Here is a 132,166-nt window from a genome sequence, read left to right as displayed (position 1 = left end):
CGCGTCACCCTATATTTATAGTAGGGGTACGGTCAAGGCCCCAAGTCTCTCTGGTCCTAACGCCTGGGCGCCTCCGTATCCAGTCAAGCTTTGAAGCCATCCTCACTCTTACTTGTTGAGCAAACGACCTAGGGGTAGGAAAGCTCAAGCCGTTAATCATCGCACGCCAACGACAGTCCTTACGTCCTTGGTTTAACTGCGGATTGTTCAGAAGTACTCCGCATGGATACAGTTTTGGGGGTTAAGTACTCGCAAATTAGGAAGCCTCTTAATGCCTGACGACTAGCTATTGATCAACCAACTTTCACAATCCTATTGCTGTTTCCGTGAAGAACAAAACTGATGTAAATGCCTTCGTAGATTTGAAGGTACGCGCATAGGATCCCTCTAACTATCCATTTACTGTCATTTCTTCTCGGTTGTGGGATCAATCCACCTAAAGGGCGATGTCAGTTACGCCGACGATGTGAGGGGGCTGTAACTCGTAAGGGCATTTCCCCTCATTCTCATACTGGGGGGTTCAATCGAACTGCTTCGACTAAGCTTTTCGCCGACTAATCTGGACCTCATCGGCTTTGTCGGGGAGATGATGAATCTGTTAGGGGAACATGTTGTTCAACCGAGCCCGTTTGTTTACCCAACCAATCTACCATGGTCCTTACTTGATCACGGTTGTGAAGAGACCCAAACTGTTCCATCCCTCTTCCCCGGCATCATATCCATCTCGCTCATGTATCGTACCCATGTTCAATCATCTGAGACTCTTCATCTGACACCTCTAGGTAAGTGCGTCTTGTATATCTAGGATTCTGCCATTGCCCCCGCCAAATTTCGCACCTACCGGCTTACGGAGTACATATCCCCCCCAACACCAAAATCAGCACCCCGCGCCGTTCATTGACAAGCTGCGGGGAATATGTTTGACCACACGTTCGAGAGTATTAGCACCGGGAATAATCGTCGTCTCTTTAACTTTCCAGCTAGTGTTTTAGTTGCCGGCACACCGAAGTCAAGTCTGCTCCATACTGAACCCAATGGTGCCCGGTTTTCAAACACAGTTCTCCTGTTGAGCATCACGATTCTTACTGCAGAACGCTAATCTCCAGCTTGAATTACAACCACCGAGACTGGCTGCATCCCTTTGATCCTCTGTACATTCGCTCTTCTCAGGTTGGCTGAGCAACGAGAATGAAGGCTCGGCATTGCAGTCAGGGCATACTTCGTATGAGGATGAAAGGATGAAAGAATACCCGAAAGATCGATGCGGACTGTTACATTCGGGATAGCTCATGGATGCACTTCATGCGGGGGGGCGAGTTCCGATGGTTCCTAAGCCCACTAGATTCGCACCCTTCATCTACCTCAGCGAATCATATTGTGGTAAGACTCGGACACGATGTGGTATGTTCAACTCCAACTGAAAGACGAGTCGTGTACAGTGTCCGAGCCCCTCACGATAAGTCGCCATTGATTCCGAGAAGGAATCAAGTATACGTCACGCAAAAGTGATATGTGCTTGCTGCTTCACGATGAATGGCTTCTGTCCCCGCACTTGATGTTAGATCTGAGGGCACGAGAGGGGCTGTGCTTTGTCTCCACAGGCGGTGCCGTTGCAGGAATCCGGGGTGCATGAACTGTGGCTCTGATTGGCCTGGACGCCCTTGAACAACCGGGTGAGCGGGGAGAACTGTCAAACAACTGTAACTACTCGTATACAAATTGTTGTGACGATTGTCAACCGGCGTATATCAAGCCCCCGAGCGTATTCCTTGAATCGGCAGATGATAAGTCTACCAAGCATGTAGGCAAGCAAATTCAGCCGGGGCAGATTGGCCCCTCGTGACTGGCATCCATACGATCAGCTATCTTGTGAATATGTCAGGATTCGAAAGAATCATATATCAATAAGTATTTAGCTACAAAGAGTTACCCATTTGCCTCAAACTTTCTCCAAGGAAACAATATAGTATCAGTCTCCTCTACTAAACAGGATTTCCGAACCTCACATCCTACTCGTGGACTATCACCCCGCATTCTTGGCCATGCAAGCCGGAAAGTGATATTATAGCCTACTTTATGCGGACCTATGGGATATGTGGCAAGAGTTGACGGGTAAATGGAATGTCGGGCTCATGACTCTATCTCGCTTATAGATTCATGGAGTGGTTGCACTTACTTTCTCTACCTTGCTCGTGAGGGGTCGAATATGACATGTGGGTGGCTCAGTCATTCATTACATCAGACTCTAAAGGGAGATTTTTCGGGATCAAGGATGGTTGCCATATAGAGGTCTATTTAAGACCTAGGCATGTTCGTTGCTCCCTCACGATTGTTCCAACATCGTTGCATCCTCTTCAAGAACAGTCAATATATTCTGACGGAGAGTTTATCAAAATGACAACTCAGTACTCGGGGAATGGGAGCTCCTTGCCCGATGAGTTCGATATCATTGTGGCAGGGGGTGGAAGTTGCGGCTGTGTTGTGGCCGGCCGGTAAGTCTCGGTGTTCCCACAACCTTCACAGAATAATCAAGACGATGAGACTAACAAGTGCAGTTTGGCAAACTTGGACCATAATCTCAAGGTTTTGTTGATTGAGGCTGGAGAGAGCAACCTCAACAACCCTTGGGTCTTTCGACCGGGCATCTATCCACGAAACATGAAACTGGATTCCAAGACAGCATCATTCTATGAGTCCCGCCCGTCCAAGTGGCTGGCTGGCCGAAAAGCCGTTGTGCCCTGCGCCCACGTCCTTGGCGGTGGCTCATCCATCAACTTCATGATGTACACGCGTGCTTCGGCCTCAGACTACGATGACTTTCAGGCCAAGGGGTGGACAACCAAAGAGCTACTGCCTCTTATGAAGAAGCATGAGACATATCAAAGGGCCAGCCAGAATCGTGACATTCATGGATTTGAAGGTCCCATCAAGGTTTCTTTCGGTAATTACACGTATCCCATCAAAGACGACTTCCTTCGGGCCGCAGAGTCACAGGGCATCCCTGTTGTTGATGACCTTCAGGATCTCGTCACTGCGCATGGAGCTGAGCATTGGCTGAAGTGGATCAACCGAGACACCGGGCGGCGAAGTGACAGTGCTCATGCTTACATACATGCCACTCGAGCTCTCCACTCCAATCTTTACCTAGCCTGCAACACAAAGGTTGACAAGGTGATCATCGAGAATGGACGGGCAGTCGGAGTGCAGACTGTTCCAACTAAGCCTCTAGGGACTGGTCAGCCTCGAACCCGCATATTCCGTGCACGCAAGCAGATCGTGGTATCTGGCGGGACGCTCTCGTCTCCATTGATCCTTCAACGTTCTGGTATCGGCGACCCTGAAAAGTTGAAGAAGGCCGGAGTCAATTGCTTGGTCAATCTTCCTGGAGTTGGGCTCAACTTTCAGGACCACTACTTGACATTTTCGGTGTTCCGAGCGAAACCCGATGTCGAGACATTCGATGACTTCATCCGGGGTGACCCTGAAGTTCAAAAACGTAAGTAGATGAAAATTGGCGCAGTATCTGATCATGATGTGATTTGCATCTACTAACGTCGGCCTCACACACAGGCGTTTTCGATGAGTGGCATTTGAAGGGAACCGGACCCCTTGCCACTAACGGCATTGAGGCAGGCGTCAAGATCCGCCCTTCGGAGCAGGAGTTGAAGGAATTCGAGAGCTGGCCAACTCCTCACTTCAAGGATGGCTGGAAGAGCTACTTTAAGGACAAGCCAGACAAGCCGGTGATGCACTACAGTGTCATATCAGGCTGGTTCGGCGATCATATGTTGATGTGAGAAACCTTCCAACGCCTCAAACAGTGACTTCGTCTCTGACCCTTCCCGCCAGGCCTCCTGGGAAGTTCTTCACAATGTTCCACTTCTTAGAATATCCTTTCTCCCGAGGCAGCACCCATATCAAGAGCGCTGATCCATACGAGAGCCCGGATTTTGACTGCGGCTTTATGAACGATGAGCGTGACATGGTACCCATGGTGTGGGGATACATCAAGTCGAGAGAGACGGCAAGGAGGATGGATGCATATGCGGGAGAGGTGGAGACCATGGTTCGTTACCCTGGATAGCACCCCTTGGCTATTGTCGTGACTTACCTTACGCATGGTAGCACCCCTTCTTCGAATACGACTCTCCCGCGAGAGCTCATGATATGGACCTAGCCACGACCAAGACCTACGCGCTTCCCGGCAACTTGTCTGCGGGGATTACCCATGGCAGCTGGTCTTCATACCTGCCGGCGCCCGACAAAAAGGCGGGCGTCAGCGTTTTGTCTTCCAACAAGGTTGATACACGTGAGGAACTCAAGTACAGTGCGAGCGACATCAATGCTATTGAAGAGTGGGTGAAGCGCCATGTGGAGAGCACCTGGCACAGCTTGGGAACCTGCTCCATGGCCCCCAAGGAAGGGAACAGTATCGTGAAGCACGGAGTGCTGGATGAGCGGCTGAATGTGCACGGTGTCAAGGGACTCAAGGTTGCAGATCTCAGTATCTGTCCCGACAACGTGGGCTGTAACACGTGAGTTTCTCCCATTGAGCCTGTTGACTTTTTGATAAGGACGAATGGCTAACGCCAATCTAGGTACTCCACGGCTCTACTGATTGGCGAAAAGGCTGCGATGCTGGTAGCTGAGGATTTAGGATATTCTGGTGAGGCGCTGGAGATGAAGGTTCCAACGTATAATGCACCCGGTGAGCTGGCGTTGCAATACCGTCTCTAAGCAGAGAGGGTTATTGCATCTCAGATGAAGCCCGAATATTGTCCCCAGACTGTTTTATCGTTCCATGATGCATGATGTATCTACCCTGCATCGTTCACTCGTTCAATGAGTGTGTTAATCAATTTGTCTCTTGTGTAACCAAGCCCGATGAGCGCGCTTAACGATACCATACTGATTGTGTTATCGTGCGAGAGCTGTTATCATCAACACGCTTTCCAGAGGAAACGTGTGTTTCAACGTAGAGGTTTCTGAGAAATGCCTCAATACAGCAGACAGATACCCAGCCCAGAGTCACCCTCACCCCAACATTCGCTTACAGAATGCCATGGTCCTGCATCTCATCGGTGGGGGATCACTTTATGTATCACGGAACCTCATTCTCGATAGACCTGGATCCCATATTCTGTCGTTGCAACGTCGTCTCCCGCCCTCAATCTTGCACCGGGAGAACGGATGGGGTGCACACACGGGGCGTTTTCGATATCGCATTGCTAATAGTATATGTCTATACTGGCAAATATCTGCGGGCGGGTAAACGACATTCGCCCAAGCGATATGATTCAAGTAATTTGTCGAATGTCAGCATCTGCTTACAGGTGGTGGGCTTCTACCCATCTGGAAACACCTATTTTATGGCCATAGGCAGACACCAGTATTAGCGATGCGCCTGATAATCCCCAATGAACAGCCCGCCCAGGCGGATTGATTCATTGTGGTATCCCCGTGCCGTCCCCATATAGAGGGAGAGCAGCCAATGGCACGGCGATGCCGTCTTATCCGAAATTACGGAGGAATGGCACCCGCCACGTGCGGGATCAAAGAAGATGCTTCTGCCCCGACAAGAGATGAAGCCTATCACGAATGCGGAAGCTCTGAGCTGAGGAGCTGACAAAATCGGCTAGACTCTAAACACTCTGAGCGAAACCATTGAATATTACTGCCGAGCAGTAGCAACTGGCATTGTTCTTTTTATTGAAGTTTTGCTGAGGAAAGGATCTTTAAATGTCTCCATCTTGGCGGCGCTTACTAGTCTGAAAGAGGTATAATAAGTGGTTTTACTGTTCACAATCTTTATCAGCTAGTACTTGGTAGGAACATCACCGAAGAAATGGAGATGAATCGTGTAAACCGAAATCGGCAAGGTAATTTCGAGAGTGGTAAATGCTTCACTTGAAACTGGTACCTGCATATAGATTCCGACTAGAGGTGACGGGCATGTTTCCTAGCCGCCTCTGCTACCACTCTCAACCTTCCGCATTGAGACTTGGAAATCATATCGGGCCTGGATATAGTAGAGAATAACGTTGCATCAAACTCACAGTAATCGCGGTTGGAGTGCATTCATAGCCCGCATTATCAGTACTGCAGGTGGGTTTGACAAGCTAGTCCCTATCCCTTTCGCCGTCACGACTGACGAAGATAGCACAACATCTGACGCCCATACTCCGACAACTACTGGTATGGAATGTTTCAGTCGTCAACCGACATGCCTATTCATGTAACCATGTCAGCCTGTGAACTGGAGCCGCCTGGGTGGGTTATCGTCAAGTATTGGCATAACACCTACCCAACTGTTCTACTAGCAAGATGTGACCGGTGTAAGCCTGATCCAGCTGCCTCATTGGTAACACTGTAAGGCGATGTGGCCCGACTTGAAACATATAAGACCATTCATCAAACTCATATAATGCCTCGATCCGCACACTTGGTGACTCTCACTTCAACAGCACGACAGGCAAATCCAGAGCTGTCTTCGTTCCTTTTCAGTCATTCCTTCGATCATCTCACGCTCCTTCGGACTTAAAGCAGCCGATATGCCTTCCTTTTCTTCCTTCACTTCCGCACTTGGGCTTCTGTCCCTTCTCCCCGCCGCGCGGGCCGGCTGGGACCAGAACAGCAACAAAAACATTGTAGTCTACTGGGGTAAATAATTATTCTCTTTGTTGGCAAAGAGGCTGACTTCACACAATGAATCAAGAAGGATTAGCCGCAAAGAATCTAAAGCTAACAATATCCCGTCAACTGTAGGCCAGAACTCCGGCAGTGTAGGCCAAAACCGCCTCTCATACTACTGCCAAAATGCCCCTGATGTCGACGTCATCAACATCTCCTTCATGGTTGGCATCAACAATCTTAACCTTAACCTTGCCAATGTTGGAAACAACTGCACCGCCTTTCCTGAGGCTCCCAACCTGCTCAACTGCCCCCAGGTTGCCGCCGACATTACCGAGTGCCAACAGACCTATGGAAAGACAATCATGATGAGTCTGTTTGGCTCCACTTACAGTGAGAGTGGTTTCAGCTCATCCTCGGCGGCTGTCTCGGCTGCCCAGGAGATGTGGGCCATGTACGGCCCCGTCCAGAGCGGCAACAGCACTCCTCGACCTTTTGGCGACGCTGTTGTTGACGGCTTCGACTTTGATCTTGAAGACCCCATCGAGAACAACATGGAGCCTTTTGCTGCTGAGCTGCGCAGCTTGATCGATGCCAGCACCTCCAAGAAGTTCTACCTCTCGGCTGCGCCTCAGTGCCCCTACCCCGATGCGTCTGACGAGTCTTTCCTCGACGGGCAGGTCGCTTTCGACTGGGTCAATGTCCAGTTCTATAACAATGGCTGCGGTGTCTCCCACTTCCCTGCTGATTTCAACTGGGCGACCTGGGACAACTGGGCTAAGACCGTCAGCGCCAATAAGAACGCAAAGGTCCTCATCGGAACTCCTGCCAACGTCGGCGGTGCCAACGCTGGATCTTTCCCTACCGACTCCCAGCTCTCTGGCGCCATCTCCCTCGCGCAGGGCTCTTCCAGCTTCGGCGGCGTCATGCTGTGGGATATGGCTCAGCTGTTCACCAACCAGGGATACCTGGCTAAGATCGTGGCTGACCTTGGCAGCTCTTCATCTCCTCCTCCTCCCGCTTCTACCACCCTCCAGACAGTCACCCGGTCCTCCACTGCCAGCACCAGCCCTACCAACCCTCCCTCTGGCGGTTCCGTCCCCCAATGGGGCCAGGTGAGTCTTCTCATAGTATGGATGATATCTAGAATGAAAGCTAACTGTTGTATAATAGTGCGGCGGCAATGGCTACACGGGCCCGACTCAGTGCCAGGCTCCTTACAAGTGCGTCGCTACGTCGGAGTGGTGGTCTTCATGCCAGTAAGGGATCAGGGTGCCCATGCTTTTTGTTACGCGAACGCACAATCGCACCCTTCTTCCAACCTCTTCAAGGTTGGAACACTTTGCATCGGCTTTTCACCAAGCCTCTTCACTTCTGTCATGTAAATATTCCCTTCACTCCAGTACATAGTTGGACTGAAAGATGTATCTAAGTCTCATTCACGTTTTATGATTACTACCTTACATGTACATTGATGGTCACCGAAGTGTCTGAGAAATGCATATCTTTCACAACTTCCGCACGTTCATAACTTTTGTGAGGCAGGGGTCTTTCGTAGACCCATTGGCTAGGATATTCCATCTATGCTGGCGCTGACCCTGTTTGACATGAGGTCTTGGTCAGGATAGGCAACGGTTAGGCAGCGGTCGTTGCAAATCTCAGAATACTGAGGTAATGATTCAACTCGTTATTGAGAAATCCTTGGCTCCATTCCTTGGGGCCAGCACCGGACTCAATGCAGAGCCGTGCGACTTTGTCAAGCAGTTGAAAAAGCCTGTATAATAGAAGCTCAACCTGCACAGCGGCAAGGTATGCTTTCCGCAACATATCTCGCATCGCCTAGGAGTAGCGGTATCATAAAGCTCTGGAGCGCATGTCAGCATTTATTGTCCGCTCTGATGATCAGGCCAGACGCTTTGGCAAGCTGAGTGTCAATGCCTTCCAGAGTTTGTTGCTTGACCAGGACAAGATAACTAGCATTGTACTCTAGAAGAATGGTATAGCACCTACGACTGCCCCCGTGAAAATTGCTCATACAGAAAGCCCTTATAGTCATTATCGCTATCCATTGTGAGAGTTCAGTCGAACTAAATCTGGCCGTACCTTTGATCTTGGCCCTACAGAAGAGACGCAAGGCCACCGGAAAAGAGACATTCTTCATTCACGTGAGATATGTTATTCTTATTCTAAGTTATGGAACGGATTGCGAAAGTAGATGCTCATTGCAGTCAGACAGCCGGAATGGGAGCCTTCAGCAAAGAGAGGGCCGGCCTCATAGGCCCGTGAAGGACACTGATCTGTTTTTCGAGTTGAGAAACAGGTTCCAGGAAAAGATGCATTCACAGTGGCAAGAGTGCGGAAAAATTTTCCAAATCCGCGGCTTAGCAGGGGCACGGCTATGATGAACTTTCTAGGTGTGCGTCGCTGTTACTGAATCCTTCGAGAAGGTGAATGTAGCATCCTTCAATGTCTTTCCGCCTCTCGGTTGTGAGTCGCCCCAACGGATCAATATAAGGAATTGAATAGCTTCCATTAACGGACTACTTTACGCTTGGTAAACGGCCAAGGCACAGGCCGATACAAAAACTGTGGGTTCAAGTACCGGGGCTCATTCGTGCCAGTATCGCGCAGAAGATAGTATACAAATTTGAGTATGAAGGTGTAAGTGATGTAATCGGGAATGAGTCGCAATATGTTGTGTGCTTACTTCCTCATGCCGTTGGCCGGCGGCGCATATCTCTGACGTTGTGGACTACTACGTTCTCCTCATCACGCTGTTTGACGAGAAGCATCCTGAAAGCGGCCAAAAGGGCTACCTGTTTTGCAGCGGCTCAATATTTGAGTTGGGGGGAGATCATGGAAGCTTTGACCAAGCCACTCCACGCCCATGATATAGTCAAGGAACCGACAGCGGCCGTCTGGCCAAGCGTGCAGCTTGCTGAGGATGCCGTCGGGTTGCCATCGTCATCCATGCAGGTTGCGTTCGGTTCAAGTTAGATGTTTACACTGCCACGTACTTAGTCCTTCGATCTGACAGCGAGGTATACCACAAGGCGTTGCGGATAAAAGGCACAGCAGTGGGTGGGAGCCAAAGTGGACTGCTGCCGACTTCTTCAAGATTGTTGGTGACGAGGCCCAAAGCGGTCTCGACCTTGATATAGCCCGTGCTACCATAGCGAATTGCTTTGTGGATGGTCAAACCGAGAGAGAAGGAATAACTGAAGAGGATAGGCATTCGTTATTCATCTACCGCCACAAAAGGCTCTGCTGGTGCTTTGCATCCTGTCCTATAGTAATTGGAAGGGGTACCACCAGCAGTGAGGGGTTCAAGGCTCTGCTGGTGCTTTGCATCCTGTCCTATAGTAATTGGAAGGGGTACCACCAGCAGTGAGGGGTTCAAGGCCATTGCGTCTTCATTTTCATCATGTTATCCAATGAGTTGGTGAATATCAGTGGGACAAGATACACTGCAGCGCTGTGAGAGAGTAGTCATGATTGGCGGCTTCCCACATGCCCTGGACATGGAAACCGGAGATTGGAAATGCAGGAAATGCAGTACAAGCTTGGTGGCAATCATACCGGAGTTTCTTTAGCCCGTTAAGGAGATCTTTCGGCTGCATGCGATCGCCACATGGTAGAGGTCGCGGAACACTAAAATGATCGAAGCTCGTCGGAATCTTGGCTGGTGGATTGACCCCCTTCTGCCTGTCAAGTGCTCTGGCCCAAGGCTATTGGAAGATTTCGCGCGGGTACGATGCAGCAAACATCTGGAGACCTTTCGGTTGCCCAATGCTGAGGTTTTTCTGCCCAGCTCGATGGTATCGGGCCTCGTTAGATAGTCATATAATGCGCTCCTGGTCGATGTGCAAAAGGCATATCTGCACAGGCAACAAGGCGATCCAGGAACGGGGTTGCACTCGATATTGTTCCAGAATGTTGGTTTTGTGACCAGCGGAATGATATTCTGTGGCGGCTTGCCACAAAAGGCGTCCAGACTTGAAACTCAGTACAAGTAGTTCATGTAGTTGGGCATTGGAACGTTGGACTACGTGGTGTGGCAATACAACTGTAATACCGCGGCATTTTCTTCGTCCTCCCGTATTTTTTCATTACCCTTGGACAGGGCAATTTGTTGCGCGAGAGCTAATGGCGAGCACATCATAGGGCCAAAGCTCTGGCCTAGAATTAATGAGCCAATCAATGCGGCATGAAGCCCTCGCTGATGGCATGCAGGATGGTCCAGGCTGAAGAGTGGTGTTGGACATGACTTTAGAAGTACGGTGTAAGGCGCTAGTCTTCAGCATTTCGTCTTACGAGTACCGAGCATTGAACCTTTCACTGGAGGAAATCGTCTGAAGTACTCACTAATGAAAATGCAACGATAGTGATAGAGTACATGATAAGTAACGGATATAACAAAGTCAAATCACATGGTCCCGTCGAGGAAGCGAAGAACAACGGCTGAGACTCCATATACCTACCACGGCTGCACGGCTATCTATGTCAATCAGCCTCGAATCCTTCACACACCGGATGTAGCCAGATAAGCCATCACCAATCGGGGACAGTGAGACAGACACCAGAGCCAATTGGGCAGGCTGGTGGTATTATTTCGATAAGTTGGAACAAGCTCAGTCGCCCACCATCGAGCCGGTCAACCGTCCGAACCCCTGTTCCCAGCGGACAATCTTTCTAGCCTTATTCTGTAGTGAAGCTCTAGAGCCAACGAAGGGAAAGGCCTAGAAACAGATGCTACAGTACGAGTACCATAGTGAATGTCCATCTTGGCATTGGCAAATGGCGCCATCACCCGAACGACCAACAGCCCTATTGTGAGACCTTCACAGGACACAAGAACCTGCAGAGAAACCGATCTTATATCACCAAACGGCCCCATAATTCCGTAGGGACACGGAGTTTTTCTCAAGATGATCTTCTGTAGTAGCAGTGGGACGACGTGCCGAAAAGGCAACTCTGATCCCCAGGCAGCTCTTGACGGCGATCACGCAATTCTACCGCTGTTGGTGTGCAACCACACCAACTCGGCAGGCCCGTGAGACGCCATGTACTCTCACGCATGGCGGATTTGATCAATGTTTTTTTTTGTTTATCATAAAGGCCCGCGTCCCTGGCTCAAGGCCGCCATCGTCATCGCCTTCTCTCGGCTCGGACGCATCGACAACGAGAACGGCAAACATGGCGGCCAGCGAATCACCAGCCCAGTCGAAGAACGAGACCATAATTGCCTCTAGCGACAATGGAGTCCAGGTGTCTGAGACGGAGTTCAGGGAGGAAGTGGGAGGCTTGCATTTCGACCAATATCTTGCCGGAGGCATGGGTCGCCATCTGGGCATCTTCAGCACAACGTCTCTGATGTGCGACTTGACCCTCCACCCCCTTTCCTAACCGAAGCGCAGAGTTACTGACAATGTTGGTCCAGAATCGGGCGAATCATCGGCACGGGAATCTTTTCCACCCCTTCATCGATCGTCAATGGTGTCGGGTCTTTGGGCTCCTCGATGCTCCTGTGGGTGCTGGGGCTTCTGCTGTCTGTTTCGGGGCTCTGCGTCTGGCTTGAGTTTGCCTGCATGATTCCTCGAAGCGGTGGCGAGAAAGTATATCTCGAAGCAGCATATCGACGGCCGAAAATGTTGATAACGACAATCTTTGCGGTCCAAGCAATTGCCCTTGGCTTCACCGGTACGTCCAGCTTCCGAGCCCGCGCAGCCGAGGAAAGAACAAGAGCCTAATCAGAACTGCAGCTTCTGGCTGCATTGTTTTTGCATCAAATATTCTGGTAGCAGCAAACAGAACGGTCACGGAGTGGGCGGAGCGAGGCATTGCGATTGGGGTTATCGTCTCCGTCACTGTCATCCACACGTTTGTCCCGAAGCTCGGCGTTCACGGAATGAACTTCTTCACGATCCTGAAGCTTATTCTGCTCATCTTCATCGTTGTCACCGGGTGGGTGGTACTGGGAGGTGGCGTTTCCAAAGTACCGGATCCTCACGCAAGCTTTCACAATGCGTTTGAAGGGTCCGCAAAGTCCGGCAACCCCTATGCAACTGCATTGTTCAAAGTCCTGAACTCATACGCAGGGTAAAATCTACTGCTCCGATAAGAAGATTCAAGGCTGACTTGATGCTGCAGTTGGTCTAATGCAATGTATGTGCTCAACGAGGTGAAAAACCCCGTTCGCACCATCAAGATTGCTGGTCCCCTGGGCCTTTCGACGTGCGGAGTCCTGTATATCCTCGCCAACGTCGCTTATTTCTCTGCGGCAACACCTGCAGAAATCGCAGCAAGCGGGACGACTGTAGCCTCATTCTTTATGAAGAAGGTGTTTGGTTCAGCCGCCCAGAGGGCCCTTAGGTAGGTTTTGAGTTACTCGAGACTTTCCCGGCTGCCACACACCAGCTTTTGCTGACTGTTTTCCAGTGTCCTCGTTGCCCTTTCAGCATACGGCAATGTCTTGACAGTAACCTTTGCCCAGTCGCGAGTTAACCAGGAGCTTGCCAAGGAAGGCGTCATCCCCTTTCCGCGATTCTGGGCTTCATCATGGCCCTTCGGTTCGCCATCTGCCGGCTTGATACTGCATTTCATCCCCTCCTTCATCGTCATCGTCGCCATACCCTTCGGAGACGCCTACAACTTCATTCTCGACGTCGAGGGATATCCCGGGGCTGTCATGAACTTTCTGGTGGTAGCAGGTTTATTCTACCTCCGTTGGACAGAGCCAAAGGCACCGCGACCATTCAAGGTATGGCTGCCGGTCGCAGCGTTCTTCATGCTTGGGCAGGCATTCCAGCTGGTGGCTCCATTCTTGAAGCCCCCGGGAGGAAAAGGCGATACCAGTCTGCCATACTGGCTCTATGCCGTTGTGGGAATTTCCATCTTGGCGGCGTCTGTTGTTTACTGGGCGGTCTGGTGGGTAGCAGCGCCAAAGTTGGGAGGATATACGTTGGAATCGCGAAACGAGCCTCTTACAGATGGGACAAACGTGATTGTGTATCACCGCGTACCCACTCAGGATTGAGGGGGCCGGGGTTCATAGAGGAGAATTATGAGAAGCGCTTTCTTTCGGTCATTCAAACGAGATAATTGAGCATTCCCAACACGAGTGTCAAGATGCCAAGAAGTTCCAGAGAGAAGCCGCAACAGTTGGCCAGCCTATTCCTTCATACATAGTTGTAGGTATATCATTGTCTCTGTCTCGCAACTGGACTTCTCTTCTGCCCAGCAGTAGAGATCGCCAGAAATATACCATCCAATGCTTTGAAGCGTGATTCTGATAAAGCATGAGGTCTGCCCCGCAGCAGACAAGTTGGTCCCAAATAAGTGGTTGACGGCTTCTACATCTTCGGTGATCTATAGGAGAGCGAGTTGGCGCTTTACAGCAATACATAAAGGACCCCTGCAATTTACCTCCGAGACTGCGACAATCTCAACTGCTTAGGTGAAGTAAGCTGACTATCTTTGATCCAAGCCTTTCACTGCCTGAAATGGACGGAGTCCAACTGCTTCTCTTCACCAACCCCCAAAGGCTCCGTCGATTCTCAATCATGTCAGCCAATTCAGCCCTTCAACATGGATTGTTGGGACTCCTATTGTCGCTTTTGGTACCAATCAATACACCGCATCTCGGACTCAACCGAGGCACACTCACTGACCGATCAGCTCTGGTCCATTCACTAATTCAAAGGAAGATTGGCTCGACTTTCTAACTGATGATGTCCCTGTCCCTGATGGCAAATGTCTCTCTTCCCTCTGTCGCCATGCCATCATAAGTCCTCATGAGTTGTGGAAGTTATTTCAGTGCGAAAAGTCGTGCTATGAGATGTTCGGCGGCAAAACGAATGGATTGTTGTATTACGTCGACTACTATCACATGCAATAGAGCAACGGGCAGTCGTTTGATTACGCTGTGAGACTCGACGGCCTCTCTCGGAGCGTCCTAATCTTGAACACATGAAATGGTCAGGTCCGGACATAAGGAAAGATGCAAAGTCGTTTCTGGCCAGGCCTACGCGTCTGACATACAGCGAAGGACAATCACCGCCTCAGCCAAGAAGTTGCAGAAAGTCTGACACCCCGGAGCTGTTTGACATTATTCTTAACCATATCGTCCAACGTACCTCAAGAAGTTCTAAATTATGAGCTACAGAGAAGTAACGGGTTGCAAGGGTGCGATGGGCGTTGTTAATGTCCGGGGAGTTCGAATCTCCCTCTACCGTCCTCGCCCCAAAGACTCTTCTTTTCCTGGCCCAAGTGGAACGCGGGTTCTAGAACGAATTCATACATTAACTACAGGATTTCTCCTTACGCCCTTTGCAAGACTTTGGCTGGATGCTACCATTCACGCCCGCCGACTGGAGCGACAACAGCTGGGCCTCGAAGACTAATGCTAATATTTCGTCGTCACAGCAAGCGGATATTGACTGGCGGCATTATGTGCTGACGTGCGGAAAAAGAAAAGTACCTCGCGTCCGGAACCGATGGAAATTCACAGAATGACTGTTCAACTTGAGCGAGGGACAAATAGGTACAGAACGAAGGGACGTCCGAGTCGTTTTGGAGCGCGGGCAATATGGGTTCTTTCCCGAGCTTGGAACCAGAGCCTCATGCGTGGGAGCTAGTACAGTTTACGAGAACCCACAGTGAAAACCTTGTCTGGACAAAGAAAGACAATATGAATTGCGCAGTGCTGGCTATTGCGTTTGTATGAGAACCTGATCCGCTTTCCGTCATTGAATACTCAATCGTCGGAGGCTGAACACGGAAACCGTTTAGACATCCCGCAGTCTAAAAATCTTCCAGCCTATACACCTCGTATGCCGGCTCTTCATAGGGATGAGCCCTGCGTGAAAACCATGTTAGAGTCCTTTGGCCCAAAGCTATACGACAGGATTCAAAACATACTTCTTCAGCGCCTCAACAGCCCTCTTCGCCACTTCCTGTCCCACACACGGCGCCTCAACGCGCACTTCCGGCACAGTCTCCAGCTTGTCGACTTCTCCAATATGCGGGTTTGCGCCGCTCACCGGGCGAAACTGGCCGGTGCCCAACGCCGTCCAGCAGCATTCTCTATAGGAGCTATTGGGGTAGCGACCAGCTCCGGCTGCAAAGACGGCAGCCTTGCAGACTTCGATGTGGCTCTGTGGGACGTAGAATATGAGCTTGAATATCGTTGTCATGATGTCACTGTTGAGAGGGAGACTGGCGTCTGCGTCTGAAGACTCTAAAGAACAACAAGACGAGGCCGCTTCAGCTGAATTTGGCGTGAGGACCGAATGAAGCAGAATCGGCAGCGGGTAGACGAGATATATCTCCGGAAGGCATCGAATTCGAAGGTGAAGTGGGTAGTAGGCGTCAGGAAGCTCCAGCTCAGCAAACCCCGCCAACCTGGGTACCCACTCCGTACACAGTTCGCGGAACGTCCCATCACACTTGTGTACAAACCAGCTTGTTCGTCACAGGTCGCTCCCCAGTTTCGCACTGTACACATTACTGTCCAGGCCATGGCCCGAGAAACACAGAGATGTGACAGGACTTATCATGTTCGAAAGGTAATAGGCAGTCTAGAGGAGTTGCTTTGGTAGCATATTCTCCTACTTGAAAGGCCTTCATGCCTACACGCTGAGCTGGATTCCTTTCGTCTGTGGCGACTGGCACAGGAGTCACTCAACGCAGCATGCAAGCACGGGTCACTTCTTCAACGGCGTGCAGCTTCAATCGCACCATTGACAACGTGTACTGATGCTTATCATGAACAAAGGATAGCGAGAACACAAATAACGATATCCCCATCATCAATAATAAAGAGAGGAGCATCCAATCATGTCAGAAGTTCACAAAGACCTCCGCAGCCCCATGGTTTATTATCTAACGCCGAATTCAATGCCATCCCCGTATATATATATATCAGTACATCGAAAGAGTCTGGGGGATAAATCAAGTATGATATGAGAAAAAAGAGATGAAGGTCGCAGATGACAAAACGAAGAAGAAAAAAAAAAGTAAAGCCAGATGCCTCTTTAATTGGCATAGGGACCATAACGCCATCGCTTTCCATTCTCTTCGACCCACCAGCGGGCCATAAATGCAGCTTCTTCGACCCATTTCGCGGCGTCGACGCCGTGTGTGTTCTCAACGCTGTACATGAAATTCACAAAGTCGAACCCGAGCAGGGTGTGTGCCCCTGTGGGATCTTTCATTAGATTCGTAAACTGCCACTCGACGTTGTCGATAATGGGCACGACGAGGTGCCAGTCGGGCTGACGAGCGTCGCGGATGCTCAGCATGGCGCGACCGGGGTTGACAACGGTAAATTGCCAGTTGGCCTGGCCGGTTTCATTGTTGGTTGTATGGACTGGCCGAATGAGTGATTGACCTTCGTAGTTTTGAACCATGTCCGAGGCGGCGCGCGTCTGCGACTTGGAGAGCGAACCGGTTTCGCGAAGAAGATCGAGGATGGTGGGGAGAATCTGCGACGAGATGATTGCGTCGTCGACTTGGATGGCCGGCAGCTTTGGGTGCGAAAAGACCAAGGGTACGCGAAGAGTGCCAATGTTGGGGTTGTAATAAGGCGCCAGGATGTTATTCTCAGGCATGGACACTCCATGATCGCCGACAAACACAACAAGAGTTTCGTCGGCAACGCCCTCCTCGTCCAGGATCTTCATTATCTTACCCAGCCATCGGTCATCGTAGCCAATGGCATTGACATAGTGGGAGATGTCGTCCAAGCCACTACCTAGCGGTGTGTACGGCTCCTCGGCTGGAATCGCAAACGGATGATGGCTGGTGCTCGTTAGATGCGTGACAAATGCGCGTTCGTTCTTCTTCTTGGCCTGAACGAAGGCGTCTCGAATGTAGTCCTCGACGGCGACATCGGCCATGCCAAAGTAGTTAATGTCTGGCAGGTCGACTGGACCAAACTTTGCAAAACGGCTCCTGAGGTACTCTTTGGAGACGAGGTTGTCGGGGGAGATGCCCATGGAAGACATAAGAGGCACATATCTGTCGTAGTTCTTGGTGACGGATTGCAGAAAGCTAGAGTGCCATTTGAACGACGTAAAATCCTTGGCGCTCACTTTGTCGGCATCGGCATCGTCATCGTCCAGCTTGTTGAGGGCGTCAAAAACCTGGGGTAAGCATGGCTGATAAAAGTGATGGAGGTACTCCAGGTTGAAATCTGCCATGAGCGGCGTAAGGCCGCACATTGTGCCGACGATGCTCTTGATGGTATAGGTAGCAGTGGTGAGAGCATTGCTGAAGCTGATGCCGCCACGCTTCTTCTTGCTTTCGTGTTCGAATCCGTCGTCGTAATCGCCCGTGATGTAATTGGCGTTGGACGTGAGGCTTGCAAGCATGGCTTGAGCTTCCTCGGGTAAGGTTCCGTTGCTGTACGAATTGGACAGGCGATTCCAGATGAGGCCGTCCTTCTTCAACGGAAAAACATCCTTTCGCGTGCTTTCGAGGAGAATGAGCATGACATGGCGGATCGGTACGTCTGCGAGCTTATCCTCCAGCGCTGGAAGAAGCGAGTCCTGCAGGTTGGAGATCTTGAGAGGATCCGCAGCAGCGTTATAGTGCTTGTGGTTCTTGTACCAGTCGCCAAATCCAGGAACGTGCCTTCGAGGAAGCCAGGGGAAAGAAACGGGATCGGTCAAAGCCGTGCGGTTGTCCCAGGAGCGCCCGATGCCGGTATTGTAGACAGGCTCGAGATGGTCGAGACTGGGAGAAGAAAAGGTGAAGTCGACAAAGGGAAGAAGCGCTGGAGTCCAGGATAAGAAGTTCAAAGCACTCTCATTTGGCCGAATGAGGATCAGAACAACATGCGTAAGAAGTGCGCAGCCAATGAAGACATAGAGCAGCCGCCTCAGAATGGTGACGGACGTCTTGCTTTTCAGGTTGCAGAATTCCTCCTCGTCCTCCAGGTCATCCAGTGAGTTGGCAAGTTCAACATCCAGCTGGGGGACCTGAGAGTAAGTGGCTGGCGAAGACGCAGAGCGACGCAGAGCAAACGAAATGGGCCACTTGAGAATATCGGTGGCTATGCCCGCCGCTACGTAGCAGATGTCCTGCATGATGCAGGCGACAAACAGCACGGTGAAGAGCACCAGGACCAGCGACGCAAGACCGGAGAGAAACATGGCGAAGGAAGAGGCATCGCCCGCCAGGCCAATATTGCGCCAATGAATCTCTGAGCCGCACACGGCGAAGAAGGTCACCGTCACAACCCCGACGGTGATGAGATATGTGATAATGATCGACGCTAGACTCATTGTCGCAGTGCGCAGCCAGCCAGAGCCCTCCGTCAGCCAGGGGTCAAGCAGGAGCCGGACGAGGACCAGCAGCGTGACGTCCTGCGCAAAGAAGGAATACCCCCATCGCACCAGGTGGACGAGGGGTAATGAAGACAGATGTGTATAGATGTGGACGCCCTTGGCGCTGAATATGGAGACAGTCGCAACGGCAAAGGCGAAGCGGCGGTTGGCGAAGCGGGAGACGAGATTGGCGACATATCGTCGGCGGGTCAGGCGAGAGGCAACGGCGTGTGCGAAGCTGCGCATCACGCCGAGGTGGTGTGAGGGAGAGGGTGAAGCATCGAGCCGACTGCCAGCGGGCGGCTCCATGGCTGTTTCGAGAACGGATATTCGAAGTTGAAGTCGTCGCCGTTGGCCGCAGATGGCGAAGGGGAAAAGACGAGATGGTTCAGAAAGGCGACTGCGACGCGATTCGAGTGGTGATTCGAGTGGTGATTAGAATGGTAATACCGAGAAAAAGAACCGAACCGGTCGAGCACAATTGTTGGTTAGGTGCAGTAGGTCGCACCGCAGCTGGCCTTGGCGGACAGTTGCTGGCGTTTGAAGAAGCGACGCAGACGAGGCTGTTCGCAAGCTCTCATTAGGATTAGGGCAGGATGCCGTGGAGGGGTAGGAGGGGGAGAAGGCAAAATGAAGAGTCGGCGAGCAAACTGCAGACGAGACGAGAGGACGGGTTGAGGACCAGAGAGAGAGACGGTTGAAAGGGGGACACGCCGGAGGGAAGGATTGTGACGATGCTCCGGTCCTGGTCGATAGGCGAGATTGGGAAGCGGCTAGTCGGCGAAGGAACGAGGTCGAGCAAGGTCGAGATTCGCAGAGGAAGCCTCAGCCCAAAGGAGTGCAGGGCTGCTAATGCGGGCGAAGGAGAGTTGAAAAGTACAGACGGGTAGGCAAAAGGGAAAAGGAGAGTCGAGAACGATGGAGGAACACGGTTGGTTGGATCGTCGCCAGAGTCGGTTGGTTGAACTGGTCGTGCTCCAGAGTTGAGCAGCCAGCCCCAGGAGATCAACGGAGGTACCTGTACCTGGGTCCAGGCACGAGGGGGGCCGGCTGCCGCCTCTGTCGCACGATTGGGGGCGAATCAGAGCCCCGCGTGGCGCTGATAATGTGGGGAGGCTGGCCGCTAGGGGTGATCCGTGCGCTATAAAAGGGCACTCCAAGGCACCCCAAGGCCATCCAGGCCCTGCGCCTGCTGTTTTCTGCAAGTACAGGTACCCGGCGTGGGCGCTGCAGCTGGGCTGTGGGCGCTGTAACTTGCACTGCGACATTTGGCGTCAAAGTTCCAAAGGTCCCCCACCGCCCACAGCCCAGCGCTGGACGAGACTCAAGGCCCTCCACTTGCATGCTCCGCTAGCTTCGAGAAGTTGAATTGAGTCGATGGGGGCCGAGGCCTGCCAGGCCCAGGGCATCAGGAGGCGGCGCAACGGCGGATTGGCGCAGCTCTGATTGGGCCAGGCAGGACGGCAGGTCGCGTGCTTTGCCCTGTGGCCAGAGTATTGTCTATGCTTTATTACAGACCGGCAGTCCTAGGTAATAAGGCCTTGATTCGTTCGAAATGGTACATTGTATACACTGGGCTTTCTTACTGGAATCAGCACTGAATGTACAGTGCGGATTATCCATCCATCGTAGACATCAATGGCAAAAGGTCCAGTCCTTCGTAGCCTCCGTCCCTTCGCACGGAGCCGATGGGTGTGATGACCACCGATTACCTATTAGGTATATTTTAGACTTGATCTGACGCCCAGCATATAGACACATGCTTGCATCCTCATCGTCCTTCTTCATGGTCGAATCACCTCTTGTCAGCCCGTAGAGGCAACTATTCCATCGCGAAGAGGATTCTATATCGTCTTAGGCATATGCCTCTCTGAGTAAGAATTTCGAATTCACAGCGCGGCGATACCGCAGCACACAAGATATTGTCCTTAGTTGCTTACAGGCTAAGCAAGAGAACAACCCCATTTGTCGTCTATAGTACTTGAAATTCTCTTAACACCATCTTCACTTGAGCATGCTCATCCCATTACCAGTCACGCAACAAACCAAATATTAGACTACTCCGTAATATGTGAAGCCGTCTCCATCCGGTCCCTCTACCCCGGCTCTTAACAGCGTCCACGGGTACTCCATACAAGTGCCGCCGTTCGATGACATGGATCCGACCCGACTCTGTAGCTCGTATCCCGCCAGAACAATGGCGGTGTCGGGCCATCGAACCGGAGAAACAGATAAAAGGGGCTGACTGGACAGAATGGTACTTTTTCTTTGGGCGGGCTCTGATTACTCGTACAGATGCGCTCCATCCAACACTTGCGACTCAGTCTCAAACAGCATATGTACTGTACTTCGAGCTTTGCATTGGATTTATATGAATCGCCGCTCGTGTAACGTCAGAAATAGGGGTCTCGAAAAGCCGCTTCGCCAACGGAAAGATAGTCGACTAAGTGGTCCAACCTTCATGTTCTCAGTACATACTGTACCATACCTCAGCGTCCCCGTGCTTTTTTGCCTCCCGCCTTTCGAGACCACTGACCAGGCATCATTTTAGCGCCCGTCTTGGCTCCGAATCCCTTGGCCAGAGCTGAGTTGAGACTCCCATTAAGATTCAGATTGAGTTGGTTGCCAAGCCCGATATTTTCGGAACGATGTGCCTCGCCGTTGTATCCCGTCTCTTCTTATCCCAGGATTTTGGTCTGGTGGCTTCAAAAGAACGCCTTGCGTGTGGACGCAGCAGTCACAGTCACAGTCCCTGTGAATGCTCCTACTGTACTGCTCCCTCCTCTTCGATCGTCACGCCCGTCCCTTTGCTAAATCCATCCTGTGCTGACTCAAGTTCAATTTCCGGCCCATCAAATTGCTTCTCCAAGTTCTCCTACGAACCAGACGCCGGTCCCATCTTTTCAGGCGTTTTCCCGTCGGCCTGTCCCCACGTATTCCGTCATTGCAATGGTTCGCATCCTGCTCGAGGCGATGATCCCCCAGCGATCCCAGCGTCTCAGCGCGCCGAGTTCGAGCAGCACCAAACCTCGACTCCAACGGTCACGTAAAAGGTGCGGGAATTAATTTGCACTTTGTATGCACAGTGCTGGAAGATCCTGGAAAATACCAGCGACACGTTACTGTACTGTACGTAGAGGCAATGCTGAGCACGAAGCGATTGCTTTTTGTCACTTGTAGTTTTTTTGCTAGTTTCACGCGGCTCAGCCTCACCCCCAGACACACACAGATACCTACACACACACAATACATACTAGCGGCGGCTACTGTAGGCAATACTGCGCCTCGACCGAGTCTCGAGCATACAAAAGCCGTCATGTCGCAGGAAAGTCAGCACTGCCTTTACAAGAATAGTGATGGGAATCAGGCAAAAGGGCTGAGCTTGCCCTGTAGTCGCGTGGCATGTCGCCCAGTACACTAACATAGGCAGTTTTGCCTCTTGTGAAAGGACTGGACCAGAGGCGAAAGGAGCTGAAGATGCAGTGAGGCCCAGCCAGTTCCTGTCGCCTTCAGCTCGCGAATGCAATTCACTCTGGAACATGTCAACGTGGCCTCGTGCCCTATTAGCAACCAACGCTATACGGGATTTAGCGTTTCTTGGTTGTTGCATCCTTCGGTTTGTGTTTGTCATTTGATGGTGACATGCATCCATCTGGCGGGTTCCCGTTGAGCTTTGTCGCTTCCGGATTAGAGGAGATGGATAGGCCAAGTGAAGTTATGTACGCATAGCGATCAAGGATAATCAGATGAAGAGACGAAGTTTCTGCTATGAAAAAGATTCAGCAGATGTGTGCTTTTTAGGTCCTGTCCCGGTCACATATTCTTCTTGCGGATGCAAATCTAATAGTTGTAGAAATCGCTGTCACACCACCTGCAGGTGAAATATTGGCTTGCATGTGGCAACATCCTACAAAACACGTGCGGCTTTTCAGCTCAAGGCTCGGCTGCAGATTCCGTGATCAGCAAGCGGAAAGGGAGAACTAGGCGGAGTTTCTCACTGTAGCTTTAGGGTAGCCATCTCACTCCGGGTCACGGAGTCGACAGCTCTTATAGCGAGTCGAGAACATTGTCCATAGTAAGAAGTTCAGTAAAAGTCAATCCATCTACGACGTACCTAAGTACGCATGCAAAAGTTCCATTCGATTGAAGACATCATTCCATAGAAAGATGCAGTCTTCGTACCACGACCTCATCTGTGGATGAGGCTGAGCAGCTCAACTACAAGCAATGCTACTCCGCATTCCCCGACCAGCTTCTAGGCAACCATGCTCAAGAGAAGAGCTCGAACTGAGTGATGAGTGCGCTATGTCATGTCCTTTTCTTTTCGTTGCGAAGTCAGTGGCCCTTGAAGTCTGGATACAGATGTTCTCATTGCAAGCAAGATGTATTACAAGTATAGGCCACTATCTACCACTTCTCGCGGTAGTTTCTCCATCCGGCTGCTGTATCTCATACCTACGCGTGATCTGCAAGACACCGATCTCTTGATCTGTCGTCTGGTGGAAACGGACATTCCTGATGCCAATTTCGAAGAAGGCGGGCCTCCGCAGCCGAATCCCAGAAGCGTCAAGTACCAGGCTCTCTCATATACGTGGGGATTGCCGGTGTTCTCACACGCATTACACGTTGTAGGCGATGGTAACATGGACGCCAGCCCTGAGAAACTAGTTTCGGAGCCCTTTATTAGCGTTATTCGCATCACTGAAAACCTATATGCTGCTCTACGCAGCCTGAGAAAGCCAGACCAGACGCTTGTCTTATGGGTTGACGCTGTTTGCATCGATCAGCAGAACATCACAGAACGTAACAGCCAGGTCGCTCATTTCCCAAAGACCTACGCCGGAGCCGAAAGCGTCCTTGTCTGGCTGGGGCCTGACGACGTCTCGAGCCATGGAAGGCTGTGCCTCAAGTTCTTCGCCGATCTGGCTGCCCTGATCCTTGATGATCCGGCAAGTGAGAGCGGCGATGATTATCGTTCTTGGAGGAAGAGGTTCAAAATAAACCAGGCGGCATCTGCTTTTCTAGGAAGTGACAACTCGCAGTCCCGGCCTATTGCTTCTTTGCTTGAGAGGTCATGGTTCAAGCGAAGATGGATCATTCAAGAAGTGGTACTGGCCAAGGACGTATGGGTGCATTATGGCACGATGAGCATACACTGGGATGCCTTTGAGTTGGCCTTTGTTGAGCTATTCGACAACGACAAGGGTGGCTTCAGCAACAAACACCGCACCATTCTGCGGACAATGTCGAGGATTCGGAACGCGGAGGCAAGAGTCAAGCGACAGGTGCCGCTCGATACTCTTGTCGAGTTTGACAGCTTTGAATGATCCAATCCACGAGACCGATTATATGCCTTGTATGGCGTGATGCAGCATTGGTTTCCAGACTCAGCCGGCATGCAACTTCTCGTCGAAAACATTGACTACGCCCTTCCTCTTCGCGATGTCTTTACGGACTTTGCGATTCTGATGATGGAGATACAAGATGGCTTTTCCCATGATGCCAGCTACAACTCCACAACCCACGTACTGCAACTTGCTTCAGCTATGCGACCTGCGCGACACAAGGGCGCGGTTAGCGAAGGTATTCCATCGTGGGTACCAGATTGGACGGGTACAATGCACAACAAGCCTCTACACCACTCCCCAATAAATAAGGACGCTTCGTCAGGGATACCCAAGCATCATTTCGAAATATTGACGCTCGAAGACAATAGGCGTGCCCTCGTCACCGTTGGCCTTATTCACGATGTCATCACCGCGGTCATTCCGCTTGACGTCCAAGCGCTTCTGGGAGCTGTTTACCAGGCTAAATATGCGCTGAATAACTTTCTTTGTTCAATTGCAACGAGCTTCGACGAGACTGGCTTCTTCCCTTCCAACTCGGCCGACATCTATACGCCTACCGGGCAGCACATCATCAGCGCCATTGCTGTGACTTTGGTGGCCGACTGGGAGCATACTCCTCCAGACTCTTATTTTGCTCAAGACGCCCGCTTTCCGCATCAGTTCTTGGAGCAGCTGCGTTCTTCGAGGCATCATCTTCCCGAAATACTGCACAAGTGGCCAGCGTATGTTAAGCTGATCACCATCACCATGCGCGGGCGCAGCCTCGTACTCACAGACTCGGGGTACATAGGTATCTGCGATGATAGTGTTCGGACAGGTGACTTCGTGGGAATTCTGAGTGATACACGCATTCCATTTATTCTGAGGCGAAAGGGTCATGCTTTGTCGTTGGTGACGAAGGAAGCCTGTCCTCTATCAAATGAGAGAGAGGGCGTTTTTGAACTACTTGGAGACGCATACGTTCACGCATTGATGAATGGGGAGGCAGCAGAGCTTCTGGGAAGTCAGTTGGAGAACTCGCTTCGGACTCTATGCATATTATGAAGCGCCGATAGAACGAATTCTAATAAAGGTGACTCTTGATAACTCGTGAGGCCATACCCCAACGCTAATAGTGCCACTCCTGACTACGTATGTCTTCACGTAGCTTGTAATGGCTCTCCGCAACCTCCAGGGCATCCAAATCTATCTCATTGATCAAGCATCCTTCCTCCTCAGCTCCCAGCCTGCCAAGAGATCCAAGCACTGGCATCGCAGTTTGACTATGGCCCCAGGCATTGCAGAAAGCAACGGCACAAGTGTTCTCGTACGCTCTAGCAACCGTAACGCTGTCCAAGAAAACCGCCTCCGAGTCTGAGTTCAGGGCCAAGAGTCTCGGATTCACCTTCTTTATGTGCCAGTACGCAGGGATGATGACAACCTTTGCACCGTCTGTGGCCAACTGCCGTAGCGCCTCGGGAAAAGCAAGATCCCAGCAGATGAGCATGCCAACTCGTACGACATGGCTGCTTCCCGGGAGAGGAACGTCAAAGGCCCTGTGCGGCGACTTTTTATCCGCAGTGAGGACACCGCGCTCGACGTGCCAGAGATTCTTCTTATGGTATGTTCCTAGTATCTCACCGGTAGTCGCAGCAATGAAGTAGGTTTTGTTGTGCAGCTCGACGATCTGATCACCCGTCTTGACGTCCTCTTCTGCGAGAGATGTAGTAGCGGGATCCGAGAGTTGGGTAGTGACAGGCTCAACAATCGTCCCTGGAACAATGTGAATGTTCAGCTCTCTCGCCAATTCCTGATATCGGCGCAGATATTTCGCGGAAGCTGCGCAAGCCTCCGCAAACGTGGGGTCCTCTGGAACCCAGGATGTGAGGTGGTATTCTGGTAACACAACGAGATGACTTCCTTGGGCAGCAGCAGATCGGATCTCTGAAGCCGCTCGGTCAAAGTTCTCCGGCACACAGAGAGGCTATTGGGATTGAGTTGTCAGTCAAGAAGCGATGATGAGAAGGAGTCGAGATGAATAGCTAACCTTGGCTTGGAACTGAACCAGCGCGATTTTGAGTGTCGGAGCCATTTTGATCGATTCTCAGGAGTCTATTGACACGTAGACTGCCATGGAGAAAACAGGAAGTGACAAGACGTAAGTTGCTTTTTATTGTAGATCTACGAGCTGGAATACACCAACGGTGACTAGCTGGCGTCTTCGCAGCCATCACGCCTGAGCTGCGCCTCGCTAGATGGCGGGTCTGAATGCGGCATCACATACATATGGGCTCGCGTTCGACGAGTTGAGTTTGAGAAGACGTGACGGCAAATTGTGGAGGTGAAGAAACTGGGCTCACAACAAGGCTGTATGCGTATCTGTGTTCTTGTTCAAGGCTGCTACACATGAACGTATGGTAAAGCTAGTATTCGCCATTAAGCATTGTTTTGCGTACCTATCAGAGAGGAGAAGATGCAACCACTTTTGCGCGTATCTGTTCTAATGCACGAGGATACATGTAGCTAGATTGACGGGCTAATCGCATATAGGAGGCTACCTATTTGATGAGATGTAAGAAAAGCCTCCATGAAAGCCTTCCTGAAATCCGTCCCGAAAGCCTCGCGGGTTCCCGTCCAGGCAGCCCTACATCCAAAAAAAATGACGCCCATAAACAACCACCAATTCTTCATACACTTTCGTTACCACAGCATGAGGACTTATTTGTTTTGGCGAAGCATGGCGTACCAGGCGCCAGAACCTGGACCGTAGTATGGCTGCAATTTGCTGATTTCTTCCGCAAATGCTTCGGTTTGGGTTCCATCCTCATGCAGCTATCGGTTTCTCAGCATCTGTACCACGGATACGGTGATCGTCATCTTGTCCTGAGCTTACCTCGATGCTATCCCATCCGAGGTAATAGACCGCAAGCCTCCTCTGTGACTTGGGTACCGTTTCCTCTGTTGGAGCGCTGCAAGGCAAACCCGCTGTCTCATCTGTGTTGGTTGCATATGCCCAGTAACCTCCTGTGAAACCTCGGATCGGGTAGGTATGAGAATAATGGGAAAGGGAACTGGAAGAGCATGAGTATCTGCCACATACAAACTCGCAGATTGGAGCCTCGAGAGCAGAGACCAGATGCTTGACTTGAGCATCAGTAAAATCCAAGACCAAAGATGTCTCGATTTATCAGCTCGTCAGGCCACTCTTGTTTTCCAAGACGTCAGCTACATGGCTGCACATATCTGCAACATTTCGTGAGTCCTAACTAACGGCGCACCCAGCATACCTCGTGGCGCTTCCGGGGTAGACTCATTGCTTTGGTTGGGGCGGTATAGCCATAGCATTGTGTTGTTGCGCCTGCTGCAGCAATCTTTTGTCGCAGCTTCAGAAATGATGCTCACGATACGGTAGTTCCAGACGGCAAAGTAAAGCGTAAGATTTGAGACAACATGTTTATTACAAAACAAAGGTTCGTTCTTGAATCGAGGCTTAGTTGAATGATTGAGATCAGTCTTTTCCAGAGACACTTGTCACGGTTCGCATTGGTTATGTATCTCTTATATCCCTGTCAATGTGAAGTTGGCCATTGCATGTAAGTTTCAGCACCCGCTTCATCCGCAGACGTGAATACGCGGAACGAAGTAGTGCTTTCACGAAGTCTCGCAGGCCTACGACTCTTAACTATGTACTAGCAACACAACAAGACGATCTGCTGTTTCTCAGCGTGAATTCGCTACCGCAGCATGGCCAACGCGACTCGTCGTTCGTGATTAGGTACGCCTTTTTGGCAGGCACGTACCTAATAAGCAAGGTGCCGGCGAGGTTCCGTCCTGCGGAGTTCCGCGTCCACCGCGTCAATGCGAAAAATCGTGATGTGAGGGACATGCTGCCATAGTTCCCGTCCATCACGCCTCTACTGGAGAGGGAAACGGTGTGCAGCGCCAAGGGGCTTCCGGAATCATCAGTAAGCTTGTTCCAACGTAACCGCCTTTGCCAAATATAGAGAACTTTCCGATGAGCATCTAACCCTCAACCCAACTCAAGGGAGGAAGTCATCGCGAAATACGCTTAGAGCAGAGGCGAAGGTCAATTCTCCCTGGTTTTCTCTGCCACCTGGTATTAATGTTTATGGAACGTGTAGCCCGTGATCGCGATGAATCTACACCTACTCGATTATGGCCCACACGAGACTGCTCGCTCCGCCATCTGTCCACAGTGTGGACTTCTCGCATTATCGACACAACAAGGCGGTAAGAGCCATCTGCTTCTCCATATGGCATCCCGATGACATGATCCACAGAGAGTGATGAAGGCCGGAACGGATGCCGAGCACATGTACAAACGGTGGGGTTGTTACGGAGCTCCGATCTGAGTGAGTCAACCATGCAAACGGCCGATAACTACCGAGACAACATCGGCATACGGAATATTCACGACCATGAATACAGTAGGCATCTGCATGGCACATGGTACTAGAACCACTCCTTCGACATGTCCCAGCATGCTTTCGGAGGACGCAAGGCCTGGGGCAACCGGAGCTCCTGGCCGGGGAGTCCTGTTCGGCGCGGGAGGTGACGGCAGTTTATTTGGCAAAAATCATTGCGCTCGTTGTATGATCCATTCAAACGGACAGAATCATCTGGAGTCGATCAACTACCGGATACGGCGGACGCCAGGGTGAAGACAGTCGCTTGGCATCCTAGGAGCTTAAAACTGTCCCAACAATGAGCCGCAGGTAACATCAGACTCAGTTTTAAGGCACATTGGGGCCTATGAGCCGACAGGGTCAGCCACTTCTTCTCTCTCATCGACAGCTAGGCTGTGGCATATGTGTATAGAAGCTACGAAAGCATATGACGTGCCAATGTGTACGACGCCCTCCGAACGGAGCCCAATTGGGGGACTCGGATCTCGAAAGATCAGATTACGCTATGCTGGATGCTAGTACTTCAAAGGGCGTGCGATCTCGTCATCAAGCGGCAATTTAAACCCCGGAGCCGGATTTAAGGCTACAGTTAATACTTCATATAACTTCAGACGCCGCATCAAAACGTAACATCTCCGCGGAAACAAACAGCTCGAAATAAGCAAAAAGATTTGCGAAATAGGGGATGGAAGCGTTGTTGATCGCATAAAGCCACATAGAGCCAACCGGCAATTGGTTTCTGAGTCATGTTGTGAGTCAAATGGTGTTGCCAGTTCCCCCTCATGCTAAACCTACAAATACTCTCGCTAGACCCGATTCTACGTCTTCATTCGAAACACACACGCCCATCTCACTCTCAGCTTGGATATCAATCCCATCTATCGCAGACTTCGAAATCATGTCGACAACGACAGAGACGATGGCGGAAACAGCCTCCTCTCAAGGCCAATTCTCGCGGGATGACATCGCTTTGACCCAGCGGCATGCACCATCAAGAGCAGAAGAAGAATCCGCAACCGAGCCTATACATGCTCCTGACACCCAATCTTCGAATCGGTATGCTTCTTGAGTTCATGTGCTCCGTAGTCAGCGTCGTCTGCAGATCGGTTACGACAATCCCTCCCTTTGCTATGAAAAGCTGTCCCTAACTCCTTCATAAGACAAACCATCATCATTACCATTGCCTCGTTTACGATCGTCGTCACTTGCTGCGGTATCAACTTTGCCTTTGGCATCTTCCAGGCAGTCTTTGAAACGCTTTCGCAACAGCCAAATACTCCCTTCACCGGAGCGTCGCCCGCATTGATCGATCTTATCGGCACGATGTCCATCTCCCTCATGACCATTGGGGCGCCATTTGTCGTCGCCTGGGCAAAGCGCTTCTCGCCCAAGTCGATCTCGCTCATAGGCTCAACGATATTCTCCGCGGCGATGATTTTGGCAAGCTTTGGACAGTCTCTGTGGCACTTCGAAGTCACTCAAGGAGTCCTTCTCGGACTGGGAACCTCTATGAGCTACATGGTGGCCGTGACAATTGCCCCAACCTGGTACACCACCCGTCGAGGCCTCGGACTGGGCATCATCACCTCGGGCACAGGCATTGGAGGCCTTGTATGGGCACCTGCACTCAAGGCAGCCGTAGACTCGATGGGTTACCGGAATGCCCTGCGACTTGCTGGAGGCCTCGCCTTTGGACTCAATATCGCAGCTAGTTTGGCCATGGAATGGGAACCCGAGACAAAGGCTCGAATCGACATGGAAAACGGCGCAAGGACCAGTCGCCTCGACGGCCTTCTGAAGGTACCCATTGTCAACTGGCGAATTGCTCGCACACGCAAGTTTGCAGCCCAAGCTCTGGGCGCCGTCTTCCAATCTGCGGTGTATTATCTTCCGCTCTTCTTCTTTGCCACGTACGCCAGGACCTTGGGATACAGCGATACCGCAGGCGCCAACTTCATTGCCCTGAGCAACGCCTGCAATGCAATCGGGAAGATAGTCATTGGATACGCTGCCGACCACATGGGACGGCTCAACGCCTTAGTCGTGACGACTCTCATCAGCGCCATTGCGACCGTCAGCTTCTGGGTACCCTCGACCTTGTCCGGCGACGTCGCTGTTTCACAAGGCCTGTTCATCACATTCACAGTTCTGTACGGCATCTTTGCAAGCGCCTACGTCGCTCTGTTCCCTGCAAGCTTGGTTGAGCTGTTCGGAGTTCAGAATTTCGCCTCCGTCAACGGCGTTCTGTACATGGTGAGGGGCATGGCTTCTCTGGTCGGCACTCCAGTTGGCGGTGTCTTGATCCGGAGTCATGCATCAGGGAGCCCTTCGCAGTCGTACGAAGGCATGTCCTTGCTGACCAGCGTGCTCCTTTTTGCCGCGTCGTTTGCGGTCATGTGGGTGAGGATGGAGGCCATGATTGGGGTGGATGGGAAGCTGGTCAAGAAGTGGAAGATGTAGGTGTTGAGGAAATTGTTGTGGTGCTTTCCCGGCCGTTCCGAAAGCTCGAACCGGGTCGCATGTAAGCGTCGAAAAGTCATATACAGTGGTCATGCGGTGAAGCATTGACGGAGAACGGCGCAGAGTTACGAAGCAACAATAAAATGATGGAATCACATGGGGGTTGCCGAGGGGGTTGTGGTATAGGAAATGGAAAACTGGGCTTAGACAAGATACGGGTCATTCAGCAGCATTCGTTGGACTTGCATTGGCAATTTAGTCAACCCATGTGATGCAAAGAGGCTCGATGATTCAGACTGGCTGAATCGCTTTAGCAACGGAACCTGGCGGATAAGTGTTAATCACAGCAACGCTCACAATCATTATTGATGACATGACTCGTCCATCCTCGGCACATATCAAGTATGGCTTGGGGGCAAGATTGTCGTAAAGCCTCTTATCGTTCTCTTGGGTATGACCTAGAGTGGTCATTTTACTTGCAATCGGGAGTAAGCACTCTGGAGCACCAGAATTGACTACTATACAGTGTTCATTTGATCAACAGGTCTGCTCACGAAGACGCCGGTAGCGCTGTATGTATTTCCCAAATGTGAGATCTAGGTTGACGAGCAGTAGCGAAAGTGTTCGAATATCAAAATCGGTAATCCCATTATACGCCCATCTGATGTGGAATAAAATCCGCCACTGGGCTGTTCAGCTCGATGGGCAGCTCGTGTGGCGTCTGAGCCGAGAACCTGTTTGGCAGCTTTGGCTTATGAGGTGGCAACTGCGCATGCGAGATAGGCCAAACACGTCACGAACACTTGCTAACTTCATGTAAGATATCCAGAGCAGCGCCTAAGCTTGTTGCTAGCGGCGGATCTACCGGATGGACGACCTCTCATGCACGGAAGCTGTCGGCGGATGAGAGAACAAGCTCCTGATTATGAACAAGTGCTTAGACAAACATCTACACCTCCCTTTCCCTTCACCTTACCTTGGAGGTTCCCATACAATGATTTGCTTATTGACACCACCTCCAGACGACCTTTTTACTGTGGCTGGTGTACAAGTAAATCCAACATGCTCCTCAGTCGAACCCGGTCAAACGCGGCCGGCCACATCGCTATTGACGATGGACTCAAGAAGCAGGTGACATCTGGAACCGTCGCGGACGACTGCAGATTCGAGCTGTGCTTCCACGAAGATGCTGGAAGCCTTGCGACATGGTGCAAGAACCTCGAAGAGACGTCAAAGCGAGTGCAGACAGGTCCATGTTCTGCTCCTGGTATCTGTAGACGAAAGTCAACGGGTGGTTTCTGTCCGCCGTTGAACATCGCCATGCTCATTGTCGGTTCTCGCGGGGATGTTCAGCCGTTTATACCAATAGCCCAACTGCTCTCCAAGCCGCCCTATGGACATCGAGTGCGCATCTGCACGCATCCCGCCTTCAAGGACTTTGTCGAGTCCCAGGGCGTCGAGTTCTTCAACATTGGCGGCGATCCTGAGGCTCTGATGTCGTACATGGTGAGGAATCCAGGCCTGGTTCCCAACCGAAAAAGTCTCAGAGCGGGCGATGTCGGTAAGAGAAGGGCAGAGATGTGGGAGATCATTAACCGTGCTTGGAGAGGCTGCATAGAAGCGGGAAACGGAATGGGGGATCCGGTCAGGGCCACAGACGTCGAGAATGTCGAGGATCTCTTTCTTGCAGACGCGATCATCGCCAACCCGCCATCCATTGCTCATATACACTGCGCTGAGAAGCTGGGGATCCCGCTGCATATGGTCTTCACTATGCCATTTTCTCCTACCACTGCGTTTCCGCACCCACTGGCTGCAATGAACTACAGCGGCGCGGATGCCAAAACCGCCAACTACCTATCCTTTATCATGATGGAGCTGTTGATGTGGCAGGGGTTCGTCTCACACTGCTCGTATATACCGTGTCATCTGCTAATGTTTTCTCGATCTAGTCTTGGAGACTTGGTCAACAAATTCCGCCGCCAGAAGCTCGGCCTTGATTCCATCAGCGTCATGTGGGGATTCCAGCTCCTCTCCAGATTGCGCGTACCTTTCACATATCTCTGGCCTGAATCTCTCATACCGAAGCCTCCCGACTGGGGCAAACATATCGAAGTAGTTGGATATTCGTTTCTGCCGCTTGCGAAGTCTTACACGCCCCCGCCCGACTTGATGGCATTCCTCGAAAAGGGGCCGAAGCCAATTTATATCGGCTTTGGGTCTATCGTCGTGGAAGATCCTGACGCGTTCTCGGAACTCCTCTTCAAAGCTGTCAAGATAGCGGGGGTTCGTGCCATCATCAGTAGAGGATGGAGCGGCGTTGGGGACAAATGCAGGCTCACGGAAGATGTCTTCCTGATCGACAATTGCCCACACGACTGGCTCTTCCAACACGTCTCGGCAGTCGTTCATCACGGCGGCGCTGGAACAACCGCCGCCGGCATTGCGGCAGGACGGCCCACGGTCATTGTCCCGTTCTTTGGCGACCAGCCCTTCTGGGGACAGATGATTGCTCGCTCTGGAGCTGGACCGGATCCAATTGCGTTCAAGTCATTAACAGCTGAGAATCTGGCCGAGAGCATATCTGTTGCATTGATGCCAAGCGTCCAGCAAGCCGCAAAAAGAATGGCAGAGGATATAGCTGATGAGGACGGCGCGGAAGCAACGGCCAAGAGCTTCCAAGACCAGATCGGATTGGACCAGTTCGAGTGCGAGATCTGCCCAGGGCGACTAGCTACACATCGACATAAGAAAACGGGAACTCGGTTGAGCGGTCTTGCTGTCGCCTGTCTTGTCGATCGTGGTGTCATACAGCCTCCAGAGCTTGAGCTTATTCGGCGCAAGAACTGGTACGTCGACGAAGGTGTTGAACATCCCCTCGTAGGCCTGGCAGCCGCCTTCACCGGCCCCATGATGGACCTCGCGACGGCCACTTTCGACTACACCCATGCCTTGCGATATCGAGTCAAGCATACAAAAGTCGAAGACAGGAGGCCATCGTGGATCGATCCGTGGGCCGCAGATAAGATGACGAATGGTTCGGTGGGAAGCAATGGGGCTTCACCTAATCGTCGGATCAATCCAACCACATTCTCTACGAGGGAGATGGAGCTGTACGCTCACAAAGTCGCGAGAAAGTCGCTCAAGACGAACAACGCCGACATTGACACGCTGATCCGCCAGCCATCCCTATACGACAAACAAAAGGCCGCTTGGCATGCGCGAGAGAGAGGTAGAAACGGCCACCTGTTCTATCTAACGCGTGCCACGGGCCGGTACGCCGTTGAGCTCACCAAGGTCGGCCTGAAAACCCCTGTAGCATTTTTCTACAACATCGCCAATGGGTTTCACAACTACCCCTCGTGCGGCTATGCTGGCGTCGAGGTTCGTCGTCGCGACCAGATAGTCGACTTTGAAACAGGCCTCGTGGCGGCCGGGAAGGAGTTTACGCTGGGCATCTGGGACGCGTTCACCGGGGTGGTAATCTTCCCCTATAAGAGTTTCCATGAAGAGGGTGCGAAAGGCCTCGGAAAGGGCGTTTGGCGTGGCTCGAAGGGATTCTTCTCCAACCTGGGTGCATGTGAGTATTGATCTATTGACGATGATGATATGCGCCGTGACTGCTTCCTTGATGACAGCGTGGACATGCGACAAGAGATTTTGGCTGACAGTTTGTAGCTGCTTTTGGTCTCCCAGGTTACACACTTAAAGGGGTCGAGAAAGAACTACAAAAGCATCATCTCACCAATTGTAAAGCCGAGATGATCCTCATCAGGCTACGGCAAGGAATAGAAGCCTTTCGCAGAGCATCTCCTCAGGAGAGAGATGAAGTAGTCAGGCGGTGGAAAGCACGCAGTTGCTCACAAAAGCAGCCGTAATCGACTTCGACGCGGGAAAAGGTTGGAGCTGATGCCTGCTGGAGGACCTCCCGTCTGCAGGGCGGAGTGTCGCTGAACCCTCGGCTACTTCCGGCTTCTGTTTCCGACATGATGTGCAACAAAAGCTCTCCCGGAATACCCACCAAAAGTTATCTCGGCGCGGCACTGATTAACGATCCGGTCCGGCTCCAGCGCAGCTGAACTACATACTATATACGCAATGGTCGCTTGAACTACCCCTCTCCCTGGACCGATTGGCATTCTCCGACTGTCTGATACATTCTTTTATAGCATAGAATGATACCTGATTGACGTTCATCTACAAGAGAATCCAGACGATTCGAACTCGTTAATACGACATGGTGCTCTTTAGGCCATGTGGGACAGACATTGGAGAGCTTTAACGCAGGTTTTAGACACTCTTGAAGGTGAGCTACATCTTCTAATCCTATACAGTGATCTTATGCCCTGAGCTTGTTATGTATAATGAATCGGGTCAGACGATACGCCTTGAGGCCTTGAATCCTGAAGTCGCTGCCAACACCACTGTGCTTGTGTCCTCCAAATACGGCGTCGACTTACAGCTTTGCATGCATGGTGATCCATACCATTCCAGCCTGCAGTTGGACGGACATTTTTTCCATCTTGAGCCGCATTACGGGACCAAAGCGAAGCTCCTAGGCCATCGGTAGAGTCACTGGCACGCTTCATAACATCTTCCTCTATATCCCACATAAGGGTTGGAAGAATGGGCCCTGGACAGTTCGTTATTTTTGAACAGAAGACCATGATACAGTTTCAGCGCTTACCAAAACGTTCAAGGACAATCAGAGATTCTCCCAGCTAGCTATCCACAATGGGAGAATTCATAAAATAGCCGACGTCCTGGGGAAATGTATCCTTCAAGTTCCCTGCCCCAACGCTGAGCTTATCACTTCCAAGCGATGCCAAAAGGGTTTTGAACTGCTCAAAATGCATCCCTTCTGAATGGGTCCCAGATTCGTCGATCGATCCTGGCCATTTCCCACTATAAGTCCTTTCGTCACCTTCGACAACTCCGCCAAGAACTCATCATAGGTTGATGAGTGTACGTAGATACTTCTATGGAGATACACAATTGTCATTGTTAATGATTCAAACTTGGGCTTATTTGCGTGGACGATATTTCTCACTTCAACTGGCCACTGTCGGTAACGCAAAATGGATTCAATCATGTTGTGTGAAAAAAATTGGAGAATTCAGTTTGTCTCTTGCCTTTAGCTGTTCATTCATTTTCTCAAAAAATAGCTTTTTCTCCGACCTATATAAGCTCCATATGCTGATACTGACACGAATCCTGAAACTGTCCCAGTTGCCTACTGCCCCTACGGTATTATTATCTTGCTGTGAGTTTCCAGTACTGCTTGTTCCTCCTCTTAGTATACCGACTCTTGCTGTGAATGTTACTTTGCGGTACCAGATCTTGGTGGATACTACTGATCTACACCTACGTGCCTTTTGAGAACAGCTTGCGAACAAGGCCGGCTCCAACTATCGGCAATTGGTGCCATTTTTGCGTGGGGCGCCGCTGCCGTACCACTTGCGTGGCTTGTTGTCTCGTCGGAGGCTCGGGGGGGTCGGAGGCTCGCAGCATGCGGACCGTATTCGTAAACCGACACCAGCCACAGCCTTCAACAACACCGGCATCACCTTTTTGGGAGCAGACCAATCTTCGAAGCAATGTATATAACGTAACTTGACCCTCAAATAGTTTGCAATCGCAAATTGGTCTCGATACTTACGTAGAAGTATGGAAAAACAGGTGCTATCAGTCCGGTTCAGCGCAATAAGAAGACTGGGTGGATCCTTGCCGAGGTCAAGTGTCTTAGTTCATTTTCTGTCAAACGGTCATCCATCTGGGCTGTTATACGAGAGGTAGACGTACTTGGAAATACCACAGCATTCTCTATCTTGCAACCGTTGTAGAATAGCACATGCTTTTTCTAATGGCCAACCTCAATCTGACTTGGCAGTCGTGTTTTACTCCCAGCTGCGTGTGAGAGTGCTCCAATGAGGCTCCTGTGCTTACCATCGGATACCACCACTCTTGCGCCGAATTGAACGTGGCAGAATTGCCTCAATTCGTCGTCTAGAGGTCAGCAGAGTTACTATTAACTTCCAATCAAGCTCACGGCATGTTTTAGTTCGTCTCACTATGACTTCTTGGTGCTACTGCCATCATCCTCGGCTTGGTCCACTAAGAACTCGGAGGAGGCGGGAGAATGCGGAGTATGGGGAAGTTTCCCCAAGTCCCGAGATCCGCGTATGCGAATCCAAAGGGAGTGATGCATCACTTTTTCTGGGGAAAAGGTAAAGATGGAGAAGAAAAAGGGCATCGACCCACGCGGCGGGCCCTCTTCTCCTGTTTTTTGCCTTGTTTCTTCCAAGTCAACGGCAGGATTCTTCCTTTTCTCTTTCTCACAAGATCCCGAGGCTTGTGCTCCTGTCAATTCATCTTTGAACACACAATGCCACGACGACGCGCAAGCAAGGCCTGCCTCCACTGCCGCCAGCGAAAGGTCCGCTGCGACGTAACGCTTCGAGGTGTCCCGTGCTTGAATTGCCAGCTCGACCACCAGTGCTGTGCCGTCCAGGAGCGAAAGTCGAAACGGTATGGTAGCTTCCATCTTCCATTAACAATGATGGCAAAGTGAAATTGAGGGAATATGCGTCGACTAATCGAAAAGGCGACTCAAGATGGCTGTCAAACTCAAAACACGCTTTGCACAAGGAAGCTGGTTCGATAATCGAGGGCATATCGACAGGAAGGGCGAATGACAACCCGTCTGGCATAGACAGCATTGACCAATGGGCAAAGAGGCTGAGTGCTCTCACGCCAGTGAGCCTGAGGGAATCGCCAATCGGCACTTTCAACGCTCCGCAGAACGATGCGAAATCGTGTGGAAGCCCATGTATCAACCTCGATGGATTCTCGCCCAGGACAGCATTCACGATCTCAAAACTACACACTGGTAGCCAGAAGTCAGAGAAGTCGGGCGCCTGCGATGCACTCACCGACCAACCAACAGGCAAGGTTGACGGCGCAGTATACACCAACTTTGAGACTCTACCCTTCGTCAGATCCCCCGACCTGGCGCATGTATCAGCACTGGATTACCGCTTCATGCAGCTGAATGGATGCTTCGACGTCCCTCCTATGCCTATTCTCAACGAGTTTGTTCGAATATTCTTTCTCCACGTGCACCCCATCATACCACTCCTTGACGAGGGAGAGTTTTGGGATTCTTACTCATGTGCCAACGAGCGAAAGATATCACTGCTAGTGTTTCAGGCGATGATATTCGCCGCATGTGCTGTGAGATCCTTCTGCTAAGAGCGACCAATCCCAACAGTTCTCTAACAACATTGTTATCAACAGTTCATTCCAGGAGCGATCGCGGAAGCAACCGGCTTTGACTGTCCCCGAGCGGCGACGGCAGCATTCTACAAGAAAGCAAAGGTGTAAAGCCCCATTTCTGTGTATCCGTACCGTATCCAGAATGGCTACTGATAAGCTACAACTCAACGATGCGCAAAACAGATTCTCTACGACTTCGAGATCGAATCCGACCCCCTTTCTCTCGGCCAAGCCGCGCTATTACTCACATTCTGGCCTGGATCTTTGAGGCCAGGGCCATCCAAACAAAATAGTCAATGGCTAAGCAAAGCGATTGGACATGCAAAATCCCTTCGGGCTCACCATCTGACATCGAACACGGGCCGGGACAAATTGCCAAACATTCCGGCCTCGACGAGGATATTACTGAGGCGCCTATGGTGGTGCTGTTATATCCGCGACCGAATCATTGCCTTGGCTCTCCGTAGGACGCTGCGAATTCCTGAGAAATACCCAACGCTCGAATTGGAAGACTTTGAAAACGAAATCCATCGCTCCCGCGTCTACAACGCAGAATCGAAGCGGCTCTTCTTTGACATCTTCCTGCAAATATCCAAACTATGCGTCGTAGTCACAGACTTGCTGAAATTGTGCTCAGTTTCAGAGCACGGGCTCGAATGCGAGGCAAGCATAAGCGTCACCGACCGGCATGAAGCCATCGCGAACTGCACGGCCCAGCTGCAGGAGTGGTATGACGGCGCTCGGCAGCGGTTCCCAGACGATGCAGAACAGCCAGGAATCCGGCCACACTTTGTAATCATCCAGACCAACCTGATGTTTACTTATTATTTGTGAGTGCGAGAACCCGATTCAACCGTGGGAGTGGCGCGTGAGCGCTGACAGACGCCTTGGTCGAAAGCGCCGCGAAGTTGGCCATCTTCCACCAAGAGATATTCTACGCGGTTCGCGACTCGGAAAACGCGAGCGGAGAGGGACCGTATGCGACGTTGGAGGGTAAAAGCGGCCAAGTTCGTGATGCTGTCGACAATGTGATCAAGCATCTCGCGAACCCCGTGCGGCTTGGGCTCGCTCAATATCTGCCCATCAGCGTGTAAGAGCTCTGCATCCTCTCCCGCTTCATATTTCTTGTTACTCACTTTGACCGGTGCCCAGAGTTGCCTTTCTTGCGATGCCTCTTATGATGCAAATTATCAACGCCAAAGTCATGGCTCGGGGTGTCGCCAACGCGCGAGCAGAGGTGCATCGGCAGCAGCTCCATTCCTTGATCAGCCTGATCAAGCAGTGCCATCCGCGACTCGACGGCGTCGATTCGGTTTGCGTGACCATTCGACGATTGACGGATCTGGCGCAGGCTCGCTTCATATCGGGAAGTGCTTCTCAGATCACGGAGTGTCTGGATCTCATCGACCACAATCCGCTCGAGTACCTGAGATTGTTCCTGAACCTGGACTTGAACTTGAGTAATGCGACGATGCTGGAAAATGTCGAATTCCTGGAATTAAGGGAAGAATTGCTGCGCATCAACAAGGACTCGTCGGGAACTGAACAAACCCCATCTGTGGCGGTGGACTCGAAGCCGTCGCCGGCATCTACAGAACAAGATGAGTGCGATTGGAATTATCCAGAGACCAAAGCTGAGCTTCCAGTTGATGTCGATGACTCGTTCCTTGACATCGACCAGCTATTAAGCGGAGATGGCCCACTAGAAGTCGACTCGGGTCTCATCGATCTGGAGCCTCAGTTTCTGATGAACCAACAGATGGAATGGGAGATGGATGCCTGGCTGTTGGGAGAAACCTAGAAAGAACGCCGGACCAACACGCAGACGATGACCCGTCTGTTATTCAGCTATCATAACATGTGACAAACTATTACCTTTACTATATTATTTACTGCGGAGACGGTCTGATACGCGTCTTTCCCTTCGCCGGCTAGAAGACGGTGAGAAGACGAGCAGAGACGAACAAAAGGTTCGATAGCACTGCACTAAAGCGTATGGTCATTGATCATGTCTTACTAGGGAAACAATGCAGCGCATTGAGTCCAATGACATAGAACGAAATAGATAGTTCAGCCCCCAAATGACAGAGAATCAACGTCAACTCGACTTCCTTCCGTGCCGAACTGCCTGATAGTAATATTCCTCCGAAAGCTTTCTCTTCAGCACCGATCAAGTAATAAGCCAAGAAGGGAACAAACGTGCCGGAGACACCAGCTCTGCCCACGGATCACACCACCCTTGCAAGAGATGGAGTGTTGCATTTAGCCGGACCCTTTCACCGAGGATGCAGTGAAAACGTGGATATTTACAACGGCAGGACACCATTTCCCAAGGCAGGCCGGGCTCGGATGTCCAGTCCGGTGGAAGGCAGATGACTCGTCTCTCTCCCCTTCAGAGGGCAGACTTGGATTAGCGGCTGCTCCCGTATTCGATGCGTCCCCAGTTTGCTCCATATGTACGTGCGTGTGTATACTGCCGGTTAATATAGCCGGCCTTGTGGGAGAATCCCCGGCGGCGACAAGGCTTCCCCATTCGCGAAGTTGTGGGTTTGTGGGGTAATATTGCCGCAACTTGGAGGACTGCTATTCGCCTCGCCAGCTGAGGAGAAGGTTGAAGAATCGGTACTGTACTAGACTAGTAACCTTGATTCAATGCACTCCTGTGTGTCCAAGCTATTTCACCCCCTTCAAACGACTCAGCTGTTGTCCGCCTCATGATCGCCTTGGCCACAAGTGGTTGAAGCCTTCGGGAGAAGAGTTGTGTAAACGACGTCTTACATCTCGTGTAGTAGTTGCAACCACATGCATCATCCCACCTCCCAACCTTGCTCCTTCGCTATCATCGCAGACAAGGGGCGAGCATGACCAACAGTTTTGCCCTCGGGGTTAATCTGGGGAGAGCAAAAACGCGCCACACACGTCGCGGCGGCCACTAAAATCGGACCGTTAACAGGTTCATTCACAGTGTTCCTCTCGATCCTGGAGGACCAAAGAGAGCGCTGCACCCCTGCCAAACTTGGGGCCCCGGTACATACCCCAAAGCTTGGGGTTGGGGGGGCTTTCGGCTTGAGCCACTCGTGAGCTACGGAAGATTTCAAGGCGGCGGGCTATTCAGGCTAAATAGGACAGCAGAGCAAGCACTCCTTGCTGCGGCGCGCCGAGAAGTGACACTCTTGTGGACGAATATTATCCAAGTTTGCAGCATGTTGGAGATTGGGAATGCCCTTGCCGTCGGGCACATGGAGACAAGACGAAGACAAGGTGTGGTCTCTGGTCTCGTCTGGTCTCGGGACAAATCATTTATATAGTCGTAATTGGCCCTCCTCCTCCCCAGGGTCGCATTCCGGGATGTGACAGAGCTCGGTTGAGAGTCTGCCTTTTCTTCTCCTTCTTCCTCTTCTTCTTCCCTCATCTCCTGTCTCTTTGTCGTCTCTCATCCGTGTCACCCAGATTTCGTCTCCCATAGGGCGTGACAGAAGAGAAACAGACAGTCCCATCTCTATCTGCCTCACCTCCTCACAATGGGCGCGCACACCGACAGCGGCGCCGCCATCTATGATGCGGCGTTGCATCGTCGCCAGGCCCTCATGGGCGCCAGTGGAGCTCGCGCTCTGGTCAAGAACTTTCGCGTCTTCAGCCTGGCTGCCTTTGCCTGTATTGGCGGTGTCTTGTATGGTTATAACCAGGGCATGTTCTCTGGCGTTCTCGCCATGCCCTCTTTCAAGCAGCGTAAGTCTACACACTGGAATATAACAGGGGATGAAACGTCAGAGACGCGTCTAACAAGCGGCACCAGACATGGGAGAATACGATCCTTTCGACCCAAACGCCAGCCAGACCAAGAAGGGTTGGTTGACGGCCATTCTCGAGCTCGGTGCCTGGTTCGGTACTCTCTTCTCCGGGTTCATGGCCGAGACCATCTCTCGCAAATACGGAATCATCGTTGCCTGCTGCATCTTCATTATTGGCGTCGTCGTCCAGGCTTGTGCCATTGATGCTGGCCCTAATGCCATTCTTGGAGGTCGATTCGTCACGTATGTTCGCCAGAAAACGTACCACAACCAGGGACATTCTCGTGTGTACTAATCTCGATGATAGCGGTATGGGAGTCGGCAGCTTGTCCATGATTGTGCCCATCTACAACTCCGAAGTGGCCCCTCCGTAAGTCCTGGCCTTGCTTTTCCTCCTCAAGACAGGTTATGAAAGGAAATGAGCATACCAGCTAACACTGTGCCCAGTGAGGTTCGAGGTGCTCTCGTCGCCCTCCAGCAGTTCGCCATCTGCTTTGGTATCATGGTCTCCTTCTGGATTGACTAGTACGTTCTCCCAAACCACAACATCTGCTACCTCGATAACGCTTCTAACGTTCAAGCACTTCAGTGGCACCAACTACATCGGCGGCACCCAGCTCGGCGAGCAGAGCGAAGCTGCCTGGCTCGTGCCCGTCTGCCTCCAGATCGCGCCCTGCCTCTTCCTCCTGATCGGCATGCTCTTCATGCCCTTCTCGCCTCGTTGGCTCATCCACCACAACCGCGAAGACGAAGCCAAGCGCATCTTGTCGACCCTCCGCGGGCTGCCCATCGACCACGAGCTCGTGGAGCTGGAGTTCTTGGAGATTAAGGCTCAGTCTCTGTTCGAGAAGCGAAGCATCGCCGAGCAGTTCCCTCATCTCCGCGAGCAGACTGCCTGGAACAACTTCAAGCTTCAGTTTGTTGCCATCAAGTCTCTTTTCCAGAAGAAGAGCATGCTCAAGCGCTGTGCTATCGCTGGGATCACCATGTTCTTCCAGCAGGTATGAGCCATCCGGCCTTGGTGATCATGTGAAGGTTGTAAAACGGCAGGACTGACAACGCTCGCAGTGGACAGGAATCAACGCCGTGCTCTACTACGCCCCGACCATCTTCCAACAGCTCGGACAAACCGACAACACCGTTTCTCTGCTCGCCACCGGCGTCGTCGGCATCGTCATGTTCGTCGCCACCGCTCCCGCCGTGCTCTGGATCGACCGAATCGGACGCAAGCCGGTGCTCATCACTGGTGCCATCGGCATGGCCACGTGCCACATTATTATCGCCGTTCTATTCGCCAAGAACTCGGACAGCTGGCCGGAGCACAAGGCGGCTGGTTGGGCGGCTGTTGCCATGGTCTGGCTCTTCGTCGTCCACTTCGGCTACAGTTGGGGACCTTGTGCCTGGATCCTGATTGCTGAGATCTGGCCATTGAGCTCTCGACCCTATGGTGTTTCTCTGGGAGCTTCCAGCAACTGGATGAACAACTTCATGTAAGTCGACTCCCGACTTTGAATGGCGAAAAGTCAATTGCTAACGGTTTACCTTCCCAACAGCATCGGACAAGTGACACCCGACATGTTGCAAGGCATCACATACGGCACATATATTCTGTTCGGAATCATAACTTACCTTGGTGCCGCCTTTGTCTACTTCTTCGTCCCCGAGACCAAGCGTCTCACCCTGGAAGAGATGGTGAGCGAATACTCCATTCGAGCACTCCGTTGAACAAGCATGATGACTGACTGTAATACAGGACATCATCTTTGGCAGCGAGGGTGCCGCCCGTGCCGACTTTGAGCGTATGGAGGAGATCAACAACGAGATTGGTCTGACTGCAATGGTCTACCGGTCTTCTCCTGACGAGGTGGTGACTGTTGAGGCCGAGAAGGTCGCCTAAATACCCGAAATACCAGGGCGCTCCCTTCTATATCATCGGAGGACAAATATTGATAGTTAATGGCAGGTTGGCCGGAGTCGTCAAACGGAATCCCCTGTTTGGTGACCGATCTCGGCCCCGAAATATGAACATAATACTGAGAATGCATTGATGAGCTCGTATCGGTCCCTGGCCCAAATTTTTCTCGTAAACCAAGATCCTCTCGGTTGCCGCCCTTGACGCCCGGACAAACCAGGGACTTGGCTGGCCCATAAAACCACAGATCTTGCAGTTGATGAAAGCAGAGCGAACCATGATAGAAATTTAGCTCGGTCACACATTCTCTCGCGAAAGCTAAGCTCGGAACGGCTACTAATCCTCACATGGAACTCAAGCTCGATAGGGAGTTTAACTGTCTTTGGCAAGCTGCAAGAAGGAATCTCGACGAGATCCCGTCAGAGGCAGCGTCTTCCCCACCACTTCCGTCTTACCGTGAGGGGAAGACTCCACTCTCCACCTTGAAGACAGCTCTTATCAGCGATCTATAACTTGCAGATCCATAAAGCATGCTGGTGTCTAATAGTCGTAGGAAGTAGAGACGTAGTATACAAGACGAGATCTCTTTCATGAGGCGTTTGAACCGACTTTGGCATTCTAGCAATTATCTCAAACCTCGAGACCTGAGCAACCTTCAGTCGCGAGTAGGGGAGCTATAGGGCTGAATCTGCTATGCCGAATTGGATACTTGAGCATAATCACTAAGAACAAAGTTTCCAGTAGCTTTGGTTTGTCAGGTTCAAGTAACACGGGACCTGGAGATAGTTACAAAAAAAATGAAATGTAGGGTCCGGTTCCCCGCGGCGGGCGAACTGCATTGAGGGGCAAGACGTCAGATTAATACATCAATGTCTCATGCGCTTGTCCAAGTGATATATAAGAGGCAAGCCACCTACTTGATGCCCGGGGCTGCTGTTTTATTTCCCCTTTAAATCATCACATTACAGTCCTCCCTTGACATTCGACATGGCCGCTCCATTCAAGGTGTCTCTGCCCAACGGGCTCAACTACGAGCAGCCCACGGGATTGTTCATCGATAACGAATTTGTCCCCGCCGGCGGTGAGAAGTTCGCCGTCTACAATCCCACGTGAGGCAGTCCTCCAGATGAAATTTGAGACTTATGTGAACGGGCAAGTTCGTGCTTACAGTGTCTATGTATAGAAACAACGAGGAGATTGCTACTTTCCAAGGCGCATCGGAGCAAGACGTGGACAAAGCCGTAGCCGCTGCCCGCCGCGCGTTTGAAGGCGAATGGTCTGAGCTCGCCGCCGTTGACCGAGGAGCCTTGATCTATAAGCTTGCGGAACTGATCGACAGGGACCTGAAGCTGCTAGCAAGCATCGACTCTCTGGACAATGGCAAGTCCATCACCGACGCTACAGGGGATCTCACCGAGAGCTACAATGTCTTCCGATACTACGCCGGCGCTGCGGATAAGATTACGGGCAAGACGATCGAGACATCGCCGAAGAAGTTCGCCTATGTCTTGCAAGAGCCTCTCGGTGTCTGTGGCCAGATTATTCCTTGGTATGCTCTAAATCTCCATCTTTTTCTTCTTTTCTCCCCTGCCCTGCTGATCCAACTGCCAGGAACTATCCCTTCATGATGCTTGCGTGGAAGGTCGCCCCAGCCCTGGCTTGCGGAAATACCATCGTCCTCAAGCCTGCAGAGCAAACGCCTCTCTCAGCTTTATACTTTGGCAAGCTCATTGTCGAGGCTGGCTTCCCACCGGGAGTGGTCAACATCATTCCCGGTCTTGGATACATCTCCGGTAAGGCTCTTGCAAGCCACATGGACGTCGACAAGATTGCCTTTACTGGCAGCACCGTCACCGGACGATCCGTCATGAAGTCTGCCAGCAGCAATCTGAAGAACATCACCCTGGAATGCGGCGGCAAGAGCCCGAGCATCGTGTTTGAGGATGCGGATCTTGATCAGGCCGTCAAGTGGTGCCACAGCGGCATCATGGACAATATGGGTCAGGTAAGTGCCCCCCCAGCGGTTCATTCCATCAGGGAAATCCACTCTAATGCGCGTGTCTTAGGTGTGCTGCTCGACTTCTCGGATCTATGTGCAAGACACCATCTACGAAGACTTCCTCGCCAGGTTCACTCAGAAAACCAAGGACGCCGCAACAAAGATCGGCGACCCCTTCCACGAGGACACTTACCAAGGACCCCAAGTTTCCAAGGCGCAGTTTGACAAGGTCTTGGGCTACATCGAGGAGGGCAAGAAAGCCGGCGCTCGCGTCCTTCACGGCGGTGCGAAGCATGGCGACAAGGGCTTCTTTGTTCAGCCCACAGTCTTTGCCGATGTATGCAACTCTCCCCTCTCTCCCGCACAATCATTCTCTGCGACCCTTTCTAATCGCTATAATAGACCACCGAGGACATGAGCATCGTCAAGGAGGAGATTTTCGGCCCCGTCGTCGCAATCTCCAAGTTCACCACCGAAGCAGAGGTCATCGCCAAAGCAAACGACACCTCGTACGGCCTGGCCGCTGCGGTCTTTACAGAAAAGCTTGCAAAGGCGCACAAGGTCGCTCGCAAGCTGCAGGCCGGAATGGTGTTTGTCAACTCGTCCGGCGACTCGCACTTTGGCATTCCATTTGGCGGCTACAAGTCGTCAGGCATCGGGAGGGAGCTCGGACAGTATGCGCTGGACGCGTACACGCAGTCCAAGGCGGTACATGTGAATCTGGGGACAGAATTGTAGTGTAAATGTTGTGCAGATGCCAAAGGAAGCGAAAGTGTGTTGTTGCTTGGTATATAAGAACTGTTATTGTACAAGGATGTGACGAAATAGTTTGAAGAGTCCATTCATCATCCTTTGCCCGCTTCTACCCGTGATAAGAAACACCAGAAACTCAGTGAATCTGAGCTATCAACAAGGTCGCTAGAGCGAGTCGAACATGATAACCAGCACGTGATGGTCCCTCTAGTTACCCATATTACCCTTTCTGAGTAGCTCTTCGGAGAAGCTCCTATCAGTCTCACCTGCTGGCCCCGGATTCTTATCACACAAACCCCATCGCGATACCCCTCATTCTCCCTGGATGCTGAGGGGTAATAGCGGGTGAGATATGGTAATAGCGCGCCTGAGATTTCCTCTTTTGGCATGGGATTTCCCCAGATACAGAGGCGCCGGCTTCTCCCACACATCGAATTGGGGGCGTTCACAAGATCAACGCCTCTCGGCCGGTCACCGGAGTTGGTCCGAGCCGTTATAAGCCGGTCACTGTCGTCGCCTCTACATATCCTTCTTCACCACCTTCTTCTCAGGTTCAGCACTGCACCAAAACGACAAATCTTGGGACCAACAGTAGATATGGGTGACAACATCAAGCCAATTACTATTTGGCAAGACAAAGCTGCTTCCGCCGCAGCCCGGCGCGTTGCCAGTCTGGCCAAAGTCGAACCCAAGCTCGAGGGCATTCCCGATGTTCTACCCCTCAGTTCCCAGGAGCTGCCAAAGTCCGTCCTGACGCCTCGAGAAATCGAAATCACGGAGAAGTATTCCGTCACAGAGCTGCTTAAGATACTCCGTGAGAGGAAGATCTCAGTCGAGGAGGTGACACGAGCCTTTTTGCGCAGAGCAGCGCTGGCACAAGTTGCGGTATGTACAAGCGCTTGGTGCATCATCTGATTCAATGTCATGCATCTTCCACCAACTCCCCGTGCTTTATGCTCATGGTATATGAAGATACTGACAATATAGACCAACTGTCTCACCGAGCTCCTCTGGGATCAAGCCATCGCCCGTGCAAAGCAGCTTGATGCCCTACCAGAGCCCAAAGGTGCCTTTTTCGGCCTCCCCATCTCCACCAAGGAGCACCATGGCATGGTTGGCGAAAACGTCGTCACCTCTGCTTCATACGCCGCCTGGGTCGACAAGGAACACGGCTCAAATCTGCTCTACGACATTTTGTACAGTGAAGGATGCGTCTTTTTTGCCAGAACAACGCAGCCGCAAACGATTATGCACCTTGAGACGAGCAGTAATGTGTATGGCCGCACTGTAAACCCGTACAACCGCGACTTGACGCCCGGAGGAAGTTCTGGTGGAGAGTCTGCGCTGGTTGGCATGCGCGGCAGCCTACTGGTGAGTAATATGAAATCATAAGCATCTACCCTCATCGCTTGCAGCATAATACTAAGCCGCGCAAGGGTGTTGGCGGTGATATCGGAGGCAGCGTTCGGTGTCCATCGGCTCATGTCGGCATCTACGGCTTCAAGTAAGTCAAGCCAGTCTGTCTCTTTCGTCTTGTCAGTCCTGTTGACACGATTCAAAGACCAACTGCGAAGCGCATTTCCGTCTTCGGACAGAGAGCCAACATGGCCGGCAAGGAGACCATCCTCTCCACTCCAGGACCGATGACCGTCGAGCGCGATGCTCTTGAGCTTTTCATGAAGGTTGCCGTCGCCGCCGAGCCGTGGCGCATTGATCCATCCCTTACAGCCAAGGAATGGACACCGTACCATTTCACGAAGCCTCTCAAGATTGCTGTTCAGTGGTGGGACGGCATCGTCCAGCTTCATCCGCCCATGAGACGCGCATTAGAAGAGGTTGTGGCGGCATGTAAGAAGGCAGGGTTCGAGGTAGTTGACTGGAACTGCGAGTCTCTCGGCCATGATGAGGCCTGGGATATCATCTCTGGGCTCTATTGGCCCGACGGCGGCGAGGAAGTCATGAACTTGATGAACGAAACAGGAGAGCCCATCTTGCCTCTGACAAAGTTCATCATCGAAGAGCAGCCTAGCGTCAAGAAGATGACTGTGCAGGAACTCTGGGAGGTAAGCATCGCGCTGGTCTCGTTCAGTGCTCTAATTCCACACGAGATTCTCGCTAACTTCTATCAAGATCTGCGCTCGACGAGATGCGTACCGCGCAAAATACGCCAAAGCTTGGACAGACACCGCAGCCAACGGCGAGCGAGAGGTCGATGTCATACTGTGCCCGCCCTCCTTTGGCGCTGCCGCCCCTCACGAGCAGTCTCGTTACTGGGGGTACACTTCACAGTGGAATCTCTTGGACTACCCGGCTGTTGTCTTCCCCGTCACTACCGTCGATCCGGCCAAGGATATCAAGGACCCGAACTACGTGCCGAAGAACGAAAAGGACCGATTCGTGTATGAGATGTACAGCCCGGAGAAGTATGTCAACGCGCCAGTGAGCTTGCAGATTGTTGGACGGCGACAATATGACGAGAAAGTCCTGGCTGCGTTGGTGGAGATTGAGCGGGCTATGGGGAGGCCATGAGATTCATTGGCTTGACTTCCGATGCCTACGACACTGGGTGCGATAAGTGCTTCCTTGATAGATTATGGTTAGAAGTAGAGATAACGAGTGCTATTCCGTTCATGCTTAGCGTTTCCTCCGATTGCCTCACACTCCCGTCCCAGTTTAATGATATAGCTCGGTCTGTTTCTCGAGCACAGCCGGATGCCTCACAGATCCAGGCTTGATCTGCGTAAAGTCCAAGTTGACGCCTTCTTCCACATCAGGGAATGGCCCCATGGGAGTAATTGCGAGCGGATTAATCTTTGCATGGCTCTTTGTATACTGTCTCCAAGTTAGCTTCTAACTGCTCCTCGTCAAGTCTAGTGATCTGACTCACATTCTCTTTGATGTGCTTGAAATCCGTCGTCTCTTTGAACCCCTTGACGTTCCAGTAGAGATTCTTCAGCCATTCGTGAATGACAGGATAATTTGCGCGAATCGTCCCCAGATTGCATTTGAAGTGCTGCACGTAGACCACATCGAACCTGATGATGGTTGTGTACGCCCGGATGTCGAGTTCCGTGAGCTGCTTGCCCAGTATATACGGCCCTCCAGCGCGGTGGATGAGGCTCTCGAGATGGTTCAAGGCAGCGAAAACAATCACTACACCCTCGTCATATGCCTCCTGAGTTTCCGCAAATCCAGCCTTGTAGACACCCGAGTTGAGATCCCGCTGCATCCATTCTGTAATGACGTCGATTTCGCTTCTCAGCTGCGTCGGATAGAGATCAAGCTGTGACGCCGGTCCCTCTCGGGGCACTACATCATCAAAGGCAGTTGGTAGCCAGCGCAGCAGCTCTGCGCTTTCATTGTTCACGATGGTTCCCTCTTTCGTATCCCACAGCACTGGGACGCTGTATCTTCCCTTGTACTCGGGATCCGCCTTGAAGTAGACCTTGTGCAGGTAATCGGACGCAAACAGCTTGTCCACAGTCGCCCCGGGATATTCGTCGTTGGAAGCAGGAAATCGCCAGCCCGGCCATCCGCGATCATCGCCCTTTGGATAAGGCATCACGACCGACACATCAATGAGTGATTCCAAACCCCTGAGTGACCTGACAAGGAGGACTCGGTGGGCGAATGGACAGAAGAGGCCAACGTATAGGTGATAGCGACCAACTTCGGGGGGGAATTGGGTTCCTGATTGGATGACCCCATGCCAGGAGTCGTCGGAGCCTGCGTGTACGACGGCCATGATGCTGCTTGGTGGAACAATGGTGAATGGCTGAGATGTGCGTTATTATTCAGAGGAGAAGGTTTTCTCTAGAAGAGGCATCCGAAGGACAATACCCGGCCCCCGCATCCGATGGCAACTTGACGGGGCCACTCGCCGCACTACCATCGTCCTGCCGAAAAGAATGGAGACGTGGATTAGCAATGCGTTACTGCACGAAGAACAAGACGGGGGGATTCCCGAGAAGTTTGGTGGTGCGTCAATCCTCAATCTGACCCAGATATTTACAACTCTATGTAGCCTCACAAGAGGTTGTCAGCCCACCACTGCATCTTGCTCAAAGAAGTGCCATTAACATTGCAGACCATGTGCAATGAACGTCAAACTCCGTGTTTTTTTGTTATTCTTCCAACATCATACGGGTATCGACCAAATGTAACCATCCATGCCATCCATCATTCCTTCATATCCTCCATCACGCCTTTGTCGAGTGATTCACAGTCTCCTCGACCGCAACCTCGCCCTGCTCAGACTCCGCGACAACTTCATCCACCTCCTTCGCCTTGACATCCGCCAATCCGTATATCACAATGCTCACGATTCCGATAATAGCGGACAGAATCGAAAACACAAGCGCAACAATGCCTCTCGCCGTGAAGCCATCCGGGATCCAGCCCGGCTGCGCGTCCTGGCCCTTGAGGTCCAGGAAGTTGGTCGCGTCACCCGCAGCATTTCCCTTGGACGAAATTCCAGCCGCTTGGCAGACATCCAGGTGGTCCTGCGGGATCCGCATGCGCTCCTGCATCTGCTGCGGCGCCTCAATCAGAACCATGGCCAGGCCCGAAGCAAGATGCCAGTCAATGTGGCAATGGAAGATCCAAACGCCCGGGTTGTCCGCAACGAATCGCAACACAACGTATCCCTGCGGCGGCAACACAAACGTATCTCTCCGGGCAGGGATTTTGGGGAACGCCGTATGGTTGCTCGGGTCGTACGGCACGGGGTCGCCATTCAGGAAATCGTTAAAGTGCGGTCCGTACGGCGGTGCTCGATCAATGACCTGGAAGTTGTGCCCGTGGAGGTGGAACGGGTGCGAGCCGCCGTCGGCGTTGTTGACGACAATCTGGACGACGTCGTTGTGGTTGAGGACCATTGGGTGCGTGAACTCGCCGTAAATCTCGCTGTTGGCGAAGAGGTCCCCAGACGACATCGCCGTGTAGAGAGAGGGTACCTTAGGCTTAGTGTATGAGATGTTGTTCAGGAAGGCGTAGCTGAAGCCCGTGTTGAGGTTGTTCATGATGACTGTCACGTTAATCTCCATATCTGGCTCAGGGAGGAGCTCCATCTTGTCTGTGGGCACCAGGGCGATGTCGTCAAAGGGGACGAGCTCCGTGCTGTCTGTCACGTTGATGGTTGCCTGAGGATGAGCGGCGTCCTTGTTATATTCCAGCCAATTGGTGTTGTTCAGCTGAAGATTCTCTGGGATGCCATCGAGGAGGGTAGAGTCCGCGACCGTGACAATGGCATAGTTGATGTCCGTCTGGTTCTTCGTCGTCAGAAGAATCGAATATCGCTGAGCAACGGCAATGTATAGCGTGTCAGCCTCGGTAGGTTCAGTGTACACGCCGTCGATTTCCACAATCTTGAAGGTATGGCCCTCGATGTAGAAGTACTGCGCGACAAAGGCGCCAATGTTGACGAGCCGGAGGAGATATGTCTTGTTCGGCTCCACAGGAATGCTCGAGTTCATCGTATCGTTGAACAGGAAAGCGGAGGGGATGGGCTCTGCGCCCGTGGGATTGTACACCGACATGAAGTCCGTCGACAAGTCCTCCACCATCTCGTGATACCAGTCAGACATGGTGATGGTAAACTCCTCATCAAACTTGAACGGCGCATGTTCGTCGTGAACGATGAGTGCTTGGCGATAGCCATCCGGGTAGCAGTAGTCCGTGTGGCAGTGATACCAGTACGTCCCATTCTGGTTGACGGTGAAGTTGTAGGTCATGCTCGAGCCGGGCGGAACAGGGCATTGTGTGACCATGGAGGCGCCGTCCATGTAGTTTGTGTTGTTCTGGAACATGCCGTGCCAGTGGATGGAGCACGGCCGATCCCCCAGGCCGTTGTGCATGTTTACGACGAGCTGGTCGCCCTTGTCGACCTCGATGAGCGGCAGAGGCCATTGTCCGTTGATGCCCACGACTTTGCGCTCCGCCAGTCCGTCGGGGTTGGCCATTACCCAGGTGACGTTGAAGTCGTAGGTAACTGTCTTTGCCCGGCAGCCAAGCGCCGCCAGGGCCAGAAGCAGAAAGGACTTCATCTTTGGCACAGCGACGACACAGACGTGGCTTCTCTCCTCTGCCAGTCTTCAGACGAGTGTGGGTAAGTCAAGGTTGATATCTGTTTTGGCCGCGGCAAAAGGACTAAAGGGACTAGGACTGCCCTCTTTCGCGCGTGGTCGAGGGCCCATCCATGAGATAATCAGTCTACTATAGCACATGAAACGAAACAGCAAACGGATGGGGAACAGATCCGAAAGCAGCTAAATGATCCTCGCAGACCCGATGAAAATTTCTACAGCAAAAGGTTACCGATCATCGCAGCGCCGGATCCTCGCGACCTCGTCCAGAAAACGAACCAGGCCCCCGTTTGGCCTCACCGCGAGCCCCTCGAGGCGTTCGATAGCTCTGCCGAGTTTCCGTGAAGCGGCATCAGATAACTCTATGTGAGCCATTTTTGTCCTGATCAGATAATTTTTTTCCTCTTGTCTTTCGGATCAGATAACCCAAAATCTCCAAAATCTCCTCAGGGCCGTCGACGATGGTGGGCCACAAGTGCCGTCTTAGCCGAAGCGCCGCAGCTGGAGATGCATCAACAACATCTGACTGGACGATGCCGTTTATCTGATCATCTGATTTGGCTAAAGCCGTCAAGTCAGTCGAGCCGTGCTGAGCCATGTTCCACTTTGTGTGCCTTGAATCGGTCTTCAATCGATCCGTTGGAAAGTCAATTCGAGTTTTGATGACAGCATGGGTTGCGATTCCGGCCCATTTTCAGCTGGGGGGGGGGATGGAGTAAAATTTCCTCTTAGTAACTAACCTGTGCCGTTGCGGTCCTGACCATGTCTCAGTTCTACAACCATGTGTGGCTAATTGTACTTTAGGTTGCCCATCACCTCTCCCGAACGAAACTTACCCGTCTCATTCTACCTCTTTCCCTAGCAGTCGAGCAACATTCTGCCAGGAGGCGCCGGGTGCCGTTTACACCATGTCCAAGAACGTCTTCGCCGTTCAGGTCTTCTTCATCGTCTTCAGGGAGTGTTTGGAAGCGGTCATCATCATCTCCGTCCTCTTATCCTTCCTCAAGCAATGTCTTGGAGGGCCAGGCCAAGACCAGGCCATCTATAAGCGCCTCGTCAGGCAAGTATGGCTTGGATCCCTGGCAGGCATCGTCATCTGCCTCATCATTGGCGGTGCCTTCATTGGAGTGTTTTACGGCCTGGGAAAAGACATCTGGTCAAAGTCTGAAGACCTCTGGGAGGGCATTTTCTACCTCGTCGCCACCATCATCATCTCCTTCATGGGGCTTGCGCTGCTGCGAATCAACAAGATGAAGGACAAGTGGCGCGTCAAGATTGCTCAGGCTTTGGCTGAAAAGTCAGCTCAGTCTACCAAGTCGACCACCTGGCTCGGCGACTGGTCTCGGAGGCACGTCATGTTCCTGCTCCCATTCATCACGACGCTGCGTGAAGGTGTCGAAGCGGTCGTCTTCGTCGGCGGCGTCTCTCTCAGCTTGCCGGCCACGGCTTTCCCCCTGCCCGTCATCTGCGGCATCATCGCCGGTCTCGCCGTCGGCTTCTTCATCTACCGCGGCGGCAACATGATGTCCATCCAGATCTTCCTCATCGCCTCTACCAGCGTCCTGTATCTGATTGCCGCCGGCATGTTCTCCAAGTCTGTCTGGAGCTTGCAATACCACACCTTTGCTCAACGTGTAGGAGGCGACGTTGCTGAAGAGGGCGATGGCCCCGGCTCATACGACATTACCGAGACCGTCTGGCATGTCAACTGCTGCAATCCCGAAACCGACAACGGCTGGGACGTCTTCAACTCGATTCTTGGCTGGCAAAACACGGCCACGTACGGTTCCGTCATCTCGTACAACGTTTACTGGGTATTCTTGGTCTTGACTGTCTCTTGCCTCATGTACGAAGAGAAGACGGGATCTCTGCCTCTGAAGAATCAGTTCTTGAGCTTCATGTCCAGGATTCCAGGGCTTGGTGGATGGGTTAGGAAGAAGCGTGCGAAACAGGACATCAACGAGCATGAAGTCTTGCGACAGGTGCAGGCGGCTGGGCTGCTCAGAGAGTAGGTCCGCAGGGAGAAGAACAAGGGGTGCAAAAGCAGGCGATTGGAAGGTCACGATGTGTCACGATGGAAGTCTGTAATGAAGATGAAGATATCCGAAATGAGGGCAGCGTTTAGCTTGGACTAAGTTCATGTGACGAAGTTTCACGATTTCAAGTATGTGCAACCTCACAAGCTCCACCCGCAAAGGGTGTGAATGTCTTCAAGAAATCTCTTTTCTTTCAACTGGGTTGTCAAACGCTCAGTCTACAGCCACCCAATTCTTCGGAACATAAAGCTTCCGCCTCCAACAACGGCTGTTGCTCCAGTGAACGCTATCAGAGTCCCATATCCACTGCCATATCCCCCTGCAGCTTGCCCTTGCCACGGCATCCCCTTGAGCAACGCCTCACTCAGAGGCCCCGAGACGATGTTCCCGATGCCTCGCCCAGCGGACAGTAAGCCGACCACCATGAGGGGATCGTAGCTGCTCGGGGTCCCATTCTCCTCTCTAGAGCCACCGCCAATTGACATGAGGTGCTTCATAATACCCGGCCAGGTCGATGTATAACAGCCCGCAAACAAACCATACGTGACGCAGAATACGTACAGTGAGGCCAAGTTTGTGCCCAGCCCCCAAAGGAAAAATGTTCCAATTGCAGTCCCGATCGTTGATATTCCAATACACGTCGTCACATGGAGGCGATCTGTCAGCGTGCCCATGACGATGCACCCTACAACAGAGCCGACATTCAGCACGAGAAGTGTCAACGCAGACGGGAAGTCACCAGCGCCGAAAGTGATTCTCGCATATGTCGGCAGATAAATTCCCGGAAGGAAATAGCCAACACCTTCCACGATGTTTGTGAGCTGGTATAAGCCAAAGTAGCGATTCGCCAGGAACTTGAGGTTGAAGGGCCTAAAGTGAGCCGTAGCAGAGGCAGGTAGCCGTGGCTTGATAAACCAGACCAGCGGCGCAGACAAGACGAACATGGTCAGAGCCCATATCCGCAGCGTGGTCCTGAATCCGTACCTGTTGAGAAAGTATTCGAGGAGAAGAGGGATGACGAAGCCTCCGAGCCCAGTACCAGACCACATCACTCCATAGGCAAATCCCTTGCGTTTGACGAACCATTCGTCCATGTAGAGCATGCAGGGACAGTAGCAGATGGAGCCGCCGATGGCATAGAAAACTCCTTGGGTGAGAATGAGGTGCGTGACATTTTGCGAGAAGGAGGAGATGGCGAGGGCAACACATAGGAACATCAGGCCAACGACGGGTGCGTATCGAGTAGGCTTAGGATACATGCGTTGGAAGGCCATGATAATGGGAATATCGAGATACATGATTCCCTGTTTGGGTGTTAGGATTGCCTTGTGGCCTGGGTTTTTTCTGGCGGGAAGATATACCATTGCAGTGGTGCCGATTACGGCAGTCTTGGATGACCTTGAAAAGGGTTCGTGCGTGCGATAGTAGTCCTGAAAGACACCAAACGAGAATGGGAACCCTGTCAAGGGAAGCTCAGTTTTAGAGGTGAATCAGTACAAAATGACTTTTCACTTACCCCAGACCAATGCTTCCAGGACGAAGCACGCCGCCAGGAAGAGCCACGCATCCTTCCCCCCATCGACGGGCGGCAGGAAGAACTCTGCCGTGCCATCTGGCGGTATCTGGCCCTCTCCAGAGATGATGCCCCGGTCCGAGTTGTAATTACTTCGAGGCGTATTTTGGCCAGAAGTTTGCCTCGAAGAATCAAATCTCGGGGGTTTTGCTGCTAGCTCGACAGATGTTGATGGTTCTGCCATGATGATACACACTCAATTGGCCTCGACTGAAGATCTATTCGTTACTGAGCGTAGATGATTAGGGTGTAAGAAGCTTGACTATAAAAAGTTTTGCTTAGCGTTGACAGCCGTCGATCCACCATCTGGAGATCTCAGCCCTTGTTGCGCCCTGTATGTCAAAATGCTTAACATGAACTGCCGTGGTGGGTCTGACTCTCAAAAAGTTACGATCCGCCTATCAAGGCAATTGCCATACTAACGGATCAGAACTTTTTGTGCCTCACTGTACACACACTGTGCCACTTGAAACGGTTCTTTAGGCAGTATGAGAGATGCTTTAAGTGCTGCTAGCATGACTAGCTATAAGCCCTCGGGCGCGCGCCACAGGAGGTAACTGACTGGTAGAACTCGAGCTGCAGCAACGGTGATGTCGTCGACACCTAGGCGGAGGGCGCCTTTGGCATTCGTGTAGACCATTGAGAGCCAAGATGGCATCTTAGGGGTAGAGCAGCCACGTCATCGATCAGCAAGAAGAAGAGGGTGCTTGCAGCTTGACCTTGAAAACAACTTGGTTGAGGCTGTATCATCTAATCTGAAATATATACATTTCATACGGGGTCATTGGAAGTATATACTGAAACTCCACATCGTTCATTTTCCAAGGGGAAAGCATCATGGCTTAAAGTTGACAGACAGGAACTGGATCACCTGAGGCGAAATGTCGATCTGCGAGCCAGGACCAGGCCATGCATGGCCGGCGCCATCAATCTTGACATGGCGAAGCAAGCTGTCAATACCCGCACACTTCCACCTCGTATCATGAACCCCAGCGGCCAAGTCAGTCGTCGTGGAAGTAGTACACTGGTTCCGAGCCTGCCATCGCGAGAGCCAGTCGGGAATCGAAGGCAGCGGGCCACCACGTCCAGGTCCCGTAGGGTTATACGGAATCGTCGTATCGGCTGTTCCGTGCGTCTCAAACATGGGCAACGGGGAGCGAGCAGGGTGGCAGTTGTCGTTGCCGTTGACATCCGTGTACATGGCGCCCGAGACGGGGGCAAAGGCCGCAAACTGGCCGCCATGATCGGGGCTGCAGGCAAGGGTGTTGACGAAGCCTCCGCCGTTGGAGTGGCCGGTGGCGTAGACACGGGCCTCGTCGACGCAGTAGTTGTCCTTGATGCGGTTGACCAGATCCGTGGTAAAGACCTTGTCACTAACACCGGGGGTCGCATATGTTGGGCCTTGCCAGTTCCCCTGTGACTCGGTTAGGTCCAATCTACTCATGGCTTTGGCATCTTGCATGTGCTTGACGCGACAGATAGATAGACGAACGTTGATGCCGGCTGGGTAAACGACAATCATGTTTGGGTTGACTGAGGGATCCGAGAAGCGGGTCGTCTTCTCAAAGTTGGTCGGATTGTCCCCTGAGCCGTGATAGGCAATAATGAGAGGCTTGGGTGATCCTGGCTGGTAGTTCGAGGGGAGATGGATCCTGTAGCTGCGAGTGCCGCCGCTGCTGGCGAAGCTAAACTCCTTCGTCTGGCCAGCCCAGTCGTGCGTCCTCGAGCATCCTGCCGAAGCACGCTTCTCAACGTCAATGGCAGCGCCGTGAGAAGAGCCAATGAGCCCGGCGAGAGCCGCAAGGGCCGGGAGGGAAGAGGACGAGAATAGCATGTTCAAGGGAAAGGAAGTGTTTACTACCACACTCCTTGAGGAGATGAACTCGATGCAACAAGACAATGACGGGATATTTATACCACAGAATCAGCGGAGAACCTCCATCCTCCGCGTGCCTGTTTACTCGTAATGGCTCCATATTCCCTTCCCCCTCCCAACTCCGGACATTCTCTTGGTCAGTCATATTCCCAGATGCTTGAAACTCATTAGTGTCATCTCAAGTAGCACGAGCAACGGCTCGGGATCAAGCGCATTGTGCTGACATGCTATGAGCCCTCCAAGCTGCTTGGCAGCGCCGATGTAGCTCCGCGCTGACCATAAAGAAGCTTCGGGAGCTTCGCATACAAGTATAAACCCCGGATCAAGCTCAAGGCTAAGGACTAGGCACGATGTCTGATGTCACTGCGCTGCTAGATGGCTCTATTTGACCGGTCATGGCCGTTCGAAACTTCTCTTTCGGTGTGACCTGTAATGCCATTCAACTCAAACAACTCAGCGGAAGCACTCGACTATTCGGGTCATGCGTGTTCTTCAGCGGCTTCGAGCCGAGAACTGGGAGGATCGTTCACAGGCTAGGGCACATATGTCTTCAACACTCACCTGCTATTCCAGCCGAACGGGCGTCATAACCTACACTCGGAGGTGGATTTCACTCAGCTCGTTCGCTCCGTAAATAGTGGTCAAAGGATTCTCAGGCGTATCAGCGCCTTACAAGGCGTATACCCTTGTTGTCGAGCTCGTTACTTGGTGTACGCTATCCAGTCATCATATAGCATCTTCGACCATGGTATGGGAAGAACAACAGTGAGTGATATTTTGATGCCGCTCTTAATTTCATCAGTTTCCATTTATGACAAGTCTTTGCAGCTCGTGAATCTCTCTTCGGCAAGGCCACATCAGCTACAGCGGAGAATGCCATCTTTCCTGAAGTTTATGCGGAGTGCATGTGCAATAAGCTAAAGTCGTAAACGAAGCTCCACCTCCTATATTTGGCCTATAACCTCGTCGATACCTACCTACTGTAGCTCGGTTATAAGAGAGGAGCAGGCGAGGGAGCAGCGAATTAGAGCTTTCTGGAAGCCCTTGTTGCCCCTGTCGTTGCCAAGATATTGAAGACCAGAACCTCGCTAGCTCGACTCATGGAGTTGCCAGGGCCGGACTTTAACTGCTCATGGCCAACTCCACCTCAGGTTGATCAGTTGCCAACCCCATCTAAGAGGTAAGCTTAACCGAGCATCAAATAAGGCTAAAAGTGTTGGTGAGATGCGGCTGTATCAGGTAACAACCTGGGAGTAAACGAGCAGTAGCAAGACCATAATATGCCCTCTCTACATAAAAATTGCCGACTACTGTACCACCCATTGTTTGCAACATCAATTCTTCATCCTCTGTTCGATCACAACACTTGCTGTGACATTGACGGACCGGCAAGTCACAACAATTGAAAAGGCCTTTCTCTACCATGGGGCTCAAGACAAATTAAGTATATGGAGCTACCTTATTTGGCAACGGCATCATTCGTAATTCGCCCGAACTGGTTTCGTGAACGCCCGAACACTCTACATCTTACTCCGATAGCTGGTCGTGATTCGAATGGGACGACTTCTTACCACCACACTACTATTAAGCAGAGCTTTTATATGTCCATATAATCAGCGTCTACGCCCACTCCTGCGCGGGCATCAGAAAGTAGGTAAGTACATATACTACTAATAGCTACCACACCACTTCTCCGAGTATTGTTGGCACGAGGACCGCCAATCCCGAGAGAACTCAACACGGGGAAGTCCGAAATCGTACAGCTTCAGTAGATGTAGTTCTCCACTTCTCGAACCCTTGTCATAAACCTGGAGGCTCCAAGTATGGCAGCATAGCATATTCCATACTTATGCTCGGTTACGGGAGAGTATTCATCCGACGGACTGTTTGAAAGACGGTGACAAATTAGGTACTGATGTTGTAAGACCAGCTGACGGATACGGTTTTCATTGATATCTATCTTACTGTAAGCACATCGTGACCGAAACATGAGAAGTAGTTAAGCCGCTGTATGATCAAGCATGAGTCTCGCTTCCACACATGTGACTCCTAGCCTTGGAGAAATGTCACGTCCCTTGAATCCCCTTTCATACTCTTTGGCTCATGAAGAAGTAGCTCCTTGACTCTGACTTCGTGTCAGTCTTCTGTTGAGCCACGGTGCTACAGTCACCTCAGCACAGCAACTGATTCCATTTCCCCTCAACATCCAGTTGTTACACTTTGAATTCGAACCACCTATCGTGTGAGCCAGTAATAAGTACTCCGTAGCAGCCTTACCAAAAAGGAATACCGCGAATAGATGCAGCCGATCAACGCCCATCTGACGAGCTATGCTTCCGGCATGAAAACAAGGTCGCAACTCGTCCACAACATATGCATCGCGAAAACGCACCACTCTAGACAACGCAAGTATGCAATCGCCCTCCCGCCCCGACTGAGTACATGCGGAGGTATGTGCGACCTCTGCCCTTCCAACTAGAACGGCTAGAACGACTGAGAAGCCGGCTTGGTCGATGCGTGCATACAATATTGGTTTCTGGCCTGCATATGTGGCTTGCCCATGTGTAACTTGTATGAGGGGCAACGCGGGATGAGAGACGCCACGCCGATGATCGCGTATTGACCATTTGCTTTGCTGGTTGGCACAATATGTCGCAACAATACGTTGTCCTATGTGTAACTTCTCAGTAGGTTCGCTTATGACAGAGACGTGTGATGCTGCACGGATGATATGTCGCACACTTCACCCGTACGCTCGTACTATGGTGAGTAGTTCGAGAGCAGCTTGAAAGAAACATAGAATATCATATCAAGAGCAAGAGTATCCATTAGGCTTGGGAGCCATTTTACCCCCGGGGACTTGATTGAAAATGCTCGCCTTGAGGCTATATCAAAGCCACCGCTTGGCCTACACCCAATCAACCTCCATTTAAACAAGCATCATAAGAAGCCCTAAACAATAGCCCGTCTCAGACACGCAATCTCTTTGCTAATATGCACAACTTCAGATTTCCAATTGGCGATCTCAGGCCACATCCCCGCTTTCTGTGAGCATCACATCCCAGCTGTGAACAGGGTGGCTGACCGGATGAAAGCTGAGATACCGGCCTACCTTGCGAGCTTCAATACCAGGACGGTTGATCGCCAATGGCATCAAAACACAAAGAGTCTGGGCGAGAACTGAGGAGTGTACAATGTGTCATATTCGGAACGAAACGGGAATTTCTGTAACGTAAAATGAAACAATCAAGGAATCCTGAACATCGAATCCAGGAAGGCAATCGTCTATAAAGAGAAGAGATGCTCCTCCATCTTCATCACCACAATCCCAATCACAAACCCCAAGAACCAGCATCACAGCTTTCAGTCTTCACTTACAAGCACTTTCTATCAAATACCATTCCCAGAGCCGTCACACTTGTCAACATGGCTTTCAACGAAGGAACTTACTACATCACCACCGCCCTCTCCAACCACAAGGCGGTCGACCTCGACTCGTCCGAAGCAACTGGCCGCATCATCGAATAGTAAGTCCCTATGCCCAAGCCTCATCCAAGTCTTTCTACTAACATAGTACTCCCTTCGAAACAGTGAAGGCCATGGCGGCAAGAACCAGCAATGGCGCCTCACCAAAATCACCCACGAGGAATACAGCATCCAGAGCGTTGCCACCAACACCTACATCACGGCTCCAAGTACATCTCCCCCCTCCCTCTCCGTCTCCAGAACCAGGTCTAGATAGAGAGGCAGAGAAGCAGCACAAGTCACTGACTATTGCCAACCACAGATGGAAGCGACGCTACGGCTCATGCCTCCAAGCTCCTCCCCGAGTGCAACAGCGTCGCCCGCTGGAAGATTGTAAAGGCCAGCAAGACCGATAACTATCAGTACGCTCCCCTGCTGTCCTTACCTTTGCCTGTAAATGGCCCCAGCTCACAATGCGATACAGCATCTATAGCGTGGCGTATCCCAACAAGGTCCTTGACGTGACCGGCAGCAAGCAGGCCGACTCGACCCCCATCATCGTCTATACCTATCACGGTGGCTCGAACCAGCAGTTTAGCTTCAAGGAGGTGTAAAGCCAGGACCTATGCATATTCGGCTATACGGTAGTCGACGGGCATGAAGGAGCAACGGACTGGATGTTGCAACCCTCACACTCGTTTGCATGATGAACACTTCCACTCATTTATACCTACTGGGGGACGTGCTTATGAGTCTGTACCCTCGACCGAGAGGGGAGAAGATAAAAAAGCAAGCTATCACGTCGGAGACTCACAGATAGTTACTACCAATCATCAGTCACGGTTGCTGCCCGTATCGGATATACATAAGGCAAAAAGTGTTGCGATCATAACCTCTCATATGTCGGTAATAACATCGCCGAAGCCCAAAACGCCAGAATCCAACCGAATCGTGAATGCAATGCAAAGGGCTCTCCAAGTGTTGAAATTATCCCATCCGTAGCCCTCAAACCATCCGCTCATGCACCAATATTTTGATATATAGATCCCCCTAGTCTTGATTCCTCACATATCCCCGCCGACTTCGATTGTCCATGTTCATTGCTTTTCGATGCAAGCCGTTGACAAAGCCTCGATCCCCCCCTCTTTCTCGCGCCTTGTCGTCGGCCTCTCTAGCAGCACGTTCACGATCCTCCAAAGCCGCCAGTCGAGCCTCTCGATCGCGGTCAAGCTCAGAGGCAGCCGACTGCATAGCAGCCAACTTTCGTGCCTGTTCAGCCGCCCTCTGTTCGTCTTCCGCGGCATCATCGCGCTCTCTGTGGGGACGAGGGGAACGCTTGTGCGGACGCTCTTCTTTGCCGTTGTAATCGGTGTGTCTGTGGCGACGGTCGTCCCGGTCCCGGTATGAATCTTGTCGGTGCGGTCTTGAATCGCGCTGTCGTGATTCGTCCCTTCGGCGACTTGAGCGGTGCTCCCTGTCTTGAGAGTGATCGCGTCGGCGTTCTCGGTGACTGCGACGGCCTTCCCCAGAATCGGATTCGGAGTCGTCTCGGTGATGTCGGTGATGCCGTCTGCGCGGGCTACGAGATCTGGAATCAGAGCGGTGACGCCGTGAGTGGCGCTCGTCGTCGCAATCTCTGCTCCTATGCCTGCGATGTCTCCGCGAGTGCCCGTCGCCGTGCCGGTCCTTTTTCTTGCCGTCGTCAATGCCCATGGACGAGAGCAGCTGGCGGCGTCTGATGGGGTCGTTCATCATGGCCTCGTACGCGGCCTGTTCCTGGCGCTTGATTGCCAGCAGAGGATCCTCGCGGACCTTGGCCGCCGTGTCGCGCGCGCTGTTTGCATTCTGCAGCGCAATGAAACTGTCCTGCCCTGCGGCCTTTTCAAGCTTCTTGTGGTCGTTGCCCTTGATCAGGTTATCGATCCTCCGCTTGCCCAGCAGGTAAGCCTCTGTTTCTTCCGTGGTGCCAGCCTGGCCATCAGTAGGGCCCTGGTACATCCAGTCGACGCGATCCACCCGCTTGGTGCCCCCTGCGGCTTCCAGCTGTCTCTGAATCTCCTCCTTTGCGCGCTCCTCCTTGATCTCGTTGATGCGCTGCTGGGTGCGTTTGCGCTCGGCAAGGGCCTTTTGCTCTTCATCGTAGACGGCCTGCTGGTTCCGCCGCAGACCGGGATGGAACGACTTTTTCAAGTTGAGATCGCCGCCACCCATGATTGCGGCTCGTCAGGTAGTCGCTAAATCCTCGATGGGAGCAGAGTTGACAAAACAAATCGTGAGGCCGCGATATCTCCTGAGGGGAAGTTCGAGACGGCGAAAGTGAAGAAAGGAGTCGCAAGATGCTGGATCAACAAATCAAAGGGAAGGCGATACTGCACTTGCCTGGCGGCGAAATGGGTAGCGCCACATCTCAGCCTCGAATGATTATGTAAGCAATGGTGGTTCTTGCACATCACATGTCTGCGCTTTGTTTATGTAAACTTGACGCTCTGAGAGTCAACGGAGACTCTTGAACTGCTCGCACATTGCCCGTAGGAAGAAGATAGCAATGCAATCATTTGAAAAACTCCTACACTCTGTCCAGCTACAAGCTGATATAGCGACTATGACAATTACAGTACTCGGGGCATATTGCGGACTGTGTCGTTACAGCTGAGAAATCCAGGGTAGATGCACAATCTCAGCCACCTAGCTTGATTCATTAGCAGCAGCTGGTCTCTTGGCAGAACCGATATGCAATTGGTTGCTGCGTACGACATGGCCGTTCATTTGCCTTGTAAACGCTCGCCTACCTAAGGTAAAGAGGTACTAGTGGTACATGTGAATTGAAAATGCCGCGAGAGCATCTGTCGTGCAAGTAGAGAGCGGCTCTTCCAGCACATACGCGAGGGAACGAAAATCATGCTCAAATGCAGATATGAAAGTTCTGATTCGTTCTTTTCCTTTTCCTTAAAGCACTGTCTACTAAAAACCCACAAAAGAGCCAAAATCGGCCGTATCGTACACATACAATTTATATACAGATGAGTTGCATAATCATGATTTGAGTCGTAAATAGGTACCACATTCTACCAGCTCGCCCTCTTCACGCCCGGAAGATTTCCCGCCAGGGCCTCCATTCGGAAGTTGAACTGCCAGACAAGAAAATCCCACGATGTCAGCTTATGTTATCGAGCGAGGTCAGGATCGGGGCAAACAAGAGAGAAATACGCACTCTGGTCATCTTGAATGCCCTCAACACACCGCGCCCCTGGCCTCCCATGATGCAGCGGTTGCGAATCTGTGTAGGTCGGGTGTAGCAGTGCATCTGCGAGAGCTGCAGCTGGGCAGTGGCTCGCACTCGGGGCGGCAGAGTCGTGTTCCGGATCACGTATCGGAGAGCTTGTCTAAAAATAGCAAAGGAGGACGATCAGCACAGATTTCTTTGCATTGAGAGCATAGAGCCGAAGGAATGAGAGAAAGAGGCTACCTCTCCGTCTCGTGCTCCTCAAAGACCTTGCGCTTGGTGTGGTCGCGAATGGTGCGGGCCTTGACGAAGCAGCCCAGGTCGAGCTTCTTCGCCCGGAACATAGACATGGCGGGCGCTGGATCTGCACGATGCGGGCGAGCGGCCGGACCGTTTCTTCGTCTCGTTTCTTCGGGTTGTCGTTAATTGGCGATGGCGATATTGGAATCTCGGGGTCTGGTCAAAGTTTGATGACGCCAAGCTGTGGCAGCGTTTAGCCGGCGAATTGCCGACATTTTCCATATCGCAATTTCGACAACCAAAAAAACACCGGCACCTGTTCGTCCAGGCACTCGGGCTTGTCGCTTTCACTTTCGCATGGGGGCACCGCTTGAGAAAGATATTTCCCCAGCCTGCCGTGGCTCGTCTCTTTGTTCCTCTTTTTTTTTTCTCCCTGAGTGCCTCTGACTACTAATGTCTCGTTTCCCGCTTCTCTGTCGTTTCCCGCCGTCTTGTTGCTCATTTGCCGAATCGGATCATCGGCTGCTGTATACTTTGTCCCTACGGAATTCGAACTTGGACAACTATCCGACTACTCCATAAAAGTGCCTATAAATGGGAATGTCTCTGTCCAGGGGCCATGGAATCTATTCGTACGAGAATGGCTCCAGCGTCGTCAAGCTTCATACTACGACAAGAAGAGCAACTCTGGGCTTGGTAGCTGCCGATCCAACCGTTGACAGCTTCTGTCTTGGGCATTTTTGCGGAGGCGCAGTGCCAATGCTGGTTTGATTGCAAATGGATAACCCGGCATCGACAAGGCAGAGGAGCAAATCGCATCCATGCCCTCCTGCTCCCATTCGGCGAACCAGGTGGGCGGCCAAGAAGCCCCAGGAGGTTGCAAGAGGCCCTGAGAGGCCCCAGGAGCGCTCGCAAGTCCCTGCCCTGGAGCGAGAGTCGACGTGATTGTTTCAAGCCGCTGGATCTCCCGTGCCTCTCGCATGCGCGCGGCATGTACTCGATACCTGAGCAGCGTTCGATTGGAGTCGGCAGAGCGCATGCAGCTAAGATTGACCGAGCCCTGGCAGAGAGACACGAGCGTGAATGGAGGCAAAAACGCTCGAGAAGCTGCATGTCCTGCGGTGTCCATGGCATTCCCGGAGTATCGGCTACCTGGGCGCCCCATACTGTCAGCAGCACGGGCACAGGTACCGGATACGAGCAGCCGCCATCAATGCGCTGCACGGCTCCATCTTTCAGGGGAAATAAGCCCCAGCGCCCCATGCCGGTTCGGGCCTAGCGGGCTCGGCGCGCTGTGCCGGATCGGTGCCTGGCGCGGTTCTGTTTCTTGTTTGTCCTTGGTTGGTCTTCTTGTGTTCCTGATCCTTTTCCGCCGTCAACGGGCATCAAAGCGTCCACCAGCATCAACATGGAGCTCTCGAGTGCCGTTACCCAGCCAAATGCTCCTTAGTGCCGCTGGCGGTGCTGCTACTGTACCTAAAGGTACAGCTAATGCACTACAAGCATTCGATATCATTACTAGCACCCGATCCAGAACATCGCTGAATCGGCCCCTGCGTCTGCAATCGCGGCCAAAGCGTGTCACTGCTGCTTGCCGACCTGCATTAGCTGTTCCATGTGCGTCTGTCCGTGTTGCGGCGACGATGAGTGGTTCAACCCATTCCAGCTGCTGGTCGATGGACCCGACCCGACGTCTGGTCGCTCTTCCAGCTTGAGGGCTTCTGGGGGGCTTCATGTTCCCGGGGTGCCTCTGCTGGCTCTTCTGGACGTGTCAGGCGCTGCAGGCCGCTGGAAATTACCACCAGCCCAGCCCCCCCAGCAGCCCTTGAGGGCTTGCAGTGCTCCAAGGCGCCTGAAGACCAGAACCCCCCTCGCCCCAAGACCCCCCGGGACCCGCCAAAGTACCCGGTACCTTCCGCGCTGCTCCCCGGCCATGCAAGGCCTCGTACCCCTTACACAGGCCTCGGCGGACCCCTCGGGGCTTGTCTGCATCAAGCCAAACTCGAACCTGGAGCCCCTAATCTGCAATCTCCAATCTGCAATCTCTCTTCTCTGCTTCTACTTCTTTTCCTTTCCGTCCTTTTTCCTTCGTCTTGCTTCTCCCTCGTCGCGATCCTATCCTTATCTGCTCACCTCTGTCCTTCCTTGAAAAAAAAACAAAATCGGCAACAAGAGACCTTCGACTTCGTGTTCAGGGGCCTCCCGTCTCTGCGCTCGCTGTGAGAACCTCAGTCTCGTCCTCTCTCTCTCACCTACGGACCGTCGCATCTTCGCCGCTCACTCTCTCCGGTGACAGTTGCTTCATCCGCTGCCTCGAAAGGGATTCGTCAACAATCATTATCTGTACCTGATCCCATCAAAACGCTCCCTTCGGAAAGAACAACCCAGCTTCTCTTCTCTGCAGGGTCAGAGGAAGCTCACACTCACTCATAAAACAACATACCCAACGATACGCTGTTGATGCATCAACGTATCTGACATTCGCGCATCGACAAGCATTGCCATTTTAGCCTTTGATACCCACGCCTGTTGTGTGCTCAGCGGTTTCTTTCTTGTCCTGTAATACCCCATTCATTCTCTTGCGAAGCTCAAGCTACCTTACACACGCCTCAAAATGCGATACTTGCGCGGTCTCCTTGCGGCCGCCCCCTTGCTGGGCCTTGTCTCGGCCCAGGTCTCCACGAGCTGCAATCCGCTCAACTCGACCGACTGTCCCACGGATCCCGGCTTCAACACCGACTACACCTTCAACTTCAACACCACGCCGTCGTACGAGCTGTGGGAGACCACTGCTGGTTCTGTGTCGTACGATGCCGAGACCGGCGCCGCCTTCACCATCAACAAGCAGGGCGACTCGCCCACCATCCGTACCCTCTTCTACTTCTTCTTCGGCCGCGTTGAGCTGCATCTCAAGTGCGCCCCCGGCGTCGGCATCATCAGCTCTGCCATGTGGCTGAGTGACGACCTGGACGAGGTCGACTGGGAGTTCCTGGGCGTCAACAACACCGCCGCCTCGACCAACTACTTCGGCAAGGGTCTCCAGGACTACCACAATGCCGGTGTCTACACCACGAAGGACAACCAGGCCGACTACCTCAACTACACCACCGTCTGGACCAAGGAGGGCATCGACTGGTACATTGAGGGCCAGCATGTGCGCAACCTGACCCCCGAAGCGGCCAACAAGACCAGAAACTACCCCCAGACTCCCATGAGGCTTTCACTCGGTATCTGGGCTGGTGGTGACCCGACTCTGCCGGCGGGCACGCGTGAGTGGGCTGGTGGTAACACCGACTACAGCCAGGGCCCCTTCACCATGTACGTCAAGAGCGTCCGCATCACCGACTTTGGCGGTGGTTCCGAGTACGCTTACGGTGATACTTCCGGTTCGTGGGAGAGCATCAAGGTCACTGGGTAAGTCTACGTTGCAGAGACATGGTATCGTGAGCATTGAATGTACTGACGCGGCCAAACCAGCGGAAACTCGACCTTCTATGAGGCCCTCCACCGGGCGCCCAAGCTGAGCACGAGCCAGAAGTGGAACAACCTGCCGGCCGGAGCCCGCATCGCCGTCTACGCGGTCGCCGCGGCTCTTGGCGCTGCCCTGATCGGAGCGGGCATCTGGTACTGCATCCGCCAGCGCCAGTCGGGAGCCCGCGAAGCCCGCCTGGCCAACGAAATGGAGAAGATGGACCGTATGGAACTCGACAAGCTGAAGCGCGAAGGCGTTGACCCGGACGCGTATACTGACTACGACTCTCGCAGTATGAGAAAAGAAGGCGTCCTCGCAACTGATGCGCCCCCGGTCAACGTCAGCCCTCTCGACAGCAAGGGCTGGACCGCCGTCAACATTGAATCACCCATGTCGTCGCCCGCCCCCTTCCTCAACCAGGGAGCCGGTGATGCTCCCGGTAGCCCCGGATCCCCTGCCCCGTCGCATCCCGGGCCCAACCGGGCCTCCAGCACGGCTCCCATCCGGACCTTTAGTGCCAGCCGCACGGGTTACCAGGGGATCCCCGGCGGAGAAGTCTAATTGCTGGCTGCTGCATGTACATACACGGGAAACCAAGGGATTCCAGCACAGACGTCATGAAGTTTCAAGAAAAATAAAAAAAGAAAGCGGTGATTTGCTATACATGCTACTTTTTTTGTTTTGCGGTCTTATACACTCAGATCAAAGAGGGAATACACATATAATGGGGGCCATGCAGCGCGTGAGGACGAAGCCTTTTCTCTTGCAAGTCTCTCTTTTCAAGGGAGTCTTTCAATGACTTGCCCCTTCGTCTTTTGACTTTTATTGCCTCCAGACCCTGGATGGCGTTTTGGTGTTGAGCTAGAGAGGGGATGTATGGCTTTACGGACACTTTTTTTTTTACAGATATATATATATTATTTTGAATGCACACTACCTATAAGGAAACCTTTCGTGTCACTTGCTTTCTGGAGATGGTTGTGTTGAGATCGCGACATTGTTGAGGGCCTTGTGTCTTCAATGACCGTATACCCAAGGTAGGATAGCAGACGCATTTGATGGCTATCCCGATCCCAGAGTTCCAAAGCCTCTGTCCAAATTGATACACTTGTCCGGACACTGTCTTATCCTATATGGACGCACAAATAAGCTCACAATAAGCTCACAATAAGCTCACGTTAAGCTCACGTTCTCTTAACATGTAACCTTGCTCACCTTGAACCCACCAGACATCAATCAACTTCTGGAACACCCCCCTTCGGATCATACTTTGCCGCAACAGCCTTCCAAAGATTGACGCTCTTGGCGCCGTATCGAGGTATCCCTTATTACTAGAGTTCAGCCTTTTTGACCCTCCGTCAGTGGCAACAAGTTTCATGTTTAGCCTTGCAAGATGGCCGCCGTTCACCTGCTGAATGCCCAACGTCTTGGATGAAGCAGCGAGACCCAGCAGTTCCAATTTCTTCAATGGCCAGGCTGCAAATAACCCCGTTTTATATCGGCACGTGGCAACCAGCCTTCAGCAGCGAGGACCTGAACCTACCCCTATGGCCTTTGAATATGCCTCTGCTTGATGTCCTGTGATTCTAGTGTATTCACTCGAGTCTCGCTCTCTTGGCGAGGTAATGGCATGAAGTGATTCAGATAACCCAGGAAATATGCCACCACTCATAAAGTACAGACACCAGCTTAGCGCGTCGGATCAAGGGGCACCTCAAGGTGACTGGGTTGCAGATCCCAAGGCACTACGAGGATCCCATATGCAGAAAGTGCGTTACATGAACAAGCCTGATATCAGTGAATACTCGGGTACTGTTGCTACAGGTCGATCCTCGGTATCAGCTGCGAAAACACCGGTGTACAGGTGGTAAGTAACAGTCTTCGACCGGGCGTGCAGAGTCAACAAAGGCCCCAACCGGTATGTCTTCTGCATGTGTATGGGGTGAACGGATGCAGCCGTGAATGTGCCGGATGGTTGACCAAGCCTCGCCGAGATAAGGGGATACTGCTAACACTTGGTATGTCCTCGACCTTGTCGTGCACTGTCAATTTAGCAGGGGAGAACACCATGCAGCTGTCAGAGATCCTGCAATATCCCTTCCGGTTGATAATTGGAGATGGGCTCAGAGGATATTCCGTCCAAGTCTTTCAGGAGAGCAGTTGGCTAGTCCAGACGTCGATTGCGGCCCTGATCGGACGAGTATGCCCAAAGAGCAAAAGAGATGCGTCTGCAAGGACATGCATCCGCTCTGCTGACGCGATTGCCGCTTTGAATAGGATAGACCTGCCGGGAGACGTTCACCGCCGGGACCTGTTTGTTGACGGCCGGCGAATATTTCGGAACTATTGACTCAGTTTATCGGTAGGACTATACCATTTTGTGTGTCGTTCAGTGACTTGAAGTATTGTGAAATCGCTTCCGTTCGTATGCCGACTTCATGAGGAAGTGAGTCTGGTAGTAATTGTAGTCCTGCGGGAGCATCGTTCATGGAGTGCGCCAACTCCAAAGTGCTTTGACAAACGATTGCTGCTCAGAATCACTTTAGGCACTAACGCACGACATTTTCTATACCTTCGACAAGCATTGAGAGTTATTTGGCCATACGTTTATGCAGCTTGTAACAAGCCTACTGTCGATTCTGTTGCTCCTCCAAGGGCCTGGGCAAGGCGGGGTGTAGGTGCCTGAATGCTTGTCCTGAACGCTCAAGCAATTGGACTGTCTTCAGGTTCTTGGTGAGCAAACTTCAGTCGATGGAAGAAGGAATTGGTCACGTCATGGATACAAGTACTGTGTGATGGCGTCTGGTCGTTGCTCCGCTACCTCCAATTGCTGTGTTTACTTTCATTCTTGATGGTGTTACTCGTGCCTACCTTATCTACGCCAAAATGTTTGCTCGTTGCCGCTGACGTCATGCCGCGTGCTCAGCTTCCGATTCGTCAAACTGGATGAATGATGATGCGTCACCTCTGATCAGTTGCCTACCTAACATGAAGGCAGGAACCAAGCTGCGATCACAGCGGTATAGGCATCGCTTGGAAATTGCATCATCAACAGGCGGCACAAATAGAGGCATCACCGCAATCTTGTCCGTCCTCTTGTCTGATTCATCATCAACACCCGAAATCCTGACATACGCACATACGAATCACCATGGCTGCCAATGTGCCAGGCATCATTTGGAGCGCCCTCAGGGCCTTCAACCTCAATGAAGTGGCCAGAGAGAGTCCGCCCCGGCGGTCCCCGAGTGCATCTGGCGGCACGCCCTACGAGCCCAGCCTTGTCGACATCGCCTTAGTCAAGGCAATGCTAATCCGGGCCAAGAAGCTGCCTCCTGACCTCGTCGATACCGTATTGGACATGGCCGAGTACTGGGCTCACTCAACGACGCGGCTGGACGAACGCATCGGCATCCTTGGCGGCAACGAGGAGAGGGAAAACAGATTTCTGGCACGTTTCCCTTTACCTGGCCTGAACTGATCCGCATGCCTGCCTGCGCTTATGCATGTCCCAGTCTGTGCGTTCGCAGAGGCTAACCGCGAGAATTGCAGCTTCGATCATATCCCATCGGCCTGTTGGACGCCGGAGCTACGCAGAATGCAAACGACCAGCCATATACCACCACCCGTCCTACGCCTCGGCCCCTGGGCAAGGCTCTCGACGCCAGCTTCTTCGCCAAGTCTGCCAAGTATCCTGTGCCACGTCTCGCTCACCCCGTGCGAAAGGTCGTCTTCCGGATCAGGAGTCAAGACCAAGGATATGTGAGCAATCCAGACGACGCCAAGGAGCCTTACGCCAAGTCGTGGACCTGGTTTGACGTCGGACTTGAGAGGTTTGATGCTGAAGGCGCGAGTGAGCACTTTTCCGCATTTCTTCGTCATCAGAGGCTATCTACAGGCTGAGTTCTAGCTGACAACCAATGGACATCAGGTGAAGGGTCCGTACCTTCGGTCAACTCGCTTCGGCCTGTCCAACCCCCCATCCGCCAGACATCCTCTGATCCGGTTGGCTACAACTACACTCACCAGCTGCTGCACTCTCCCGAGTGGGAGATCCAGAGGAACCAGACGGCCCTCAAGAAGTGGCAAGATCACGTCATCACATGGTCCTATCTCGACGATATCGATCCCGAGTCTGAGGCGGGAAAGGCCCTCGAGGGACAGGGCAGAGGGCGCGCCACGGGGAATGGAAAGTTTGTGAGAGAGCTGCTGGTGGGTGACGTGATTACGGTCTGGGGCAAGGCTCGGTTCCCGGGATGGTGCAACAGGGTCGAGTCTGTCCAGATTGATGTCTATTGGGCGGTGTGAAGCGTTTTAGGTTGCGTGTTTTCTCCGTTATTCTCCTTCTGATCGGCACGCCCATGCTGAAGCTTGCACGTGTGATTTGAGCGACGAGTGTGATGAGAGTGATATATGAGTGTTGCGCCTGTCGATTGTCTGTTTTCGGTAGCCGAACGAGAAGAAAGGAAACGTGAAGAAGAAATTAAAAATCGGAAGCTAGAGTGAGAATGAATGACAAAGGGCGATATACGATGCCCAGACACGACGATGCCGCTCTGGAGTGATTTCACAATTCAGCAGCTGACTGATGAATTGTCATGAAGTCGAGCGTTGACGTCATATGGATAGCTGCATGTAGGCAGTTCTTAGCATGATTTGAGCTGCCTAATGCAGTTTCCTCCTCACACAGTATCACCGACCTAGAATCAAACATCACCACTTCGACTCACTACCAAATTCCTTCAACTCCCGCACATGCTGTTCAGACAAACATTGAGCAGATACAGACTCGCCGCATCCGTGTCCTGTCGCCTTCATCACCGCACCATGGCCTCCTTCACAACTACTCCTCACAACATCCCCGTTCAGCTGCCGGACGGCCTCTCAGAAGACCAGCTTCGATCCTTTAAGCCATTCGCCGTGAGTCAGCCGAGACTGGCATCAAGTCCCTCATGTCTGACCACCACGAACGCCATTTCCTAACGACGATAATGCACGCAGACCTGGCTCGACACTCTCACCAGATCTCTCGCGCTGCAGGCAGACGAATCTCATCCGTTCCACCCCGATCCATACGCCCTGCGCGGCGTAACCGTCCAGTCCTATGATCTGTTCGGAGGGGGCCGCCTTGGCTTCGTCAAGCTCACGGCGACCGTGTCGAATACAGCGGGCGAGACGCTCCCCGCTGCAGCTCTCCTGCGCGGGCCCAGCGTCGCCATGCTCGTCATGCTCGTGCCGGACGACGTCCCCCCGGATTCAGACGAGCGCTACGTCGTCCTGACGGTGCAGCCGCGCGTCCCCGTGGGCAGCCTGAGCTTCGTCGAGCTGCCCGCCGGCATGGTGGACGGGTCAGGCAACTTCAAGGGCGTAGCGGCCAAGGAGATTGAGGAGGAGCTGGGCATCGCGATTCACCAAGACGAGCTGACGTGCCTCAGCGAGCTGGCAGCGGACGCATCCGCGCGGCAGCAGCGTGAATCGGTGGCAGCTGGACAGGGCGAGAGCCTGGCGGCAGCCATGTATCCGAGCGCGGGCGGATGCGATGAGCACATCACCATTTACAGCTACGAGCAGCGCGTCCCCAGGAGCCAGCTGGGCGAGTGGGAAGGCCGGTTGACGGGCGAGCGCTCGCATGGTGAGAAAATCACGCTCAAGGTGGTTCCCATGCAGAATCTGTGGAAGGAGGGCGCTCGAGATGCAAAGTGTCTCGCCGCGTTGGCGCTGTGGCAGGGTCTACGCCAGGAGAAGAAACTGTAGCTCGAGCGTCTGGGAATCACCTTGCCTTGCCTTGCTTTCCCTTGCCCTGTTTAACCTTCTACCCCTCTAAGAGCATGCGTCTATCCGGTCCATGGTCATTATAGCTTTAATCTCTGGGCGAGCAGGATGCCCTCGGCAAACGTGCCCACCCGTGCATCAATCGCATATCCCTCCGCCTCCAGTCTCTTGCATTCCTCCCACAGGTTCGCCAACGGCGCGGTGAAGACTTCGATGAACTCGTTCTCCTCCAGCTCTGGCTTCAAGTCCTGGTTCTCTGCCAATTCCATATCGATGGTAACGTGTACCATGCGCAGGTTCGTGCTGCAGAATCCCGGGTCGTTGTACATGATGGGGGTTGTCTCCGACACCACACCGACGTAGCCCGTCTCTTCCTTGAGCTCGCGCACGGCAGCCTGCTCCGGGGTTTCGCCCTCGTCGATGAGCCCGGCGGGGACCTCTATCACGACCTTGTCGAGGGGCGGCCTGTACTGCTTCTGGAGGATGATCTCCTTGCCCGTGGGCTTATCAAGGATGGCAACGATACCGACGCCATCAACGTCTGCGGTGGAGGGGCGGTTGCGTCGTTCGGCGGATTCCCAAGTTCGTTCGACGCCCTTGGGGTCTTTGTACGTGATGCTGAGACATCGAAGAGTGAGTACGAAGTAACGGGTCGGACACGCGAACGAAAGGAGTTCGTAGGGTGTTGCTCGCATACCTATTCAGAGACACCCATCGAGACTCGTCGTTGGACTGCAGACAAACATGCGTCAGCCACGGGATGCTCCTTTCTCCTCCATAGGAACGATCGATCAGTGCAGTATGGAGAGACGTACTAGTGGTGCTATTGAGAGCACTTTTGCATCGGTAAACGACATGGTGATGGGGAACAAGCACGTGAAAGAAGCTGTTGGTGAAGAGGGCAAAAGAGGTAGTCAGCACAAGTACCGGCTGAGGGAGTTTGAAGCCGATGGTGGGGCCGCTGACGGAGTAGCGCCCGAGTCAGTTAGGGGCACTTTAGGACTCATGTGCTACCAGGAACCGCTAGAGCCGCTGAGGAGAACTGGGGGCTCCCCTAAACCGATCCACTGGGCTGTAGGCCTCTGCCGACCCAGAATCTCCAGACTCCAACATCGAATCTCAACTGTCGTTGTTCGTCACTGTTCTCTGCTTGCTTATCTCGACATCCAGAGATTTTGCCATGAGGAAACCAGAGATGTTATGACGGCATTCTATTCGTGTCCGAATCCTACAGGTCGATCTTCTGAAAGTCTGTCCATAGCGTCAAGCAAACCTCGTCAGCACGGGTACCTCAGCCATTGGCTCGAGCATCGATCGATGGACGATTACGGTGATGGGCCGTCAGCAACCGGGAACTGAGTTTGACTACATGTAGGTGGACGAACTGTCGATGGAGGCAAAGGCTTATCAATTACCATCGGGTGGGCTCGCTATCACCGTCTTCAGCATGGCATTTCACCGCGCCCATGAGAGCAATGCCTGTGTGCTCTCTCGTCTCTCATCCCATCGCTTGGACTATTGGGAACACCAAATACAGTCCCTTTTTTTCAAGACGAGCACAGCATGTATAGGAGAAACCGGCCCCGCCCCCGCTGAAGCCATCACCATCACGACGGGTTCCGATACGATGGGCACGATGGGCAGACTTGGCAACTTCGTTAGATGACTGCTTGCGCGTCTCCGGATACCGTACCCCACCGTAAAAAGTTCCCGAGATTTGGGATTATCGGTTCGCGTCTCCAAACCTTATCTGGGAGGTTCTCCGGGGTTCGAAATTGGAAATGGACTTATATTCGCGGCTGTTTGGCGTTGTTTCGTGCGCTGGCGACGTGGTCTTGCATCCGGTGTCGTCACCTCCGAGATGGGGGATGGCCACTGAGTAACACTCCTTCAAGCTTAAATCGTCGTTTCCCCATCGCCATCATCACTATTACGAAGACTAAACGCAGCACAAGCTGGAGGAGTCACAGCCAGCCATGACACGGTACGACGGCACCGAGGCCATGGACACCGAGCCCTCGGGCATGGGCGCCGATATCGAGGCCAATCACCGACACCATGGACTCCATCGAGAAGACAACGACTACGAAGCTGACGAGACCACGGCGTTGTTGCAAGCCCCGTGTCCGCTAGACGAGGTTGTCACGCCTTCCAAGCCGTTCCGCCGTTTCGTGCTGGGGATGTGCGTGCTGTTCCTCTTCATCATCGAGGCCAGCCAGTATATCCTCACGCCCGCTATGGAGCAGATCATGGAGGACATCATCTGTCGGCACTATCACCCGGATCACGCTTTGGCTGTGCCGGGCGCCCATGACAACCGGTGCAAGGAAACGGACGTACAAAAGAGGTTGGCCATGGTGCGGTCCTGGTCCATGTCTCTGGAGATGATGTTTCGTAAGCGGTCTCGATATGGTTGCTTCACAGGACAATGACGTGCTGACCATATCACAATCAGCCATTTTCGTCCAGATTTCCTACGGTGTCGTCGCCGACAAGTATGGCCGCCGTCTCGTCATCTTTCTCGCTCTCTTTGGGGCTTCTCTCCAGCAAGCTTGGACAATGATTGTTTGTAAGTCCTGTGGCGTTGCCTCTGTTCTTCAACCTCTCGTCGCTAATTACTTGCCTAGTGCTCTACCCCGGTACCTTCTCCATCTGGAGCATCCTCTACGGCAATGTCTTCTACCTCATCGGTGGCGGGGGCCAGATGGTCGTTGCCATGCTCTGGACCATCGTTGCCGACGTCGTCCCTGTCGCCGAGAGAACCAGCGTCTTCTACCGCATCTATGCCATGAACCTCCTCATCTCCGTCGCCGTCAATCCAGTCGCCGGATGGCTTCTCAGCATCGACCCTTGGCTTGCTACATGGGTCGGCTGCGGTGTCTTGGCCGTGGGCATGCTGTCATCGGCTCTCATTCCGGAGACGTTGAAGCTTCGCCAAGAAGCCGACAGGAAGCGCCTTGGTCACCACGACACGCCTTCTCTTCCCACTGACACCGAGTCCGAGGAGGAGCCGAGGAAGACGCCTGGTGTGAAGGAATTGGCGCGCCGTGCGTGGTTCTCCACCAGGAACGATGTGTCCCACGTGTGGCGCTTCATCTTCACCTCCAGGACCGTTGTGCTGTTACTGCTGGCGTATGGGCCATTCTATCTCATCCGGCTGGCCTTTGTTCTCGACGTTTTGCAATACATGACCCGCCGCTTCAACTGGGAGTGGTCAACGGTACGAGAGTCCCAATTCCACCTTTCATAGTAATATCGTTACTAACTCTCGTGGACTAGGCAACCTATGTCAACACAGTAAGGAGTTTAACGGCCGTCTTTACCTTGCTGGTGGTATTACCGGTATCATCCGCCATATTGACAAAGAGACTTGGCTATGGCCCCCTCAGTCGAGATCTTTTCCTGGCTCGCGCCTCCATCGTCGTTTTCATCATCGGCAGCATTCTCACTGCCCTGGCCGATGTGCCGTGGCTGTTCATCTGCTCCATGGTCATCTCCAACCTCGGGTGGGGCGTCACCAGTCTCTGCCGAGCACTGCTCAACGCAGTCGTGGAACCTCATACCATTGCCACTCTCAACACCACCATGTCCACCATGGAGACGCTCATGGGCTTCGTTGGCTCGCCGGTCATGGGATGGCTACTGAGTCGCGGCATGGAGCTTGGTGGAATGTGGATGGGCCTGCCGTATATCGCTACGACGGCGCTTGGGTTTGGGGTGTTGGTGGCTCTACACGCTGTCAGACTTCCCCATGGCTATTCTCAGAGCTCTAGATTATAAAAGGGTCAGAAAGCTAGAACCATAGAAAGAAGGGAACCTGAAGAACTGGGATAAAGCGCAGGACGCCAGAGAGGGGACGGGATAGATGATGTAACACGAGTTTGGCATGGCATCGAGGCGTTGGTTGGATCTTTGCAAATCTCGTCGCGACTGTAGCAATAGTACTGTCATCATTCATTCCCAATGGATTCCGAATACAGTTGTAGGCTTTTAGTCAAGCAGATTGGGTAGATAATCATTGAGCGCATCACACAACAATCCTCCGTCTCTCATGATGAATCCACAGCTCAAGCAGCTTAATAGGTACATACCTAGGGAGTACTAGTACTGTATCTACAGTGGGTAGCGCACGTTATCGATAAGCCCCGCGAGCTGTCACCTCGACACCACAGAGCTCCACCAACTCGAGATGCAGCAACTGCGAACAAACACAAACATAAACCGACGAACCCATTGACAGCTCATCTCTCCAGCGCCTCCATTCGACCATCTGCATCTTTGTCCTACACACCGTATCTGCCGCATCACCACACAGCTGAGCCAAGATGTCCGACGACGAGGACTTTATGCAGGAGTCGGACGAGGAACAGTCGGTGCTACCTTTGATCTGACCCGATAGCTGCTGCCTGAGAGTTGCGAGCTGACACGGGTCCTCTCGCAGATACGACTTTGAGTACGAAGAAGATGACGAAGAGGAGGCGGGCGACGTGGACATCGAGAACAAGTACTACAATGCCAAGCAGCTGAAGCTGAGCGACCCCGAGGAGGCGATTGCCGAGTTCCTGGGGATACCGCCGCTGGAGCCGGAGAAGGGCGAATGGGGATTCAAGGGCCTGAAGCAGGCGATCAAGCTGGAGTTTAAGCTGGGGAAGTACGACGATGTGAGTGTTGAGGATCGGTGCGATGGCCTCCGGGCTCTTGCTATACCGTTGTGCTCTTCCGTTCACAGGGTCAAGGTACTGACATGGTAGGCCGCGGATCACTTCGCCGAGCTCCTCACATACGTCAAGTCGGCCGTGACGAGGAACTACTCGGAAAAGTCCATCAACAACATGCTCGACTACATCGAAAAGGGCGCCGACGAATCGGCGGCCGTCCACAGCATGGAGAAATTCTACTCGCTGACCCTTCAGAGCTTCCAAAGCACGAATAACGAGCGGCTATGGCTCAAGACGAACATCAAGCTGGCCAAGCTCCTGCTGGACCGCAAGGAGTACGCGGCTGTCTCCAAGAAGCTCAGGGAGCTGCATCGGGCCTGCCAGCGCGAGGACGGGACGGACGACCCCGGCAAGGGAACGTACGCGCTCGAGATTTACGCACTAGAGATTCAGATGCTGGCTGAGACTAGGAACAACAAGCAGCTCAAGACTCTCTACAACCGGGCGCTCAAGGTCAAGTCGGCGGTGCCTCATCCGCGCATCATGGGCATCATCCGCGAGTGCGGCGGCAAGATGCACATGAGTGAGGAGAACTGGAAGGAGGCCCAGAGCGACTTTTTCGAGTCGTTCCGCAACTACGACGAGGCCGGGTCGCTGCAGCGCATCCAGGTCCTCAAGTATCTGCTGCTCACGACGATGCTGACTAAGTCCAACATCAACCCGTTCGACTCGCAGGAGACGAAGCCCTATAAGACGGATCCTCGCATCTCTGCCATGACCGAGCTCGTCGATGCTTATCAGCGGAACGACGTACACGCGTACGAGAAGGCGCTGCGAAACAACAGCGACATGCTGGCCGATCCCTTCATCGCCGAGAACATTGACGAGGTGACGCGCAACATGCGGACAAAGGGCGTGCTCAAGCTCATTGCGCCGTACACGCGGATGAAGCTATCGTGGATCGCCAGCCAGCTGCGGATATCAGAGCCCGAGGTGCAGGACATTCTCAGCTTCCTCATCATCGACGGCAAGATCAAGGGATCGGTCGACCAGCAGGCGGGCATTCTGGAGATTACATCGGATGCCGACCTCGGCCGGATCAAGGCGCTGGAAGGGCTCACATCGTCAATCAATGAGCTCTTTGCGGCCGTTTTCAGAGACGGTGAGGGCTACAGGAACGAGCACTCGACGTACGAGGATGGGGTGCCGGACCTGGATGTCCAGGCCCTGACGGCGCTCGCCAAGGCTGGGTCACGGCAGGGGCGCCAGCATTACAGGAGCGGCAAAGGGAAGTCTGTATTGACGACCTCTCTGTGATTGACTGCGCGTTTCCATCTCGTTTTGCTGTTTTCGTACTTTTATTGAAGCTGGGGTTGGGGTAATTTGGGCGAACGGTATCTTTGCAGGGCTAATACAACCATCACGACGAAGCACTCAGACAGAGAGAGATAAACAGGGAAATAAATTTAAATCGCATACCATATCCGCATGTCTTTGTCTCCACGTCGGACATTTTCCTACATGGTGATCACCACTAACATGGGAGGGCTCCTAAGGCAGAATGGTGATGGAGAGGCGGCAGACTGGGGATGGTGGGATGATGCTTCTCAGGCCCTAATGAAGGTGAGGAGTCTGCTTGCGTAGATACAGGTACACACAGACATGGCGAACATTGTCCTAGACGGCGTGATAGTACTACCACCTAAGGTATGCACTTATCCTAGTATACAGACGTCGAGGGAACGCGGATGGGCATCGAGTGGCTCGAGGCATGTCTCACACCCACGGATACGGGCCAGAGAAAGACTATCAGGACGAATGCTATGGACGAATGCTATGACGGAGTTGATAAGGTCTGTACATATGAAATCCCCGTACTGCCGGCTTTGTCCACGACTTGCATTGTGCCTGAGTATCAATATACTTGCCTACGGGTGATGTGTAACACCGCGCAGTTGGGAAGCCGGGACAAGGATCGCTTGCGTCAGTTTGGGGGAAACAGCCCACGGAAACACTTCTTCCTCACGCGATTGTGTACTTCACTCAATGTAAGGAAGAGGTGGGCTGCCTGTTTGTTCATGACTGCCGGTATGTATGTGCTCCAGGTGCATCCTATGGGGGCACGAGTATGCAATGAGACGTCTAGCACGTCTGTCTATCCGACAGATCACTCGACATGTTGCGCAGAGATTGCGGAGAAGGGAGTCCGATGGCTTCTGTGTGATTCAAGGAGATGATGGGGTGGTGGGATACGGTTGTTTGCATTGCTTTGCTTTGCTTTGGATGTTTGGAGTGATGGAGGCCCGGGGAACAAGTACAGATATTCTTCGTATTTACACGCGGAGCGGTTACGAGCGTTTGCGTGTTCTGAACCATACTTGGTGGTGTTGTCATGTAATACTCGTAGGACTGTGGTAAGGCATTTATCGATGAAAGAAAAAAGGTGGATTGTAGGGTAGGACGAAGAAGTCCGCACCTGGCACGAGGTGGACGTGATGCTGTGCTACCACACGGATGGTGTGCATATGGAATGCATAACATGACATTGATAGTTCATTATTCATTTCTCGTTCTTGATTACTTGTGACTTCAAGAAAATCATTTCATGTAGTTGAGGGTTAAAGAGTCGATTCAGGCGGACAACAAGCTTAGCTCTTACGTCTTGTCTGCCCTGCGAAAGCCGCCGGCTGAGGGTATTTCCCGTCTCGGCATTGTAGCCTGATATGTTAATGAAACTTTGTACTTTGCAAGCATATCACGACTCGATCAAGTGTCTCTGTATCACTGCAAAAGGAGAGAATGATATTGCCCCCCCAAAGCCCGGGACTCCATCGCCCTACATACATAAGCGGGAACGAAGTCTGTGTCTCATTTGTGCCACTCTCCAAGCCGCCTTGCGCTGAAGACAGTCATGCTCCTGACCAGGCACGAAGCACAAAGTGTTATCAGAGCAAGGGCATGTGAAACCTCAGCGGAGCCGAACGATTCGCCGCGGGAGACGGCTCTTGATCGTTACATTGATGGTGAAAGAAGGGGGTCATTGAGATGTGATTTACTTCCACTAGCCTCGGAGATTGTTATTCCAGTTCGGCGGGATGCAATATATCTGATTTTAGTCTCATGGGGGGCGGCCACCTGACGGCTTGACGCTGTTTTTGTCTTCTAGAATGGCCCGTCTTTGCTTATTCGTTGCTGTAAGTGAGACCTGGCTTGGAACAACTGCCGACGTGTATGAAAGTACTTTCAGTCATACGTTGCCATCAGTTGCATGTTTCGCAATGCGCCATCCTGCACTGGCAAGCAACGGCCATTGGGGGCTGGGAGGAGGCGCGGAATGAGCTTCAACTTCCCGGATCGGATCTCCTCCATAATGGCAAAGACTCCATGGCCTGTCTGCAAGTCCTTGTACGAGGCAAACATGCATCAGCACCACCGCCTAGCGGAAACATGCTTCAACAGTCTTGCGGTAGTTTTCCTCATACAATGCACCTGTAGCAGTAGCATAAGTAGCCAATCGCTGCATACCGAAGCCCTGCGTGACATGGGACAGGGCGTCTGCCTTTGATCCTCGAGTCAGAGACGAGGGGCTTGTACGCAGGATGTCGACAGTGGTTGAATTCTGCGCAGGTAAAGCAAGGTCCATCCCAGAAGCCTGGGAGAGTGAGAAGACCAGAGTTGGGGGTCTTGCTGCAGACTGGAGTGTCATCACGGTCCGGCTTCCTTGTTTGTCATGCTTTGTTTGGTTGTGCGTTATTTGACCGACATGCATGAGAGCGTACATGATACGCGCCGCGGCGACGGTATCTGGGGGGGGAGTGGGAGGGGAGGAGAGGGGAGGAGGGGAATGCACGGAAATACTCGCACTCGCGGCAACGTACAAGGGCCAGCCGACGGAACAACTTGCAGCCATCAAATGGCATCGAAAGAGTCTCATTCAGCTCCTGTATGTGCGGTGCGTCTTGTCTGAACCGGTGGTAGTTGTAGTAGCACTGCGTTATGTATGGCAAGGCATGTGCGCGCGAGCAGCAGCCGCTTGGCGCGGTGATTGGAACAGGACAGCCCAGGCCCTACGCATTGTGAGGACAGACGTTGCTCGTAGATCTTGATGACTGTGGGGGATCAGAAATATAATCTGGAGATGGTATCGGTATCCATCACCTGATACACCTACAGGCTGTGGGTGAGTGGACTGCTGTCTTGATCGTTCTGCACGCACTTTGCAGTAGAGGGGTCGCTAGATAACAGACTTCGGATGGATATACTACAGCAAACGGGACGCTGGCTTGTCCTACTTTTCGTAGAGTCATGTACTACTACAGTAGGGGGGCATACATGTCTGGGCATGGTACACAGGCATGGATACGTCTATCGTAGAGATTATGCGCTCACGGGTAACACAAGGATCACAAAAAGTTCTACAGGCTCTCATGGTACTCGCACAGAAGCACTCCAACTCCGTTCTTTGTACCACCGGCATTGCGTTCAACGGCCACTCGGGGAACTGCGCGTAGATGCACCTGGACAGGTCACAGTCTGGTGGGGACGCGGTTTTCGTGATTTGATTGCGGGATCCATTGTTTGCTTTGAGTGGCTACAGGGGTTGGTTGGTGGCATTGTGGATGGGTATGTGCAGGAGCTGAAGAAGCGTCACAGGCATCAGATATTGGTGCGTAAGGTAGCACTACGGCAGAGCTCGAGTGAGAGAGGGTGATTGTGTGATATTGACGTGGGAAGTACTGCTATTTCTCACTATTAGCTTTTGATTCACATATGATGATGAGAGGCTGGCTTGGCAATGCAATGGCAGTCTGGAGAGCCTCCACCGTGGCAACGGCGCCATTCATAAGAGAGGTCGAGGACCGCGATTCCTGTTCGGTCACACCGGATAAGCACTGCAGACACGGAACCTAGCAACCTAGATAGGATGTCTCATAGGCGTAAGAATGGCAAGTATTGGCGGGGCCACACAATGGACTTGGGTGCGAGTGTCCCTGGTGTTGAAGCGGCACATCACATTTGGTGGATGTACTTACGCAGCCAGCTTTGAGCACCGAAGGTAATACTTGTCTCATATGACGGTGAATTGCAGGAGGCAGAGCTTGAAATGCTTTTCTCCGCTGGAATTGCTAGGCTGGACACCTGTAAGCAGTTGACGCAGCCCGTTCGTCCACTTACACGCATGTGCTGCTCGGAGATGCTACAGACTTTTGCCCGTCCACGATCCCGTTATCCCGTGGCACTACCTAACACTCTTGCCGTAGCTTGCATATGTACATGCGCGTGTTCCAGAGCTCGTCATCCGTTGCCATCGGCCAGTGTCACCGACGTGAGCGATTGCAAAGGGCCACATGTTCTCACACGCAGCAGTAGCGTGCTTACTCCGTACAGCTGCAGAGCATACCAGCAGACCAGCAACGGCTGACGATGGCTCAACATGTCTCAGACGGGACCGCAGAGACGGCCAATCGGCAGGCTACGCGCTGATGACTCTGTTTGGCGTTCAATATGAGGGACAAAAAGACCATGTCGGAGAGCATCTGTAAGCATCCGCTGCGTGGCCATGCGGAGGAGAGGCTAGCTTGAGATGCATCTCAATACTTGGAGTGCAGAATCTATCTATTGCAAACAAGCTTTGCTTCCTTCGATGACGCATCTTCTTTGAGTGCCTTGTGACACTGACGTTGTTATTCTTGTATTAAAATAGGTACAGATGAGAAGCCCTAACTGGCATACAGACTCCCCGCAGCACATCCATAGATGGTACTAGGCACGGATGCCTCACCATACTTTGAGTATTGAAGCCATCGACCACTGCCGACGCCACCCGCTCCTCTATTTTAGTCGCCGAGCAAGGGATCCATACTTTGTAAGATCATCAGCCAGGAGACTGAAACAGAAAAAGGAAACAAAGGTCGACAGCCGGAGCTGCTTGGCCCCAATTGGCCCGAACATTCGGGTTGCGTGACGACAGCCCCATGATGATGATGACTTCCATCCGGCAAGTTCATGTACGGGTACTTGAACCGCGCTGGTGGTCAGAGGAAGGTAAATCCGGCGGCAGCAGAGCTTCCTCGTACTAGCACCGAGAAGATACCTCCTATGATATATGCCCTGCACATGCACCGTCCGCGAGATCTACTTGACTCTCAGGGCGCTGACCGGGAAGAGAGAGACGATTGTGCCTTGGAAGCGCTGAGCGCATCAAGTTTGCCGGGGCAGGCGGGCGTCAAGGCGCATTGAAGCGGGTACCAGCCAGGGAATCGACACGATGGAGACGCACGTTCGGTTGATGCGAAGAATCTACGGAGCACCAACAATGAGACAGAGCTCAGCATTGAACCGGCGCAAGCGGCGGGACTGATAGATGCAGATTGGTGGAACTGCGTCGTTCGGCAAACTTTGAAAGGTTGCTGGCGATGCAGGATCTATGCAGTTGGTCGGGAGATGTTGCGTGTCGAGATTCCGGTCAATGGTAAAAGACGGTTGGGAGGAGAGAGAGAGAGAGAGAGAGAGAGAGGAGATGTTGCATGGATAGAGAATGGAGTGCAGTGGAACAAGGCGTGAATCGTCCCCCGATGCCTGTAGGGGACTTGCTGCAAGGCACCTTTGACTGGAGTTCAGGTTGAATGAGCATTTGCATGCAACAGAGGCCAGGGCGGCATTGCACATTTACGAGTATCCCAGGATTCATGCGGTCAGTGCTTGGAGAAACAAGTCATTGCGCTGACCCAGACTCCAATGCCGCAGTCATGGTGCTTGTGTGCTGTTACCAGGACATACAGATGTACGCTGTGTGCGAAGATACGCAACAGAGAGGCTTCTATGAGCACTTACATGCACTTCCGTACAAAACATGAGATTAGATGCACCCAGCTACTCCAACTCCGACCCTGGTGGTCTGGTGGTCTAGCCCGGGCCCATCTCATGCCTTTCCCATTGCACACCTAGGTAGGGGACCAAATCCAAGCTGACCTGTCCATGTAGCAACCCCAAGTACCGGCCAAGATCCTCCTCTGCTACCTAAGCTACCCAGGTAGGCCCGGGGCCGCACGGGTCGGTACGAGCGGGGGAGGGCAGGGAAGCAAGAGCCTGGCTGCGAGTCCGTGCAGCAGCAGCAATTCAGGCACACGGCTAGGCTTGAAGATGCTTCGTTTCTGCCACTTATGAGACTGATGCTATGATCAAATGGCAGCTTATGCATGTTGGGTTGTTGAATACGACCTACTTGGTATACCAAGTCTGCATTAACGACAAAGCCGGCTCTGCTCACTACCTGATCCTGATAATTCATCAATCCAACGATACTCTCGACCGTCATCATCTCCCCGCCCCCGGCTTCGATAGTATCTGCGGCTAGCCGTGCCTTTGGTTGCATTCGCTCTTCGGCCTTGATTTGAGCTTTTCCCAGAATTTGGGACAATGACAAACGTGCCCCCCAGAGATGTCGACAGTCTTGAAAGTCTCTAGCAGAATTGATTCCATCATGCTTCAGTAATACATGATACACCTTGATTCTCTTCCAATGCAAGAGCACAAATGCCCTTTGATTTCTTCGTAATACCAGTCAGCCATGCCAGCTCACGCCATTTCCATGCCCATGCTCCTTGCTCGTGCAGTGCGCCGTCATGGTGTTATCTGCAGGCCTCGGCCCATGCAACAGCCACTACGGTCTGTCAGGCACAAGTCCACGCACTTCTCACCTCATCTCCTTGGAGCTTTGGCGTACCGCTTGGATACAAGACACGGCATGAATCAGTGCCAGTCATGTAATACTCCGTACCAACCTAGTACAAGGCAGAGAAGACGGCATCCTGTATCTGTCCGTGCTTGTTGACTGCATCTGCATCTGCGTCCTGCCGCGTCCCCCTCCTTTTCGTCGTGCACTGTGCATCAGCAGATTCCCTCGATTCTCGGTCCCAACTCTCCTCAAGACGTTCAGTCTTTGGTCCCGCTTTCTGTACCTTGTGCAGGACTCAATCAAGGCACCAGGCCCCTCCATAATCGTTTGAATCGTGGGAGCTCAGACAGCCGCTACGGTAGACAGACCATGTCCCTGCAAGGCAAGTAGTACCTTGCTTGAAAGGCCCAGGCTCAACGTCGCAGCCTCGTCACACAGACTCTGCATCTTGGCCCTGGCCAAGCCCTGCATGGCTGCCGCGGCACTACGGAGTCGAACCCGGGCGGAACAGCAGGGCCCGCAGCCCGGCAGGGCATTGGTTTCTTCATCCTGTCTTTGACTTGTGTTTGGTGGAGAGTGATACGGATCACTACCTACCTGCTTGCATGCTACTCTACAGAAGCTGGATTGTCCTGTTCACTCTCTCATGCCTCATTGTCTCATCGATTGAAGTGATGTGGCACTTGGACGTCCTGGATATGCATGTCGTAGGTAGGCATACTGGTAGATTGCAAAGCAAGCCCTCGGTTGGGTCCTAGGATTTTTCCGTCCGAAGTGCAATCAGACCAGACCAGGATGTCCCAGGCCACGGTCGACCACCTCAGTGATTGTCGAGTGGTTATTGCTCGTCCGGCACAAGTGCGCAAGGCCTCGGCCCGCCATGCCCTTTTCTCACCGTCCTTTTGGCAGCGGTCCCCCCTGTGAAGCCCTCTTCACCTTGTCCGCTCCGAACTAGGTCGCCCTGAACAACACAACCCTGGAAGCCCAAAAAGGCACGCTCTGCGCTGTGATGCTCCACGAGCCAAGCCTGCTCTGCTGGTGACCGTCCCGCCTTGCCCGCCTCGATTGTCCATCTGTTCCTGCAGCCCTGACGCGCACCAATGAGCCCGGGCCGCGTCTCTCGACCAGCTGTGCTGTGCCTGTGTTTTTGCAATGATTGATCCATGTAATACCGGTACAAAAAGGTTTGCCATCACCCCTGATGCCGTCCGTAGGGCATCCGGCCGTACATGCATGACTGCGTGTACGCACGGATGCCCTCACTCTGCAGGCTGTCCTTGCCTTGTTCCTCGCCCCAAGTCCTATATCGTATGTGACCCTCGACAAGTATTTTGCGACCTTGTTCGCGGCCATGGATCGGCAAGGGACCGTATGTACCCGCAACGGCTGTGAGTTTGTAAAACACCAGGATCTCCATGCTCCTCGAAGTAGGTACCTAGTATGTGGAAACGCCTCGCAGCTGCTCTTCAAAGGCCCGGGGTCCCGCGCTTCCAGGTCGCAACCCGTCTGCTGAGAATCCTGCCGTGAGCTCTACTTGTAAGCCGGCAATCGTTGATCCTCTGGCTTTATGCATCTTCTGGTTTGTGGAAGAGAAAAATAATATTGCCTTCTCCACCAGCCTTGAGTCTGCCAGTGTGAAAGCGCGTGCAAATCCAAGTCGTCGACCGAGCTTGGTATCAAAAAGAGCACCGCATTCGGTAATCCGAGAATTGCTCTTGTGGCATCTCGCGATTCAATTGGCACGCCCTGATTCACCAGTACCGATAGCACACAACACCAATTGCATCAAGAGGCATCACCAAACGTCAGAGCAAAGGCTCGGAATAGAAAACGTAGAGGAGCAACACAAGTTAGAGCTGGACAAAGAAGAGAACAAGGCGTCCTCTTGTGGTTAACCTCGGAGCTCAGTCGAGCTCTTTCCCCGCTCTGCGTCGAGCCTCTTTCTTGCCTCTTCTTCTTGCGCACTTTCCTCTTCTCTTCTTCGCATCTCTACCCTTCCCTCCTTCCTTCAACACGCATCTGCTACCTTATCGTCCATCTCTTTCTCTTATCGTCACGACTTCTTCCGTTTCGCTTCTTATTCCATCTCTACCTTATCCATCCTCATCCTCGTCCTCCTCGTCGATCCATCCACCACCAACCCCGTCAATCGCCCTCTATCCCACTTCGCTCCCTTGCAAGGAGCGCGACCTGGACCGACCCAGCCGACTCTCGGTCTCGCTAATCTGCCGGCCTCGAACCTGCTGAACCCGCCCCCCAGGGCGGCTCCCGAGCAGCCTGTCGCTGTGCCAGAGCCAGAGCGCTAAGTAGGGCCCACCATCCGCCAGCGCACCACTCGACTCTCCCGGTACAAGCACTACAGCATCCGACACCTCGCATCACATCAGCCTGTGCGGCTTGTACAGGCCCGGAGACGCCTAGAACGCATCTTCTCTTCAGCAGTGCGGTGCTCGAGCTTCTCTTCTCCAGACTGGGGCTCTTCACCTGAACACGTACATGTACGCGCATCTACTTGTACGGAGACCTCAAGGGACGCACCAAGTACCGTACCTACATGCTGGGCTGGGTCCCTTGCCCCGGCTTGCACTTGACCAAGTGTCGCTGCACCCTCATCACCACTAATAACCGCTGCTACCGCCGCTAACTGACTGGGGAGAGGGAAAAGACATACTAATAATAACAGAGAGATCAGAGATTGGAGAGCAGGCAGAAACAAAGAGAGAGAGAAAGAAAGAAAGAATCTTGGTGGTGGTGTCGAACTGTCTTCTTCTGCAGCCTCTCCATCCATTCCTTTTCCTCTCTACTCCTTCCTATTCATCCTCTGTCATCGGTCAATCTTGTTCCGTCATTTCAGACACCTCGACTGCTCTCTCCTACCCAGTCCAGCGCGGTCATCACCCACTGAGTCCAGTCTCTCTCAGCCGCTCCAGGGCTGCCGAAATCCCGCTACAGCTGTCGCTACCCACTGTGCCGGCGCCGCGACTAAACCAGCCGAGTGCAAGCTGCCGACAAGATTCAAGTTCCTGGCCTCAGCCATTTCTTTCGCCCGCTCACTCTCTTCCTCTCTCTTTTTCCCCTTGACCCTCGACAGTTATCGGCGTGGTTCTGGCTGCTCATTCCAGAGGCAATGTTTCAGCCTCAACCCACGCCTTACTCCGCTTCGTCCTTCGCTCCCTTCTCGTATGGCATAGGCGCCGCCCACAACCTCGACTTCTTGTTCCCCACCGGCGGAGGACATTCAGCGGGAGCTGCTGGAGCTGGAACCGGAGCTGGAGCTGGATTCGCTGGACTGGCTGGAGCCGGAGTTGGCTCAGCGGCGGCACCTGGAGCTGGCTCTCTTGCTCTCTTGCCCTACAGCTCTCCGCTTCCCTCGCACTCGGTTCTGCAACACCGGCGTCGCCTCGATCGAACCGGAAGCCCCATCATCAAGATGGAGGACCAGGACTCGGGGCTGCACGACATGGCCGCCCAGCAGGCTGCGGCTGAGCGATTCCAGCCGGGACTCGAGGTAAGCATTCGAGATTCTAGAAGCTGGCCAGAAGTCCTGAAACAGAGGGATCATGGCCGTGCTCTCCCCGCTCTTGCCACAGAATGATGATCTTTTTTTTCTTCCTGTGCTCTTGTTGTTGCAACGAAAGGCACTTCGTTCTCCTCTCCCCGCTTCCCCAGGACTAAAGTGCGCATTAGAGTGAACGCATTTGCTGACATTTCTCGCTTTGCTTCGCTTCAACAGGGCCCGTTTGTCGGCGAAAAGATCCCGAGCGATGCCATTACCCAGGAATACGCCAAAGCCGATCCCATCTATGTCGAGAAGACTATTGTTCGTTTTCCCCCTCTCCGACCCGTCTGCATGTGAATACTAGTTGAATGAGTGACGGAATCGAGCGAAGAATAGAAAAAAAGAAAAAAAAAAAAAGTTGGACGAGGAGATTGAACGAGATAGATCGGAAGAGGCTCAGAAGATGCGCGTTATCGGATACTAACCATCTCCTTTGCCGGCGCAGGCCCTCCCCCAGACGTACTCCCACTATCGCCAGATCAAGGGCGATGGAAATTGCGGATGGCGCGGTAAGTCTTTGGCTACGACCCGTTACGGCAGATGTGAGAAAGCTAACGGCAAATGCCTGGTTTTGCAGCCATCGCTTTTGCCTACTTTGAAAAGCTCATCGACCTCGGCGATCAGGCCCAGATCGAGGGCGAGGTGGCCCGTCTCATGAGCCTCGGCCACATGATCTCCAACATCGGCGGCTACGAATACCACGAAGACTTCGCCGAAGAAGCTCACAACCTGCTGCGCGAAATTGCCCTCAACGTCGCAAACCCCGGTTTGGCTCGCGTCATTCTGCTGCAGCGATTCAACGACAGCGGCATCGAAGCCAACATCATCTACTACTTCCGCATCCTGGCCGCCACCTACCTCAAGGCGAACGCAGCCATCTACGATGACTTTGCCGCCGACTTTGGAGGCATTGCGACGTACTGCTCCCAGGCAATCGACATAGTCAACCGCGAGATTGAGCATCTGGGCATCGTCGGCCTGGCCAACCTCCTGCTCAAGCCCATCGACTTCGTCCTAGAGATCGCATACCTCGACCGCAGCCCGGGCAGCCAAGTTAACCGCTACCGCTTCCCGGAAGAGGCCAACCAGCAGGACCCGGCCGCCCTCGGGCCCACGCTCTATCTGCTATACCGACCCGATCACTACGACATCCTCTACCGAACGCCGCCTGTCCAGGCTCCCGCATCATCCGTCGTCCCGGTGTCCGTTGCCGCTCCCTCCGGCCCCGTTGATTTGCAGGTCAACCGCGTCAACTTCACCAACAACATTGCCATCCACAGCAACCCGCCAAGCTTTGGAGGGGGCGGCATGGACGTCCTCTCCATGCTGCCCGGCTTTGGCATGAACGCGCTCGGCGCAATGGGCGACCTGGGCCCTCTGACATCACCTCCCGCCGCAGCCAGCCCTGTTGGCGACCCCTTTGTGTCATCGCAGCAGTCTGGCGCCTGGATGCCGCAGTATCCCGAGACCCTGCCGTCTCAGGTGCCACCGCAGCAGCAGCAGCAACAACAACAGTCACCACCCGCCTCGCTCCCTCCCCCTCCCGTCGTCTCGGCTAGCCCAATCAATTCGAGCACCCCGATGACGCCCAGCCCAACCATGCCGACTGTGACAAGAAGTAGCAGCAGCAGCGGCCACCTCCCCCCGCTGGCCCCAGTGCCACAACCGTCCTCCCCGGGATATCGCATACGCTTCAGCCCCGTGCAGCTTGACTATGAGGAGTCCAAACGCATCAACACCCGAGAGCCCCCGTACCAAACGACGACGAGCACCACTTTTAAGAACAGTGTGTGGAACAGAGCCCACTATGGCAATCCCGATTTCCACCCCGAAGAATACGTTCCGGATGAGGAGCAGGACGTGCGTGGTGGCCGCCCCAAGAACAAAAGAAGTAACTCTTGAGGACGGCGGCTGTGATCCCACTCAATGAAGGCTCTTGGTGTCCACGTCCACCGATACACGACAATGATACATGACAATAATTTGATGATATAGATCGATTTCGCCAGCTCCAGTTTGGCAGATTGCACCAGCAGATTTGAGCCAAGCGAGACAGGGAAAGAATGATGTAGCCTTGAGCCCGGACTGACAACTAAGGCTTTCATTGTCTTGAGCCTTATGAGCGGAGGCCGTTTGTTTACATGGGGGGGTCCAATGTTCTTCTTTGCATGGTGCTTGGGCGAATATGGTGTCTTTTGACCCCGCACCGTTGGACGCAGCTCTTGCGGGCGACACTTGCTTGACAATGTGTCTCAAACATTGACACATTGGACTTGGGCAGACAAATAGAAGAGAAGAGAAGAGAGACGAGACGAAAGGCTGGAAGTATGTTGAACGCTCTCTACCTGACTGCAGGTCTCCTTTGGTATGAGCGTCCTTTGGTTTCCTCCTTTTCTCCTTTTGCCCATCTTACCCTTCTATCCTTTTCCACTTTCCTTCATTTCTTCTTTCCGGTCCGGACTTTTTGGCGGTGCAAACTGCAGTGGGCGACAATGGCGGATGCTTAAGATTCTTTTGCTCTATTACGATACGTCATAGCATCGGCGTTTTGGGAGGTCAATGCAGGCGGGAATTAATTTACTGCAACAATTGTTGTTTTTCTAATTGGCGTCCAAATCGCTTGTGCCTCTTGTCTCTTTTTATGGTGCTGTAACGTCAGCGTGAGTGAGCGTGTGGTTTGGAATGTCCATGAAGCGGTGGGTTGCATGTCGTCGGATTCAGGCTGTTTCGGTTCGAGTAGAGTACTGACGGCTCAATTTTCACGTAGCAATGTCAGTTTGACGGCGGACTTGTTGGGTTTTCTTGATTGTCCAAGACTCTGGATATCTGCCCGCCCTTGGGGTTGTGGGATAGGTCGCAATTGAGTCGAAGAAGGGCGCATGAGTATATCCACTGAAGCAACGACTGCGAAGGAAATGTCCAGCGTCACATCCGAGTCTTGATAACAGGGATGGAGGATTGCGTATACAGTGACAGAGTACGAGCGGGCGCAGTTTATGGCCCCTGATTTGACTGACTGCGGCTGCAAGGCGTGCGTCTGACATGTAATGCGATGCAAGTTGATGTCGTGATGGGTGTGAGGATGGATCAATCGGAAAGAGTAGGATCCGAGAAGAGAGGAGCCGTTCATGGATCAAACGCTGCTTGGTGGTGTGATTGGTCCCCTCAATCCTCGCAACGGCGCATGTCATTCTGTGGTTGGTTTGACGGATGCATCGCTCTACGTCGTTTTCGGTTCAAGATGCAACGGTATCTGCAGTGAGAGTGTCTTGTCTTGTATCGGGCCGCTTTGACAATCTGACAAAGAGAGCATGGAAGCACGGTTTACGCTTTGGCGGGAGGAATGCCGTAGCCCGGAGCATAGTTGATCAGATGTTAAGGTGCACTGGCGTCAGTGTGCTGTCAAGACAGGTAGTAGACGAACGTTGGTGGGTGTTTCTGCTTGGCTTGAACTGATTGGATCGGACAGATTCCGAGTTGGCGTCTTTGCTTTTTTGACGCTTGACGGGTTCGTCGTCTAATTGCGACGGATATAGTGACAGGTTTTATGGAGCAAGGGAGGAAGGATTGGAGTCGGATCAGCGTGGCGATGCAGCGAGAAATGGAGTCGTTTTTGTGTTGATTGACACCTGAGGCAAGGAAAGGGTTTGATGGAGTGGGATTCGGCGATTTTGCAGGTGGCTGTGGATGCCGCTGGATGGTCATGGATCGCGCCGACAGTAGTAGGCGTTGGGAAGAAAGATACGGAAGAAGAGGAAAAGAAGCGGGATAGATGGTTGAGGGAATGAGAAAAGGAAGACGAGATGTCGAATACGGGGATCGTTCGGTTGTATCTTCAAGGTGCGGTCATGAGGCGGTCATGTGATGATGAGAACGGCGGGCAGGAACGGGGGGGCTGTCAGTGTCGAGCAGTCTGCACCTGCCTGTCGGCTGGGGTTGCGAGCTTAAGATGGAGCGCTCGTTCATCGTGAAGGACGGGAAGGTACGGACGCGGCTGACGGAGCACTTCTCCATCTCTTCATCTATTTGCTGCTTTTCATCATCTACCATAATCGTTGCACTCCTCACCTGTCTTGTCTTCCCCCCTGTTCTCTGTAGTTTGTCCCTCTTTATGTCTTGCCGTCCCGCTTTCACGCCTTGTGGTCATCACTATCAACAGCATCCGCAGCATCGTCATCATCATTATCATTCTCTTCTCCCTCGCCATCGTTTTCCGTTTCCCCGATTTTCGCATCTCGCCTAAGGTATCAGTCCCGCGATAGCCTCCTTGGCACTCCCGACTATTGGTCCATCTCAGCCTGTTCGCCATCCTCTTTCACATTAGCCTTGCCGGCTCAGTCCTACGTCAATCTCGCGGCTGCTCGTTAAAGCATCCAGGATTGAAGCCCGTCAAATTCTATTCTTAGCGCTGTCCTGCCGCTACCGAGGCCCCAGGTGGAGATTAGTGCCGGGCGCTTCATTTCATTCCCCAAATTCATCGTGCGAAAGAGGGAAAAGAGAAGGGAAAAGAGACAGGGTTAGCCACCGGATCTCATCTCACCAACAGCAGGAGCATTATATTGCTGTCAACGGGTCACACGGGTATCACATCCGTCACATCACCTGACGAGCGGGAGGTTGCACTATCAGCTGTGCCACGTGGCGGGCGTCCCTTGATTCCTTCATCTATTCCTCCCGTCGTCTTGGTCTTCTAGCACTGCTCCAGAACGTCTAGCTTCAGGGGAACTTCTCCGACGGCAAATGAAAGAGTGTTACGCGGGTTGCGGCTCCAGGTTTGGTCTAAATTAGGGCGGAAAGTGACGCCTCCCGCGCTCCACACCGATACGACTCCGGTCGACAGACAGACTCATGCTGCGCTTTTAATTGAATAGAAGCAGCACACAGTTTCGACGAGATTTGAGGAATACGACTTCTGGTCAAGTCTGGAAGTGTGCTCTTCCTCAGAGTAGGAATTGGGCTTCAAGATCCGTCGAGGGAGAGAATATCACGACTGGCGATATTTCTTATCATGGCGGTGCAGAGCATGTCACCTGCGGGCGAAGCTGCCCTTCGAGAGAGCAACTCTCATACAGAAAATGAAGAAAGAACGAATGGTCGAGACTCTACTACCAACAGTCAAGAAAGTACCGAGAGGACGCGCTCAGGGTCAGAAGAAGAAGAGGATGAGCCGGACGGAGCAGGAGATGAAGCAGAAGAAGAAGCAGAAGACGACGATGCAGACGCAACCGCTAGCGACTCCAACTCCAACTACTCGTCCGCCTCGGAAGACGCCCTGCCGCCGATCCACGAGTACGGCCACGTCTACCACGGCTCGGGCCGCATGGTGACGCCCAACGATGCCTGCGAAAACTCGCGCCAGGGCTACCAGCACGAGCTCTTCACGCTGTGCCTGGGCGGCCTGACCTTCACCAAGCTGCCGCTGGACCACCTGACGCCCGAGAGCCCGCGCTTCCATATCCTCGACGTGGGCTGCGGCGGAGGGCACTGGGCCATGGAGATGGCGCAGAGCAACCCGCTGGTCGACGTGCTGGGCATCGAGCTGAGCAGCGCCAACCTGCCCAAGGAGGTGCCGCCCAACCTGACGTTTGAGATTGCCGATGCCGCCGACGACTGGCCGCCGCGGCTGTACGACTTTATCCATCTGCGGAATCTTGTGGGCGGCGGCATCCGGGACTGGAAGCGCCTCATCGTCCAGGCCTTTGAGCACCTCAAGCCCGGCGGCCAGCTCGAGTTTGCCGAGGTCACGCCGCTCTTCTACGGCGTTGATCCGGACCCGCTGGCCGAGTCCTCGGACACGGACCAGGAGCCGGACCCGGACGCCGATGCCGGCGATGGAGCCCCGGCCCAGAAGCCCCGTGCGGCCGTGGGCGCGGCGACGATCGAGTATGGCGCCGTATTTGCCGAGATTGCGGCCAGTCTAGGCATTGACTTTGACCCGACGCCCAAGGTGCGTCCTTGGCTGTTTGAGCTGGGCGCCGAGAATGTGCGGGAGCGGTCGGATTGGATTCCGGTGCGGAACTGGGCGAGGGATCCGTTGACAAAGAAGAAGGGCGAAATTCTGCACAAGATGCTGGATACAGGTGAGTTTTTTTCTTGTGTTGACAACCCATGTCATACCGAAACTGCGTTTGGCCCGATGCTAACGATGGTGGGCTTCTGTTGTTGTTCAGGCTGTAATCACTGGACGCTGAGGATGTTTGGGCTCGCTGGCTGGGAGGAAGCCAAGACGCGCGAGTTGCTGGCGAGGGTAATGCAGGAGTACGAAGACCCGCTACTGAGGAGCTGCATCAAAGCGTATGTGGCTGCAATTATGATCTCGACTTCTCCCCGTCATAAACCGATGTCATTGGGCCAACTTGTCGACTGAGACTGACGCTTTGAATGACACAGAACATTTATATCCGCGCGAAGGCCCGTTGGCAAAGGGACTGGGACGAATACGGGGAACTCGCAGTGACCCCAACGAGGGAAGCAATTATTCGACGATGTTTGAGATACCCGTCTGTCCATTTCTTCAACAATTCTTGCCAAAAAGCAAAAGCATGCATAAACAGAAGCGCGCCAGCACACTGCTACCTATTCAACTACAGATACCCAATTAACACAAAGAAAGAAGGGAAAAGGGGAAAGAGAAGGAGAAAATAATAGTCTAGACCGAGCAGTTTCATGTCGCTGTATCTACGGCTCTTTGGATATTCATCATCATGAGCATCTACGCAATAACTGCCATGTGCCTTGTGCGCCATATCCCCCTTGTTTCTTTAAACGGCCTCGATATACCGCTTCATTTCCCTGGATTCACAGTTAGCCGTGATTCACAAAGAAGAGCAGTACATTGTTTCATCTTCAGTAGAGCGTACCAGTCTGTTACGGCTTCGTCAAACAGCCGAACCTCATTCTCTCGGGTGCCCCCGAAATGGTCGACAAAGTCATCGCCCAGCACCTCCCTCGCGATGCTGTCCTTGGCCATGAAGCGCTCCGTGGCCTCCCTCAGGTTCCGAGCCAACCGCGCCCCTTGGTCGGAGGCGCCGCCGACGTCCTCGCCCATGGCCAGCGGCGGGCACGGGATCTCAAGCTTCTTCTCGACGCCGCGCCAGCCGCAACCCAAGACAGCGGCGAGCACATAGTGGGGGTTGGAGTCGGCGCCGGGGACGCGGATCTCGAAGCGCGTGGCTGAGGCCTTGGACGTGGGCGGCGCGATGAGGCGGATGGACGCGGCGCGGTGCTCGAGGCCCCAGGAGACGGTCACGGGGGCCCAGAAGTTCTCGACGAGGCGCTTGTACGAGTTGATGGTGGGCGCGAGGAGGGGCATGATGTCCGGGAGGCCCTCGAGGACGCCGGCGAGGAAATGGCGTCCCAGGTCCGACAGCCCAGCAATGTCCTTCCAGGGCGCATTCTCGTCCACCGTGTCCCTGGCCAGCAGGTTCTTGCCGCTCTCGTCGACGATGGACACGTGCATGTGGCCGCTGTTTCCGGGCAGCCCCTGTCTGGGCTTGGCCATGAAGCAGGGCGTGATGCGATGCTTTGCGCCAACGCTCTTGACGACGTACTTGAACAGGCTGGCGCGGTCGGCCATCTCCGCGACCTCGCCGAACTCGAGGGCGGCCTCGAAGACGCCCGGGCCGGACTCGGTGTGCCAGCCTTCGATGTCGCAGGAGAAGGCGGAGCAGGTGTCGAAGATTTCGTAGAAGTATTCCTTGTTGTGGACGGGCCTCGTGAGGGAGTAGCCAAACATGCCCTCGGTCAGGGACGGCAGCTGGTGCGGCGGGTTGTTCTGGAGGAAGCCGGCGGGAGATGAGGAGTTGTCGGGCGTCTGAAAGGTGTAGAATTCGTACTCGGCTACAGGATTTCATAGGCGATGGTCTCAATATTTGCGTTCTAGATCATTTCTTTGGTAAACAAAGAGAGGGAGGAAGTTGTTTGGGTCTCACCACCAGCCATTGCGCCGTAGCCTTTGGCGCGCAGGCGATCGAGCTGCGTCCTCAACAGCCCGCGCGGACAGGCACAAACGGGCAGCTTCGTGTCCGGGTCGTGGAAGGTGATGAGGAAGAAGGGCACGTTGTCCTCCCAGGGGATCCTGCGGAAGCTGGCGAGGTCGGGGATGGCCAGCAGGTCGCGGTAGCCGTTGGCGGCGTTTGAGATTTTGAGCTCGCGCATGTACGTCTTGTCGTGCATGTCCCAGCCGAAGATGACGGAGCAGAAGCCGAAACCGGCGGAGGCGATGGAGAGGAACTTCTTCTTGGAGACGAGCTTGCCGCGGAGGATGCCGTCGACGTCGAGGCCGGCGAGCTTGACCTTGTTGTCGTGCTCGAGGAGGGCCTCGAGGGAGGCTGGGGTGATGTCTTGTTTGGACATGCTGGTGGTGGTAGTTCTGCTACTGTTTCTATTTGCTGAAGATGCTGATCTAATATGCAGGTGAGAGGTTTGCTGCAGGTTGGAGGTTAGAGATAAGAACAGGGTGACAGTTGGAGATCCTAACGAGTCATGCCGAGGCTGTCGTTCTCAAGGGAACCTAGGACTGATGACGGAATTGGAATGAGACAGACGAGACACCCCGCAGTTGGAAAAGAGACGAGCGATAGACGGAGAGTGCAGGCTATAAAGACATATAAGAGTAACCACGAAGGCCAAAGGTCGCCGGTGCAGCTGAGATCCTTCCCTTACTGAAGTGGTATCTGATTAGAGTTTGGAGATGCACATGATAGATAACCATGCATATAGATAGATGCTTGCTATTCTGATAAGCAGTACTCCGTACATATGGTAGGCCTGATTGTGCGGGGGTTGGCTAGCATACTAGAGGCTAACCAAGGGGGCCAAGTATCAGCAGGGGTCTAAGGGATAAACTGCTTATTATTACTAATCATAAGATTAATATTATATATATTAATTATCTAAATAGGAATAAATAATTATACTTAATTATTCTATTAAAATTATATAATTATAAAAATATTTAAATAATATCTTTAATAAAAAAATAATAATTATAATTATTACTAAGAGCATTGATTTAAATACTAAATATTATCTTTATAAAAAGTTAGCTTAATAAGGTAATATATATTATTAGAGATATATATAACAATTCTTTCTTTCTTTAAATGTCTTTTTATCTACTTGGGAATGAGCCATCCCTTAAACTGCTCTGTCTGCAAAAGACTGGATAATACCCTCATTACTCTCCTCGTACACCTTCAGCCCCACGAGGGCTTCAAGTGGGAAGACATCTTGGACCGCTCTATGCGGACGTGAACAGTCTTGGCAGCCGGGTCATGCTCGACCGTCATGGCACCATCGCTGTCAAGTAAGAGATGTTTGAGGATAGCGAAGTTTGCCTAGCTTTCCAGTTATTAGCCAGTCCGATCTCATCTTGATAGTACTGACTCGGGCGTGTGGTTGACCCCACGTTTGGTCCTGAGCGTTGAAGGAATGTAGGGCCATAATGCCTTCAACTCCGACATGGAGATAGGCGTAGTAGATGACTAGTTTGCGTCAGCAATGGACGGGGAAAAGGTCGAGATGGTACTGACGGTCATCCGCCGACATTGCGGTTGAGTCATCATAGCCAAACATGGATAGCATCTCCTTGTTTCTCGACGAAGTAGTACGAGACCAGCATCGCCCTGCACTCTTCCACAGACGCAGCCAGCTTCTCAAACACACTCGTCCAAGTTTGCCCGGGCTTGTACCAGGTCTCAATAGCCTTGCCGGTGAGAGGATTGACTGGGAGATTATCCCTTTCAAAGTTGTATGTGCCAGAGGCCGTCTCAGTCAATAGCTTGCCGGTGCCATGGCCAAGAAGTTCGTGGATGGCTGTCACGATGAGACGGATAACGTGATTGCAGCCTCTGAACGATTTGAAGTCTGATGGATGTACATAGTGACAGGGGCGACTCGGATTATTGTTCGCGCTCATGCGATTTGCAAAGACGATGTTCTTGAGACCGCAGGTCTCTCGAATGTCGCTGTACTGTAAGTTCCTGAGGCATTAATTGCTGTCCTCCGCCATTGAGTTGGGTGACTCACATGAGGTAGATTCGCAGCTTCCCGGGTAGTGCTGGAACAGAAAGCGAGCGTTACAGCTGTCAAAACAGGCTCTCGTCGGACATGATGAAAGCCACCTACCGTGGACAATGGTAAAATTGGGAGCTTGAAAGCAGTTCGCCTCGAATGGGCCCTTGCCATCGTTCTCGCCAGGCACTGCCCATGGAAGCATGCGGATGAATCTGGTGGAGTTATCGACAAGCTCCTTCAACCTGCTCGTCTCATCAGGGTCTGAAATGCAGATGACACCTTCCCACTCTGCCCTCACACCGTAAGGATCTCTGTAAGGCTCCACGAAGCCCAGGATGTTCTCGACTCTCGGGGAGATATCAGTCACCCACGTCTTCTGCGACATACGGTAGGCCATAGAGCTTCTCATGGTGGGTGAGGCCATCGAAGAGCCCCTTGATAACGAGCTGATGCGTGGCAGTGTGGTCCGCGGCCGTCATTGTTGTCGATATCCGGCTGGACCTGTACGACTGGCCGGAGGAAAAGCTACGTCTCACCCAGATGCAGGGCAAGCCATTAGATACTAAGGTATGTAGGTAGATATATAAACTCCAAGTAGGCTTTCACGCGGAACCTGCCCTCACTGACGCTGCCTCACCATGGCGCCAACATGCAGTTTGGTGCAAGACAGCTTGCAGTTCCACCCCCGGCCAAGGTCCACCCCCCCGTGGGGTTCAACCTTGTATGTTCACATCATGAAGACCAACAGATGGGGTCCCAGCCAGTCGGTGCCTTCGATAGGCGAGTAGGCATGGACTTGCGTTCCTCCCCCTTTGATCCACCCATTCGTTGAGCGGGGGTATTGAGACTCAAGACCCAAGGAGCAACTCGCGACTGCCCGCCTTTTATACTGAAGAACACAGGGCGATGCATGGATTATCTCAACGATTTCAGCAGGGCGAAGGAACTCTCAGCATCTCCATCCCCAAATCGAAGACTTTGAAGCCCTCTAACTGGGCGATGCTTGCGTAGTCAGTCAAACCCGGTCCAACACCAATATTGTCGAGAGAACTAGGTTACCTTCTTTCAGCGCATATTTTGTTCAAGGGATCATGGAGCGACGTTAGCGCAACTTCGAGGCGGCTGAAGCGCATCTCATAGAGGCCGAGAACTCCTGGCTAAAGGGAGATCAGGTGCGTAGACACCCATTCAACGGTCGATGCATGTAATACAAAATCGGCGTATGTTGCCTCGACAAGGGCAAAGTTCAAGCTGCAATGTATGCTCAACACAACCCATTTCCGCTTTGTATCCAGCCTCGGATCATATAATAAGCAGGATATGGAGCAAACACATCCGTGACTCGATGGAGATCACGAAGTTGTACAGAAAGAACATGCCGGTTGAGCATGCCCGTAACCTGTTCAAGCTCTCGGGGGCGCTATTACAACACGAGGACGTCGACGATAGTTCTTGAGAGGCGCAAGATTCGCGGGATAACGCCGAGATCTACCCTAAGAGAAAACCAGATGTGACGGCTTGTAATACAGAGGATGCATATGACGGCTTAATCCCAATCCACTAGGGGTAAATGAGTCGAAGAACAGAGGGTATGCAAGTCTAGTAAAATATATCCTGAGCCTTAAATATACTAAAATTATATATAAATACATATATATGTTAGTAAATTAGAGATGTATCTAATGGCTAGAAAGGTAAACTAATATTTATTTTACTTAAAATACTATATTCTTTTATAATTTTTATCTTATAAGAATGCATCTTAGTTTGTACCTACTAATATGCTATACTATTACTAGTATTATACTAGAGCCTTCCTAACGCGGGGCAGTTCTCCAGCACGCTAGATAACGCCAGCTGCCGTTCTCTATCTTAACCAAGGCTTTAGGTAAGTCCCCGGCAACGCTACGACTGTTAGCTAGAGGGCGCTTCCCCGTGATGGTCCGCGTCCGGGACCCTGAGTCGAGCAGGTAGCCATGACTTGACTCGGGCGTCGATAAACAGACGTCGATGACAGACCGAGAACCAATGCTCAGGTACCCGCTACCTCGTGTCTCCCCAAGATTGAACCCCACCATGCCATTGAGCATGGACCGATTACGGAATTCCGTCGAGCTGCCCCTCCATCCCCTCCATCCCTTGCATCAGTCAACGGTTGCCCAAGCATATAACCATAGAACCCAACCTCGGCCTCATCACAAACTTGACGACTCGGTATTACTTCTATTCCATCTCAAACCTCTCCCTAATACCTACTGTAATACATCATCCTCACCATGGTTGGACGTCTGGCCGGCAAAAACGCCATCATCACCGGTGCTGCGGGGTGAGTCGAAGCCACATTCCCGCTCCATCCTTCAGCCACCCCAGATGCTGACAACATACAGAGGCATTGGCCTTGAGACGGCAATCCTCTTCGCCAAAGAGGGCGCCAGCGTCCTTCTCGCCGACATCTCCGAGCCCGCCCTCGAAAAGGCCCTGGCCAAGGTCAAGCAGCTCGTCCCCAATGCACCTCGCCTGGAAACCCGAGTACGTTGAACCACATTGGCCTCTACCTTCTCTACCAAGATCCGAAGAAATCAGAAGCTAGGCGGGAGCTCATACAAGAAAAACCCTTGCGCCTCATACAGAAATGCGACGTCTCCAAAGAGTCTGACGTCCAGGCCATGATCGAGTCCCTCGACGCCTGGGGCGGCCTCGACGTCATCTTCAACAACGCCGGCATCATGCACGCCCGCGACGACGACGCGATCAATACCCCCGAGGACATCTGGGACCTCACCCACAACATCAACGTCAAGGGTGTCTGGTTCGGCTGCAAGCACGCCGTCCTCGCCCTGCGCCGCAACAAGAAGACGCGCGGCTCCGTCATCAACACGGCCTCCGTCGTCGCCCTCGTCGGCGCCGCCACGCCCCAGCTCGCCTACACCGCCTCCAAGGGCGCCGTCCTCGCCCTCACCCGGGAGCTCGCCATGGTGCACGCCCGCGAGGGCTTCCGATTCAACAGCCTGTGCCCTGCGCCGCTCAACACGCCGCTGCTGCAGGACTGGCTGGGCGACGACCAGGCAAAGAGGCAGCGTCGCGAGGTGCACTTCCCGATGGGCCGATTCGGCGAGGCCGTCGAGCAGGCGCATGCCGTCGTGTTTTTGGCGAGCGACGAGGCGAGCTTTGTCAATGGTAGCGACTTTGTCGTCGATGGTGGCATGACCAAGGCGTATGTTACTGCCGAGGGACCTGCGCCGCCGGCACCTGTCAACAACGCCCTGAAGGATTCGTTGGAGTGAGGAGATTTGATAGAATATGCAATGAATGAAGAATTACGAAAGATCATGACACACTGCTTCGGACTTGGACTATATGTTACAAGGTGCATGTATGAAATTCGAAGAACTAGTTGTCATGTACCCAACTCCGTCCAGATGCTCCCCACCCCCGTCTATATATATACATATCTACGTTCGCATGCAAACACTGACCCAAAAAGGCGTTTCACTTCATTCGACTCCCGTCTCTTTTTCAACCTTCCCTGGTTCGTAGTCATTCTAGTCAAACTGCCCCTCCGTGTTGCCATCTCCCATGCTCTTGCTGCTCGAGCTGCCGCTCTGGATGGCCCCCAGGATGCCGTCAATGTAGCTCGCTCCGCTCCATTTCTGGTGCGTCAGCACGTCGCACCCGAGCTCCTTCTCGCGCCTCTGCACCAGCTCGACGTAGGCCTTCATGCCGTCCGTCTTGAACTTCTTGGCCAGCTCGTTGGTGATGGTGGCCGTCGAATGCAGGCCCGCCAGCGACACGAGCTGCAGCGTGAAGCCCTCCTTGGCAATGTCCCAGATGAAGGACTTGAGCGTCTCCTCCGTGAAGCCGTGCGCCATCCAGTTGAACGACGGCGACAGGTTGTACACCAGCACCTTGCCCGGGTAGGCGGCCCGCACGGTGCGGCCCAGCTTGGCGGCGACCTCGACCTTGGGATCGCCCGTCTCGACCCAGAGCAGGTCCGCAAACGGGGCAAAGGCCAGTGCGCGCTTGGTGGCGGCCTCCATGCCGGCGCGGAAGTGGTAGTAGCCCTCGCGGGTGCGAGGCACGTCCCAGTTGAAGTAGACGGGTGTCTTGGTGTACTGCGAGGCCAGTGCGCGGCGGCGGGAGATGCCCATGTCGCGGTCCGCGGCCGTGGCGGACAGGTACTCGTCGATCTTGGCCTGAGCGACACCCTCCTTTTGCATGTGCTCGACGGCGGCCTCGTCAAACGTCACTAGGCGGCTGCTCTTCACCCACTTGGCCTCGAAGGCGTCAATCTCGGCACCTGTGGCTCCCTTGGCCTCCATGTCCTGCAGCGTTTCGGCCAGGGGCTCGATGGAAGGGTCGGCGATTCCCAGGATGAACTCGTGATCGCGGACGTCGATGGCTGACGAGAGGAGACGGCCGGACTCGGAGTCGGTTCGGGCAATGACGAGGTTCTCCGAGCCCATGACGTCCCACTGGAAGCGCGCGGCGTTGAGACGGTTGATGTGCTCCCCTGTGGGCACCAGCACCTTGCCCGCCAGGTGGCCGCACTTCTTGCCGCCGTGAAGCTGGTCCTCAAAGTGCACCGCCGCCGCTCCGTTCTCGGCAAACAGCTTGGCCAGCTTGAGTACCGCCGAAAGCCCTCCGTGGCCGGTGTCACCGTCGGCAATGATGGGTCGGAGATAGTCAATGTACGGCGTCTTGGCCCGTTCTTCGGGCGTCATCTTGCGGCGCGTATCCCACTGCTTGCGGTCGTGCATGGACTGCGCTTTGGCCAGGCGCTGGACCTGGTTGGGCACGGTGTTGTACGGGTAGTCGCCAAAGTCGGGCGAGACTTCGTTGGTGCTCGTCAGGACGGATGAGCAGGCCCAGCCGGAGATGTAGAGAACCTCTTGGTGAGGCGCCTGCTGGGTCATCTGGACGGGATCGATGGCGCCCACTGGTCAATGGCCATGGTTAGCGAGTGTTTACGAAACTTGCGCGTCCATGGCAGTCACTTACTGGTATGAAGGGGCTCGCCCTTGGCTTCGCGCTCGCGGATCAGGTTGAAGAGCTTGGTGGCCATGACGGAGCTCGGATACCTGAAGAACTGGCTGCCGCGCTTGGAGGCGACGTCTGCGGCGCTGTACGGGCGTCGAATGCCGGCAAAGCGAGGCGATGCCCACCACTCCTCAATCTCCTTGACCTGGGCCTCGTACAGCGCATCTTCGGCCTGGCCCGTCTTTTGCGACTCCGGCAGCAGCTGATACGCGTCTGCCGGCGGCAGCGCGCGAGCGCCGGAGCTGGAGGGAGCAGCCATGCGAGCAGCAGACGTCGCAATGGCGCGCATGGCGGCAGATGGCGGCAATGATCGTCGAAGAGCGGCCGACGAGGACGAGGCCAGAGAGCAGCCCCGCTGAGAGGCGCGTGAAGCTATTCGCATCATCTTGAATGGTGTGACTCTGGGTGAAATCGCGGGATCGCGGGTGATTTACCGAGGCAATGAAGTTGTCTCGTGTCCGATGCTCTCAGTTAGTTACACTCGAATCCCCCGGCCATGCGGCTTTCCTGCTCCCTCTCGAGTCTCCAGGGCGACGCTCGACTTATGAACTGCTCGGCTTAATAATTCCATTCGACCTTGGATCGCCCCTTGAGTGCGGAGGAGGGGCCGATACAGGCGCGGCTGAGCCAGATTGGCCCAATGGGGCCCCGCGGGGCTACCGACGGACCGACCGGCGGCTTTCCTCGGCTGTTTCAAAGCGGTGACGGATGATCTGGCTGGTTCGTGTAAGAAAGAACGACAAGGACATGAAGCAACTGTTGGGATCATATCTCGGGTCTTTTCTATCCTTGTTTCCCTTCTTCTCCTTCATTGTTCGTCCTTGATCACCGCTGCGTGTAAAGGCATCCAAGTGTTCGTCTGCCTCTTGTTGCTGGGTAAGTCAACGTTACCCCCTTACCATCATCTTATCGGCGATAGCTTCATGCAGCTCCCCATAGCTAACCGCTTCTACCCCGCCATCAGGAGCAGCTCGTCTCATTCAACTCATCCATCCGTCCTCACCTTCACCAAACCATGGCTCTTAACCTCACCTCGTCGGCTCGAGCCCTGCGCTCTTTCAAGGTCAGTCATGTCCTCTTATATCCAGGTTGATGAATTGGCACAGACTGACGCTCTCGTGCACTTACAGCCCTACACCCGTGCCGCCCTCCTCGCCAACGCCGCGCGATGCTACTCAACCGCTGAGCCCGACCTCAAGACGACCCTTAAGGGCGTCATCCCCGCCAAGCGCGAGCTGCTAAAGAAGGTCAAGGCCCACGGCAGCAAGGTCATCGGCGAGGTCAAGGTCGAGAACACAATCGGCGGCATGCGCGGGCTCAAGGCCATGGTCTGGGAGGGCTCCGTGCTCGACCCCAACGAGGGCATCCGCTTCCACGGCCGCACCATCAAGGACTGCCAGAAGGAGCTGCCCAAGGGCAAGACGGGCACCGAGATGCTGCCCGAGGCCATGTTCTGGCTGCTGTTGACCGGCCAGGTGCCCTCCGTCAACCAGGTCCGCCAGTTCTCCCGCGAGCTGGCCTCCCAGGCCCAGATCCCCGCCTTCGTCAGCAAGATGCTCGACGACTTCCCCAAGGACCTGCACCCCATGACCCAATTTGCCATTGCCGTCTCGGCCCTCAACTACGAGTCCAAGTTCGCAAAGGCCTACGAGAAGGGTCTCGCCAAGGCCGACTACTGGGAGCCCACTTTTGACGACAGCATCTCGCTGCTCGCCAAGCTGCCCACCATTGCCGCCAAGATCTACCAGAACTCGTACCGCGGTGGCGGTGCTCTCCCTGCCGAGGTCGACCTCGAGCAGGATTGGTCCTACAACTTTGCTGCCATGCTTGGGAAGGGCGGCAAGGAGAACGAGGACTTCCAGGACCTCCTCCGCCTCTACCTCGCCCTCCACGGCGACCACGAGGGTGGCAATGTGTCTGCCCACGCCACTCACCTTGTTGGTAGTGCCTTGAGCGACCCCTTCCTGTCTTACAGCGCTGGTCTCCAGGGCTTGGCTGGTCCTCTTCACGGGTAAGCTGTCCACATATATGCGCCAACCCTCCTACATCATGCAGACTGCTAACCGTTCCTCCTCATGACGATAGACTTGCCGCCCAGGAGGTCCTTCGATGGATCCTGCAGATGAAGGAGGCCATCCCCGCCAACTACACCGAGCAGGATGTCCACGACTACCTCTGGTCCACTCTTAACTCGGGCCGCGTCGTGCCTGGCTATGGACACGCCGTTCTGCGCAAGCCCGACCCTCGATTCGAGGCTCTCATGGACTATGCCGCTTCCCGCCCCGCGATTGCCAAGGACCCCGTCTTCCAGCTGGTGGAGAAGAACAGTCGCATCGCCCCCGAGGTGCTCAAGAAGCACGGCAAGACCAAGAACCCTTACCCCAACGTCGACAGCAGCTCCGGCGTCCTCTTCCACCACTACGGCTTCCACGAGACGCTCTACTACACCGCCACCTTTGGTGTTTCGCGCGGTCTGGGTCCTCTCGCTCAGCTCATCTGGGATCGTGCCCTGGGTCTGCCCATTGAGCGCCCCAAGAGCATCAACCTTGAGGGTCTGCTGAAGCAGGTGGAGAGCAGCTAAATGATGAAATATGAAATGATTCCGTAATGAGACATGTACGAAGAAAAGATCGGTTGAGGGGGGTTAATTGGACAACTTGAACATTTTGTATTACTGTCGCAGAAGAGCAATTGTATATACTAGTACCGTGATGATTTAGCTCGTCTAGAATCAATTGAAATAGCTTTTTTCTGCAATCAACGTCTACAATTGATGAGTGCCGACTGTCCCGTTATCTCATGCTTCTTGAGTTGTCGCTGGGATCGATCGAGAGTTTGGCCACATCCTGATGGAGGAATTATAAACCCTGCAATTACCTGTCACGGCAGCTGGGATCGTTTGGAGTGGATTGGCTGCTACGGTACTTTGTATGTTCAACCCCATCGTATCCATGCCATAGTACCTTGTGATCTGGAATCTGGAAACAGTGATGAGCTGCGCTTCAATGGCTGACTCTACATTGTCTGTTTCTCTTGCTCCTGATGCGTTTACTCACAAGGCTGTAAGTCAACCCTTCGTTCCCTGTCGTCAATCAACTAGCCGCTGTTGGAGAAGTTGACTGTGATGAGCAATTGTGAGTATGCCTTTCATGAAGTAGTTGCGTCGTTATGTGAAGCGATTCATTAGTTGGTTTTCATGAACAAGTTGTGCCACCATTCAGTCGTATCGAATCACTGACACGCCACAACTTCATGATCACATTAGACCTATTATTAACCTGTATCGCTACCGAGGACAGGACAGTCCTTGTCCCTAGTCAGTCAGCACCGTGGAAGATTGCGTTGTATGACGTTGCCATGTCTACTTCGAGGCCACTACGCCAACTGCTTCCCATATAGCTTCATCGTCTTGGTTTGAGAGGCTGTATCTCGTATACGATACGTTGCAGATGAGTTATGCGTTTATTAAAAGTCTGCTGATGGCTACTGTGAACCTTTGAAGTAATTGCTGGGACGGGCGTAGAGCTGCAGCGCGATCTCCGGAGTCTAACGTCAGCAGAGAAGGGATTGACAGCTTTCTAGCGTCCAAATCAAGGCATTCTAGAAGCAGCTTCTGCAAAAGGCACAAACAGCTGAGCTGTCTCCAGCGTTCACCTTCCCCCATTTGGAGAGGCAACATGGTGTAAGCTACCTATCCCCTGATAAGGAGTACTGCAGACATGGTATGAGTACTTCGTGGCCATTGGTAGGTACTTTATGTGGAAGCCCTGCTTGTTTACCTTGCGTTACGCTCTTATTCTCATGCTGCTTGTTTTAGCAGAACGCGGAGTAACCTTAAACTTGGATACCCGCATCTGTTGTTTGACTCCGTTGAGGCGCAGGAAACATGGGCTAGGCAAGGCTTTGTGCCAAGAGCTTGCGAATAGATCTGCGACAAGGGGAGCACATGAGAGGATGAGGTTTGACTTCTGAGAGTTGTCGACTGGCCTTGTGCGCTGTTTGATAGGACTTGTCGTCTTCGTTCTCTCGATGTGTAGTCCGTTGTTTGTTACCTGGCTCATCAATGTCAATTGATAATAACAGCATTATTCGCCCTTACTTAGATGCCCCTCACCCAGAGCGGCGTCATTCCATGCAGCAGGACCCCGTCTTGGGAGTTGACAACCGCATGAACCGAAGCCCAACGACACAGTGACAGCGATCCAGAAAACATCATACGAATTTCCCTTCAGCAAGATGGGTCTCTCCTGTCCAGCGGCACATGGACATGTGTAATAGCGCGTGTCAGACCCCCCTGCTAGTCCGAGCCTTAACAGCCTCGATTTCTCATCTGGGAAGCTGACATCTTCAACGCTGCGGGACCCCCCTTTGGTTTCAACTTTACTTGCTATAACTGGATAGGGCGAAGTGATGAAGGCTCAAGGGAACGTTTGTTGCTCTTCCGAGGGCTTATTTATGCTTGCTGCACGCTGCCGCAATTGCCGGCGGGGAGGCGGTCCAGCCGGCTTTCAGTCGGGCCTTTTTCCGTTTTGCTTTTGCTGTCCAGCTGGGAATGAAGTTGACGAACGGCAGGAAACGAGCGGATAGCCTCGTCTGTTCAGGGGGCCCCGGACTTCTGTTTTCGGAGCCCGAGTGATAATTTGTCCGTCCACAAAATGGACAGCTGATGAGCTGCATGGTACGTCGTACTTTGGCTTTGTGGGGGAGAGAATCCCCTTGGCCTGATTCAGCTGCTTCTTTGGGTGAAAGAAAGTTGGAGAAGCTCTTCCCCTTACCTGGATGGTTTTCCTACCGGCCAAAGATGGAGTGACGATCATGGACACGAGAGGCCGACAACCCCTGGACGGGCATAGGGCTTCCCACTTTGCCGTTGAAGGCTCGACTTGGTTGGGCTGTAATCCGAGATAGATCGATCAAGGACCATCTCATGGTTATGCTTGTTGGTAGCCTCAGTAGTTAAGTAGGTGAAGTATTAATACCAGGCTTGGCACACCTTTTCTCTTGGCTGGTACCCAGCTTCTTCAACCTTCAATCCTTTGCTCAACTCGGATCAAGCCTTCACGAGAGACAGTATCCGCAGCCATGATCTCCTCGCTGCTCTCCCTCGCCGCCCTGGCCGCGGTGCCAGCTCTTGCGGCTCCTGCTACTGCCGCTGCCGCCGCTGCTGGCAACTGCTTCCCCATGGGCAATGCCACTCTCCCCGGCAACTTTGCTGCTCCCAGCACTCCCCTCAACCAGTGGTGGTGCCCTCAGTCCGACTACTATGGCTTTCTGGGCTTCTCGTACCCTCTGGAGGACGGCAACTGCAACGACGCGTCCAACGGCTATGACCAGATGAACAGGGACTTTGCCCAGATGAAGAAGGACTTTGGCGCCAGCATCGTCCGCATGTACTACCCCGTGTGCACTCAACCCAGCGTCTTCATCAACGCCATCAAGGCTGCGTACACCAACAACATGGGCCTGATTGTCCAGGTCTGGACCAACTTTGGCGGTGGCGTAAGTTGCAGCTTGAACACCACCTACATGTACTCGTTCGAACATTGACCCAATGCTAACACACACACTCCAGACCGTTTGGCAGCAGTCCCAACAGGCCATCTACAACGCCATCAACGACCCCTCCGTTGCGGCGATTGCCCCCTACGTCGTCCACTGGGCCGAGTTTGGCTCCGAGCCCGTTGGCGACGGCATGGACCAGGGCAACTTTGTCAACGACCTGGGCAAGTTCCGCGCCACCCTCAACCAGAAGGGCATCTTGGTCGGCATCTCCGAGGACTGGGACCGGCCCGGCGTCATGAGCGGCAACAACGGCCAGGGCCTCGGCTCCATCGGCGCCGGCGTCAAGGCCAACTCGGACGTTGCCCACATCCACCCCATGCCCTTTTACCACTTCAACCAGCCCGAGTCGCAGGCCTGGAGCTACATCCAGTCGCAGATCAACTGGGTCAAGGCCAACGTCGGCCTGCCTACCTGGGTCACCGAGACGCAATGGGCTTGGGGTCCTACCGATCACTACCCTGGACACACGGATCTCGGCCGCACGCAGTACAGCAACTACTGGAAGACTTTTGACAACAACTGCGCTTACTTTAAGAGCCAGAACGTTGGCTGGTTCCTCCATGCCTGGAGGGGGGAGGACACTTTTGACATTAACGACCCCAATGGCGGCTACATTATTCCCAACTGGAGGCCCCAGAAGTGCTAGACGATTGATGACGTGGAGGAAGTTGAAGCTTCCACTTGATGACAGATGGTTGAGCGCTGTGTTTTTAGTGTACATAGCTTACAAGGCCTTCAAAGGCTTATATACATAAATCTGCACACTATCCTGGAGTCTATCGTCTATGCAAGCGCACTCTCGGTGCTCGAATATTATGTGAAGACATGGCGGAGGAAGCGTGCCTACTTACCCTGGAATTCCCGTATGGATGGACTTACTGTGGAATTTTCACTACCATTCGGCCAGCTACCTGGTTGTTCCTGAGTTTCTCAAATATTTGTGGAACTTGGGAGAACTCTTCAACCTGGACGACGGGGTTAATGACACCTGCGACTGCATGCTGAAGAAGGTCGTCCATCTGCTGCTCATTCCCGACCATGACTCCAGTGACGGTGAGTGCTGATAAGGAAACGCAATTAGCAATACGATTCGACAAGAGGAAATAAGGCCGGGTAAGTGTTATGGTACCTTTTGCAGCATATACGCTGGCTGCCAAGGGGAAATTGAAGGTAGCAGCCGGCAGGCCAATAACCGCCAATAGTCCTGCGTTGCGGACCAACTTGGGTGCCAGTTCAAACGCCGCTTCAGACCCGGACACAATAAGGCAAGCATGAGCTCCTTCGCCGGTGATCTCCTTGACCCTCTCCTCGACATTCTCCGTCTCGAAATCGATAAAAGCTTCCGCGCCGCATTGGAGACTGAGGTCGCGCTTTGATGTCCCGGAATCGATGGCAATCACCCTGTAAGCACTCAGCCTGCTCGCCATCTGCACTCCTATATGTCCTAAGCCACCACCAGAACCGGATATCACGACCCAGCCATTTGGGGGAATATGCCCGTCCAGTTTCGCAATCCCGCCAGCCATGGTCAGGCCTGCGCACAGCAAGGGGGCAGCCATTTCGCCGGGTAAATCATCAGGAATCCTCGTCAGATATCGTGCATCAGCGACGACGTATTGCTGGAGAGTTCCTTGGACGTGGAGTCCGGTAAAGACGGGCGTTGCGCAGTGATGTGGAGAAGAAGTTTTGCAGTGTGAACATTGGCTGCATGCGCTGTGAAGCCATTTGACTCCTACCCTTTGGCCAAGGATCGAGTCTGAGACATCTTGGCCTGCTTGGACGACTGTGCCGATGCCTTCGTGGCCTACGACGGACTTGTAGTTGCTCCAGCCAAGGAGAGCTCGGACTTCGGATCCACTAACAGAAGAAAGAGTCAGTAAGTGTCTAGTGAAGAGATAGATTTGTGTAAGGGGTTGACGTGATGGACGTTACCAGATGCCGCTGAAGGCCAGCTTGACGAGGACTTGGTTCTTGCCTGGGGTTTCGACGGGGTGCGTGTTAGTGATTAGGACTGTTCCGTCTGGGCCGGGATTCTCGATAATGGCGGCGATTTGAGTGGTCGGTATTGATGCCTTCATGATGAAAGTCGACACCGCTTGGAGCCGCTTTGATAGTATTGCGATTGACGTCCTTTTGAGTGATCGTGTCAGGCCAACATATATACACTCTCTTCGACTTCACAATGCCGATTCAAATGAGTCTCTGAACGATTTGCCCGACCTCCCCGCGTCGGCAGTAAGATCCGGATGCTTCTTGGTGGGGACGGCTTTTGGGTCGGCAACCATTCTTGGGCCAATTCAAGTCTCCCTTCAACCACTTCTGTAACATATAAGCAACCTGGATCTCGACTCATGTAGGCGGATTTCGCAGTCATCCGCGTTGCCACATTACTCTTGAGGTGAAATGCTTACACTTTCATTTATAGACCCAGATAATTCTGAAGTTTATCTATGTTGTGTTGGGTTGGGGAGGCACTGCAACCAATCAAGACCGGATGAAATCCTTCAGTCTCAAGAGCCGCATGCATGTGACTTTGCCTTTTCTTCCCATCATCAAGCCATCCTGTCTATCTGCTCCAAGCATCCATAATGGCCCCAACAACGACAATCACCCTTTCAAATGCTCGGCCATATGGCTTTTCTTTTCCGCCGTCCACCACGGCATTCGTCGTGATCGGCATGCAACGGGATTTCTTGGAACCGGACGGCTTCGGAGCTGTCGTATGCGGAGACCCCGCCATCTTGTCGTCCGTCCGCAAAATCGTCCCAAGCGTCCGCGAAGCCCTAGAAGCGGCACGACGGTTGGGGTTGCATGTTATTTACACGCGAGAAGGTCATCTCCCAGATCTCTCGGACTTGCCCGCTGCAAAGAAATTGAGGCGGATAAATGGCTCGAATGGCGGCCAATCAATGGGCATCGGCGATGAGGGTCCGATGGGGAAGTTGTTGGTGAGGGGCGAGAAGGGCCATGATATTATCCACGAGTTGAGGCCATGTGCTGGAGGCTTAATTGTCGACAAGCCGGGAAAGGGAAGTTTCTGGGGTACCGGACTCCAGAGGCTGCTGCTTGCTAGGGGCATCACTCACTTGATTCTCGCCGGCGTTACCACTGAGTGAGTACTGTATGGATGACGGCCTTTGACTGTACAGATGGCTTACAGTGGTTTTTAGATGCTGTGTAACGAGCACATTGCGAGAGTGCAATGACAGAGGCTACGAATGCTGTGTTCTCCTAGACTGCACAGATGGATTCGACCAAAACATGGAAGCTGTTTCAATGGATATCGTCTGCTGTCGAAATGGCCTCTTCGGCTATGTCGGCCATGGTTCAGAGCTCATTGCTCAAGCACAGCAGACCAACCGCCCAAAGCTATCGCTGTCGTCAACAGAAAGAATGCTTGAAGCCACGGCCCTCCCTTCCATCGCCCAGCTCATAGACCTATACAGAAACGGCCTGCTTGATCCAGAAGCGGTTATAAGATCAGTACTCGATCGCATAGCCAAGTACGAAGCCATCGACCAAGCTGTTTGGATCTCAAGAGAGAGTGCAGAAGAGACATTAGCAGTGGCGAGAAACCTAACAACCGCCTACTCTGGCAAGTCACTTCCACCACTTTTCGGCATCCCGTTTGCCGTAAAAGACAACATCGATGTCAAAGGAGTGGTTACCACTGCGGCATGCGACAGCTTTGCCTCCACTGCCACTTTTACAGCCCCAGCAATCCAGCATCTCCTCGATGCCGGGGCCATATACATAGGGAAGCTGAATCTTGATCAGCTCGCCACTGGCCTGACGGGATGCCGCTCACCGTATGGAACTCCTCACAGTTTCCACAGCGAGAACCACATCGCTGGTGGCTCATCCTCTGGATCTGCCGTGGCCGTGGCCGCTGGGCTTGTTTCTTTTGCCATTGGGACGGACACAGCGGGAAGTGTCCGTGCTCCGGCAGCATTCAACGGTATCGTCGGCTACAAACCCACCAAAGGCACCATCTCGGCCAGAGGAGTGGTTCCTGCATGCCAGAGTCTTGATACAATCGGTATCCTGGCACCTTGTCTGGAAGATGCGAGGCAAGTTTGGTATGTTATGGATCAGTATGATGCTTTGGATCCATATGCCAAGCCACCGGAAAGTCTACCAACTCGGATGGTGGACTGTCGAGGGCCAAGGGAGGGTGGCTTCACTTTTGGCATACCGCCTAAACCCGTAATCGAACAGTGTTCCACAAAGTACCAAGAGCTTTTCCGAATGGCTGTTGACACGTTGCAATTATGCGGAGGGATATTGGTTGACGTCGACTACACAGCTTTTGCGAAAGCGGGCGACCTCATCTATGGTGCTTCTCTGGTTCATGAACGTCTTGCCTCGATAGGCCACGAGTTCATCACAAAGAATATTGACACATTTCATCCCACAACAAACATGATATTCCAGGACCTTCTCTCATCCAACGTGAGCGCCTGGGAAGTATTTCGTGACCAGGCCACACAGATGCAATGCATCGCGGCCGCACGCAAGACCTTTGACAACCTCGACGGCGGCATCGATGTCTTGGTCGTACCAACCGTGCCGTTTCATCCTACCATCCAAGAGGTACTGGACGATCCACTGGCTCTTAATTCGAAGCTTGGCGTATTCACACATCCTGCAAACGTTGTTGATCTGTGCGGCGTCAGCGTAAACGCAGGTTGGGTCGAAGAGGGAGGAACACAGCTGCCATTTGGCATCACGTTTCTCGCTGGGAGCGGAAACGACGGGAAATTACTTGACATTGCAGCGGTTTTCGAAGAGTCGACGAAATAATGTATGATCCTCACGCGAAGTACCCAGTCTGGCAGTGCTTCACACATCAGCAAGTGATCTCACTGGCGTCCAATGACGGAACCTCCATGAACCTCGTTAATTACGTGCTACTTGCGGTATTAATCGTACCTTGTCTACGACTACAGGGCCTTCGGAATGTATGCACATTGTCGTACAGTCTTGCTGCCTAAACTCCACCATACTCCCGAGACATAACTGCTCGAGAGTTCATGAAACTTTGGTAAACGCCCTATCCAGAGACTTTCCTCCTCATTCATAGGGCTGATTCCACCTCTAGGAGAAGGACACAACATTGCGTAACGTTTAGGCTGAATTCTCCGTTGACGTGGCACGCATTTTGTGCTACCGAGGCGTTCTTCGGTCACGATATCAACCCGGAGCCTCATGCGCTTATGCCTTGTAACACAGCGAACGGTAGCCACCAGGACTTATTTATGTAAACTAATTGCAAACCCAGATGGGCCTCGGTAAAAGAGATAATTCCCAGGGTATTTTTCACGTGAAGATTGTTGTTGATAAGTCATAGACCTCCAGCTCTTCTCAAGTTTCGGTTGAATGATAACATCTCTCTAGGGATCATTATCTCAAACTGTGACAGTGCCGTAGACTGATCCATTTGGAACATGAGACTGAGGATAAATTTAAAGTTTCGTCGAGGCACATCAAGCTTAGCTGCTTCTGACATAGACAGCCTCTATTTCTGTCGGATGCTGTGGCACACTCGGCTACTGCCCGTCATTGGTCTCACAATGTCAAGGCAGCCATTGTCTCTTCTCACCCTTGCACGGTGACCCAAATGTTGCTATAAAACATCTTTCCTGGTCAGTCTCAAGCCTACTACGATCAGTTATTCTCCTCAACCAGCTTTCTCCGAAGACTACACCCAACATGAAGGTTTCACCGCTCCTAGGGATCTTTGCCCTATTTCCCACGGCCATATCGATCACAGCATCGCCGCCTGCAGGAATAGTGAGTCTAGTTTACCACCTGAGAAGTCGTTGTTCTGACGTTGCGTTGATACAAGGCCGAATATTGTCGCGAAAAAGGTTTGTCAAACAGTTGATGGGAGCCACAAAGATATCACGTTACTGACATAGGAGTAGGCCAAGTTGCCCAGCAAGTCAACGGAGCGTGGAAATGCGCCAAGGTCTCGGATATATGCAGCTCTAGCGAGGATCTCGAAACGTTCCACCGAAATATGGAGACGGGGAAATGGGGATGCTGCTTGAAAGGCTTCCAGGTGAAAAACGGCGGTTGCGTACTGCCGCCACCCAAATGTGAGAACATGACCACAAGGATATCTGTTCGATAGAGCTCACACAAGAGTGATTAGGTCCTCCTGCTCCTCCCATGCCGACGGGACTATGCAAGTCTTCGGTTTGTGCAAAGGCCATACAGTCTGCCAAGATGGAGACACTCCTCCGCCAAGCGTTTGCGGAATGTTTTCCCCACGATGAGTTACATCTGGACTCTTTCGTTCGATACCACCTGAACTCCCTGGAAACGAGCATCAACCTCTTTGAGAAGATCTACCGAGATGAACAAAAAGTGCTGAGGGAGCGCCAGTCCCAACCCTCTAGCCCGGCCAGAGAATGGTGGGACTGCCCACTCGATAAATCTCCTTACAAATGACTATCTCTAAAGAACGACGGCAATCCGAAGAGACTGATCTCCACAGGCCATGAGAAGATGATCCTGCCCAATCCCAACAAGCAACTTCCTCATTATGTATACCCCTTCGATATGTGGGTGACAAGGCTTGCTGAAGGCGATTTGACCCTCTACATCAATGGCAAGAAGATCATACCGCATAGCTCTGGCGTGGACTTTCTGATCCCTGCTGGTGAGTGGTCATCCGAAGCGAGCAAACTGGTCTTCGAAGTGCTAACAAACGCGATTAGGGACCGTCGCGGACGATGTTTGGTACACCTCTCAGAGCGGTACCATGATACTCTTTTACGGATCATGCTCCTCCTATAAGCCATGTGTAGGCAGAGAACTTGTGCCTTGGACTCGAGGGGTCTCCAATAAGAGACTAGGCCAACAGGGAGAGATTGACGTGGGGCAGTACGACACTGATCTCGTACTTACGATTGCTGACACTGAGACGACGTCTGAACAATACACGATTTACGCGGATGGTAAAGAAATCGGCAGTACGCATGGAAGACTCACCCTAGGAAAAGACAAGTACAAGAGGGACCACATCAACAGGATCAACGTGGGATCGGGAGCTGCCGGTGCTCTACGCAGTATTGCAAATGACGGATTCTGGGGATCATTCAAGATCCCGAGAGGTATGCCAATGCGAGTTTTCTTTCTTGACAGATAAAGTTCTGATAATGTCTTCTTAGGAACTCGGAAGATTACAATCAGCGATGAAGACTCTGACTATGACTTTGCCTTTGAGTACCGCCTTGACAAAGCATGTACATGTGGGAGCAACTAACTAGGCTATGGATGATGCCCTTTGGCAGGAGATGAGAAGCTTGAGTTGGTGCGGCAGATAAAAGCTGTGCTTTGGAAGGCAGCGCTGTGAATACGGGGCCCATATATGAGCACAGCTGTTTGAATCTGGATGATATTGGGCGGGTGTAGTTATGTTAGACATCGGAAATGATTCGTGTTGGTAATACCTCCGGTGAAAATTTCTGCACAGTGAACAGGTCAACTGACCGTTTTCTGAATGGTCGAGCTAGGATTATGCTTGAAAACGTGAGTTTGTTCACAAAGTTGATACGACGAACCATCGCCGCCACTTTTCGTCATTTCTGCTCTAAATCGACGCCTCTCGCGCACTTTGAGGGGTCGCTGCCTGCTTTTGCCTCCTAATATATCACACTATGATATAATGGTTATATACGCATACTAAGCAGCTGCTTCAGTCTCCCACGATGCGACTACCCTCGCCATTGAACCCTTTCACTTACAGTCAACTGACAACGCGCACTCCAAAATGCCTCGGTTCATATACCTCATGAAGGCCAACGCAATGGCTGAAGCGCCGCCCTGTGAAATATCGCCGGAAATCTTCGAGGCGATGTGCAAATACAACGAAGAGCTGAACGATGCGGGCATCTTACTCGAGGCTGAAGGCCTCCGACCAACTTCAATTGACAGCTATCGGCTGAAGTACTCAACAGACAGCCTCCCGGATGTGACTCCAGGACCTTTCAATGTCGCTACTGAGACTCATCTTTGTGGTTGGTGGATTGTCCGAACCAAGGACGCGGAAGAGGCTCTTGATTGGGCGAAGAAGATTCCAATGCAGTCGGGAGAGATTGTAGTACGACGAATCGGATGTATGGAGGAACTGGGTGAAGGATACACCAAGCAGTTAAAAGAGAGGGAGGCCAAGTTGAGGCTTGACACGGCGAGGAGGATGATGGAACTCGCTGAGAAGAAAGAATTCGATTGACTAAACTGAGGGCTATTTATTCGTTTCCAACATTGCTTCATGTAATAGTAAGTACATGCTACTTGATTTATCATTCATCCAAGTCCGTTGAGCTGGCAATCTCCGTCCATTCCCGGCAGATGTCAATCGCTGCCTGTGCCGATGCAGTGATTTCCTGGATCGCATCGGGCCCCAGGGGCAAGAATGAGGGCATCTCCTTGCCTTCGGCCACACCAGTAGAGGTAACGACGTCGTAGATGACTTGGGCACCCTTGACAGGATCACCAGGCTGCTTGTGGTCCTCGCGAGCAATGTTTTCCTTGACTGCCTGGCTGATTTCTTTGTAGTCTTCGATTCCATTGCTGCCATTGGATGTCCTGAAGTTGCCCGTCTGCTTCAACAAATCCGTGCGGAAGCGGCCCGGCTCAACAAGCAGGTGCTTGATGCCCAGGTGCTTGACCTCGCTGGCGAGTCCGATGCTGAGCCATCGAAGAGCTGCCTTGGAGGCGTTGTACAGGCTTGCCGCGGGGTGAACGAACCAAGCGGCCATTGATCCGATCGTCACCAGTGTTCCTGACCGCTTAGCTCTGAGATGAGGGAGGACAGCCCGGTAGACGTTGATGGCGCCAAAGACGTTCGTGTGAAATTGCGCGTACGTGTCCTCGGGGGTGAGGTCCTCGATGATGCCTGTGTGGACGTAGGCGGCGCAGTTGACGACGACGTCGATGGGGCCGTGGGCGCCGATGATGGCGTCCATGTCGGCCTTGATCTGTTCCAGGGGCTCATTCTGGTCGAGACGGGCGACGTGAATGTTCTTGTCCGTGATGTTTTGAACCTTCCCGGGGGATCGAGTTGTGGCGATGACCTTGTTGCCTTGCTTTGCGGCGACGAGAGCGAGATGGAGGCCGAGGCCTGAGGAGGCGCCGGTGATGAGCCAAGTTTGAGGAGCCATTGTTGGTATGACGGTGTCTTTGTGCGGTTTCTGTGATGGGTCGGCTATTCAAGGTGTTTTTTGGTATGTTGGTGCTATGGAAACAGACTGATACGCCATCTTCAAGCGAGGTGGTTTGTCCTCCCTTTATACCCCATGGCTCAAGCCATCCGAGACTCGAGACAACGCCTCCATCTTCCCCCATCTCCCCATTACCCCATCATCTCGATCTCGAGGCTTCGGTATGACTCAACTCACGCCGCGTTTCCTCTTAGGCCCCTCCACATGTTGAGGGAGGACTCCTGATGAAGCAGCTTTTCTGATGTTTTGGCACGAATTATTTGTCTTGGCGAGCGGACCGGGAGCGGGCGGGAGCGGACGCGGGCGGACTGGAGCGGAAAGTGGATGCAAGGCGCCGGCGACTCGGCGATTACAGCAGAATTGGCCGGAGTCCCCATCGGAGATAACTTGTTATGGTGGCCAGATTCGTCTTGTTCGAAGAGTATCTCGAAGTTCGGCGATAGTATGCGAGTTATAAGAGGATTTCCATGGAAGGGAACCAGGAATAGGATGGAATTTGGAAGACCTTAGGAGTTAACGCAATGTGACATGGCCATCTCCCCGTCGCCAATAGAATCGGTTTGCTTCGTATGATCCTTCTCGTCACGGTGCATTTGTCTCGTCCGTCGCTGAGGCTTTGGCTCTCGCAGGATGCTCGCAAGATGCTCGACTACCTCTAACACTTCATACTCCCCCCATGCTAAATTCGTCGTGGATGATAAATAGTAGCAGCGCCACGACACCTAGTTTGATTGCCTCCTCCACCTCTCGCTCAACTTCCTTGTTCAGTTGTCGCTGAGCAGCCACTCTTTACCTCAATCGTCCCAGCTTGGCCGCTTCCCTCGCGCTGGCGATATCGTCGATGCTGGTAATGCCGTTGCCGTTTTCGAAGAACATGTTTATGATTTCACGCACGACAGTGTTCTTCTCGCATTGTCCTTTGTCTAGTTGTCCGAGCCGCTGAAAATCTCTTGGCCTACCCAGGGGGCCGTCAAAGTGAAGTTCATGCCATCTTTGGCGCCTGGTTTTGCCAGTCCTGCAGCAACTGCATCAAGCTTTTAGGCACTTAACATGTAATCTGCATTTGAGGGCATTCCAATGGATGTGGAATGTTGTTCTTTTTGCCTCCGGGAGTGGCGTTGCGGAAGGCAAAGATTCTCCAGACGGTGGTGTCCCGGGTAGCAAAAGAGGCCAGACGTCAAGAGATGGTTGGAAGACTGTAGCGACAATCAACCACCGACTACAGATGAAGAAAAGGAGTTCCAATATTGTATACTCCAACTACACCAATGTAGGATGGGATGTATTCATTACCTTGCAAGGCAAATTGTCAACAGTCGGAGCAGCAATTGCACAGTATTATAAGGTCCATCAGCTTGGTTTCACGCCAAGGTGAGAAAGATACGGGATACACTGAGTGGTCGCCCGAGCTGGCTGAAGGCTGGAGATCGCAGTCATATCTCATTATCGTCGTTTCCATACTGGCCATGACATGCAGCCAATGTTTCCCCTTCTTCTTTCGCATGTCTCACTGGAGCCTATCTTGAAGGTGTGTGCATTTACGCACGATTCTCCATAATTGATGGCGAAGCCCTGTCTACATGTATGTAGTACTCCGACACCGAAGCCTTTCAACTCCGCAGCTCCGTCATTTTGTGGGATAACCGCAATTTACCGGACAATATCGAATTCCATCAGATAGGCTCAGGTAATGTATGCAACGGACAAGGGGAGAACGAATAAAGACAGAGAACACGGATCATTCGGGTAACAAGGTCTGAATCCATCGTTCCTTTTCGAGCAGAGGGTGGCGTCGCAACTGACGCGGAACAGCATCCTGCCGCCCCCTTACCGGATTGGGCCTCCGCGCGGCGAAGCTGTCGCAACCAACCATCGACAGAGAATCCTCAACATCGACGAAACTAAAGAGAATCAGTTGATGAAGGCAGAAATTAGAAATCAAAGGAGATGCTATGTGATGCAACAGGGACGCGCGTTGAGCATCTTCGAGGCTCTGAGATGGCTATTTAAGCGCTGGAAGTTCCGCAGTATTCGAATAACTTTGCTCGAGTCAAACACCACAGCAACAGCAGTTCCAGCAATACCACCTTACAAGTCCTCAAAGCGCCAAACACCAAGATCGCAAACATGTCGAAGGTTATTGCAGTCGCCGGCGGTACTGGCAGCGTTGGCCGTACTATTGTCGATGAGCTGAAGAAGTCCCCCCTCTACAGTGTCATTGTCCTGGCTCGCAAGGTAAGCTGTAGCTTTATACAAGATTGTCCCTAAATGAGATAAAGAATGCGACTAAGTCAAATGACGTAGGTCCCTGAAGAGCAAGATGAGACAGCACCGGTTGTTGCAGTCGACTACAGCAATGTGGCGGAGACCGCGCAGAAACTCGCCAGCAACAACGTGGAAGTCATCATCTCTACCATTTCCGTGATGGACTCTACCTCTGGCACGGCTCAGGTCAACCTAGTCAAGGCAGCCAGCCAGTCTGGCACAGTTAAACGCTTTGTCGCCAGCGAATGGGGTGCCCCTCACACTTCCGCGTAAGAGTCCATTTCCTCTGGCCTCAGTTTCGGAGTTGGAACATTAACAGTTCTCTCCTCTTCCAGTTCTCCAATCTACCAGGTACGAGAAGACACAATCATTGAGCTTCGCAAGACCAACTTGGAATGGACTCGAGTTGCCAACGGCTACTTCATGGACTACTACGGGTACCCTCACGTCAAGACATATCTGCATCCGCTCTTCTTCGTTGTCGACGTGGCAAACAAAGCTGCTGCTATTCCCGGCACGGGCAACGAGGTCCTGGCTTTTACGTACACGCAAGACGTGGCCAAGTTTACCGTTGCGTCTCTGAGCCTCCCCAAGTGGGAGGAAGTGACCTACATCTACGGAGAGAGATTAACCTTCAACAAGCTTCTTGCACTTGCAGAGGAAGCCAGAGGTATGCTCACTATCCACATACATTGGACCCACGAGAGCCTCGGGTGATGACTGACTGCATTGCAGGCGCAAAGTTCGACGTCAAGTATGATCCCGTTGAGAAACTCGCAAAGGGAGAAATTACAGAATTGCCCTCGCACCACAAGATCTACCCAGTCTTCCCTAAGCAGATGTTGCAGGCGCTCTTTGCGCTCTTCTCGTTGTGGATTGTCGAGGGCAGGCTGGACGTGCCCGAGGACAAGAGCCTGAATGACAAGTTCCCTGAGATCAAGACTACCAAGTTGAGCGAGATTGTTGGAGCTTGGAAGGGGCATTAGAGTAATGACGATTGTCATTCATTGTGTTCTGAACCGAATGCGTGTATTGGAAGCTGAAGAGGCTATCAGATAAGCAGAGGTATTGATCCTAGTATACGGAAGCAGTACGAGAAATCCCAGTTTTCCACATCTCTTTCCCCGCGGGTACTCCAAACTCGCTCCATGATCTTCAACGATTCATAGAGTGTGCCGAATGCCGATAAAGGACCCATTCTGGACGCAATTCGCCAGAAGGTTGCTTCTTGGTCTGCTGAGGCAAGGCAGCCGATGACGCAGAACGGCCATGCGAGGCTGCGTAAAACCGCTGGAGAGGAAACCTCGTCCAAAAGCTGGAGAGCCGATGTCACGTTTTCCTGGACAATGCCGTGCTTGTCCTGCCATCCAGACGTAGTTACGAACAGATAAAGGACGGCTGCGTGTGCCCATATCAAGCTATGCGACGTGGTATCATGAGCTTGTGGAAGAGCCTCAGGGTTGGAATAGGTCTGGAAAAGACGATTTGTTGTAGGCACCGGTTTGCCCAGTTTAGCACCAAGATTGGTTATGCCATCTCGTAGTTTCTCCGCAATCCTATTCCCTTCAACGAGTAGGTAGTCGCGAGATACTTGGCCCTGCTTCTTCCCCTCCACCAGGGCAGCAATGTCAGCGATGAGGAGAAGAATCCAGCTTTGGCAGCCGACGAAGGCTTCCAAGTCCAAGTGTTGACGCGGGTTCTCTGCATTTGGTTTGCCATTCATCAAGAGCGGGAAATAGTCCCGTAGCATTGCAGAATTCCCCCGTATGGTTGCCGAAATGATGTCTATAAAGACAAGGAAAGCGACGTGAAAGAGAAAGGCACCCTGGTCGGGATTCCAGATCCTGTGCTTGATAGTCACAGTTGACCATTCAGATCTCTGCATCATGTCTAGCACTGATTCAAGATCCTTCCTGCCATCTCGGTCACTTCGCATTTCGAATATTTCTCTGAACAGAGACACAGCGGCATTGAGATGAATGCCCCATTCCGTACTGCCCGCAATATTCGTCTCATACACCAGCAGCTGGACAACGCCTTCCATGAGGTGCGCTCTCTCGAATATTGACGGGGGCGTTTGAGCAGCTCCGAGATCTTCGATGCCCTTTCTCATGGCTTTGATTGCAGTGTCCACATGAGACGTGAGTTTTCCCTCGACAATGGCTCTGCAGGTGTCGTGTCCTTCATTTGCAATGTCCGTCATGGCGAGCGTGAAGAAGTAAGTGCTGAAGCCCATGGCCGTGTGGAACAGCGGCATGCTTTTCCTCAGAGTTGCCAATAGCCAGCCTCGTCCTCCTTCGTATAACGAGGGACGATAAAAAGGGAACAGAAAAGGAAAAGCGTAGTCTAGAAAAGTAATCTCAAGATCGACGTCGATGTCTTCGAAGATTCCGAGTAGACCGGGATTAGTTGACTGTATCTGAGCTCGGTTACGTTCGATGGACGATGGTGAACCGTTTTTCGCACAGCCCTGACATTCGGTAACAGGAGGTGCTTGACTTGGTGCTTCGACATTTGGACTCGACTTTTCTCTTTCCAGAGGCCGATGTTTTCCGCAATGTGCTGCGACAATGGTGGTATCTTTTGGCTTGCTTACTCTTCCCAAGGGCATCACTTTCACGTAGCTCTTCTCACGCCGACGTTCTGACTTTTCTTTGACTTGAGCCTTGATTCGGTCTGCAATTTTTTCTCGCTCAATGGCATTATCAACCCATCTTGGGCGGCTATTGCCAGCATAGCAGGTGATATCGAGCGAACGACAGGCGCTGCACGCCGGCTGCTTCCGATCGCATCTCTTCTTGCGGATCCGACAGGTCCAACACGTTTCGGTTGAACGGCTCATGGTGACAATAACGAGAAGAAAGACCGAAGATTGAACAAGTCAACTGCTGTCAATATTGATCGGCCTTTGAGGAATGAATGAGTTGTTGGACTAGGAGCATTGCGTCAGCAAAGGGGGAATGTCCGCCACACCCAAAACATGTCCCGCGCGGTCACCCATCTGGGTTTAGCTGGTCAAGCGTGGTTGACACCCATGTTCGGAGTTTGCCAATTAGTAGGCGTATCAATAACGAGCAGTAAATGCCCGTACGGTATGCTTCGTTTCATGAGACGTTCGGAGGCGGAAATCCTAGACTCTTCTAGTCATAAACCAGCGGATTTCGGCTCTTAGGCTTAGCAATTACATGGTTTGATGGTACCAAGCCGCATCGAACGGCTCATTCTACAGCAAAGCCCGTCTCGGAGGTAGTCAAATTAATGTGCAAACACCAACCCCACACGTTCTGTTGCCTCATAGGGTAAACAGACAAAATCAGCTCACTCAAAGCCTAACCGGGGTGGAAAGGGTCGGGGATAATGAGAATATTAAAAATCTGAATGGTTCGAGTGGACACTGACTGGGGATGAATAGAACAGCAGAGAAGGCGGTGGGTTTCGTAAATTGCAAATATATATAGAGGGAGTCCAATTGCCATGCATAGGACAATCAATGAGCATCTAAAATTTATCAAGCTGTATTCTATCGAACCTCCTCTTGACATAGTTTCATCTTTGCTATATTGAAGCCAAAATGTCTCCCTTCTCCAGCAACTTTGCCAACAAGCATGTCTTGGTCACAGGTTAGACACCTATAGATATGTTGTTGTGTACCTCTACTGATAGAGCCCTGAAAGGCGGCTCAAAGGGCATTGGCGGATCTATCGTGGAACTATTTCTTGCTGAAGGAGCAAACGTCTCTTTCTGTGCGCGTTCAATCCGCGGAGACGAATTCTCGCTCTTCAAGGGCGCTGCAAATGGTGCTCGTGCCATCGGCTCGGCTGTCGACATTGGGAACCCCGACGAGATGAAAGCTTGGGTGAACCAGGCAGCCAAAGAGTTCGGTCGAATTGATGCAGTCATTGCTAATGGTAAGCTCTATAGAACGTTCGTACAAGGGCGCCGCATCTAACAGAAACCTTCTGCATAGCATCCCCGTTGATTAGCGAAGCAACCACCGAAGCCTGGGAGAAGAGCTTCCGGGCAGACATCATGGGCTTGGTCACCTTGATCGAGGTATCGATTCCTTACCTAGAAGAAAGGGCCAAGGCTTCTGAGAATGCGTCCATGGTGGTCATCAGCTCCATGGCGGGCTTTGAAGCCAGGCATTCCGTCCCAGGCTCTCCTTACTCTACCTTCAAAAGAGCTCAAGCCGTCCTAGCCAAGGATTATGCTCGCAAACTGGGTCCTCTTGGCATTCGAATCAATTCTATTGCTCCGGGATCTATTGAGACTCCCAACCTTACGTTACCTGATGGTACGGTCCAGTGGAGCCAGTATCAAATTGTCAAGAGAGACAACTATCCGTTTTACAAGTCTCTGCTGGATGCTGTTCCACTTGGACGAACGGGTGCGCCGGAAGAGGTGGCCAACACTGTCGTGTTCCTGGCCAGCGGGCTGTCCAGCTACATCAACGGAACAAGCATCGTAGTTGATGGAGGTATGTCTCTGTTCTTCTAGACAGAATGAAGAAGGATAAATGGAATGTGTCCACCAGCCGAGCCTCTCGTACCTAGTGTTAGTGTCCATAGGTCTACCGATGCCATATTCAGAAGGCACGGTACTATTATACTCTCGCTGTGTATGTACACGAATAGATGTAGTGCGTGCAGAGGTTCAAGTCTGAGTTACCCATAATTGACTTCTATAGTATCTATATTGGTATTGCTGAAGCAATTCCCATTGACCAATATGCATATCCATGCACCGTCTATACGCACATATCCCACTACAATACATGATCTATCCGATTCGATCTATCCAATTCGCCGTCTTCGCCTTACCCACACCTCTTTTTCTACGGCATTGGAGCTTTTGCTGACTTCGCCGTTGGCATCTGGCGGCTCCTCCGAGCTTTTGACTTCGCGCAACTGCGTCTCCCAAACACCAAGCTCATAGCTGCCACGGTCAGCCGCGCCGTTGAAGAGATCAAACGACCAGCCATGCTTTGGACATGTCAATCCGGCACTGAAGACGATGCCGAAATCCTCAATGTCGAAGGGAATGCCTTGAGAAAGGGGATACAATGAATGAGGGCATTTCTTATATATTCACAAGTCATTATGGGTTCCATAAGCTGTCCGTCACCGTCACACTACGAGTTGGACTCACATGATCAACGGCGTGAAATTTCCCCTTGTATTGGAACACGAGAACCTGGTCCTTTAACCCCTTCATCTCTGAACGCTGTAGGGTGCCGTCTTCTCGGATATCAATTTCCGCGCTCTGTGAACTATCGTCTCTTGGTACTTGAAAGACTTTGCATCCAGGCCTAAGCTCTGGTCCACCACATGCTCTGTACTTTGCCAGATTGTCCTCGTCGTAGCCGAGATCGGGAAAGGTTGAAGCGAGCCCAACGGGGAACCATTGTGCGCCCAGTGGCGATGATTCCTCGAGGGAGCTCATGTCCGGAGGCGGGATATGGATGATGACGCTCCACGCAGAGCCACTCTTCAGTGAAGTGGTGCTGCCTCCTAATGGTGGAACTACATGAGGTTATCATCAGAATTTGGGTGATAAAAGAGCACTGATTATGTCATCACTATGCAGCCCGCTTAGTCAGGTAGACCCTTATGTGAGCGAGTCAGTCGGAGGAAAGAAAAGGGAATCCTCGAATACTACGATACCTAGGTAGGTAGCCAGCATTCAGGCGTGCTCGAAAAGCAGACGACATATCAAGTACTAGGTAGATAGACTACATCAATATGAACACTCATGTTATTCACGTACGTACGTAGACATCCATCTGGCAGTTCCCTGCTTCCCTTCACTGCCTTTTGACCCTTGCATGTGACAGCTCGGGAATGGGACGGCTTTGATGGCTTCTAGGTTCACTTTATCCCACCAATTACAGAAGGACGGAACAACTTCTCTTTCTCTAAGCAGGCCAAGTTTGTTGATCATTCGTATTCGCGGTCTGCTAATGCAGGAACCTGAGGCTTGACAAAATCGAGAACGACCCTGCTGGAATGCGCCACTGTGAGTCGACCGCAGATCCATCGTAAGCCGAGTCCCTTGTCGGGACTTTCGAACTGTCACTGATCCTTTGATCTATTCCCTCTTTATACAGCTTCGACTAGGGTTCAGTCTTGGCTCTCTTTAGCTGCCACGCTAGCAGTCCATCACCGTATGAGTCTTCGACTGTATTCAACTGCCTTTCGGCATAGCTCTCCCCTGTTTCTGGCAGGACCTCTGAGTCCATCAACCTCCTCCTCACGGCATTCCCAGCGTGGCTCGGCGATGGATATGTTTGCCTTGCGTATCAACTGAGACTTGCTATTGCAAAGAATGGCCTGCCTGTCTGTTCGTCTTCGCCAGATTTTTCCCACGGCAAATCCGGCATCGTTTACCTCCACCAAAAACACCCGAGGCAGCTTGCCGTTCAGACCACGGTCGTTTACACGTGCCAGCAACCATCGCATCTCATCTAGAATGGCCCACAGGGCCGCATCTCGACAGTAAGCCCTAGCGCGCGAAGCGAACGTCAATGGTACTTACACGAACAAGAAAGATGTCGGTGGAATAGTTCTACCAGCCCAGCCTTCACTAGTCATGAGACGTCTTCCTTAATACTATCAGATCCATCTTGAGGCCTCGAATCGCATCAGCCAAATGAAGAGTCCCTGTTCTTCTTTGCGGGCCACGAGCCGATAGCCCCCTGGCAGCCCATGCCCCTCTCTCAGCTATGAACCCACTCGATGCATTCCGCTTTCCGGCAAGACTTCAATACCCTTCAATCGGCCAAGGGTTCGAAAACGTGGAAACGAACCGGTGATAGTACCTATGCAAAAAGGCAACGACCGACGTTTGCCCAGTTGACGACTTGTGGGCAAGGCCAAAGCAGAAGGTGGCAGAACGAGCTTCGTCAACGGGGATCGACACGGCCGGCGATTCTCCTTCCTATTTGAGCCCATCGTCGAGATGAATGGCGGTATCCTCCGTCGGACGTGAGAACTAGCAAAGGCGCTTCCTCAGAGATGGTATGGAAAGGGGAGGCCGTATATAAAGACTGATCAACGCCGCCAATGTCTTGACGTCTTGGCACCTCATCCGCATCTTCATCGCCAGCCAAGCACAACGCCCCTCGTCTGCACCATTTGCCATCGTCACGATGGGTTTCTCCAAGGTCGTTCCTCTGCTGCTGCTCGCAGCCAAGTCTGCTCTGGCAAACACCCCGATTTCCGCCAGCGACTTCACCCAGAATGGTGGTCTGGCAGCAGCTCAGGCCGCGGCGCCGATGTGGTACATGGCCTCAGGCACCTGCATGCCCTCCGCTGCCGAGGACGGCGAAGGCAACCAGACAAACGGCGTGGATGCCGACAACTGCAACATCAATGCGCTGGCACACGGATGCCCTCAGCAGCCCACCTGGCAGGGAGCCAACACCTTCTACGGCAACGTTCCGGGGGAGCCCTTCGGCACGATTCCCACGTATTGGAGGGCGGCTTACTGCAACGGAGACTCATCTGGTTCGGACCCTTCGTGGCGTATCATCTACTACGTGTACTTCAAGAAAGACACGGGCCACAAGAGCGACTGGGAGGGCATTGTCATGAGGTTCACCAGCCCGGACGGCGGCAACACCTACGTTCGCGAGTCAGCCATCATGGAGCAGGGTATGTTGTATTCTGCACTTCACCTTCAGATGTCTGCGATTGTGCTCATGCTGATCCCAACGCGATAGATGGAAACCACGTGCACATTGCCTGGTCCGATGTCAACGATACCTTCCAGGGGCAAGTCAACCACGACTCCGAAAGATAGAGGCATAGTCGCTAACCTTGTCTGCCACAGCGACGATGACTGGGAAGCTTTCTCGCAGAAGAACCTCGACCACGGCAAGTTCTACTTTGGCAAGTTCCACCACTCCGTCCACCAGGACTGGTACACTTCGGCCTTCAAGAACACTTGCCCTCCTACTTCCGGTGATGACTACCGCAACTCCGACTACCAGTTCTGGTCGTACAACAACCTGCGCCCTACGTCCGTCTTGAACCCCAGCTGGGATTGGGGCCAGGCCAGCTCGCCCGCCACTGCCGACATCTGCTCTTATTAAAGCGTCCTCTCTTGTTCATGGTGGAATTGATTGGCAATTCTTTGGTTAGAAAGTCATAGTGGTCATGATGTATGAAGCTATTGGATATGTACTTTGATCGGAAGTGCAGGAAAAGGAATGCTGCGTCAGTACTAGAGACAATAATTTTTGTAAGGGGGGCAAAACACCTGGCGAATACACTTTATTCTGGAAGATTTTCCCTAAAATGGTACCAAGAGAAAGATGAACGTCTACCTTCCTTCCAGTCATGCGTGATATATATATATGTGTGTGTGTTGTGTGTGTGTGTGACGCGCGATGCCCCGGTTTCATCTTGCGGTGGGCTTCGTCGGAAAACTAGCCATTTCGAGCGAAATGAACATCAACCTCAATGTCGTGGACGCTGGGACCACTCGGAAAACTAGCCTAATCAGCCTCCCAAATAGAGACTGAAAGCATCTCGATTCAATGTGATCTTCGAAAGATTCATGCAGATCAGAGAAAGATTGAACCCTATCAGGCTCTCGGAATAGTCACCCTTGCTCGCTCCTGAAAGAAGGGATTGCTGACAAGAATGCTAACTCATTGCGGTTACGCACAGCGCAATACACCTCGAGATGAAGACAAGATCCAGACATATACCCAGCCAAGTGAAATCCATAGGAACAAGCGATGAAAGCAATGCTTCAGCCAGGAAGTATAAATAAGGAGCAAGCTTCCAAGATGTGAGTTCTATAATCGCCGTTCAACTCGATAAACATCTACTGCATCTCATCGCATCTTTGTGTTACATAAATTCGTTCGACTCCTCTCGCTGCCATGTCCACAATTCTGGTCACCGGTGGCTCTGGCTTTGTAGCCTCTCACTTGATCTTGAAGCTACTGAAAGACGGACACACGGTCCGAGCTACCCTCCGAAGCCTTTCCAAAGAGCAGCACATCCGGTCAGCCCTACAAAAAGCCGGCGCGGTCAACCTGGATCGCCTGTCGTTTCACGCAGCCGACCTGGTTGAGGATCAAGGCTGGTCGGAAGCCATCCAAGGCTGTACTTTCATCCATCATGTTGCATCGCCGTTTCCAGCACAAGCGGTAAAAGATGAGAACGAGCTCATCGTACCAGCAAGGGAGGGGACTTTGCGTGTTCTAAGGGCAGCACGAGATGCTCATGTCAAGAGGGTGATATTCACCTCGTCATTTGCTGCGATTGGATATGGATACAAGGATCGACAAGAACCGTTTACTGAGGCCGACTGGTCCGTCTTGGATGGCCTGCCAGCATACCACAAGAGCAAGGCGCTGGCAGAAAAGGCTGCTTGGGCGTTCATCGAAGCCGAAGGGGGCGATCTGGAACTCAGCGTCATCAACCCCGTCGGCATTTCTGGCCCTCTTTTGAGCAACGACATGTCTTCCTCAATCGACCTCTTCAAGAAACTCATGGACGGAAGT

General features: G+C 52.8%; 48 protein-coding genes across 48 annotated transcripts in view; 30 read left to right on the top strand and 18 right to left on the bottom strand.

Annotated features, from left to right (window-relative positions):
• Window positions 1–2,308: 2,308 nt before the first annotated feature.
• CCMA1212_007551 (Alcohol oxidase 1) lies at window positions 2,309–4,737 on the top strand (the record flags this gene model as incomplete). Its single annotated transcript, XM_073704718.1, has 7 exons — window positions 2,309–2,314; window positions 2,365–2,492; window positions 2,556–3,496; window positions 3,571–3,793; window positions 3,850–4,066; window positions 4,126–4,535; window positions 4,599–4,737. The coding sequence occupies 7 exons, from the start codon at window positions 2,309–2,311 to the stop codon at window positions 4,735–4,737; spliced, it is 2,064 nt and encodes a 687-aa protein (XP_073556799.1).
• A 1,814-nt stretch (window positions 4,738–6,551) lies between these two features.
• On the top strand, window positions 6,552–7,893 carry CCMA1212_007550 (Endochitinase 33; the record flags this gene model as incomplete). The annotated part of the gene is made up of 3 exons (XM_073704717.1): window positions 6,552–6,660; window positions 6,766–7,745; window positions 7,804–7,893. The coding sequence occupies 3 exons, from the start codon at window positions 6,552–6,554 to the stop codon at window positions 7,891–7,893; spliced, it is 1,179 nt and encodes a 392-aa protein (XP_073556800.1).
• A 470-nt stretch (window positions 7,894–8,363) lies between these two features.
• Window positions 8,364–10,021, top strand: CCMA1212_007549 (uncharacterized protein; the record flags this gene model as incomplete). Its single annotated transcript, XM_073704716.1, has 6 exons — window positions 8,364–8,439; window positions 8,480–8,611; window positions 8,670–8,983; window positions 9,016–9,046; window positions 9,157–9,622; window positions 9,684–10,021. Exons 2-6 carry the CDS (start codon window positions 8,504–8,506, stop codon window positions 10,019–10,021), a joined length of 1,257 nt encoding a protein of 418 aa, XP_073557059.1. The 5' UTR covers window positions 8,364–8,439; window positions 8,480–8,503.
• Window positions 10,022–11,626: 1,605 nt separating this feature from the next.
• On the top strand, window positions 11,627–13,666 carry CCMA1212_007548 (High-affinity methionine permease; the record flags this gene model as incomplete). Its single annotated transcript, XM_073704715.1, has 5 exons — window positions 11,627–12,005; window positions 12,071–12,330; window positions 12,393–12,729; window positions 12,781–13,002; window positions 13,069–13,666. Coding segments are annotated over 5 exons (1,794 nt in total), but the record flags the coding sequence as incomplete, so codon positions are not given.
• A 1,766-nt stretch (window positions 13,667–15,432) lies between these two features.
• Window positions 15,433–16,031, bottom strand: CCMA1212_007547 (GTP cyclohydrolase 1 type 2-like protein; the record flags this gene model as incomplete). Its single annotated transcript, XM_073704714.1, has 2 exons — window positions 15,433–15,487; window positions 15,550–16,031. Coding segments are annotated over 2 exons (537 nt in total), but the record flags the coding sequence as incomplete, so codon positions are not given.
• A 633-nt stretch (window positions 16,032–16,664) lies between these two features.
• Window positions 16,665–19,268, bottom strand: CCMA1212_007546 (uncharacterized protein; the record flags this gene model as incomplete). Its single annotated transcript, XM_073704713.1, has 1 exon — window positions 16,665–19,268. The coding sequence occupies one exon, from the start codon at window positions 19,266–19,268 to the stop codon at window positions 16,665–16,667; it is 2,604 nt and encodes an 867-aa protein (XP_073557008.1).
• A 4,073-nt stretch (window positions 19,269–23,341) lies between these two features.
• On the top strand, window positions 23,342–24,286 carry CCMA1212_007545 (uncharacterized protein; the record flags this gene model as incomplete). The annotated part of the gene is made up of 1 exon (XM_073704712.1): window positions 23,342–24,286. One exon carries the CDS (start codon window positions 23,342–23,344, stop codon window positions 24,284–24,286), a length of 945 nt encoding a protein of 314 aa, XP_073557054.1.
• A 69-nt stretch (window positions 24,287–24,355) lies between these two features.
• CCMA1212_007544 (uncharacterized protein) lies at window positions 24,356–25,351 on the top strand (the record flags this gene model as incomplete). Its single annotated transcript, XM_073704711.1, has 1 exon — window positions 24,356–25,351. One exon carries the CDS (start codon window positions 24,356–24,358, stop codon window positions 25,349–25,351), a length of 996 nt encoding a protein of 331 aa, XP_073557053.1.
• Window positions 25,352–25,415: 64 nt separating this feature from the next.
• On the bottom strand, window positions 25,416–26,378 carry CCMA1212_007543 (Omega-amidase NIT2; the record flags this gene model as incomplete). Its single annotated transcript, XM_073704710.1, has 2 exons — window positions 25,416–26,270; window positions 26,334–26,378. The coding sequence occupies 2 exons, from the start codon at window positions 26,376–26,378 to the stop codon at window positions 25,416–25,418; spliced, it is 900 nt and encodes a 299-aa protein (XP_073557012.1).
• A 626-nt stretch (window positions 26,379–27,004) lies between these two features.
• Window positions 27,005–27,775, bottom strand: CCMA1212_007542 (uncharacterized protein; the record flags this gene model as incomplete). Its single annotated transcript, XM_073704709.1, has 3 exons — window positions 27,005–27,118; window positions 27,180–27,464; window positions 27,554–27,775. Coding segments are annotated over 3 exons (621 nt in total), but the record flags the coding sequence as incomplete, so codon positions are not given.
• A 1,836-nt stretch (window positions 27,776–29,611) lies between these two features.
• Window positions 29,612–31,173, top strand: CCMA1212_007541 (Monocarboxylate transporter 12; the record flags this gene model as incomplete). Its single annotated transcript, XM_073704708.1, has 2 exons — window positions 29,612–29,769; window positions 29,874–31,173. 2 exons carry the CDS (start codon window positions 29,612–29,614, stop codon window positions 31,171–31,173), a joined length of 1,458 nt encoding a protein of 485 aa, XP_073557010.1.
• A 925-nt stretch (window positions 31,174–32,098) lies between these two features.
• On the top strand, window positions 32,099–35,051 carry CCMA1212_007540 (Sterol 3-beta-glucosyltransferase; the record flags this gene model as incomplete). Its single annotated transcript, XM_073704707.1, has 4 exons — window positions 32,099–32,106; window positions 32,247–33,068; window positions 33,126–34,753; window positions 34,870–35,051. 4 exons carry the CDS (start codon window positions 32,099–32,101, stop codon window positions 35,049–35,051), a joined length of 2,640 nt encoding a protein of 879 aa, XP_073557009.1.
• Window positions 35,052–37,515: 2,464 nt separating this feature from the next.
• On the top strand, window positions 37,516–40,249 carry CCMA1212_007539 (uncharacterized protein; the record flags this gene model as incomplete). Its single annotated transcript, XM_073704706.1, has 6 exons — window positions 37,516–37,701; window positions 37,788–38,406; window positions 38,470–38,550; window positions 38,632–39,278; window positions 39,347–39,538; window positions 39,601–40,249. Exons 1-6 carry the CDS (start codon window positions 37,559–37,561, stop codon window positions 40,247–40,249), a joined length of 2,331 nt encoding a protein of 776 aa, XP_073556935.1. The 5' UTR covers window positions 37,516–37,558.
• A 1,620-nt stretch (window positions 40,250–41,869) lies between these two features.
• CCMA1212_007538 (uncharacterized protein) lies at window positions 41,870–44,136 on the top strand (the record flags this gene model as incomplete). Its single annotated transcript, XM_073704705.1, has 8 exons — window positions 41,870–42,177; window positions 42,245–42,482; window positions 42,547–42,609; window positions 42,687–42,764; window positions 42,829–43,240; window positions 43,308–43,729; window positions 43,793–43,931; window positions 43,993–44,136. Exons 1-8 carry the CDS (start codon window positions 41,970–41,972, stop codon window positions 44,134–44,136), a joined length of 1,704 nt encoding a protein of 567 aa, XP_073556936.1. The 5' UTR covers window positions 41,870–41,969.
• An 891-nt stretch (window positions 44,137–45,027) lies between these two features.
• CCMA1212_007537 (Aldehyde dehydrogenase) lies at window positions 45,028–46,888 on the top strand (the record flags this gene model as incomplete). Its single annotated transcript, XM_073704704.1, has 6 exons — window positions 45,028–45,035; window positions 45,120–45,260; window positions 45,335–45,700; window positions 45,763–46,156; window positions 46,218–46,487; window positions 46,553–46,888. The coding sequence occupies 6 exons, from the start codon at window positions 45,028–45,030 to the stop codon at window positions 46,886–46,888; spliced, it is 1,515 nt and encodes a 504-aa protein (XP_073556852.1).
• A 612-nt stretch (window positions 46,889–47,500) lies between these two features.
• CCMA1212_007536 (uncharacterized protein) lies at window positions 47,501–49,432 on the top strand (the record flags this gene model as incomplete). Its single annotated transcript, XM_073704703.1, has 5 exons — window positions 47,501–47,788; window positions 47,891–48,274; window positions 48,340–48,407; window positions 48,465–48,966; window positions 49,034–49,432. The coding sequence occupies 5 exons, from the start codon at window positions 47,501–47,503 to the stop codon at window positions 49,430–49,432; spliced, it is 1,641 nt and encodes a 546-aa protein (XP_073556853.1).
• Window positions 49,433–49,576: 144 nt separating this feature from the next.
• On the bottom strand, window positions 49,577–50,648 carry CCMA1212_007535 (Glutathione S-transferase omega-like 2; the record flags this gene model as incomplete). Its single annotated transcript, XM_073704702.1, has 2 exons — window positions 49,577–49,735; window positions 49,791–50,648. 2 exons carry the CDS (start codon window positions 50,646–50,648, stop codon window positions 49,577–49,579), a joined length of 1,017 nt encoding a protein of 338 aa, XP_073556831.1.
• A 454-nt stretch (window positions 50,649–51,102) lies between these two features.
• CCMA1212_007534 (Iron transport multicopper oxidase FET3) lies at window positions 51,103–52,947 on the bottom strand (the record flags this gene model as incomplete). The annotated part of the gene is made up of 1 exon (XM_073704701.1): window positions 51,103–52,947. One exon carries the CDS (start codon window positions 52,945–52,947, stop codon window positions 51,103–51,105), a length of 1,845 nt encoding a protein of 614 aa, XP_073556832.1.
• A 947-nt stretch (window positions 52,948–53,894) lies between these two features.
• CCMA1212_007533 (Plasma membrane iron permease) lies at window positions 53,895–54,998 on the top strand (the record flags this gene model as incomplete). Its single annotated transcript, XM_073704700.1, has 1 exon — window positions 53,895–54,998. One exon carries the CDS (start codon window positions 53,895–53,897, stop codon window positions 54,996–54,998), a length of 1,104 nt encoding a protein of 367 aa, XP_073556835.1.
• Window positions 54,999–55,240: 242 nt separating this feature from the next.
• CCMA1212_007532 (Monocarboxylate transporter 10) lies at window positions 55,241–56,779 on the bottom strand (the record flags this gene model as incomplete). The annotated part of the gene is made up of 3 exons (XM_073704699.1): window positions 55,241–56,326; window positions 56,384–56,481; window positions 56,539–56,779. 3 exons carry the CDS (start codon window positions 56,777–56,779, stop codon window positions 55,241–55,243), a joined length of 1,425 nt encoding a protein of 474 aa, XP_073556836.1.
• A 651-nt stretch (window positions 56,780–57,430) lies between these two features.
• CCMA1212_007531 (Bifunctional acetylxylan esterase/xylanase) lies at window positions 57,431–58,429 on the bottom strand (the record flags this gene model as incomplete). Its single annotated transcript, XM_073704698.1, has 2 exons — window positions 57,431–58,009; window positions 58,088–58,429. The coding sequence occupies 2 exons, from the start codon at window positions 58,427–58,429 to the stop codon at window positions 57,431–57,433; spliced, it is 921 nt and encodes a 306-aa protein (XP_073556833.1).
• A 3,468-nt stretch (window positions 58,430–61,897) lies between these two features.
• On the top strand, window positions 61,898–62,550 carry CCMA1212_007530 (uncharacterized protein; the record flags this gene model as incomplete). The annotated part of the gene is made up of 4 exons (XM_073704697.1): window positions 61,898–61,998; window positions 62,063–62,166; window positions 62,259–62,358; window positions 62,421–62,550. The coding sequence occupies 4 exons, from the start codon at window positions 61,898–61,900 to the stop codon at window positions 62,548–62,550; spliced, it is 435 nt and encodes a 144-aa protein (XP_073556834.1).
• Window positions 62,551–62,986: 436 nt separating this feature from the next.
• On the bottom strand, window positions 62,987–64,147 carry CCMA1212_007529 (Pre-mRNA-splicing factor CWC25; the record flags this gene model as incomplete). The annotated part of the gene is made up of 1 exon (XM_073704696.1): window positions 62,987–64,147. The coding sequence occupies one exon, from the start codon at window positions 64,145–64,147 to the stop codon at window positions 62,987–62,989; it is 1,161 nt and encodes a 386-aa protein (XP_073557071.1).
• Window positions 64,148–65,001: 854 nt separating this feature from the next.
• On the bottom strand, window positions 65,002–65,523 carry CCMA1212_007528 (putative 37S ribosomal protein mrp2; the record flags this gene model as incomplete). Its single annotated transcript, XM_073704695.1, has 3 exons — window positions 65,403–65,523; window positions 65,148–65,319; window positions 65,002–65,064 (listed from the first exon to the last, which is right to left on the bottom strand). Exons 1-3 carry the CDS (start codon window positions 65,507–65,509, stop codon window positions 65,002–65,004), a joined length of 342 nt encoding a protein of 113 aa, XP_073557070.1. The 5' UTR covers window positions 65,510–65,523.
• A 2,490-nt stretch (window positions 65,524–68,013) lies between these two features.
• Window positions 68,014–69,432, top strand: CCMA1212_007527 (putative extracellular glycosidase; the record flags this gene model as incomplete). The annotated part of the gene is made up of 2 exons (XM_073704694.1): window positions 68,014–68,813; window positions 68,877–69,432. The coding sequence occupies 2 exons, from the start codon at window positions 68,014–68,016 to the stop codon at window positions 69,430–69,432; spliced, it is 1,356 nt and encodes a 451-aa protein (XP_073557067.1).
• Window positions 69,433–72,022: 2,590 nt separating this feature from the next.
• Window positions 72,023–73,176, top strand: CCMA1212_007526 (uncharacterized protein; the record flags this gene model as incomplete). Its single annotated transcript, XM_073704693.1, has 3 exons — window positions 72,023–72,323; window positions 72,413–72,721; window positions 72,800–73,176. 3 exons carry the CDS (start codon window positions 72,023–72,025, stop codon window positions 73,174–73,176), a joined length of 987 nt encoding a protein of 328 aa, XP_073557066.1.
• A 447-nt stretch (window positions 73,177–73,623) lies between these two features.
• Window positions 73,624–74,622, top strand: CCMA1212_007525 (Nudix hydrolase; the record flags this gene model as incomplete). Its single annotated transcript, XM_073704692.1, has 2 exons — window positions 73,624–73,788; window positions 73,870–74,622. The coding sequence occupies 2 exons, from the start codon at window positions 73,624–73,626 to the stop codon at window positions 74,620–74,622; spliced, it is 918 nt and encodes a 305-aa protein (XP_073557069.1).
• A 98-nt stretch (window positions 74,623–74,720) lies between these two features.
• CCMA1212_007524 (ADP-ribose pyrophosphatase) lies at window positions 74,721–75,497 on the bottom strand (the record flags this gene model as incomplete). Its single annotated transcript, XM_073704691.1, has 3 exons — window positions 74,721–75,258; window positions 75,338–75,372; window positions 75,456–75,497. The coding sequence occupies 3 exons, from the start codon at window positions 75,495–75,497 to the stop codon at window positions 74,721–74,723; spliced, it is 615 nt and encodes a 204-aa protein (XP_073557068.1).
• Window positions 75,498–76,115: 618 nt separating this feature from the next.
• Window positions 76,116–80,615, top strand: CCMA1212_007523 (COP9 signalosome complex subunit 2; the record flags this gene model as incomplete). Its single annotated transcript, XM_073704690.1, has 8 exons — window positions 76,116–76,121; window positions 76,590–77,034; window positions 77,096–77,209; window positions 77,268–77,860; window positions 77,920–78,304; window positions 78,961–79,009; window positions 79,082–79,301; window positions 79,392–80,615. The coding sequence occupies 8 exons, from the start codon at window positions 76,116–76,118 to the stop codon at window positions 80,613–80,615; spliced, it is 3,036 nt and encodes a 1,011-aa protein (XP_073557063.1).
• A 9,791-nt stretch (window positions 80,616–90,406) lies between these two features.
• On the top strand, window positions 90,407–92,437 carry CCMA1212_007522 (Ubiquitin thioesterase OTUB1; the record flags this gene model as incomplete). Its single annotated transcript, XM_073704689.1, has 4 exons — window positions 90,407–90,484; window positions 90,710–90,796; window positions 90,981–91,044; window positions 91,113–92,437. 4 exons carry the CDS (start codon window positions 90,407–90,409, stop codon window positions 92,435–92,437), a joined length of 1,554 nt encoding a protein of 517 aa, XP_073557062.1.
• A 3,106-nt stretch (window positions 92,438–95,543) lies between these two features.
• CCMA1212_007521 (Secondary metabolism regulator LAE1) lies at window positions 95,544–96,902 on the top strand (the record flags this gene model as incomplete). Its single annotated transcript, XM_073704688.1, has 2 exons — window positions 95,544–96,615; window positions 96,706–96,902. The coding sequence occupies 2 exons, from the start codon at window positions 95,544–95,546 to the stop codon at window positions 96,900–96,902; spliced, it is 1,269 nt and encodes a 422-aa protein (XP_073557065.1).
• A 394-nt stretch (window positions 96,903–97,296) lies between these two features.
• Window positions 97,297–98,890, bottom strand: CCMA1212_007520 (Type-1 glutamine synthetase 2; the record flags this gene model as incomplete). The annotated part of the gene is made up of 3 exons (XM_073704687.1): window positions 97,297–97,327; window positions 97,396–98,374; window positions 98,467–98,890. The coding sequence occupies 3 exons, from the start codon at window positions 98,888–98,890 to the stop codon at window positions 97,297–97,299; spliced, it is 1,434 nt and encodes a 477-aa protein (XP_073557064.1).
• An 842-nt stretch (window positions 98,891–99,732) lies between these two features.
• CCMA1212_007519 (putative dipeptidyl peptidase 3) lies at window positions 99,733–100,961 on the bottom strand (the record flags this gene model as incomplete). Its single annotated transcript, XM_073704686.1, has 5 exons — window positions 99,733–99,873; window positions 99,923–100,020; window positions 100,202–100,503; window positions 100,565–100,595; window positions 100,664–100,961. 5 exons carry the CDS (start codon window positions 100,959–100,961, stop codon window positions 99,733–99,735), a joined length of 870 nt encoding a protein of 289 aa, XP_073556782.1.
• Window positions 100,960–101,340, top strand: CCMA1212_007518 (uncharacterized protein; the record flags this gene model as incomplete). Its single annotated transcript, XM_073704685.1, is given in 4 exon segments — window positions 100,960–100,966; window positions 101,013–101,119; window positions 101,151–101,273; window positions 101,293–101,340. 4 exon segments carry the CDS (start codon window positions 100,960–100,962, stop codon window positions 101,338–101,340), a joined length of 285 nt encoding a protein of 94 aa, XP_073556944.1.
• A 1,488-nt stretch (window positions 101,341–102,828) lies between these two features.
• On the top strand, window positions 102,829–103,836 carry CCMA1212_007517 (putative oxidoreductase; the record flags this gene model as incomplete). The annotated part of the gene is made up of 3 exons (XM_073704684.1): window positions 102,829–102,878; window positions 102,940–103,081; window positions 103,129–103,836. 3 exons carry the CDS (start codon window positions 102,829–102,831, stop codon window positions 103,834–103,836), a joined length of 900 nt encoding a protein of 299 aa, XP_073556822.1.
• A 258-nt stretch (window positions 103,837–104,094) lies between these two features.
• CCMA1212_007516 (2-methylisocitrate lyase) lies at window positions 104,095–105,974 on the bottom strand (the record flags this gene model as incomplete). Its single annotated transcript, XM_073704683.1, has 2 exons — window positions 104,095–105,488; window positions 105,551–105,974. 2 exons carry the CDS (start codon window positions 105,972–105,974, stop codon window positions 104,095–104,097), a joined length of 1,818 nt encoding a protein of 605 aa, XP_073556823.1.
• A 76-nt stretch (window positions 105,975–106,050) lies between these two features.
• CCMA1212_007515 (2-methylcitrate synthase) lies at window positions 106,051–108,170 on the top strand (the record flags this gene model as incomplete). Its single annotated transcript, XM_073704682.1, has 4 exons — window positions 106,051–106,059; window positions 106,554–106,652; window positions 106,720–107,600; window positions 107,675–108,170. 4 exons carry the CDS (start codon window positions 106,051–106,053, stop codon window positions 108,168–108,170), a joined length of 1,485 nt encoding a protein of 494 aa, XP_073556824.1.
• Window positions 108,171–110,522: 2,352 nt separating this feature from the next.
• Window positions 110,523–111,797, top strand: CCMA1212_007514 (uncharacterized protein; the record flags this gene model as incomplete). The annotated part of the gene is made up of 3 exons (XM_073704681.1): window positions 110,523–110,528; window positions 110,645–111,088; window positions 111,162–111,797. 3 exons carry the CDS (start codon window positions 110,523–110,525, stop codon window positions 111,795–111,797), a joined length of 1,086 nt encoding a protein of 361 aa, XP_073556783.1.
• A 229-nt stretch (window positions 111,798–112,026) lies between these two features.
• CCMA1212_007513 (Alcohol dehydrogenase 3) lies at window positions 112,027–113,229 on the bottom strand (the record flags this gene model as incomplete). Its single annotated transcript, XM_073704680.1, has 3 exons — window positions 112,027–112,211; window positions 112,281–113,008; window positions 113,084–113,229. The coding sequence occupies 3 exons, from the start codon at window positions 113,227–113,229 to the stop codon at window positions 112,027–112,029; spliced, it is 1,059 nt and encodes a 352-aa protein (XP_073556954.1).
• A 510-nt stretch (window positions 113,230–113,739) lies between these two features.
• On the top strand, window positions 113,740–115,954 carry CCMA1212_007512 (Allophanate hydrolase; the record flags this gene model as incomplete). The annotated part of the gene is made up of 2 exons (XM_073704679.1): window positions 113,740–114,263; window positions 114,322–115,954. 2 exons carry the CDS (start codon window positions 113,740–113,742, stop codon window positions 115,952–115,954), a joined length of 2,157 nt encoding a protein of 718 aa, XP_073556955.1.
• A 909-nt stretch (window positions 115,955–116,863) lies between these two features.
• Window positions 116,864–119,393, top strand: CCMA1212_007511 (uncharacterized protein; the record flags this gene model as incomplete). The annotated part of the gene is made up of 8 exons (XM_073704678.1): window positions 116,864–116,944; window positions 117,000–117,021; window positions 117,079–117,252; window positions 117,309–117,523; window positions 117,620–117,818; window positions 117,877–118,272; window positions 118,330–118,404; window positions 118,861–119,393. The coding sequence occupies 8 exons, from the start codon at window positions 116,864–116,866 to the stop codon at window positions 119,391–119,393; spliced, it is 1,695 nt and encodes a 564-aa protein (XP_073556820.1).
• A 70-nt stretch (window positions 119,394–119,463) lies between these two features.
• On the bottom strand, window positions 119,464–120,324 carry CCMA1212_007510 (putative oxidoreductase; the record flags this gene model as incomplete). Its single annotated transcript, XM_073704677.1, has 1 exon — window positions 119,464–120,324. One exon carries the CDS (start codon window positions 120,322–120,324, stop codon window positions 119,464–119,466), a length of 861 nt encoding a protein of 286 aa, XP_073556821.1.
• A 2,187-nt stretch (window positions 120,325–122,511) lies between these two features.
• CCMA1212_007509 (uncharacterized protein) lies at window positions 122,512–123,635 on the top strand (the record flags this gene model as incomplete). The annotated part of the gene is made up of 4 exons (XM_073704676.1): window positions 122,512–122,619; window positions 122,689–122,918; window positions 122,985–123,319; window positions 123,385–123,635. 4 exons carry the CDS (start codon window positions 122,512–122,514, stop codon window positions 123,633–123,635), a joined length of 924 nt encoding a protein of 307 aa, XP_073557036.1.
• A 65-nt stretch (window positions 123,636–123,700) lies between these two features.
• CCMA1212_007508 (uncharacterized protein) lies at window positions 123,701–125,491 on the bottom strand (the record flags this gene model as incomplete). The annotated part of the gene is made up of 1 exon (XM_073704675.1): window positions 123,701–125,491. The coding sequence occupies one exon, from the start codon at window positions 125,489–125,491 to the stop codon at window positions 123,701–123,703; it is 1,791 nt and encodes a 596-aa protein (XP_073557035.1).
• A 724-nt stretch (window positions 125,492–126,215) lies between these two features.
• On the top strand, window positions 126,216–127,146 carry CCMA1212_007507 (3-oxoacyl reductase; the record flags this gene model as incomplete). The annotated part of the gene is made up of 3 exons (XM_073704674.1): window positions 126,216–126,269; window positions 126,324–126,557; window positions 126,602–127,146. The coding sequence occupies exons 1-3, from the start codon at window positions 126,221–126,223 to the stop codon at window positions 127,144–127,146; spliced, it is 828 nt and encodes a 275-aa protein (XP_073556815.1). The 5' UTR covers window positions 126,216–126,220.
• Window positions 127,147–127,442: 296 nt separating this feature from the next.
• On the bottom strand, window positions 127,443–128,171 carry CCMA1212_007506 (uncharacterized protein; the record flags this gene model as incomplete). The annotated part of the gene is made up of 2 exons (XM_073704673.1): window positions 127,798–128,171; window positions 127,443–127,727 (listed from the first exon to the last, which is right to left on the bottom strand). The coding sequence occupies exons 1-2, from the start codon at window positions 128,089–128,091 to the stop codon at window positions 127,443–127,445; spliced, it is 579 nt and encodes a 192-aa protein (XP_073556814.1). The 5' UTR covers window positions 128,092–128,171.
• Window positions 128,172–129,796: 1,625 nt separating this feature from the next.
• CCMA1212_007505 (uncharacterized protein) lies at window positions 129,797–130,741 on the top strand (the record flags this gene model as incomplete). Its single annotated transcript, XM_073704672.1, has 2 exons — window positions 129,797–130,332; window positions 130,480–130,741. 2 exons carry the CDS (start codon window positions 129,797–129,799, stop codon window positions 130,739–130,741), a joined length of 798 nt encoding a protein of 265 aa, XP_073556813.1.
• A 798-nt stretch (window positions 130,742–131,539) lies between these two features.
• Window positions 131,540–132,166, top strand: part of CCMA1212_007504 (Dihydroflavonol-4-reductase) — a gene marked incomplete at both ends in the record, with an annotated part of 1,020 nt that continues 393 nt past the window's right edge. Inside the window, one exon of the mRNA XM_073704671.1 lies at window positions 131,540–132,166. This exon is cut by the window's right edge and continues 393 nt beyond it. Within this exon, the coding sequence (XP_073556812.1) occupies window positions 131,540–132,166 (627 nt within the window).

Source organism: Trichoderma ghanense (genome assembly GCF_004382785.1).
Source record: "Trichoderma ghanense strain CCMA-1212 chromosome Unknown scaffold_9, whole genome shotgun sequence".
NCBI classification, from domain to species: domain Eukaryota; kingdom Fungi; phylum Ascomycota; class Sordariomycetes; order Hypocreales; family Hypocreaceae; genus Trichoderma; species Trichoderma ghanense.
This window is presented reverse-complemented; position numbering and strand designations above follow the sequence as displayed.